The sequence below is a fragment of the Carcharodon carcharias genome, chromosome 15 (assembly GCF_017639515.1).
Source record: "Carcharodon carcharias isolate sCarCar2 chromosome 15, sCarCar2.pri, whole genome shotgun sequence".
NCBI classification, from domain to species: domain Eukaryota; kingdom Metazoa; phylum Chordata; class Chondrichthyes; order Lamniformes; family Lamnidae; genus Carcharodon; species Carcharodon carcharias.
The window spans coordinates 104911544-105042819 of NC_054481.1; the positions used below are offsets into that span (position 1 = coordinate 104911544).

General features: G+C 39.4%; 2 protein-coding genes and 1 long non-coding RNA gene across 8 annotated transcripts; 2 read left to right on the plus strand and 1 right to left on the minus strand.

The window, feature by feature from the left end:
- Window positions 1-4419: 4419 nt before the first annotated feature.
- Window positions 4420-23137, plus strand: sdhb (succinate dehydrogenase complex, subunit B, iron sulfur (Ip)). Its single transcript, XM_041205936.1, has 8 exons — window positions 4420-4689; window positions 11317-11462; window positions 12287-12372; window positions 14799-14935; window positions 15495-15611; window positions 16284-16385; window positions 18013-18135; window positions 22954-23137. Exons 1-8 carry the CDS (start codon window positions 4627-4629, stop codon window positions 23029-23031), a joined length of 852 nt encoding a protein of 283 aa, XP_041061870.1. The 5' UTR covers window positions 4420-4626; the 3' UTR covers window positions 23032-23137.
- A 336-nt stretch (window positions 23138-23473) lies between these two features.
- On the minus strand, window positions 23474-119903 carry atp13a2 (ATPase cation transporting 13A2). 5 transcript variants are annotated; one of them, XM_041205932.1, is made up of 30 exons: window positions 119857-119903; window positions 102073-102181; window positions 75812-75885; window positions 74910-75077; window positions 74024-74082; window positions 72877-72985; window positions 64354-64433; window positions 62260-62337; window positions 61154-61223; window positions 59977-60111; window positions 57014-57080; window positions 51830-51961; window positions 50423-50581; window positions 48898-49008; window positions 43618-43664; window positions 42006-42194; window positions 41682-41885; window positions 40579-40683; window positions 38681-38837; window positions 35613-35733; window positions 35071-35195; window positions 33494-33657; window positions 31850-31954; window positions 31295-31374; window positions 30052-30204; window positions 29645-29741; window positions 28675-28898; window positions 27599-27747; window positions 26288-26460; window positions 23474-25557 (listed from the first exon to the last, which is right to left on the minus strand). In XM_041205932.1, the coding sequence occupies exons 2-30, from the start codon at window positions 102092-102094 to the stop codon at window positions 25387-25389; spliced, it is 3528 nt and encodes a 1175-aa protein (XP_041061866.1). In that variant the 5' UTR covers window positions 102095-102181; window positions 119857-119903; the 3' UTR covers window positions 23474-25386. The 5 variants fall into 5 exon arrangements, with proteins under 5 accessions (XP_041061866.1, XP_041061864.1, XP_041061867.1 ...); XM_041205930.1 differs by having other exon boundaries at window positions 119839-119903; XM_041205933.1 differs by lacking the exon at window positions 119857-119903 and adding an exon at window positions 119834-119852.
- LOC121287902 lies at window positions 99186-111265 on the plus strand. Of its 2 annotated transcripts, XR_005945265.1 has the most exons (3): window positions 99186-99342; window positions 100456-100592; window positions 109883-111265. It is a non-coding gene; the product is annotated as an uncharacterized LOC121287902 (long non-coding RNA). The 2 variants fall into 2 exon arrangements; XR_005945264.1 differs by lacking the exon at window positions 100456-100592.
- Window positions 119904-131276: the final 11373 nt, after the last annotated feature.

Here is a 131276-nt window from a genome sequence, read left to right on the forward strand (position 1 = left end):
AAAAGTGAGGACAAGGGTGACCCTATCACGGTTCTGGAAGGGAGGGGAAGGGGTGAGGGCAGAGGTGCGGGAGATGGGTCAGACACGGCTGAGGGCCCTATCAACCATAGTGGGGGGGGGAATCTTGTTTAAGGAAAAAGGAAGACATGTCGGAAGCACTGTTTTGGAAGGCGGCATCATTGGAATAGATATGATGGAGGCAGAGAGAATGGGATGGAGTCCTTACAGGAAGCAGGGTGTGAGGAGCTGTAGTTGAGGTAGCTGTGGGAGTTGGTGGGCTTGTAATGGATATTGGTGGACAGTCTATCACCAGAAATGGAGACAGAGAGGACAAATAAGGGAAAGGAAATGTCGGAGATGGTCCATCAGGTGAGAGAGGGGTGGAAATTAGAAGCAAAGTCGATAAATATTTAAAGGTCCAGATGAGAGCATGAAGCAGCACCGATGCAGTCATCGATGTACTGAAAAAAGAGTTGTGGAAGGGGTCTGAGTAGGACTGGAACAAGGAATATTCCTTCTTTGAGCATTGAACCAAAGCCTAAAGTCCAGCATCCGCAGTTTTTTGCTTTTATCCTAAAGTCCAAAGCCTGACTCTACACCAAAACCTGTAAGCAGTGGTGCAGTGGCAAATTTTGAGATGCAGGAGCTCTAAGGAAATGTGAAATAAAAACAGAAAATGCTGGAAAATCTCAGTAGGGTGGCAGCATCTGTGGAGAGAGAAACAGAGTTAACGTTTCAAATCTGTATGACTTCTTCAGAGCTGTTGAGTTTTCCCAGCATCTTCTGCTTTTATTTCAGATTTCCAGCATCCGCAGTATTTTGCTTTTATTCTAAGAAAATGTGTTGGCCATATCATTTCTAAATCTACTATTAAGTTGTCCTCCTACGTATTAATCATTTAAGTCCCTTAAAGACAGTTTTAAGTGAAAAATGTTAGTGCCAGTAGGCATTTAATTTTGAACCATGTGGTATTTAGATCATTAGCATTTAACATAGCTAGAATTTCATTATGCAACTGTTTAATTATTTAATTCAAGCCTATTAAAAACATGAATTACAGAAAACTTTACTTACTTCTGAGTGAGGGGTGGTGTATAGAGGGGCCACTGTTTTTCTTGATTTATATTAATAACCTAAAACTGGGTGTACAGGACACAATTTCAAAATTTGCAGATGATGCAAGACTTGGAAGTATTGTGAACTGTGAGGAGGATAGTGACATATCAAGAGGATGTAGACTGGCTGGTGGAATGAGCAGACATGTGGCAGGTGAAATTTAATGTAGGGAATTGTGAAGTGACACATTTTGGTCAGACCAAGGAGAGGTGACATAAAATAAAGGGTACAATTCTAAAGGAAATGCAGGAGCAGAGAGATCTGGGTATATACGTGAATAACTCATTGAAGGTGAAGGAGCAGGTTGGGAAGGCAGTTGATAAATTATACTGAGCCCTGGGTTTTATAATAGGGGCACAGAGTACAGAAGCAAGTAAATTACAAACCTTCACAAAACATTGGTTCAGCCTCAACGGGAAGGATGTGAAGGTTTTAGAAAGGGTGCAGAAAAGATTTACGAGAATGGTTACAAGAATGACTTCAATTATGTGCATAGATTGATGAAGCTGGGGACGTTCTCCTTGGAGAAGAGAAGATTGAGAGGAGATTTGTTAGAAATGTTCAAAATCCTGTAGGGCCTGGATAGAATAAATGGGGAGAAGCTGTTCCGAGTGGCAGAAGGTTAAGAACCCTAAGGTAATTAACAAAAGGCCCAGAGGCAACATGAGGAAAAACTTCTTTATGTAACAAGTGGTTTGGATCTAGAATCCAGTGCCTGAGAGTGTGATGAAGACACATTCAATGGAGTTTTCAAAAGGGAACTGGATAATTATCTGAAAAGAAGATTTTACAAGGCTACATGGGAAAGGCGGAGGAGTGGGACTAGCTGAGTTGTTGCAAAGAACTGACACAGAGACACTGTGCTGAATGGCTTCCTTCTGTGCTGTAACCATTCTATGATTCTAGTGTACATTCAAGGAATTTGATAAACACATGAGCAAGAAAGAAGCTGAAGGTTACCCTGATAGTGTGTTCAACAAGTGTGGGGGGAGGCTAGTGTAGAACATAAACATCAACATAGATGGGGTGGGCCAAATGGCCTGCTTCTTTTTTTTATTCATTCACGGGATGTGGGCTTCACTGGCTGGGCCAGTATTTATTGTCCATCCCTAGTTGCCCTTGAGAAGGTGGTGGTGAGCTGCCTCCTTGAACTGCTGCAGTCCACTTGGTGTAGGTGCACCCAGAGTGCTGTTAGGGAGGGAATTCCAAAATGTTGACCCAGCGACAGTGAAGGAACGGCAATATATTACCAATTCAGGATGGTGAGTGGCTTGGAGGGGAACTTGTCGGTGGTGGTGTTCCCATTTATTTGCTGCCCTTGTTCTTCTAGATGGTAGTGGTCTTGGGTTTGAACGGTGCTGTCAAAGGAGCCTTGGTGAATTCCTGCACCGCATCTTGTAGATAGCGTACACTGCTGCTACTGTGCTTCAGTGGTGGAGGGTGTGAATGTTTGCAGGTGTGGTGCCAATTAAGCGGGCTGCTTTATCCAGCATGGTGTCAAAGCAGCCCGCTTGATTGGCACCACATCCGCAAACATTCACACCCTCCACCACTGACGCACAGTAGCAGCAGTGTATACCATCTACAAAATGCATTGCAGAAACTCACCAAGGCTCCTTAGACAGTACCTTCCAACCCCAAGACCATTACCATCGAGAACGACAAGGGCAACAAATAAATGGGAACACCGCCACATGGAAGTTCCCCTCCAAGTTACTCACCATCCTGACTTGGAAATATACTGCCATTCCTTCAATGTCACTGGGTCAAAATCCTGGAACTCCCTCCCTAACAGCACTGGGGTTGTACCTACATCTCATGGACTGCAGCAGTTCAAGAAGGCAGCTCACCACCATCTTCTCAAGGGCAAGTAGGGATGGGCAATAAATGCTGACCCAGCTAGTGAAGCCCACATCCCGTGAATGAATAAAAAAAAAGCAGGCCATTTGGCCCATCCACTCGCTGTACCACTCATGTGCACATGAACTGCAAATGCAGTGACAAACCAGCCCACGATTGGACCAGCAGCTTGAGAGCATTTTTCAAATATAAGTCAGTTGAACGTCCAACAAGTTTGGCAGGCCTCATTAAGTTGGACAAGCCTGCTTTAAATAGATGGTGCCAGAGCGGCGATCCAGCAGCACTACACCACTGTCTGTAAGATGATCAGGAAGACTTTGTAAATATGATTTGTAGATGTAATTTAGAGGGAAAAGTCAGTTGTAATCTTGCCAAGTGTGTACATTTACAAAGATTTTTTTTTTCACTATTAAATTTGTATAGTTTGTGAAACAGAAAATAGTTTATTGAAAAAACTTCTCTGTTAAAATAGTGATCCAGTGTAATGCATTCATGTATTATGAGTATGTGCAGTGTGCAATGACATTATTAATGTGAAATAGCAACCTTGGTGCTTGTCTTTTTTTTGCAAGTGCCTCCCAATATGTAACAACAATTAAGGAAAAAAATTATGTGTTTAATATTCTGTACAGTTTGATTTGTAAATTGTGTGCATTATGTCTGGTGTCTTGTGTGCATTAGTACTAATTCTACTGTTTTTAAAATTTGAAGGTTATTTGAATGTCATTTTCATATACAGTCAAAAAGTTGTCAATAGAAATCAGGAACACGGGACCTCCATTTTAACCTATACAAGACTAATTTGGACAAGTTTTACTGGTACCCTGCATTTCAAAGTTTTACTGATTTTACCTTGTGGGATAAAAATTGTCAAAATAATACAAATGGAGTTGGATTAAGAATTCTGAAGAAAAGTCATTGACCTGAAACATTAACCCCATTTATCTGCTTTGACATTCTCTTTAAAATCTACTTCTTCAACCAAGTTTTTGGTCATCTGAACTTAATATCGCCTTAACAAAAACAGAAATACCTGGAAAAAGTCAGCAGGTCTGGCAGCATCGGCGGAGAAGAGCAAAGTTGACATTTCGAGTCCTCATGACCCTTCAACAATTTTCTCTTCTCCGCCGATGCTGCCAGACCTGCTGACTTTTTCCAGGTATTTGTGTTTTTGTTTTTGATTTCCACCATCCGCAGTTCTTGGCTTTTATCTTAATATCTCCTTATGTGGCTCGACTATAACGCTGCTGTGAAGCACCTCGGGACGTTTCATTACGTCAAAGGTGTTTCATAAATGTAAATTGTCGATTCACCTGCCAGATCTGCTGAGTATTTCCAGAAATTCTGTCTCCCCTGCCCGCACCCCCCCGCCCCGGCCCTTTCTTGTGGGTTGAGAATTGCCAGGGCCCTGGCTGCTCCTTTAAGAGTTATGAAACAAAGCGGACGGCGCAGAGCGTGAGCGTCTGCTCGTTTTTCCGTCGGAGGACTGTTTTGACACTCGCCGGACGCCTTACCTCCCCAGCGCCGGTTTCATAATAACGCCTCCGGATTCTGCTTTCATTCGGTTTATTTTGTTGAGATCCAGCGCTGGTCATAGCGGCTCGCTTTGAGGTCGGTTTATTTCTCCCCCCCCCCCTCCCCGCACCGAAGATGGCGGCAGTGTGTCTGAGACGTAGCGGGGCCTGGATGCGGTGGCGGGCGGTCTGCCTCCAGGTGAGGAGAGAAGGGGCTCGAGCGGTATCCAGGAGGCTGACCTTTAACCCTCCGGGCCAGGGGAGGAGGGGCTGCACGCGCGCGGCCCCCGGGGTGGGGGCGGTAGCCGCAGCCGCGCGACCCCCCGGGGTGGGGGAGGGGGACGGTAGCCGCGCGGCCCCGGGATGGGGGAGGGGGAGGGAGAGGGAGCCGCTCTTCCACCGTCTGAAGGTCATGAGTACTCGGGGGAAGTTGAGGTCACAGAATCGTTAGGACGCTGATGGAGGCCTTTCAGCCCATCGTGTCTGCAGCAGCTCTCCAAATGAGCATTCTGACTTGGTACCACTCTCCTACCTTTTTCCCGTACGCTTGCACATTGTTTCAATTTAAATAATCATCTATTGCTCTCTTGAACGCCTCGATTGAACCTGTCACCACTACACTTCCAGGCAGTGCATTCCAGACTCCAACCACTTACTGCATGAAAAAGTTTTTTCTTACATCACATCTGATTTTTTTGTAAATCACTTTAAATCTATCCCCTCTCCGTCTTGATTCTTTTACCAGTGGGAACATTTCCTCCCTATCTACTGCATCCAGCTCCCTCATGATTTTGAACACCTCTATCAAATCTCCTCTTAACCTTCTCCTCTTTAAGGAGAACAGTCCCAAACTCTCCAATCTATCTTCACAACTAAAATTCCTCATACCTGGAACAATTCTCATGAGTCTTTTCTGCACCCTCTCCAATGTGTTCACACCCTTCCTAAAGTGTGATGCCTAGAACTGTTCACAGTACTCCAGCTGAGGTCTAACTAGTGTCTTATGTAAGCTCATCATAATCTCCCCGCTATTGTACTCTATGTCCCTATTAATAAAGCCCAGGATACTGTATTCTTTATCAACTGCTCTCTCCACCTGTCCTGCCACCATCAATGATATATGCACATATGCACTCAGGTCCCCCTGCTTCTGCACACCCATAAGAGTTGTACCCTTTACTTTATATTGTCTATCTATGTTCTTCCTTCCCAAAATTACCCCTCACTTCACTGCATTGAACTTCATCTGCCATCTATCTGCCCACTCCACCAACTTGTTTATGTCCTTTTAAAATTGTATTCTGTCCTCTTCAGTTTACAGTGCTTCCAAGTTTTGTATCATTCGCAAACTTTGAAATTGTCCCCAGCACACCAAGATCTAGATCATTAACGTATATCAGGAAAAGCAATGATCTCAATACCGACCCCTGGGGAACTCCACTACAAGTCTTCCTCCAGCCCGAAAAATGTCCATTGATCATTACTCTATGTTTCCTTTACTCAGCCAGTTTTGTATCCACGTTGTTACTGTCCCTTTTTTCCATGAGCTGTAACTTTTATCACAAGCCTGTTGTGTGGCACTGTATCAAATGCCTTTTGAAAGTCTATTTTCACCACATCAACAGTATTACTCACATCAACCCTTTCTGTCACCACTTCAAAAAACTCCAGCCAGTTAGTTAAACATGATTTCCGTTTTAGAAATCCACATTGGCTCTTCCTAATCAACCCACATTTTTCCATGTGACTACTAATTCTATCCCGAATAGTTGACTCTAGAAGCTTCCCCACTACTGAAGTTAAACTAACTGGTCTGTAATTGCTGTGCTTATCCTTACAACCTTTATTGAACAAGGGTGTAATGTTTGCAATTCTCCAGGCCTCTGGCACCTCCCCCGAGTCTAGGGAAGATCGAAAGATTATGGCCAGTGCCCCTGCAATTTCCGCTCTTACTTCCTTCAGAATCCTTTAATGCATCTCATCTGATCCTGGTGTCTTGTCAACTTTTAAGTACTGACAGTTTATCTAACACTTCCTCCTTCTTAATTTTGAACATAGTGAGAGAGTTTCCTCCTCTGTCACCATGACCTCAGTAGCACCTGCTTCCTTGGTGAAGACAGATACAAAATATTCATTTAACACCTCAGCTATGCCCTCTGCCTCCATGTATAAATCCCCTTTTTGATCCCTAATTGGCCCTACTCCTCCTTTTACCAGCCTCTTACTATTTGTGTGCATGAAAGAAGGCTTTGGGATTCCCCTTTATATTGGCTGCCCGTCTTTTCTCATAGTCCATCTTTGCTTCTCTTTGATTTTTCACCTCTCCTCTGAACCTTCTATATTCCGCTTGGTTCTCAATTTTGGTTTCTACCTATACCTGTCATGAGCACACTTTTTCTTCTTTGTCTTAATTTCTATCTCCTTTTTCATCCAGGGAGCTTTGGATTTGTTTGCCCTACCTTTCCCTTTTGAGAGAATATACTTTGACTGAATGTAAACCATTTCTTCTTTGAAGGTAGCCCGTTGTTCATCCACAGTTTTTGCCACCAACCTTTGGTTCCAGTCTATCTGGCCCAGCTCCGTTCTTGCCCCATTGAAGTTGGCTCTCCTCCAGTTAATTATTCCTGCACTGGATTACACGTTGTCTTTTTCTACCATCATCCTAAACCTTACGATGCAATGATTACTGTCTCCTAAATGTTCCCCCACAGTCACTTGATGTACTTGGCCCACCACATTTCCAAGAACTAGGTCCAACAGTGCATCCTTTGTTGCTGGACTGTTCACATCCTGCTGTAGGAAATTCTCCTGAATACACTCTAGGAACTCTTGCCCTTCTCTGCCCTTTACAGTTCCACTGTCCCAGTCTACATTCGGGTAATTAAATTCCCCCATTATAGCTACTCTATAATGTTTGCATCTCTCTGTAATTTCCCTGCAGATTTTTTCCTCTACTTCCTTCCCAGGAAGGATGTAGTTGGCGGTCTATAGACTACAATGAGCAGTGAGAATCACAGAATCTCACAGTGCAGAAGAGGCCCTTCGGCCCATCGAGTCTGCACCAGTGAGAAACACCTGACCTACCTACCTAATCCCATTTACCAGCACTTGGCCCATAGCCTTGAATGTTATGATGTGCCAAGTGCTCATCCAGGTACTTTTTAAAGGATGTGAGGCAACCTACCTCCACCACTTTCCCAGGTAGCGCATTCCAGACCGTCACCACTTTCTGGGTAAAAAAGTTTTCCCTCACATCCCCCCCTAAACCTCCTGCCCTTCACCTTGAACTTGTGTCCCCTCGTGATTGACCCTTCAACCAAGGGAAACACCTGCCCCCTATCCGCCCTGTCCATGCCCCTCATAATCTTGTACACCTCGATCAGGTCGCCAATCAGTCTTCTCTGCTCCAACGAAAACAACCCATGTCTATCCAACCTCTCTTCATAACTTAAATGTTTCATCCCAGGCAACATCCTGGTGAATCTCCTCTGCACCCCCTGCAGTGCAATCACATCCTTCCTATAATGTGGCGACCAGAACTGCACACACTACTCCAGCTGTGGCCTCACCAAGGTTCTATATAACTCCAACATGACCCTACTTTTGTAATCTATGCCTCGATTGATAAAGGCAAGTGTCCCAAGTGCCTTTTTCACCATCCCACTAACATGTCCCTCCGCCTTCAGAGATCTATGGACACACACGCGAAAGTCCCTTTGTTCTTCAGAACTTCCTAGTGTCATGCCGTTCATTGAATACTTGCTTGTCAAATTACTGCTTCCAAAGTGTATCACCTCACACTTTTCAGGGTTAAATGCCATCTGCCACTTATCTGCCCATTTGACCATCCCATCTATACCTTCCTGTAGCCCAACTTCACTGTTAACCACAGGCCAATCTTTGTGTCATCAAACTTACTAATCCTACCCTCCACATAGTCATCTATGTCGTTTATATAAATGACGAATAATAGGGGACCCAGCACTGATTGCTGTGGTACGCCACTGGACAATGGCGTCCAGTCACTAAAGCATCTTTCTGTCATCACCCTCTGTCTTCTACAACTAAGCCAATTTGGAATCCACCCTATCAAATTACCCTGTATCCCATGTGCATTTGCCTTCTTTATAAGTCTCCCATTTTGGACCTTGTCAAAGGCTTTGCTGAAATCCATATAAACTACATCAACTGCACTACCCTCATCTACATATCTGGCCACCTCAAAAAATTCAATCAAATTTGTTAGGCATGACCTCCCTCTGACAAAGCCATGCTGATTATCCCTGATCAAATCTTGCCACTCCAAGTGGAGATTGATTCTCTCCTTCAGAATTTTCTCCAATAGTTTCCCTACCACTAACGTGAGGCTAGTGAGTATAGTCTGTATAGTTCCCTGGCTTATCTCTACAACACTTCTTAAATAGCAGAACCACATTAGCTGTTCTCCAGTCCTCTGGCACCTCCCCCGTGGTCAGAGAGGAATTAAAAATTTGGGTCAGAGCCCCTGCGATCTCCTCTCTTGCCTCCTTCAGCAGTCTGGGACACAAATCATCCGGACCTGGAGATTTGTCCACTTTTAAGCCTGCCAACACCTCCAATACCTTGTCACTCCCTATATCAATTTGTTCAAGAACCTCGCAGCCCCTCTCCCCGAGTTCCATACCTTCATCCTCATTCTCTTGGGTGAAGACAGATGTGAAGTATTCGTTCAACACTCTACCAATGTCCTCTGGCTCCACCCGTAGATTGCCCCCTTGGTCCCTAATGGGCCCTACTCTTTCCCTGGTTATCCTTTTCCCATTGATATACTTATAGAATATCTTGGGATTTTCCCTACTTTTGCCAGCTAGAGCTTTCTCATATCCCTTCTTTGCTCTCCTAATTGCTTTCTTAAGCTCCACTCTGCACTTTCTGTGCTCCACTAATGCCTCTGCTGATTTGCTCCCCTTGTACCCGCTAAAAGTCTTTATTTTCCTTCTCATCGTATCCTGAATATTTCTGGTCATCCATGGTTCTCTGGGCTTGTTACTCCTTCCTATCACCCCAGAGGAAACATGTTGAGCCTGTACACTCCCCATTTCATTTTTGAACACCCCCACTGCTTGTCTGTAGATTTCCCCACAAGTAGCTGTTCCCATTCTACCTTGGCCAGATCCTGCCTTATTTTACTAAAATCCGCTCTCTCCCAATCCAAAACATCTTTTTGCAACTTGTCTATTTCTTTGTCCATAACAAGCTTAAATTGTACCATGTTGTGGTCACTACCACTAAAATGCTCCTCCACCACCACTTCAGCCACCTGTCTGGCCTCATTCCCCAGAATTAGGTCCAGCACTGCGCTGTCCCTTGTTGGACCCTCTACATATTGACCTAAAAAGTTCTCCTGTACGCATTTCAAGAAATCCACTCTATCCAAGCCCTTAACACTATGTCTATCTCAATTAATGTTGGGAGAGTTGAAATCACCTAATATAATTACCCTATTGTCATTGTTTTTACACACCTCCACAAATTGTGCACATATTTGCTCCTCAATTTCCCACTGACTATCTGGGAGTCTATATTAAACACCTAACAATGTGGCTGCCCCTTTTTTATTCCTAAACTCTACCCACGAAGCTTCATTCGATCCCCCTCCAAGATATTTTGATGAGGTGAGAGACTGAGAAATATTAGTATTTAGAGGGATTTGGGTTTCCTTGTGCATGAATCAGAGTTAACATGCCGGTATAACAAGCAGTTAGGAAGGCAAAAGTGATGTTAGCCTTTAATACAAAGGATTGGAGTTTTAAAGTAAAGGGGTCTTGTATTGGGTTTTGCTGAGACCACATCTTGAGTACTGTGCACAGTTTTGATCTCACCTAAGGAAGGATATATTTACTTTAGACAATGCGGTGACGGTTCATTAGATGATTCCCTGGATAAAGGGATTGCCCTTTTGAGGAGAGATTGACTAGACTAGACCTATATTCCCTAAAATTTAGAAGAATGTAATTGAAAGACACACAATTCTTAAGGGGCTTGATGGTGGGAGGATGTTTTCCCCTCGCTGAGGCAGGTAGATCTAGGAATCAAAGTCTCAGGGATTAAACATTTACCACTGAGATTAAGGAGAAATTTCCTCATTCAAAGGATTGTGGTTCTTTGGAATTCTCCGCTGCACAGAGCTGTGGATGCTCAGTCATTGAGTATATTCAAGACAGAGATCAATGTTATGGGGCAGGGGAGCAGAAAATGCTGGAAGGTGGAGCTGAGAGGTAGATCAGTCATGATTCTTATCGAATGGCGGAGCTAGGATAAAGGCCCAGAGGCCTACAGATGCTCCTATTTCTCATGTTCTTCAAACCAAGAGCAATTGTTTTGTCTTCCAACAGCACCTGTGTGTCTCTGACCTTGACTGGCACTTTGGGTCGAGTCGGAAGCGTGGAAACCTTTGCAGATTGCTCGGCTTTCGTGATCTTAGGATCTCTTTAGTTACTGTGAGCTGCTGGATAAAGCATTCCCCTTGGCTAAATGCTACTCATCGCCACGATGAGCTAAAAAGCAACACCAATAAAATTCATTGCGCTTACACAAAAATGTTCATAGTCTGACGCACAAACCACGCCTGAGATGGGGACAATTTACTTAATTAGGATAATTCTGGTAACCCTGGTTCCTGAGATATTAAGTAGTGTCGCATCTTGGCTAGCTAACTAGACAAATCCAGTTGGGTACGTTTTTTTTGTAGTGAACTTTGACTGAGTGTTTAGGAGAAACTTAGTTGTTTGGATTTTGTTTGGAATATGGTTCCTGGATTGACCTCCTGCTTTATGTTCCATTGCAGCCGTTTCGCAATGCACAGACAGCAGCGGCTGCTGCACCTGCAGCACAGAAAGCATCTCGCATTAAGAAGTTTGCAATTTACAGATGGAATCCAGATAAGCCTGGCAACAAGCCTCATATGCAAACCTATGAAATTGATCTGAATGCGTGAGTGTCTTTAAAGGGAAGTTCACCAGGTTTCGCACCTGAATGGGACAGTGTTTTTTCTGATTTTTGTCATGTTTTAATGTGACAGTGCCCTCTTCGTCATAGTACTACTTGGGATAGAGCGATTTTGATTTTTTTCTAGCAGGGTTGGGAGCTGTGGAGTGCAGCAAATGCATAGCAAGGGAAATTTTTAAAAAAGACCTTCTGATCTGCCAAATCCATTCCTTACACCAGCCTGTGCGTAAACTCTCTCTTGAGTTTGTTTAATCTCAGGAGTGAGATGAATGACCAGAGAGAAAACTGCCAAGAAGAGAAATTTCAAATTTCTTCTGGATCGCCCTGTGCCACTTGGTAATGTTCCAAGATATGGGTCTAACGTTACAATCTCCTGACTATTTGTATTCTGTAATCTTTCTCCTGCCCCTGTAGTATTGGTAGTGTTTCTCTTTACCTCCTGTATTTGCCTAAAAAAGCTTAGCGCAGTAAAGATGGAGCAAGCATTTCTTGGAAATGTTCCCTCTGTCCAACTCTACAATACTCTAATGCTGGCCGCCTGTGCACCTTCTACATCCTTCACAGCACGACTGTCGGGTGTTTCTCCAACCTCCCAGGTTATAAGGTTTTAAATTCCCTCTGACAATTTTGTTGGCTATCCACCTCTCCCCTTATTTAAGACAGACTTAAAACCCAGCTCTTTGAACCATGTGGTCAGACATCCTAATGTCTCCCTCTTTGGCTCTGTCAATTTTTGTCTGATTAAGCTCCTGCAAGCAGTGTTTGAGAGAATTTAAACTGATATTTCTGTTGTAACACTAAATATACAGATGTGGTCCGATGGTGCTGGATGCTCTTATCAAGATCAAGAACGAGATGGACTCCACATTGACCTTCCGAAGATCTTGCAGAGAGGGTGAGTACATAACTTGGTGAGCAAGAGAGCAGCAGTTTGGTGTCTCTGGATTTCAGAACAGAATCAGTATTGCGTTGGTGTCTGTGGATAGAAACCAGGCTATAGATGAGGTAAGTGTAGATATCCAGACGTTTGTTAAGTCCCATTCTTAAAACAATCATTAGTATAGTTAACAGCAGCCTCTGAGCTGTGGAGGATGACAAAAATTCTTGAATGATCTACATGCACATCTCAGATGTTTGCAACACCACTCTAGTGTCAGCAACAATTGACTCCCTTTGTCCTAAACCCACCCACTTCAATGTTCCACTGAGGCTTGTGGTTTCTTGCTGAAAATGCCCAAAGAATGAGTTGATGTTTACGGCCAGTTTTTGCTGCCCAACTGCTATGCCTCAGGCCTCAGCTGTATCTCTAAGGCCCACATGTCCAATGAACCTTTAACTAAGAATTGAGTTTCTAAGTTAGCTGCTGCTATGAGATGGTAATCGCTGACTGTGTGGCAATGGTACTTGGGCGGGTTTGGCTTATGTAAATGGTTGAGATTCTATAGCTGCAATCACAAGCAGAATTCTGAAAGATTGTAATATATTGCCTAGCAGAAGGAGTCTGACACAGTCAAAATCAGATCCCCCTTTTATTAAGTGGATTTAGTAATGTCTATGTAGTTAAAATGGAGATTGAGGGATCAGAGAAACTGAGGCAATATTTACGAGAAAGGAGTGTGGCACCTGTCAAATGCCGGGAAACTAGGAAATGTTGGGAATGAGGAGGTTCTTCTGAATTTGATGGCAGCATCCGACTAGAATTTGGTTTTTGCTCCGTTTCTCATTCAGCAGCTGGCCCAGATTGAACACTGGCTGATGTGAAAGGCAACACTATAAGACAGCAGCCATGGACCACTTGGGACAGTTTCAACACCAAGAGACATAGTTGGGGTTGCAGTGGGGTCTTGGCTAAGAAGGAGAGAGGAGAAAATGTACCGTAGGCAAAGAGGCAAATGAATTACGCCAGGCTTGCTTGAGGTGAAAATGCTTTTGCTCCATCTAGCCCAGAAGTAGTGCTCTACAAGCTCTTGCCTGTTGGATTAGCATCTCTCACCTCCCTTAAAATGCCAGATTTTCCTGGTCCAAGGAAACTTCTGTTGGAGACATTGGCCCTGAACGTCCTTGGAGTGGCTGTCAGCGTCGGATTGCCACTCAGTGCCCAATTACTTCACTCAATTTTTTTTGATCCTATTTCACCTGACCTTCCAACTTAGGCTGGGCAAGATCCAGGTAGTGCAGTGCATTCCCGGGGCCCAACGTGACATCCAGCAGAGTTGAAATGAAAGAGGCCGTAAACCAGGTAAATTTAACGGTCCAGTAAAATTTAAATGTTCTTGACCAGCAAGGGAGAAGGTAAGCATCTCGGGTAACTGGATAGGATTGGGGGGTAGGGGAAGAATTGGAGATCCAGGAGGAGAGATTGGAGGCGGTGGGGGAGTGGGGAAGGAATCTGAGGCTGTGGGGGAGGAAACGGAGGCTTGTGGGGGGAATCAGAGCTCGGAGTGAGAGGGTTGGTTGGGCCTCATATTGGGTCAGATGGAGGGCAGTGGGGTCAGGCCGGGGATAATTTGGGCCTGGCCTGTGGGGTGGAGGGTGTCAGGACTCTGCTTGGTGTGGGGTGGGGTTGTCAGTGGGTATGTGGGGAGACCCCTAGGGGTTATGGGGTAGTTGGGGTTTGAGGGCATTATCTGGCAGGGCAGGGGAGTGTGGGTGGTTGGTCTGGGTCTGTAGAATAGTTAGCCAGTTTGAAGTGGTTTTAATTCTCCTGTCTGGGTAACCATTGCTGTAACACATTTGGGACTATCCGAAGTTTGTGACTTAAATTGCACTTTCAAATGGTTCCCAGTGCAAGTCAATTGCTATGCAAACCCTCCCTGGGAACTCCCGAATGGGATTCCCCAGCGCATCTATTAAATATTATAATTATCAATTTGCCTCTTGGAGTGGGATACTCATTCGACCCCACTGTGCCACAGTTGAACTGGGAGTAGACTTGTTGAGGTCAGGTTTCCCGTTTTAACAGTTGCATCCTGTTGTCCCTCCTGTCCAGGACAGGGTGTTAAAATTCCTTCTGAGTCTCTGCTGTAGAGCTCATGCCAATGCTGCAAATATAAATATGCTTCACAGGTCAATTCTGCTTCATCTAGCATCATTGTGATCTGGTTTATCCTGCTCGGTGTCATTGTTTGATTTTTTTTAATAGAAAAGTCAATAAACTTTGGAGTCTTTCTTTTGGAGCTGATTTGACTGACTGCTTTGTATGCTTAATTTTAAACGGTACAGTACTGTGCAGATTTGGAGAGCTAGCAGTGTGGAGCTTTAGTGAAAGTGTTCAGAAAACATGAACAGCTATGGATTTCATACATGGATATCTGTTCTTAGGAATATGTGGCTCCTGTGCCATGAATATCAATGGTGGCAACACATTGGCCTGCATCTGTAAAATTGACAGCAATCTCGGCAAAGTGACTAAGATCTACCCACTACCTCACATGTATGTGGTGAAGGATCTTGTTCCGGTGAGTTCCCATCTTGCCCTTTTGTTGCCTCTGTATCTTTCCATTCACTGCAGCAGGGATCCTGGGCTCCATTGTGCGCTCTTCTGCAACAATCCAGGTTGCAATCAACAGCACACTCTGTTATTGCACCCTGAACTCTTTAAAAGCCTCATGTCGTTAAAAAAATATATAGTTTACATCATCTTTATATTTTAGAATGTTCAATAGGCGTCTTTGGTTCATTAGATGCTCAGTATTTCAGGATATTTATATAGTTTTGCCTGTGTCATGAGTAATCTGCTCCAAGGCATCTGGTGACTTTTCTGTTTTGCTCCCCTGCAAAAGCAGCTCCCCACAATGACATGGCTAAAATTACAGGCTCACTGTATGGTGAATTAAGGCTATAAATACATTTTCTAATGTTCATTCAATTTAACAGTTCACTCTCATCACTGGACTACCCTGCTGCTTAGTGTAATGGCCTTAAATCTGTCTACTAAAATAATTTCCATTTTGGTATCACTTAAGTGCCTTGATGATGTATTAAGATTGACTTTGACTTGCTTATCATTTGCTCCAGGACCTGAGTAACTTTTATGCTCAGTACAAGTTAATTGAACCATATTTGAAGAGAAAGGATGAATCTCAAGGGGGCAAGGAACAGTATCTGCAGTCAATAGAGGACAGACAGAAACTGGTAAGGCCACAGGATGATCTTTATAAAGGAGGTAACCATCTTCTAGTAGTCAAAATTGCAAACTTGAACTGAGAACAGTGGGAAGGGGATGTTATCCCTTCACAATAGGACAATGATCTGTAAGTTCAATATGAAGAGCATGATAGGGTTGGGAAATGTTCTACTCTGCATTTGGTATTTGCCTTAAGCATGTGTATGAACACAATGATTCCAACCTCTGAAGAACATCACCAGGTGTATTAGCAAAACACTCCATATTTATCTAGCAGTGTGTTAAACTAACTGGTCTCAGTTTTAACCGAGGGCAGTTTTTGACCTGTAAATATGAACGCACCTGTGCTTCGCTGCTGCATTACACTGGAGATTATTTTCTTCAAACTAAGCCAAGGTATTAAGTTCTTTTTAATATTATACATGACACCTGGCTGGTACTTTATGGATGATTATGTCTTAATTTTATTGTACTTTGCCTATGCTGCTGTAAAGGCTGTATCACATTAAATGAATTACACAAAATCTACCACATTTCTGACTGGTGCATCTTCAGCTGTTTTTGTGTTAGAGACACTGAAGGATGCAGCCTTTTGCAGAGAATTGTACATTTGGAAGGAATTTAGGCAGAAAAGTTTTGCTTGCTGGATTTGAAGTAAATTTGTTTGCTCTTTTTGTCAGGATGGTCTTTATGAGTGCATCCTCTGTGCCTGTTGCAGTACCAGCTGCCCCAGCTATTGGTGGAATGGAGATAAATACTTGGGCCCCGCTGTCCTGATGCAGGTAAATCCATTTGCTTCAAACAGAACCTGTACATACTTCAGAGAGTTTTAATTGTTAGAGAGTGGTTTTGTCTGCCGTGTCTTAACTCACAGGAAGTCTCATGCCCCTAGCACCCCTCCACTTGCTGCCCTATATCAGCTTCCGGTCAAGCACCATCTCTATTTTAAAACTCTCATCCTTGTTTTCAAATCCCTCCAGGCCTCATCCCTTCCTATCTCTGTAATTTCTAGACTCTCAACCCTCTGACATATGTGCCCCTCTGATTCTGGCCTCATATGTATCTCCAATTTTAATTGCTCTGTCATTAGTGGCCATGCTTTCAAGCCTCTAGCTCTGGAATTCCCTCCCAACATCTCTCTGTCTCTGTTTCCTCTAAGACACTCCTTAAAACATCTTTGACCAAGCTGTTGGTCATCTGACATCACATGTGGCTGAGTGTCAAACTGTTTTGTCATGCACCTGTGAAGTGCCTTGAGGCATGTATTTGCATAGCACCTTAAATGTAGTAACATGTTGTTGTACTTATGGAGCTGCATGAATAAACTTTCCTATGCAGTTTGGTAGACTCCTTAAAAGCTCAAAGTACAGAGGGATGCTATTCAGCCCATCATGTCTGTGCTAGATTAATCCCACTAATTTGAAGCCCTGTTTTCAAACAGTTACCCAGATTTCCCTTAAGATGAAACATGCCTGTTTCAATCATGCTTGTGGCATTTACATAATTGATCCGACTGCCGGTGCTGGAGTGAGACTTCAAGAATTTTGGGGCCGAAGCCTTTAAATCCAACATGTTGGAGGGAAGTGATGAAAGAGTGGGACTTGCTAATTTTGCACAGATTGGGAGAACTGCAATGCACATGGATGAATTCAAAGTCAAGTAGATGACGGCTGAGCATTACTCTGCCAGAAGGCAAAATAACTTGAATTTATATGCCATTTCATGAAAATGTTGTTCTACACTATTCAAAAAAAAATCCAATAATATGAATTTTGTAATATAAATAAAGTAGGACTTCAGTACTCTTAAACTTTTAACATAGTCATGGGACAACCCAGAGTGCTCGCAAGCAAACCAGTTTAATCTTTGTAATTGCTGTCTGTGTTAACATAGGCAAATCTGATAGAGGTCTTGCAAATAGTAGATGATTAATTTGCTTTTGAGTAATGCCAGGGGATCTTTTTGCATCCATCCACTTGAAGAAACTAGAACAGGCAGATAAGGTGTCAACCACGTGGCAATCCAGGACACCCTTAATTATTGCATTAAACTTACATTTGTATTTAAGCTCTGGAATGAATCGTTAACCCATAACCTTCTGTACCATAAGCACTTTTTTCCTCCAGGTGCTGACTTTCTATTGTGTATTGATGTAATTTTTCTGTAAATTCTGGGAATATTGATTTTTATTTAAAGGAGACAGCGACCCTGAGGTTTATGTAAAATCTATTTGTAGTCTTCAATGGATAATTGACAGGCTCAATGGTGACATTCATGGGTACCAGGTACTATTTACTTGATGAATTTTTAACAGTACTGCAGTTTGTTTCACTTCATGTAGTTTAGGATACTTCCATAAGTTTGAACGAAATCTACTTTTCTGATTGGTTCATCTTGATTACATTTCAGGCATATCGTTGGATGATTGACTCCAGAGATGAGTTCACAGAGGAGCGCTTAGCTCAGCTGCAGGATCCTTTCTCGCTCTATCGCTGCCACACCATCATGAACTGCACAAGGACTTGTCCAAAGGTAAGTGTTCATGCAGCCACAAGAAGCCTGGTATTTTGGAAGACTACATCTCTGCAAATGTTATGGGAAGGAATTGTCCTTACAAATTATTCATAGAATAGTTACTGAATAGTAAAACAACTACTTGCATTAACAAGGTACTTCACAGGAAGGTTATCAAGATAAAATTTGACACTGAGCCACAAAACTTATCAGGACTTGTGTCTCTAAGCTTGGTTAAAGTAGGTTTTGCAACATGTCCTAAGCCCTCATCGCTATTAAGAGATGGGCAGCTGAAGGTGGGGCTGCCAATAGTTGTGTAAAAATAATTGGGAAGAGGCCAGAATTGGAGGAGTGCAGAGATCTCAGGGTTGTAGGGCTGGAAGAGGTTAGAGAAACATAGAAACTAGGAGGAGTAGACCATTCGGCCCTTTGAGCCTGCTCCACCATTCAATATGATCGTGGCTGATCCTCTATCTCAATGCCATATTCCTACTTTCTCTCCATACCCCTTGATACATTTTTGGATATTAGGGGCATCAATTTCTTTCTCGAATATACTCAGTGGCTCAGCCTCCACAGGTTGACCACCCTGAGTGAAGAAATATTTTCTCATCTGTCATAAATGGCCTGCCTCATTTCCTGAGACTGTGGCCCCTGGTTCTAGACGCCCCAACCAGGGGAAACATCCTCCCTGCATCCAATCTATCTAGTCCTGTTAGAATTTTATATGTTTCAATCAGATCCCCTCTCATTCTTCTAAACTCTAGTGAACACAGGCCCAGTTGAACCAATCTCTCCTCATGTGACGGTCCTGCCATCCTCGGTTATCAGCCTAGTGAAGCTTAGTTGCACTTCCTCTATGGCAAGTATATCCTTTTAGGTAGGGAGACCAAAACTGCATGCAACTCCAGGTGTGGTCTCACTAAGCCCTGTATAACTACAGTGAGACATCCCTATTTCTGAACTCAAATCCTCTTGCAATGAAGGCCAACATACCATTTGCCTTCCTAATTGCTTATTTACTTTCATTGATTGGTGTACAAGGACACCCAGATCCCTTTGTACATCCACATTTCTCAATATATCACCATTTAAATAATACCCTTTTGTTTTTCCACACCAAATCATATAACTTCACATTTATCCTCATTATACTGCATCTTCCATGTGCTTGCCCACACACACAATTTGTCTAAATCACCCTGAAGCCTCCTCGCATCCCACCCAGTTTTGTGTCATCAGCAAACTTGGAAATGTTCCATTTAGTTCTCTCAACCAAGTCATTTATATATATCGTGAATAGCTGGGGCCCAAGCACTGATCCATGCGGTACACCACTAGGCACTGCCTGCCACCCAGAAAAAGACCCATTTACTCCCATTCTGTTTCTGGTCTGTCAAACAATTCTCAGTCCATGCCAGTATATTATCTCCAATCCCATGTGCTTTAATTTTGCTCACTAGCCTCTTATGTGGAACCTTATCAAAAGCCTTCTTGAAATCCAAATACACCACATCCACTGGTTCTCCCTTATCTATTCTTCTAGTTACATCCTCAAAAAAAAACTCCAGTAGACAAGTATGATTTTCTTTTCGTAAAATCATGCTGACATTGTCTAATCTTGTTAATGTTTCCAAGTGTTCTGTTACCACTTCTTTTATAATAGACTCTAGAATTTTCCCCACTACTGATGTTAGGCTAGCTCGTCCGCAATTCTCTCTCTCTTTTTAAAATAGTGGGGTTATATTTGCTACCCTCCAATCTGTAGGAACTGCACCAGAATCCATAGAATTTTGGAAGATGACCACGAATGCATCCAATATTTCCAGGGCCATTTCCTTTAGTACTCTTGGATGCAGATTATCAGGCCCTAGGGATTTTTCAGCCTTTAACCCCATTAATTTTTCTGGTGCCTTTTTTTTTTAACTAATACAAATTTTCTTCAATTCCTCCCTCGCACTAGACCTTTGGTTCCCTAACATTTCTGGGAAATTGTGTGTTCATTTCTTCCACCATTTCTGACTATAACGGACCTACATTTGTCTTCACTAATCTTTTTCAGTCCGTTTTTAATGTTCCCTGCAAGTTTACTCCCATTTTCCCCTTCTTGATCAGTCTTTTTGTCCACTTTAGCTGAATTCTAAACTGTTCCCAAGCCTCAGGTTTGCTGTTTTTTCTGGCAATTTTATATATGTCTCATCTTTGGATCTAATACCATCCCTAATTTCTTTTGTAAGCCATGTTTCCCGCTTTATTTTTGCGCCAAACAGGAATGAATAATTGTTGTAATTCATGCATACATTCCTTAAATATTAGCCATTGCCTATCCATCATCAACCCTTTTAGCAAGGCTCCCCAATCCATCATTGCCAACTCGTGCCTCACACCCTCGTAGTTCCCTTTATTTAGATTCAGGACCCTAGTTTTGGATTCAACTTCTTCACTCTCCATCCTAATGAACAATTATATCATATTATGGTCGCTCTTCCCCAAGGGACTCCGTTTAACAAGGTTATTAATTAATCCTTTCTCATTGTACAATACCCAGTCTAGGATAGCCTGCTCTCTAGTTAGACCAATACGTTGAGGAACTAAAAAACCATCACATACACACTCCAGGAAATCCTCCTCCACACTATTATTGCTAGTTTGTCCAATCTATGTAGATTAAATTTACCCATGATTACAATTGTACAGTTATTGCATGCATCTCTAATTTCCTGCTTAATGACTTCCCTTACATCTCCATTACTGTTTGGGGGCCTATAGACAACCCCCACCGTTTTCTGCCCCTTGGTGTTACTTATCGCCACCCAAACAGATTCCACATCATGATTTTCCAAGCCACTATCCTTCTGCACTATTGCATTGATTTCCTCCTTTACTAACAATGTTACCCCACCTCCTTTCCCTATTTCTCTATCCCTGGATGTGCAGTTCCCATCCTTGGTCACCCTGCAGCCATGTCTCTGTAATCGCAACTATATCATAACCATTTATATCTATTTGCACTGTTAATTAATCTACCTTATTGCGAATGCTCCACGCATTAAGATACAATGCCTTTAGACTTGTCTTTTTAACCTTGTTAGTCATATCTTTATTTTACATTATGATCCCATTTGTTTTTCACCCTTGTTTTTTTCTGCCTTCCACTTTTGATTCCTCCTTCTGTTTCTATCCTTGTTTCCCCCTCCCATTCTAGTTTAAACCCTCCCCAAATACACTAGCAAACACACCACCTTCCACCTTCCCCCAGAACTGGTCCCAGTGTCGCAGGAATCTGAATCCCTCCCCTACACCATTTCTTCAGCCACATATATCTGTTATTTCTACTCTCGCTAGCACGTGGCACTGGTAGTAATCCTGAGACTACCACCTTTTGAGGTCCTATTAAAGTTTACATCCTGACTCCCTATATTCAACTTGTAGGACCTCATCCCTTTTTTAAACCTATGTTGTTGGTACCAATATGTAACACGACCACTGGCTGTTGACCCTCCTTCAGAATGCCCTGCAGCCTCTCAGAGACATCCTTGACCCTAGGACCAGGGAAGCAACATACCATCCTGGAGTCTCTTTTGCGGCTGCAAAAACGCCTGTCTGTTCCTCTTACTATTGAATGCCCTCCCCTCTTGTGCAGCAGAGCCATCCATGGTGCCATGGACTAGGCTTCTGCTGCTTTCCCCTGAGAAGTCATCTCCCCCAACTGTATATCTGTTAAAGGGTCAGCCACAGGGGACCCCTGTACACAGTCTGATGGTCACCTATCCCCTTTGTCTGTTCAGTCTTGACCTGTGGCGTGACCATCTGACTGAGCGTGCTGTCCACAATCTCAGCATTGCGGATGCTCCATAGTGAATCCACCCACAGCTCCTGCTCCAAAACACAGTTAACCAGTAGCTGCAGCTGGACACGCTTCCTGCACACAGTTGCCAGGGACACTGGAAGTGTCCATGACTTCCCACATAGCACAGGAGGAGCATATTACAGGTGTGAGCTCTGCTGCTATGACTTCCCTTTAGATTAAGCTCGGTAGTTACTCCCTTTAAAGAATACTAATTACACTAGGGGCCTTATTCCACACCAAACAGTCCCATTACAGTCCAAAGTCCTCACCTTATTTTGTTCAAACTAATGGACTGCAGCAATTTAATTCATAGAAAAAGTAGTTTAGCTGCTGCTCTTTTCAAATCTCCCCCAGGAAGGGCAGGGCTAAAGAGGTTACAAAGGTGAGGAGGGCTTTTAAAACAAGGGTAAGAATTTTTAGGAGAGAGGTGTTCCCAGGCTTGGAATCCAATGTACGTCATTGAGCATGGGTGATTGGGATGGTACAAATTAGCATTTAGGGCTAGAGTTTTGGATGAGCTCAAGTTTATGGAGGATGCAAGGTTGGCCAGAGATCATTGGGTCTGGAAATAAATCAAAAGGCATGGATGAGTATCTCAGTAGATGCACTGAGGCCGGGTGCAGAAAAGTTCCATTATGGAGGTGCAAAGTAGATGGTCTTGGTGATGGAGAGGACATGAATACAATGCCAAAGATGCACCAAGTCAAGTTCAACTTTTGGAATGGTGATAATGATAAAGATACCTTGAATATTATCCTGAAGGAGAGAGCAAGCATTCAGAGAAGATAGTTAGTTGATCTCTAATCCAAATCATGAACACTTAAGTTTAAGGTAAGCTTGTTCCTTGATTGTTTCCTTGCCCCAACATTACACATTATTGGAGACTTCAAAGCCTTAATTTCAGTTTCATTTATGGTTGCTAAAGTAACTTTTGTTAGATACTCATTGTCCACTTGAATTGAGTGACTGATTTTCTTACCTTTCAGGGTCTAAATCCAGGTCTAGCAATTGCTGAAATTAAGAAGATGATGGCAGTGTATAAAGCTAAGGCTGCAACTGCATAGTTGTGCGTATCTGGATTTATCTATTGTATAATTATTGTAAAACTTTACAATTGAAGTGGTTGTTTCAGGTATGGAAGACAAATCAATAAATCATTCTGCTGTGTAATTCAGATTGTTACTTTTTTTTTATATATAAATACAGTCACGTGCAGGAAGACCTATCTTTTGTTCAAATGACATTGAACTTATACCTTTAAATCAAGAAAAACATCCCATGGTGCTTTAATGGATGTGCAACAAGGGTGATAAGATAGGTAACCAAAAGCTTATTCAAAGGTGGGTTTTTTTTGGAATAAGGGAGAGTTAGAGGCTTGGGATCACAGATTTACAATCCAGGTTGAGGATTTTAAATGGAGGTATTAACTTCTAATGTAGAGGAACAAGATGATGGGTCCAGAAGTGCAAAAAACATGAGGGTTGCTAGACAGTTGAGGCACAGAAATAAAATCTTTTTTTTATATATATATGTATACTGTACAGTTAGATAAAGCATTTGCATGGCAGGAATGCTCTTTGTAAAAGTGGCACAAAATGTAACAGAAAAATCCTGTAAACTGTACAGTTTTTTTTCCACCTTGTTATAAAAACTAATACAAAATCAGTTTTTGTACAAGTCAAAAATATTATACATGTATTAGACTGGTTAAATGTAGCAAGGGGAGTGGATCAGGATTGTTCTCAGATAAGACAGAGCCTGAAGTTGGGATGACATTTACACAAGAGCAGCCAAGGGAGATTAGATCATCTTGCACTATCAGAATTGCAAACCTCTCGAGAAGTAGAGTGTTGACACCGGACATATGATGTTACCTCTTGACAGATATAATACTCCATGTTTGTGCAAAGTTATTCTTGGAGATCATTGCCCTGCAGATTTTCCTTTTCTCCTGTGGTAGCACAAGGTGATGCCAATGATGGTGGATGATCATTTTCCCCACCATACATGTAACAGACTGTAGTGAGAAAGGGAACCAGCAAAGCTGATCACTATTAACTGAACCTTATCCACTCCACATGCTTGAACATATTCCAGATCCACAACACTATGAACAGAGTTAAATCAATTACAACTTGTTTTCTGGAACCATGATTACATTTTTGTTGTTTTGTTTCCTTGAAAATTCTCCTAGTTTTTGTAAAACACCAACAATCTAGATTTAGAGATGATCTATTTTTTAAAATTGCATTATTGTAACTGCTTACATTTAATTGTCTTATTGGATCCAAAATAATTTGTTCCCAATTTATCTGCACTAAAAATGCAGTAATCTTAGATTTTAGACATAATCTTACAGTATTCATTACTTCACCCATTTTATAGTTTAATCCCTTCTCTGGCAAGAACCAAGCTGTCATTTGCAGTTAACTGCAGCTGTGTGTCTTTGCACAGTAGGCACAAATCATTCACATAATAACTGAGGAAATAAATACACCAACCAGCCACAGGTTTAACCATTGGTCTGATGGCAGGAATCCATAACTGGCCTCAATACCATGGACTACAGGAAGAAGCAGAGGGGTTGGGGGGAGAAATTAAGCAATGTTCCAACTTCTTGGAAAGTTTTCAGTTGACGGTAGGATCAGGTTAAACTGAAGAAGCATGTTCACCCCAGTCCCCCCACAAACACAATCTAGGTTAATGTGAAAATGGCCACTAATTAGGTACATGAGGGCTACAAGTACCCATGGAACTGTACCTCTGTTTGGGTCTTCACTTTCAAGGTGAAAGAGAGGAAATATGGGCTGGGGAAAGAATTTTTTTTTAAACTTGGAAAACAAAGATAACTTTCACCATTCATGTGTCAGTTTAATGAAACAACAATATCCAGATTGGAGTTAACCCACCTGGATCTAACAATGCAGCTTGGTAAGTCTTAAAAGAAAAATGATTGAATGCCCACCCACCCCATCAATATTTTAATCCCAACCTGCATTTCCCCACTACTTTTAGGTTAAAGATATTTGCAAAGTGTAGTGTATAAATAAATAATGACGTAACAGTTACTAGAGACAAACTTCAGAACCCAGTTTCCCACAATATGGGGAAACCAGTCTGTGTAAATAAAACTTGGAGTATTTTATACAATGCCAAAAAAACAGTTGAGTTTGTCCTACACAGAGTTACCTCAATGTCCCGTCATTCATACCCAATAGGGGAGATGGTAATCACAGGGAAAATTCTGGCCTGGTCCATTCATAACCTACCATACATTTTTCCTCCCAGACTTTATGGGGGCTTTCAGTTTTGTTTCCAGCTGCACATTGTTTTTACGCCATTTGATGCACAAACTCATAGGTAGCATTTTTTTTGGTTTAAAAACTGGCCTTGTTCCCTTTGCTGGTTTCTGTGGAATGTTATTCGAAGTGGATGACCCTCCCTGATTCAGCATATATAACTTCATTAAGAGGAGGCCATGCAGAATTGTAGCAAAGTTCTTTCTCGAGTCTTTTATACAGCTTTTTGGACTGCTTTTTCTTGCAGAAGGGCCGTACGCACTGGTTTAGTAAGCCGCTGTCTATGGCTGTCTGAAAAAGTCAAATAAGATTACAGTTAAATGCTATTCACAAACAGATCCATAATTAAGATTATTTATCTTTAGCTTTTAATCTGCATTAATCCACTGACTCCAAAGGACAGCCTGCAGAATATCTATATATGCGGTAACCCAACTAGTAAATGTTGTACCATACCACCAGGTGGTGCAGTTTGCTACATTTCCTGACACTCAGAGTGTAAAGCAAACCAATGAAAGGATTCAGTACTCTGATCGAGTTGTACGATCCCATCTTATGTACCCACCAGGTACCCAAATTTGGCCTAAGTCAGTGGAGAAGTGGATATACAAAGGCCAGACACCTCCAAATAAAGGAAAATTCAGCACCAAGTCAGGATGGGCCACTTACTATGCTGCAGAAGCCTGGGGACCAGTGTTCAACATGGAGGGGGGGGATTGGACATGAGAGAAAAAAAAACTAAGCTACCTAGAAAATTAGGTTAAAAGCAAGTAAAAAACACTATTGAATTCTCCCTGAGATCTTCAGATATCCCCTTTATGCAGATTGGAGGAAGCTTTTGTCTCTGGGGTGATAATGGGCTTTCCTGGGTATTACAAATGCTGAAGAATGGAGAGTTGTTAACTTATCATGGAGCTCCTATTGAACTAGGAGGGTAAAGACTTCTCACCCTGTCTAGAACAGTTAGCTGAGCAGGGTATGGGTTAAAACGCTAACAGTGTTCTTTAAAGCCATTTCTTACCTCAAATAGAAGAGAAGTGATAAAGTGCAATGCTGCAAATCCCAGCAGCAAAAGTTTAAACTTCAGGTCAGTGATGAGCATCAGCTGCATAATCTGGCGGATGAACTGGAGTGGGTAAAGCGTCAGAAATACCATCAGAGCGTAGAGCAGAATCAATGCAACCAGGAACAGCACTGAAGGAAAAATGCAGAGTCCAGTCAGACATTCCTTTCAATATAGCACACAACGTTATTAAACTTCAAGGTGCTTACATGCATTATCAAACAATATTTGACGCTGAGACAATCAATCCATATGGACCCAGTATTAAGGAATTTTCTTTTATTCTTTCACAGGACATGGGTTTTATTGACAAGGCCAGCATTTGTTGCCCATCCCTACTTGCTCTTGAGAAGGTGGTGGTGGTGAGCTGCCTTCTTGAACTGCTGCAGTCCATCTGTCGTAGGTATATCCACAGTACTGTTAAGCGAATTCCAGGATTTTGACTCACCAACTGTGAATGAACAGAAATATAGTTCCAAGCCAGGATGCTGCGTGACTTGGGAGAGGAACTTGAAGGTGTTCCCATGCATCTGCTGCCTTGTCCTTCTAGGTAGTAGAGGTCACTGGTTTGGAAGGTGCTGAACGAGGCATGGCAAGTTGCTGCAGTGCATGGTCCACGCTGCTGACACTGTGCATCGGTGTTGGAGGGAGTGAATGTTTAATTTGATGGATGGGGTGCTAAATCAAGCAGGGAGCTTTGTTAGATAGTGTTGAGCTTTTTCAGTGTTGATGGAGCTTTGTTCATCCAGTTAAGTGGAGAGTATTCCATCACACTCCTGACTTGTACCTTGTAGATGGTGGACAGACTTTGGGGAGTCAGGAGCTGAGTTACTTATCATAGACCTGCTCTTGTAGCCACAGTAGTTAAGCGAATTATAATACAGCAGCTTTAAGTAGACAACTTGGATATTTGTCCTGTTTTTGTGGACCTGGTCATTTTTCACATTGTCGGTAGATGCCAACATTGTAGCTGTACTGCAACAACTAAAGTTTATGCCTCTTGCCTATTCCTGAATTTCACAATGTCAGACATTTCCGAGATGGAGAAACTGGCAGCTTCAAGCTGCTCTTACACATTTTATAGCAGAAGGTGCCATCGGCCAAGGGAACAAATCAATTGCCTGGTCTTTCCGCAATATTATGGTGCATAGGGAGATAATAGTAAAACAGCAAAATGTTGATTACACAATGCTTTTATCACAACTTTACATTCGTTTGGGATATAAATGATATGTAACTCCAATACTTTAGAGTAAAAGAGGCAAATACCATTAGAATAAAGCGGTTTGCGGAAAGGGTGTCCCTTGGAAAGTACTGTTGCCAGGATGAGGTACTGGAACCCAGACACACAAAATAAAGCAGTGTTTTCGTAGTTCGGGAGTTTGTTGCTGGAAGAACTGGCATTTACAGGAACAAACCTTCAGAAACACAAAAAAAATCTAAAACACTGTTCATAGGGACAGAGCAATGCAATCAGCTACAATGTGAAGCCATTTTACAACACAAAAGCACTGCACTAACAACCACAAAGGGTAAATCCTTGGTTACATCTGAACTACTTCAATTTGGCCCCACTGCAGGAATTAGGAATATGGACCCCTGGACCTTGCTCCACACTGTGACCACTCCTGCTAAGACAAGAGATGGAAATCAAACACCAGAACACACACGAATGCCAGCGGCCAAGTTCTAGTTATACAACACCATCTTGTCTCCAAATGGAATAAACAATTCAAGTTTTACTCATCAATCCTCTTTTTTTTTTGAGGTGACCAAAACTCTTCCTGACAAATTCATACTTTTTTCACCACAGAATAACAAGCACTTTGAAGATTTTGCATGACCGTGCATTCCACAACAGGGAAATTGGCTCAAATTATCAATGAGAGGTTTTTGCCCCCCTTTTGTTTACTAGTTTTCTCCCCCTAACGTTGCTGACCCCGCTGGGATAATCAGTGATAATGGCTGCCCTCTGGTATCTTAGCCAAATGGGAATCTATTACGTAGGAGTCTGAACAGTAAATGCTGGCAAATCTGGGTAAGTCACAGGAAAATCTGTCCTTGCCTTCACCTGAATCTCTCGCACACACTTCCAACAGGAGTTAGTGGATACTGATCAGGAGCAAAAAATCTTGCATAATTATCCCCTCACTAACCTCAGGATACACCTATCAGTATCCCAAGATTAATCATTTAAGTCAGCATCAAACTAAATAAATACAGAACTTAGGAGCTTTTTTTATGACTCAGTATTTCACTGCCTTAATTTAGTGCACTTTACATGCAACTTCATTCCTTCGTCTAGAGGGTGGCTGTATATCTGGGAACAACGGTGACACAATTACCAGTTCTGAGCAGTAGTGACTGTGTAGGTGAGGACCTGAATCATTATGACCAATAAGGTCTGCAGTAGCAGGCTGCCCAGGATTGAAACATTGATCAGACTCCCCACAGGTCGTTGTGCCACAAGCTGTTTTGCGGGTCCCGTTCGACCCATGAGGACAGCCACAGTTGTAGTGATAACCAGGTCAAAGTACAGGTACTGCCAATCACCCAAATTCGAGTTGATCTACATTTAAAATAAAAAAAAACACTTTAGAACAGAAGTAGAACTGGTTTCTTAATTCGGATAATAGTCACAACTGAAACATGATACGTTGAAGCGACTTAATAATTTTTTTTTAAAAAGGGAGTTTCAAAAATAAAATCAGTATTTGCTGTGGGCTGATCTTGATGGGTCAGCAACTGAGATTCTGCATTGGCTGGAAGTGATCAAGTGTGGTACATGTCAGGGGAGCAATAGATCAGGCCTGGGAGAATGGTTAGTTTGGCAAGGCACTGGAAGGTCCACCTGGCACATACGGATGAATTAATGTCTTCAAAAAGGGGATGCAAAATGATTCAGAAGGAAGCTTTTCCTTGGTTTTACCTATCTTATTTGGAGACTCTCCACACCACACACATCTCCCAGTAGACAAAATGACTGGTGATTTGCCTGTAGCCCTGGGCCAGTGCCATTCTGTAACTAGCTGCAGATACACAGGAGCTGCCCAATTTGCTGTCCTCTGATGCACAGTGTTCCATTTTCTCACAATGGAACAGCCATGATCAGACGGGTGATCTTGTGAACAAATCCCCATCTTCCTCTGCTCCAATATACAGGGCTCAGCACCGATTTAGCGCAGTACCACTGAGCTTCTTTCTAATCTCACTGTGGCCAATCTGCTGGTTAGGAAATAAACTAGACAAAGTTACTCAGTGTACAGTACATTGGATGGCAGGTCTGTATATCCATTATGCAGTACGTATACTTACCGTGTACAATATTAGCACAGAAACAAACTGGATCATGCTGTACATGGCCATGTATTTGAAAACTCCAAAGGACGTGATGAGAGAGGCTCGACCTTCCCTGCAAGGAATGGAGGAAGCTCTTGTTTTACACTGGAACTGGGAGAAGGGCATCAAGTGATTTAACAGCGAAACCTTTCCAATGTGAGGAAACACAGACTGCTGCTAAGGTCATAAGTACAGAGTGTGTCATAGGTACAGTTATTATGCAGGCGACAAGAGTATGGTAACAGTAGTCAGTGGTACCAGGCTTCATCCACCGTGCTGGCTCTTGCTTTTGATTGTTGCTCATAAAAATTGGTGATAATTCTAAGAATCAACATAATGGCCCCTCAAAAAAAATCTCCAGAATAAGCCGCCCAAGAACTCACCGAATCACCATTGGTACACACTCAATGTTATCTATTTTTGAGGTGAAGGGGGATGCCACCGAGGCCTCAGCCTCTGAGAGAGAGATTCCTGCATCAGCAGCTTTCAGAGCCCCACAATCATTGGCCCCATCTCCGCACATTCCCACAGAGTACCTGGAGAAACAGGGCGAACATTAGACAGGACTTTGCAATATCATAGAGAAGTACACAAAACCCAATTTCTTAAACGCAAAAGCACATGAAGATGTATCTAGAATTTTATATCTAACTATCCTGGAACTCTAATCTCCAAGAAATAACCTATCACTGTTAACAGAGTTACTAGCAACTCAATTCAAAAATTATCCATACTGTGGGCCACTTGCAGTTATACCGCTCAAAATGAATCAGTCAAGTGTGGAAACCCCATTACAACATTCATTCCACCCAAAAGTACTTATTTCTATATAAAATGATTTGCTTATCCCACAGCTGCAAACTGCTTCAGAATGGAAAGTTTACAGGCCTGTTCCATACCCAATTTTTAAATAATTTCTTCTGATGAATTTAGACTCAAATAAGAGCATTTGATAACTGCTAATTCCATCGGCATCCATCACTTTTTTGTGATTTCCACATCTCAACAAGTTTACGCATCAATAACTGAGCTACACGGAACAAAGTGGGTCCTGTTTCCATCCCTGATTTATGCCGTGGTAACTGGTTACACAACTGGGGCTGGAATCTCAGACATGAAAGGGTAAACTTAGTCCCAGTCCCTGACTCCTGTCCCTAATGGAACATGAAGCTGTGTGGAGAAGACATAGTTCAGATACAATGTATTCTGTCGTTAAAGAAAAGCCTGCGTCTTGTAATTGTTAAAGCAGTTACTGTCAGGTACAAACACATGACTAATCAGGAGAAGTCCGAGAGGATGGGCATGGAATTGTACGCCAGCATCTTTAGAAAGGAGGGTGAATATCTGCCAAGGTGCATTCCCTAGTCCCTGCATTACCTTTGGTCAAAGGAACAGGTGGGTGACCTTGTTCTTGGACTTGACCATTTGGTGAGGTGAGTAATAAGTGGTGAGAGTGTGCCCCTGGCATGACCCTCAACTTCACCACACATCTCAAACCAGAGCAGCTCAAAACAGTAAAGCAAGTATTTTGTGATGACAGATAATATGCACTTTAGTACATTCTCACTGCAAAGTGGAGTCACAACTCTTTTCCAACTACGTTTAACCATTCAATTGTCAACTTACTCCAATTTCTGTAAGCTTTCCACCAACTGTGTCTTCTGATTAGGAGCCATTCGAGCATAAACAGTGCCTCGAATCAGGATCTGAGGAGAATCATGAAGAAATAAAGCAGATTCAAAACGTCCACATGAATCCATTATTATACAGGCACTGCTTTATATTCCAATTAATCCTCCAACTGTTGATTTCACACACACTGAGCCTGATTATATATAAATTGTACCTTCAGCATTGGATTCTGTACTCCTCCGTTTCACACAGATTTTGTAATCCTGAAAGGTACTTTACCTGAAATGGGCTCAGAGACACTGCATCTCCCCCATTTAATCAGTATTGTACCCCTAGTTAAACCAGTTCTATATACATTCCTCAGTATTACCTACCAAGTTCTCTGCCACTCCATCCCCACCAGTACTGGTACTCCTCAGTATTACAAGACTCTGGGCCTCTCCCATTACCATTAGTGTTACAGATCATCGACCTGAGGGCCAGAGTAATAAACGTGCAGTTTTCCTCCCAGATTTGCAGTAAACACACAGTGAAAATCAAACTTCTCACCTTTTGTAGCAGATCTGGGAAATGGTCATAAACCACTGCAAAAGATTTTCCATTTAGTGCAAAGTGATAAGACTGCTCCAAAGAATGGTTCCCAGGCTGTTGCTGCTACAGTAATTTATACGATAAGAGATGAAAAAAGCACAGGGTAAGTCTGAACTGCAAACAGGCCACATGCAAACACAGTATGTAGAAGATATATAGATAGCCCACACCACCACCACCCCCCAGTCCCTGCTCAGCACTTTCTTAAATGTGATTGAGCACTTGTGGGGCCCAACCACCCCCTTTCTGAAAAAGGAAAAACAGCAAAATATTCCAAATGCTGGAAATTTGAAGTATAAAAACAAAAATGCTGGAGATGAGAAACAGAGTTAATGTTTCAGTCTGGTGGCCTTTCATCACAACTGCTGCCACTTCTAACATCTCGGCTCTTACTATAATTCCACCATTAAGCTCCCAAAATACGCAAGAACACAAGAGAGTAGGGCTGTAGACCATCTGGTCCATCGAGCCTGCCCCACCATTCAATATGATCAGGGCTGATCTTGGGCTTTAACTCCATTTTCCCACCCGCTCCCCATATCCCTCAATTCCCTGAGACACCAAAAATCTGTCAATTCCATCCTTAAATTTAGTCAATGATGGAGCATCCACCACCCTCCAGGGCAGAGTATTCCAAAGATTCACAACCTTTTTTTTTTTAAAAAGAGTGAAGACATTTCTCCTCATCTCAGTCCTAAATGGTACATACTGCCCTACATGCTCTTCCTCTTCTGTGCATCTTACACATTTAAAACAAGACTCACCACTGCCACTCCTACTCTTAACATTTTTTTCCAGGACCTCAAAAACTGTGGTAAATCTTACCTTCCACAGGGAGGCCTTTCAGAGAAGACTCACTAAGCTGAAGTCTTATAAGCAAAGGTTGAGCCCATACTCACTGGAGTTTAGAAGAATGAAACATAGAAACACAGAATATTCCAAGAGGTCTTGACAAGGTAAATGCTTAGAGGACGTTTCTCCTTGTGGAGGAACCTAGGATGAGGGGCGCAGTTTCAACACAAGAGGTTTGTCATTTCAGAGGAAGATGAGGAGGAATTCTTCTCAGAGGGTCGTTAGTCTTTGGAATTCTGTACTCCAGACAGCAGTGGAAGCTGCAGGGTCATTGAATATGTTCAAGGCTGAGTTTGACAGATCTTTGATCTACAAACGAGTGATAGGTTATGGGGGTGGGGTCGATAGGAAAGTGGAGTTGATGCCATAATCAGATTAGCCATGATCTTGTTGAATGGCAGAGCAGGCTTAAGGGGCCAAATGGCCAACTCCTGTTCCTATTTCTCGTTATTTTCCATAGTTGACCCTTCCTCTTACCCACTACAGGATCTTAAAGCCAATGCCATTCATTAATTCAGCTGTTCTTCTCTTCTATTCTTTTAAGCTGGCATTTCACTTTAGATGCAGTAACGAAAGAATGACTGACTTGTTTCAACAAGTAACTCTTTTGACCAAGTTCAGGGTGACCCCTTTTATAGTTCACTGCCAGATCCACTGGTGCTGCCACAATAATTCTATCACATTGTTTATCATTTAGCATAATTATACAATCCAGAAGCTGGTATTTCCTAGTTTTACTGGAATACCTACCTCTGTTCCATTCTGCTGGTCTGGTGCCAGCTCTGATGGCAGGAACTTCACACAGGCAGGTTTATCACGAGAGGGTGGGGAAGCATTGGCAAAAATAACTCTGTCCTTCAAACCTACCATCCCACAATTCCTGGCAACATTTAGAGCTGTCAACATGTTGTCTCCTGGGGAAAATAAAGAGGATTCAACCATATTATTGATGCAAGGACCCCAGGACACCAATTAGGTCCAGGACACAAACCATCGAGATATTGGTCCTTCTTGGTTAGCCGAGGCCTATGAATAACAAGCTCTGAAATTATGCATAATAGGATAAAGCGCAATTTCTGAAGTTACATCACTGTTCCAGGGAATTCATTGTGTGTTGTTGTGGCTCAAGTTCCTTCCTGCAGAAAGGAAACTGGGGTTTGGAAGGAAAGAAATAGCCAATTCTGATGACAGTTTTGCTAAGGCTAAAGTTTGCGAAAATGGGATTTAACTATATTCTAGAATGTTCTGTGGTCACATGAAATGCCATTGTGCTTTGTCATAGACAGCATTATTTAAAAGCTGCATTGCAGTGGAATTGTGGGGAGAGCCACTCTTTGCCGCAGGGGAAATGACGAACAGCTGACACTTCCCATTAACTTGTAGGTTTCGCATCAAATCAAAATGACGCTGATCAGGTTGAAATGTTTCTCAGTGCCACCCACAAAATCAACTGGATGCGCAGTGCCCGTTATGTAGGCAGATGCAGCAGCCATTCTACAACTTCAACATCACACCAGCAGCAGCAAAATAAATAAACTGATGCCCAGGTTCATGAAACTAGCACCAGTTGAAGGTAAGGCCTGCAACTCAGAGTGCTGGAAAAGGTTGTGCAATAAAAGACCCTCATTATAATGGAAGTAAAATACTGAGCTGAGGATTTCCTTGTGTGAGATGGCATGTGCTTTAACTATTAAAATGGAAGACTGTAAACCCAGGAGCTGTTTAGGGGTTGGGATTTGAACTTTACTTATACAAACCACGAGGTTCACAAACTCTCTGCTTGGTTTGGACTCAGTTAGCTGGTCTCTGCCAGTAGCAGCGGTTAAGGGGCTGGAATTAACTCAGCACCTCTGGGCTAGCTGGAATGGGAATAATGACAAAAATTAGTCAGATCTCCTGCTTCTGACCATTTTCCAAGGACTTCCGCTGAGACTGTGGGTGTTAAGCGAGGGCTGTGATGCCCTCCATGATGGAATATCTTGATTATACTCTCAGATACAGAGCTGTTACTTGGGTGAGGTATTATAGGGTTACTGCTGCCTGTGGAACCGTAAGCCAGTAATAAGTCAACATCTCCAGTTATGGGAGAAAACAATTAGAAAAAGTGCAGGGAAAAAGCTGAAAGACAGAGCAAAAAAAAAATGCAGATTTTGACGATTACACAGGTGAAGTAGGAACTAAAACCAGTAGAGGGCAGTCTGTGATCAATCAATATAAACCCATCCTGGCTGGTGAAATATCCCTCAGCCAAAAGTTTCCCTGTGGCCTGAAATGTCTATCCACACTTCATAATAGCACTGTCGGCCCACACGATCCATGCCTCATACCTGTCACCATCACAGTCCGAAAATTGGCTCGATTCAGGCTGCCAATGACTGGCGTCGTTTCTGGTTTCAAAATATTTCGCATAATAAGGAATCCCAGGAATGTCATCTCGCTTTCCAAAGAATTTCTGTCCAAAGAAAATACAAAAGTTATTGGAGCTTGCAATACATCCAGACACTGCAGCTCAGTGTGCAACACATGTAGGTGGAACCTATTGCCCCAGGGGTTACACCCTAGTTTAAACGTATTCAAATATTCAAATTAGAGGGGACTAAAGCTCATATTACAGGACTGCAGCCAGAGTAGCAGCAATTAGTTAAGATCACGTTTGGGGTCATGGGAGGAATAAAAAACAAACTAGGGGATGAAGAGTGCCAGAGTTTTGAGGTCCTGTGAGAGAAAGATCAGGAGACGGTGAACTGAATCTTAATTTCAACACAGGGCAGTGTGGGGAGGATTAAAAGTCTGTTAAACTGGGTCTTTGACATAGAGGAACAAGAGATAAAAGCTCAGATAAGCAATGATTAGAACGTTAGCTACGCACCTTTCCAGCTTGTGTACTGCCTCAAACGTAATGTCTTGACTCAGTGTTTTGTGTGCAAATCCCAAAACTCTGTATCCATCTCTGGCATAGTACCTCAACACTTCTGAGAAATCATCAGGAACTGGAAGTGAATGAGTATATGTTTAGGTTGTAAACACAGCCAGCTCCACAGAAATATCAGTTTCATTTCAACCAATGCAAGAATCCCAGGAATCAAACACCTGACCATTCACTCCTAGTATACACAATTCCAAAGGCCAAACTTCTGCCCATTCCACTGATATTTACCACAAAACCATTGTTAATTTTTTTTCAGCCAGATGGTGGTGAGCATCTGGAACACTCTGCCTGAAAGGGTACAGGAGGTAGAAACTCTCATTACATTTAAAAGGCACTTGGATATGCACTTGAAGTGCTGTAACCCACAGGGTTACAAGAGCTGAAAGGTGGGGTTATACTACTGGATAGCTCTCTTCATGCAGCATGGACATGGTGGGTCTAGTGTCCTCTATATTGTAAATCTTTGTGTTATGTTCTCACCACTAACTCCTGCAAATACCTGGAATATACTTCTGCCCATCCCACTACTTTGTCAATTTTTTCTTCAAGTTTCTCTATCTCCATCACATCTCACACACCAGAGTTTTCACTATGTCCTCCTTTCCCTCAGCTCTGGATTCCACTACAACATAGCCAGGACTCTCAAGTTCTAACCCATTTTCCTTGTCTCACTGTTTCCCCCACCACTCACAGCCATGATAGGGTTCGCCATGAAAAGCTTAAATCTTAACTAGCCTCCACATTCAATTGACCATCAGTGTCATTTCTGCTACCTCTATCAGGTTCTCTTCCTTCTCCACTCCACTTTTTGATGAGACCATTGCCTCTCACATATCTTTCATCACTCTTGCCATCTGCTTCTGCAACACAGGAGATACAACACATCTTCATTCGCTTCCTCCCACACCGCTGTCCAGGGCGCTCAAACGCACACTCTGACTAAGGTAGACAATTTACTTATACTTCCTCCATCCAGCCGAGTGTATTTTCTCTGCTGCAGTCTCCTCCACACTAAAAAGACCAAATACATTAGTTGATCATTTTGCCAAACATCTCTAATTTGTCCTCTAACATGACCCCAAGCTCTCCGTCACTTGCCCCTTCAATTCTCCATCCAACTCACACTCTTGTCCTCTCTGACTATGGCTGCCAACACTGTTTCAATGAAGCACTATGCAAGCTCAGGAAACATCTTTCTACTAGGCATTTTGCAGACCTCTGGTTTTGACATAGCATTTAATAACTTAGACCTCAATTACAACTGTCATTTCTGTTTGATAGGAAATATTGGCAATGTGGAATTGATGTATCACTTTGGTAGGAACAGGTTGTTGCTCGGGATGGAGTCCTGCCATCAGCTCACTGCATTTGGGTTGGTCTGCATCCTTGGTTTTAATCTTTTTTTAAAAAAACACAACTAAGTTCCTGAGCCAAAGAAGCGGTTTCCTGCTTCCATGTCGACCTGCGTTCCACTCACTCATTCTTACATTCGATCTTGTAAATGTCCTCAACTTCTCCCATTATGCTCCAGTTTATTATTATTCCAGCCATGGAACCATTTTCTGCCTTTCACTTAAGCGCTTCACATTTTACTACTTCTCTGGGGTGTGTGCGCGCGATGTGTATATATGGGTTCAGTCCTTATTTAAATACCATTCCATCTGTAGTTTCTCCACAGCTGACACAGAATCTACACACGAACAATAATTTCTCCATTAACCATTGTCAGGTGAGGACTTTGCCTCTGAGCCAAAAGCTCTGGCTTCAAGTCAGACTCCAGGAATAAATAACCAAGGAAGATGCATTCATAACACAACCAAACAGGTTGAGTATCATCCTATAAACCCTGCCAACATACGTCAATGGCAGGCGGTAAGAGCAAGAGAGGTTCCTGGTCAGCCAAATGATGGAAAAAAAAAATTGGAGCCTCTATCAGCACTATTCATAGGTCCAGACTACAACATGTAAAAGCAACTCGAGACTTCTTGGTAGGCCAGTTGGCTGGACGGCCGATGTGGATCAGATCTGTGCCAACAGCACAGGGTTCAATCACTGTTCTGGCTGGAGTGGATTAGGAACCTGCGTCCATGCCTTACACGTGGTGCAGGTCACGGTGCAGTGGATCGGACCTGCCCTTGGGCAGAGAACTGAAGAATCATTGGTGATGCCAATAATGCCTTATTTCAGTAATTAACCTGGAAAGTTTAGCACCTGTTCAGAAATAAAGGAATCTTGCCAAAACAGGTGACATGCCCTGGTTTCTTATAAACACAGGGCCCATTTAGACTAAGTGTCAGAACCTTTACACTGTTTGAAAAAGTTATGGTGTATTTATTTTTTTAAATTAATCTGGCTAATTAAGAGTAATAAAATCAGGACCTGCGTATTTTTTAAAACAGAAGCTCTTCACTGTCTGAAAGGTCAGGGCTTCCTTATCCACTTGCCAACACCACTCACCCTCATCCAACCATTTCCCCAATCCCTGTCACTGATGTACTTATTCAACTCTCCAGCTAAAGAAATTGTCCACATTCCTCCACCTCCCTAAGCCAGTGAAATAGCATTTCCCCATGCCTTCCTGAAGAATTTTTCTAATTACCACTCCCCCACTCCACTGTCTGAGCTACTGTTACAACTTCTTCCCACCAACTACAAAGTTTTTTTTCCCCAATATGTCCTCCTGAGGTACTTGTCTACTCAGGCCCCACTGAAGTAGCCATCTTCACCGCCAAATTCCCTCTCCCCAGTCACGTCTGCCTTCCTCCAAGCTTTGATTGAATTGTCCCTCCACGCGTAACAGCACACTCCTGTTTTCATCATGAAAACCCAGTACCTTACAATTCTGGGAAATCTTTCGAACATCCAAACTTTGATTGCAGTCTGGGGTCTTGCGTAATGAAATCAAGTTTGAAATTATTCTAAATGTAACTAATTCTAAACATCCTTAAATTGCTGCATGTTTTTGTGATATGCAATATAAATCCTAAGCTGGTATTTTAGTCAGTTACCTGTTTCCTTTATACAAAGGCTGGCAACCATCTCAGGTGCACCCTTCATGTACACCTCCACTGGCGATTTGTCCGGCCTCTTTATGATCACACTCATCCTCTGCAGCGATGAAGCAAAGGGAAAACGACGGAGAATCCCCAAACTCAACTCTTGTTTCTGCAGGAGGGGAGAAAACACAAATGTGCAGCAAATGTTATAGATTGGGCCATTATCTAGCCATTTTCAGGGGCTTTGTCTTCATGCTATCTTGCTGTAGTCTGGAAAGCAGGACAACTTGTACGCCAACCACCTCCCACCATGCAACTCTTCCCCACCACCTGCCCCCTCCGCAATATCACATTGCAGTAGCTAACAGATCACATATGATAGTGGGTTAAAACAATATTGTCAAGTTTCACCCCCTCTTCTCTTCAATCTTTCCTGATGCTTCTGGCTGTAGCCAGGGTCCAGTTATACGGACACTGTTCACCCTCTGCTGCCTTGTCCAATAGACAAGTCCTTATTTGAGAGTTTAAACTGTGAAAGCAGCAGGCTAATTGTAGAAGGTATCTCAGCCAAGCCGGAGCAAGAAACCTTGCTGATGTAGTCAGATAACAGCATGCATTGGAAATCATTATACCTGGAGTCTGTGTGACTTATTGGTTGCCTTTCTGAACAGAGTTTTTAGGGAGCTCCAGGAAAATTTTGAATCCCTCGCTCTAGGCATGGAGTGTGACTCACCAAGAACACATAGATGAGTTAGATTAACAATCAAGGGGCATGTTTATTAATAGATTAAATACAACTGTGTTTTTTTTGGTTGAGGGGGTTGGAAGACCTTAAAAACTTTTTTCTGTAAAATAATGAAACACTTCACAAAAAAAAACCAAGGTAACAGACAGCCGTTCTATTGAAGGTTCTTGGATTCCAGAGTTATATTGGCCTGTGAATCATAACCTTACCACGTACTAACTAGATGCACCCAGCTCAGTTGTACCTAAGATTCATGTCCAAGAGCAGTCATGTTTTGATTCTTCCCTCTCCCCTTGTACACTTGGAACAATGCAAAGCTATTGACAACACTGATGTTAACTAATTTTATTTTATCTTGCTCACTGATGATTTGCCAGTCAGGAATATTGAAAAATTAAACACTGCTGAAGTCAAACCTTTGCAGTTTTTCCACAAACTAAATTGATTAGTCTCTATTCATAAGATCATAAGAAATAGGAGGAGTAGGCCATTCAGTGCATTGACCCTGCTCTGCCATTCAATAAGATCACGGCTGATCTGATTCTGGCCTTAACTCCACTTTCCTGCCTGCCCCCCCATAGCCTTCGACATCCTTGTAGATCAAAAATCTGTTTAACTCAACCTTGCGCATATTCAATGTCGCAGCCTCCACAGCTTGCTGGGGAAGAGAGTTACAGAGACCAACAACCCTCAGAAGAAATGGGAGACCCCCAACTTTTAAACTGTCACCAAGTTCTAGATTCCCTCAATGGGAAAAACATTCTGTCAGCATCTGCCCTGTCAAGTTCCTTCAGGATCTCAATCTTCTCTTGCTGATAAGTGAGACATGTTGCCAAAGCTTTTCCTCATGTATTCATCAGGAAAAATACAAGAATGCCAAAATTCAAACAATCACAACAATTTATACTACAGGAGAAAAGAGTGTTGATTGGTGGCAAGTCAACTCCGATTTGCCAAGGTGTTGTAATGGAGAAAGCAACAGGGAACTATAGGCTCCCCAAGCTCTTGGGTAATTCAAAAAAGACACAAGGCTTAAACTTATTCCTTTGTTTACAGAGAATGGGTCCCTGCATATGAATGTATGTCACTCGTTACAAAATTGGAGTCTGAGAAGTAACACTGCTAACTACTGCCATAACGTCAAACATTAACCAGCGATACTTACACTCCCATAAGGCTGTTCTTCCAATGGTGGTGGCTTTACGACAGACACAACCTTCATTCCAAATCTTGAAACAATATCAGACTTTGTAATATCATCTGTCAAAATCTAAAAGGAGAGGTGGCTCTATCAGTGTAAATGGAAGTAACTCACAATATAGAGAACCAGCTCATCTTACATAGGCAAACAGCAGTGAGAACAACTGCACTGAATGGAACTTTAGGCATAGAGCACTCTGGGTCCAACACGAAGCTATCACATGATTTTCCCAGTTATACTCTTGAATATTGATGCTCCAGGAGTAATATCATAAAGGGAACATGACATGGGTATTGTCACCACAAGATGATAGCCAGCAAGTAGGAGTCAGGAGTTTAACCATTCAAGGGGGACAGAATTTGGATGGAAAGTGACCAACAAGGTGCTATTGAACACCATTCACCAGGTAACCTTGACTCTGCCTCCTCTAAAATTGAATGACTGCATGATATTAAGTGACCTTGGTGAGGAATAGGTCTAGCAGCAAAAAGGTGGTGAGGGCAACAAAATGCTTATAAATGATTAATTTTACATTGTGGTTTGAGCTTGGTTCTGTTGGTTCAGAGTCAAACAAAGAATCAGGAATGAAAAAATTACCAAAGATCTTCCTTTAGTCTACAATTGTAATTGCCTGGCTTGGTTTAATGAATAAAAAGATCCCATGACACTATACAAGTAAGAGCAAGGAGCTCTTCCAGTGTCCTGGCCAACATCAACCCTTCAAATCAGCAATACCAAGAACTAATCAATTGCTCATTCATCTTGCTGCTGCCATTTGTGGGATGTTACTGCTGCAGAACAGCAGCATGTTTTCCCCATATAAACTTACTGTATAGTTTGCTGTATAGAACATCTGGAGATGTTTTAACATGATATGATGCTTTATAACTCCAAATATAATTAGCTCACTCAAACAACTAGAAAACTAAATTCTAACTTTGAGTACCAGCTGCCCTACCATGAATATTTTCTGGGAAGCTGCATTTTTGAGTCATGGAAAGAGTCCTTTTAGTACCACCTTTAGAACTATTAGCACACTAGAAAACTTGGTCTCAGAACCGACTCACCCAACCAGTTGACTCAATCATCTTCAGGTCGAGTGGGTCACCAATTGGTTCGTTGTTCAAAAGGGTGACACTGTGACAGGTGGCCAGCGCATGAAGCATTGGACCGCTCACATGCCGGATGTCATGAACAATTGGCTCAAAGGTCTTGCCCCCTACCAGTACAGCCCCCCAGATGTCCAGGCCTTCTTCTGTAAGTGTTCCTGTCTGAAAGGAAAAATGGTAACGTTAAGACTGGCTGCCATCATTTCACACTCAACAATGTATCAATTTCACTTACAAACACAATTCCAGACAATCACTGGCATCGACCATTGTCTACCTCACCTTATCAAAGCAAATGAGTTTTAGTTTGCCACAGATGTTGATGCGTGGCGGACTAATGCAGAAAATTCCATATTTTTTCAGTCTGTTCTGGGCATAGATAGTCCCAACAGTCATAGCTGCAGGGAGAGCAGGTGGAATAATGATAGTGATCAGATCCAGGACACGTTTCACCAGTCGCCCCACAGACACCTGGAGTGGATGAGGGAGAAAACATGTATTACAGGAAAGGGCAACAAAATAAGTCACATTCAGGTATTAAAGGGCTGATTTCCCAAATGCTTTCTTGATGCGGAGCCTCACCATTGGGAACATAAATTAGAAAACACAGGATGATCACTAGGATTTCTCAATATGTGCTCCGGGCAGAGAGACTCCACACTGCAAGCAAGCATTGGGAAAACTGGCCCGCAAGCATCCATTTCCATTGCAACAGCCAGTCATCTAAAAGTAAATAAACAATACTTAGTAGTTCTTCCCCGTTAACCTCAACTAGCCCCTGGGACAGGGGCTAAAGGACAAACATTTTTCTCAGTGAAATCAGTCTCCTCAGATATCACAAGCTGAACCACTCATTCCAAAAATTCACTTGGAAACAACCACTGAGAGGGTGAATAAGTTCAGTTTTAAACTGTTCTTAAAATATGCTTGTTCAGTTAACTATGCTTAGTACTATTACAAAGGTTCCTGTGAATCCACTGGAGTGAAGGTTTTCTCAGGGTGTTGTAGGTTAGTGACACCTTAGACACAGCAGGAAGATTTCCCTCAGAACTCACGATTTCTCACAAAATTGATAATGAGTTCTGAGGGAAATCTTCCTGCTGTGATTAGGAAGTCACTAAAAACATTGGAAATTTACTCTCGAGAGCTATCTTTCAGCATTTGTCATAGAAAATCATTGAGATATTTCAAGTATAGATGGTTTCCACAGAGGGCTGCATCAATAAATCCACCTCAAGTTACTGCTTTAAAAATAATTGACAGGTGACATTCTAGAACCTTGCTATCCCTTGAATGACAGGTTCACCCAAAGCCGCAGCACGTTAACAGCAGGAGACATCAGGACAACTAACTGAAAAGAAGGTTGAGTTTTTGAAGACAACATGAGCAATACTGTGCTAAGCAGCCTGCCTGCGAAGATTGCACTTTGACTTGCCACAATTTTAGAATTCCTGCTGAAAAGAAACTAAAGTCTCAGGATTGGAGGAATAGACAAACTAAATACAGGAATTCATTACAGTTTGTGTCCTGCTCCCTGCTTCCCCATGCTGAAATTTCTAAGGTACTTCCTTGGCACTTCCTGACAATATCTCCTCTTCTTTTGTTGAGGAGCGCCTGATCTTTATTCAAGGTCCCTCCATGGCAGTACAGCCATGAGAGCTCAATGTGTGGGGCTTTATGGGTGTGAACCCCCTCTACTACTCCATACCATAGAATCTTGAGACTTAATGGTATACCATATTCTTGGATCCAATCCTTCTAGAATTGAGAATTTGCACTGCATTGACTATGACGACAAGGAAACAGTGACTGGTCTATTTCAAATATATAAATTGATAGCCAGCAAATGTAGCTGGCAATCATAATGAAGATAAGTGGAACTCAAAACACTTACCTTCTGCCTCTCTAGAATCACAATGCTGTATATGTCCCCAATCAAAGCTGCAAAAAATAAAAACAACTGCTAATCCTGAATTACACTTGATCACAGACTATGTCTCTAATATACAAAATGCTCCAATCTTTGGAGTGATTGGTAGTAGAGTAACCGTGGCATCCCAGTTTCCTTGCCGACATTTCTTGACATGTCTCCCCTCTTCTGCTGATGGCATTGACTCATGGTGGGGTCTAATTCCTAAGGTGCTGGCATCTCTCTAGTACATTGCCAAGTGGGCACTCTTTATGGGTGAACCTAGTAAGTGCCAGCAGGTTATTTGACCATAGATGGCATCACAGCCAAACCTAATTTTGTCTTTCCCAAGACTGTCCATTGGCTTTATGGCAGCAATCAGGAGCCCTCGATCATTGTGCATAACATCCTACACTGAATGTGTACAAAACTAGTGCCAGTGTGGGAGAACAGCATCCATCTACTGCATCCTTAAATTTAACCTATAAATCTGGTCCCTCATTTTTAAAAAAAAATCTGGTTCCTCATTTTTTTTCAAATTAATCATTGCTAGGATAAGGGAGCTAGTTTTAGTGATGCAAACTGATGGATAACAGCCTCTTGGGATCTGAACTAAACAAGCAGCAGGGGAAAAGTGGCTTTGAAATACAGGATCTTTATCAGAGACAGGTCTATTCAATCAAAGAATTACATACATTATATATCTGCCAGAAGAAATGGGGTGCAGCTGACTAATTGAGTGAAGACTTGGAGTTTGGTGAGAGGGAAGATTGATGAAGGGGGAGGAAGAGTTGTTTGTTTCTTTTTCTATCTTTCTCACCCCATAGAAATTGATTCTTGTGCTACAACAGGGAAAGGAACTAGCTGTTTGGTGAGTATATAGTAAGTGGGTTAGTTCTATTCTATCCCTAAGTTTTAAAATAGTACACAATTTGGTGGTCAAGTTAATAAAATATATAAGAAAGCAACATAAATAAGTGATTAATATAATTAAGTAATTATTTAAAACACATTAAGGATTGCAGGGCAGGTGATGGGTCAAGGCTGCAGCATGTGGGAGCTTCCGGTTAACACCGCAATCCAGGGCAAACACGTCTGCAACAAGTGTTTGCGATTTGAGGAACTTCGGCTCAGAGTCACTGAGCTGGAGGCTCAGCTGCAGACTCTGCAACACATCAAGGTGGGGGAAATGTTGCTTGGATGCTTTATACCTGGAAGCAGTCACACCACTTAGGATGGGGTCTTCTGATTGGGTCAGTGGCCAGGGATAGGAGGGTGTGACTGCGAGTGAGGCAGGTAAGGGGACCTGGGGGGGCAGCAGCACAGGAGTGTGAGCCTCTGCAATTGTCTAACAGGTCTGAGGTTCTCTCAGCTTGTTTGGATGAGTGCGGGGGCTGCAGGGTGGATGAGGAATATGGCCTTGGAACCGTGGTACAGGAAGCCATCCAAGTGGGGGGAGCAAAAAGGAATGTAGTGGACAGTATAGTGAGGGGGACTGACACTGTTCTCTGTAGCAAAAAACGAGAGTCCAGATAGCTTTGTTGACTGCCCAGTGCCAGGGTATGGGACAGCTACTCAGGGCTGGAGAGGAACTTTGCTGTGGGAGGGGGAGGAGCCAGTGGTCACAATCTATAGAGGTACCAACGATGTAGGCAGGATGAGGAAGAAGGCTCTGCATAGTCACTATGATAAGCTAGGCACCAAAATTAAGAAGCAGAACCTCAAAGCTAATAGTTTCTGAATTATTACCTGAGCCACATGCAAATTGGCATAGGACAAATAAAATTAGAGAAATGGATGCATGGCTCAAAGACTGGTGTGGGAGAAATGGGTTCCAGTTTGTGCTGCACTGACGCCAGTATTGGGGAAAATGGGATCTGTACCATTGGGACAGTCTACACCTGAACTGCTTTGGGGCTGGTGTCCTCGCGAACCGCCTAACTAGGGAAGTAGAAAGGGTTTTAAACTGAATAGTGGGGACAAGGGATCAAATTTGGGAAGATCTGGTAAACCAAAGAGAAGAGACAAGGCTAGAAAGACAGGTATCAATATGGGAAATGATAAACAGACTGTGACAAGAAGGGACGGAGAGTACAAATCTAAGAGCAAATCAACAGATAAGGCTAGACGCTACAAAAATAATAAAAAGGATAAAACTAAAGGCTCTATTTTTAAATGCACGTAGCATTTGAAACGAAACAGGTGACCTAATAGCACAAATAGAAATAAATAACTACGATCTGATAACCATTACAGAGACATGACTACAGGGTGACAGATTGGGACCTGAATATTGAAGGGTATGTGACATTTAGGAAGGACAGGAAGTTAGGAAAAGAAGGAGGGGTGGCTCTGTTAATTAATGATGGTATTAGCACATTAGAGAGAGATGACTTAAATTCAGGAAATCAGGACGTAGAAGTGTTTTGGGTTGAGATGAAGAATGAAAAAATCAAGAAGTCACTTGTGGGAGTGGTGTACAGGCCAATACAGTGATGTATTGTAAGTACACAGTAGGACAGAGTATAAGAGAAGAGATAATGGGAGCTTGCCAGAAAGGCACAGCAACAATCATGGGGGATTTTAATCTACATACTGACTGAAAAAAATCAGATGGGCAAAGGTAACATAGATGTGTTCATAAAATGTTTTTGGGATATTTTCTTAGAACAGCACCTTCTGGAGCCAACCAGAGAGCAGGCTATACTAGACCTGGTTTTGAGCAACAAGATAGGATTCATTGATAACCTCCTAGTGAAGGCACCCCTAGGTGGCAGCGATCATAATATGATTGAATTTTACATCCATTTTGAGGGAGAAACTAGTGTGTCCAAGACTAATATTTTAAACTTAAATAAGGGCAATTATAAGGGTATCAAAGCAGAGCTAGCTAAAATGAGCTGGCAAATGAGGTTAAGAGTCAATATGTCAACAGAAGTTTAGTGGCAGACATTTAACGGGATATTTCAGAATACACAGAATAGATACATTCCAATGAGAAAGAAAAATTCGAAGGGGAGGGCCCACCATCCATGGTTAACTAAAAGAGATAAAGAGAGTATCAGATTTTAATTAAAAGCATATAATTACGCAAAGACAGGTGGCAGGTCAGAAGATTGGAAAGAATATAATGAACAACAAAGATTGACAAAAAGATTATTAAGGAGGGAAAAATTAGAGAAAGCTAGCTAGTAACATAAGGACAGATAGTAAGAGTTTCTATAGATATTTAAATAAGAAAAGATTTAACAAAGTGAGCGTTGGTCCCCTAGAGTGTGTCTGGGAAATTGATGAAAAGTAGGGGGATGACGGATGAATTAAACAGGTATTTTACTTTGCTTTTCACTATAGAGGACACAAGTAACATGCTGGAAATAGCTGTAAATCAGGGAATGGAAGGGAGGGAGAACTCAGGAAAATTGCAATCACTAGGATAGTGGTATTGAGCAAATTGTTGGGACTGCGGGCTGACAAATCCACAGGTCCGCATGGACTTCACCCTAAGGTCTTGAAAGAAGTAGCTAGTGAGATAGCTGATACACTAGCTTTAATTTTCCAAAATTCCTGTGATTCGGGAAACGTTCCATTAGATTGGAAAAGAGCAAATATAACTCCTTTAGTCAAAAAGGGAGGGAGACAGAAAGCAGGAAACTATAGGCCAGTTAGTCTAACATCTGTCATTGGGAAAATGTTAGAAGCTATTATTAAAGATGATATAGCAGGGCACTTAGAAAAATTCAAGGCAATCAGGCAGAGTCAACATGGTTTTGTAAAAAGGAAATCATGTTTAACCAATTTATTGGAGTTCTTTGAAGGAGTCATATGTGCTGTGGATAAAGGGGAACCAGTGGATGTACTGTACTTGGCGTTGATAAAATGCCACATCAAAGGTTATTGCAGAAAATAAAAGCTTGTGGTGTGGGGGTAACATATTGGCATGGAAAGATGATTGGCTAGCCAACAGGAAGCAGAGAGTTGTCATAAATGGGTCTTTTTCTGGTTGGCAGGATGTGACAAGTGGTGTGCCTCGGGGATCAGTGCTGGGGCCCTCAACTTTTCACAATTTATGTAAATGACGTGGATGAAGGGACTGAGGGAATGGTTGCTAAATTTGTTGACGACACAAAGATAGGTAGGAAAGTAAATTGTGAAGAGGAAGTAAGGAGGCTATAAGGGGACATAGATGGGTTAAGTGAGTGGGCAAAGATCTGGCAAATGGAATATAATGTGGGCAAATGTGAAATTGTTCATTTTGGCAGGAAGAATAAAAAAGCATATTATCTTAATTGTGAGGGATTGCAGAGCTCTGAGATTCAGAGGGATCTGGTGTCCTAATGCATGAATCACAAAAGGTTAGTATGCAGGTACAGCAAGTAATTAGGAAAGCTAATAGAATGTTATAATTTACTAAGGGGAATTGATTACAAAAGTAGGGAGGTTATGTTTCAGTTGTACAGGCCACTAGTGAAGCCATATCTGGAGTATTGTGGTCTCCTTATTTAAAGGAAGATGTAAATGTGTTAGAAGCAATTCATAAAAGGTTTACTAGACTAATACCAGGAATGGGCGAGTTGTCTTATGAGGAAAGGCTGGAAAGGTTAGGCATAAATCCACTGGAATTTACAAGAGCAAGAGGTGACTTAATTGAAACCTTTAAGATCCTGAGGGATCTTGACAGGGTGGATGTGGAGAGGTTGTTTCCTCCTGTGGGAGAATCTAGAACTAGGTGTCACTGTTTAAAAATAAGTCGTTCATTTATGACAGATGAGGAGAAATTTTTTCTCGAGGGTTGAGTGTCTTTGGAACACACTTCCTCAAAAGGTGGTGGAAGCAGAGTCTTTGAATATTTTTAAGGCAAGGCTAGGTAGATTCTTGATTAACAAGGGGATGGAAGGTTATTGGGAGTAGGTTGGTATGTGAGGTTGAGATTACACTCAGGTCAGCCATAATCTTTTTGAATGACAGAGCTGGCTCGAGGGGCTGAGTGGCCTACTCCTGCTCCTAATTCATATGTTCGTAATACAGGAGGTAAGGAATGAGAGTTAAGGTGAATAACGGGGTGCCTTCACATCCCATTGTGCTAAATACTTTTGTTAATTTGTCCAACAATGATTTTGAAGACTGACCCTTGAGCAATTTCAGCTGCTCTGTTTGTGGGGGACTGGAGTGCAGGCCAAGGTGTTCCTCAGAGGGAAACAGAAGTTCCAAAACTTGCACATACCTAAAGCACCACTCTCCCCTTCAAAACAAAAAAACACAGCTTACCAAGTACTGCAAGGAAGATGATAAATTTCACAGCATCTTTGTAGAATTTAAATCCCAGAGGCTTGGGGTACAGAATGGAACTGATCAGTTCTCCTTTAGCAGTACTAAAGCCTGCAGAGAGAGAGAAAGTGATAAGGATTTGTCACAGATTGGAAAACGTACAAAACTGACAATGGGGCAGAATGCCATGACACTTGACTACATGTTGATATGCAACATGACAGCAAATTTTCACAAATGCCAATTCTAGTAGCAGGGCTAAAAAATAAGCTCATCCAACTTTGCTGACATTTCAATGTAAATTGAAATTCAATTCAGAATCAACTTTGAATTGTTATTATTGGAGGACAGTATTTTAACATAAAACAATCACCCAACACTGCTCTGTAAAGAAAGATTTGCTGCTACTCCTATATCTGGAAGAATAAAATCCAACCAGCCTAGTTAAAGTTAAGCTGATAAGAAAATCAGCACTAAAATAAAAGTACTGCCGATGTTAGAAATCTGGAATAAAAACAATCAGTGCTGGAAACACTTAGCAGGTCTGGCAGCATCTGTGGAGACAGAAACAGAGCTAATGTTTCAAGTCCAAATGACTCTTCTGAAGAGTCATACTAGACTCAAAATGTTAACTCTGTATCTCTCCCCACAGATGTTGCCAGACCTGCTGAGTTTTTCCAGCACTTTCGCATGCCAGGTGCTACAGATAGAAAAGAATTGCTCTGGTGTTGGAAAGGTATCTTACAAGTTGGAATACAGTAATGGGTCCTGTGGCTTAGAAACTTATTTGTTCTCCCTGGTAGTAGTAAACAACTTTAAAAAAATTATATTGGGGAATAGTTACATTAAGAGCATCCTGACCAACAGCATAATTACCCACGAGAGATATTTGTACCTTAACCCTTAAAATTGACTTTTATAATATGTAACTAATGTAAAATTTCAAAATCAAAGGCTTACACCCACAATTTAGGTCTGTGACACTTAACCCTACTTCTCCAACATCATGTATAATTTCTGGCTGAAAAGGATGAGAGGTGCAGGATACTTAGCCTCAAGCTTCTGCCTTGCATCATCATCCCTTTTGTTATATAATGAGTCCTGCCCCCCACCCTATCACAGATCTTCACTTTTGGTCTACGCCTTTCTCTGCAACTTCTCTCCTTGGCTCTATACTTACTTATAAATTGTTAAATTGTTTCAGATCAACAACCTTCACCGGTGACACTAACAGGCATGAAGCCCTGAAAAGCCATCAAATTTCAGATTACCTCCTGGCACCAGCCAGATGGGGTCCTCATATCAAAGTTTGTGATCGGACAACAGGAATACAAAAATAAATCACTGTGTTCTTAGATAACATGCAGCCAGGCTCAAGGGATACATACGCTTCATAGTTTACATAAGAGGTCCAACTGCTACCATCCAATTAACAATACCTATTATTAGGTATGTCCTGAACTTCAGTTGCCATTTGCATTCTTTCCCTCCCTTTACCTGACTCCTGTCTTTGCCCATTCAGTACCTGTTCTCACTACTACAGCCACCACCTGGTGATCCATGCTGTAGTTCTTCGACTGGAGGACTCGAGTTCCACAGAAGAGTGTGTGCCGTTTGTGTTCTTCAGGGGAATAGTTCACATCCTGATCAGGTAGAGGGGTCTTCATCACCGGGACACTCTCACCTGGCAAAATATCACAGCAGTATTGATTCCTTTCCACTGCATAACAGTAAGGGACTTACTTTCAGCAAGTTCTTCTACATTCCATCAGCATAGCTCATCCTAATGTTTCCAAAGGACTAATAGGTCATTCAATAGTGTAAATTACTGGACATTATGATAGTGTTAATGACACCTCAGTGTCCCTTTAATAGTTTTCACTTACAGCAGGTCAGACAATTTACTGCATCCCTTTCTCTGGAATTCTCTCCCAAAATCATTTCACCATACATCTTTCCTTCAATAATCCCTTAAAAACTATTCTTTTTAACTACTGTTGTAGCCTTCACCCAGCTATTTTAACCTCCATTTTTCCTTCCAGAAATGCTATAAAACAACAAGTTGTTAATTTTCCTTATTCCTAAAGTGTATGGAAAATCACAATTAGGTTTGCCTTTGCTCAATTCTTTCAGATGACAAAAAACAGGATCATTTCAAATACAATTAACAATTAACAGATTCTCCTGGCAGGAGAGATCCAGAAAGGACAGAAAAAGCACCAACACTCTCCATGTTACTAACCTGAAAATTCAACCTAGGGAAATTCTTTTAACACTGGCCTGTGAGATCCTCACTCCACAAGTAGAATAAGCTCTTAACTCCATTCTTATCCAGCTAACTGATAAATGCAAGAATATATTTTGTTACTTGCACTGCAATATGCTGTTCTGAGATGGATTCCCAACAGCTGTCAAGAATGATGTCTGTCTAATATGAGAGGCTTAAAGAAACAGTGTTGGTGACATTACATCCTGACTTAGTGAGCTCAAGATAAATGTTTGTGGATTAAATTTGCAGGCTTCAAACGTGTCTCCCTTGCCCTGGCAACAGATGCTTCACTCACACGCTGGGCACCAATTTCAAGAGGAAATTCCAAGGGAGGGAGTCGTAAGGCGATTAACAGTCCACACTAAATAAGAAAATTCCATTTCCCAGAAGGAACAACATTCAATTCAGTCTGTGCTGCATGTTCATGAACCAGTTCTTAAACTTAAATCATTCACATCTACAGGAAAATGCACTCGCATAGAATTCAAATGAGTATGGAATTGGGTTTGTGGGTAAATAGCCCTTTAAAGTTCATCAACTAGGCCAACGCATGAATAGGCAGAAATGAGATTGCCAGAGAATGACTGACAGCTGTGGAAACATAGACCAGTCAGTATCTTCAGGGCAGCAAGGAGAAAAGAACTGGTTCAGTTTGATTCTCACCTGTAAGCATGCTCTCATTGGCCATACACTCCCCAGTTAGAAGTGCTGCATCACATGGGACTTGAATCCCATCTTCAGGGATCACAATGCAGTCACCAGGTACTAAATCCTGAGAATTCACCATTTCCTCTTCTGTAAAACAAAACAATAGATCCATTATCAGCATAGTGCAGGAGATAAGCTAGCAAGGAATTTTTTTTATTCTTTCATGGGATGTGACAAGGCCAGCATTTGTTGCCCATCCCTAATTGCCCTTGAACTGAATAGCTTATTAGACCATTTCAGAGGGCAGTTAAGAGTCAACCACATTGTTGTGGGTCTGGAGTCATATGTAGGCCAGGCAGGAGGGCAGATTCCCTTCCCTAAAGGGCATAAGGGAACCAAATGGGTTTTTACAACAATTGATGATGGTTTCATGATCACCATTACTGAGGTTAGCATTCCACTTTTGAGGTTTGCCATGGTGAGATTTGAACTCATGTCTCCAGGGCATTAGTCTGGGTCTCTAGATTACTAGTCCTGTGACGTTACCATTATGCCAGTCTCCCTCTATTACAGACCATCTCAAGGGCAAGACCACAGACTAGGTCAGTAAGTAAAAACACTGAATTCACTCACAGCCTAAAGAACAATCCTGAGATTATAACAATGAGTACTTCCACAAAATTTGTAAATGAACACTATTAGGGTAGAAATTATAGTCGGAACAATTCTCAGACAAATGCTTAACCTGCTTGTACCTAAATGTAAAACAAAAATAAAAATACCTGGAAAAACTCAGCAGGTTTGGCAGCATCTGCTGAGAGGAACACAGTTAACGTTTCGAGTCCTTATGACTCTTCAACAGAACTAAGGAAAAATAGAAAAGAGGTGAAACATAAGCTGGTTTAAGGGGGGGGTGGGTAGAGCTGGATAGATGGCCAGTGATAAGTGGAAATAGCCAAAAGATGTCATAGACAAACGGACAAAGAGGTGTTGAAGGTGGTGATATTATCTAAGGAATGTGCTAATTAAGGGTAGGAAGCAGGACAAGCAAGGTACAGATAGCCTTAGTGGGGATGGGGTGGGGTGAAGAGAAGGGATCGAAATAGGCTAAAAGGTAGAGATAAAACAATGGATGGAAATACATTTAAAAATAATGGAAATAGGTGGGAAAAGAAAAAGCTATATAAATTACTGGGAAAAAAAGGGGGGGGTTTTGGAAAGGGGGTGGGGATGGAGGAGAGAGCTCATGATCTAAAATTGTTGAACTCAATATTCAGTCCAGAAGGCTGTAAAGTGCCTAGTTGGAAGATGAGGTGCTGTTCTTCCAGTTTGCGTTGAGCTTCACTGGAACAATGCAGCAGGTTAAGGACAGACATGTAGGCATGAGAGAAGGGTGGAGTGTTGAAATGGCAAGCGACAGAGAGGTCTGGGTCATGCATGCAGACAGACTGAAGGTGTTCCGCAAAGCGGTCATCCAGTCTGCGTTTGGTGTCTCCAATGTAGAGGAAACCGCATTGGGAGCAACGAATGCAGTAGACTAAATTGAGGGAAGTGCAAGTGAAATGCTGCTTCACTTGAAAGGAGTGTTTGGGCCCTTGGACGGTGAGGAGAGGGGGACAGGTGTTGCACCGTCTGCGGTTGCATGGGAAGGTGCTGTGGGAGGGGGTTGAGGGTAGGGGGTGATGGGGGAGTGGACCAGGGTGTCCCGGAGGGAACGATCCCTGCGGAATGCCACCAGGGGGGTGAAGGGAAGATGTGTTTGGTGGTGGCATCATGCTGGAGTTGGCGGAGGATGATCCTTTAAATGTGGAGGCTGCTGGAGTGATAAGTGAGGACAAGGGGGACCCTATCATGTTTCTGGGAGGGAGAGGAAGGTGTGAGGGCGGATGCGCGGGAGATGAGCCGGACACGGTTGAAGGCCCTATCAACCACCGTGGATGGAAAATCTACCTAAATGTTTCCGTGTTATTTGGGTTGACATCTGTTGACATAGCGCAGGATGGAATTTGCTTTAAATAAGATATGTATATACAAAAGAACATTTATACAAAATGCTCAGTAATTTGAAATTACTTAACATCTGTGGGTTCTAGTAGGATTGATAAACTGCTCAGCAGAAATAGCAGTGAAAGATGGGTATTCTATTAAAACAGTTACGTAATAACCACCTTATAAATATTAACTATATTTCATTTTGGTCATGGAGTGAACCTGAAGGACAGAGTAGATGCGCTGTCCTCAAAGATTCAGTGGCATCTCAGGTATCTAAGCAGGCTAGGCAGGTCAGTACAAGGAGATCTGTATGTGCCCACGTATGTGGAAATAATTCATACAATGATTCCTCTCAGGAATATAGAGTATCTGCCATTTCTTCCTTCACATATTCTATAATATACATTGTGTCTGCCATTTGATAAGACATTTAAGTGTCACTCTTTTTTTTAAAAAACCTCTCCTCTTCTGAAGGTGCTGGCTTTTACTGGGGTATAGGTTCTACAAATATTCTGATAACCTCCCTCCACACAATGTATCCAATCCTCTCACATATCTCAACAGTGTGGGATATTGCAATTAATTCTACCCTCCTCTCAAAATCAAATATTCTTGCTGATTTTAACTTTCCTAGCCCAAAAATATCAAAATATGACCTGCCATCATTTAATATGGTATCCAGTCTCAGGTCATTTAGATAAATCTACTGTCTTTGGAATGACATGGACTTCAAGCTCTGATTCTATGGTTATGCTCTCCTTGCTCAAAGTTCAAGTGTGTAACTGTTAAAAGTGGTTTTGCTGCAGAAACCTGAACTATGTATTGATGTTACTGTCACACGAATTAAGTTGGAAGTTAGTTTTATGCCACATTGAAGGCCAAAGCCAAGGTGATGGAATTGCATATAAGGTAAACAACAACACGTAGGCAGTGTTGAGAAGCTGGCAGAAGGGATCACGTATTGATGATTTATTGCATTTATGGCCATCCTGCTTACTAAAATTGAGTGCCTCCATTTTCCCGATTACTTAAAAAAAAACTGACCAATTTTACCTGCGCTAATAAATTAGGTAGAAATTATTACATCTCAACATTTTATATTATAACCATTCCAAAGCAAAATTAAATGAATGGATGTACACAAGAACAGGTGCAACTCTAGTCTGTTATGTTTCTGACAAGAAACTACCTCCAGTTACTGGCAATATGATCGTCTGATAACTCCCATATTTTCCAGTAAAATCTGTGACTGGCATGGACTTGATGGGCTGAATGGCCTCCTTCTGTGCCTAAATGACTGACAAACAAATTTGTAATTGTAACAGGCACCATAAAATCAGAGCTAGGCCTTATAGAAGTGAAACCAGGATGTACCTTTTCACTCCAGAAGTACTAGAACTTGCTACCTTAGGATTTAGGTTCTGGTCAATTGAAATTTTTTTGACTGACAGCAATAGATGTTGTTGGGTGAGGGCATAAAGGAACATGTAATAAAGATGGGTCAATGCATTTGATGTGGTTCAGTGGTAGCACACTCACCTTTGACTCAATAAGTTGTGGATTCAAGACCCACTTGAGAGACTTGAGCACAAAATCTAGGCTGACACTCCAGTGCAGTACATGAAGGAGTACTGCACCACTGAGGTGTTGTCCTTCAAAAAGACATTAAACCAATGTGTGCCCTCTCAGCTGGATGTAAAAATTCTATAGTATTATTTTGAAGAACAGCAAGTGAGTTCTCCCCAGTGTCCTGGTATTTACCAACATTTCTAAAAAAAATAAGATTATCTGGTCATTATTACTTTGTGTTATGATGCAGCAGGTGGTATTTTGCCAGGCTGACCAAGGGACACTTGGCCACACTAGCACAATGATTTTGCAATTTGTATTTATTACGTGAAGGCTTGTGCACTGAAGTCAGAAGTAATGAGTCCACTACTACCTTTAAAGATTACATTAAAAAATTTATCAACACACAAAATTACAGTTACATAGTTATAACAGTTCCCAAAATTTCTACTTAACCAGACTCCCAACTGCACGCCCCCTTTAAAGCAACTGTCTAAATAGATTCCAAATTTATAAAGTCATCCAGCAAATTTACCACAAGCACCCACTGGACAATGGGCTTCCAAAGGCTTTTAACACAACTTTGGTTACTGGAACAGCAAATTTCTGTAGGGTGGCTAGAGGTTCGTTCTTCCCCCAAAGTCTGTTTTACCTTTCCAGATCTCACATGGTCACCCCCCACCCCAACCCCACACACAGCTTTCCATCCTTCTTTAAATATATTTTATCTCTTTTGATTTATAAATCCCATTGTTTCAACTTGTCTTTAAAGTGAAATTACTTTTCCCAGAATATAAAAAATCTTTCATGTTATCATTACGGCTAGCACTTTTGGGAAAAATCAATGTAATAACCTTGCCTTATTTACCTTTCCAGTTGTAAACATTTTCCGTGCCTCTTTAAAAACACTTCTTCACTTATCTAACAATGAAAATTTTACTCACACCGTCTCTGCTAAGACTTCATCCTAGCTTTATTCATCTCCATTTCAAATGCCTGTTTTACATCTCACTTCTTTGATAATTTAAACCTTGTAGTCTATTCGTCTCTAATTTAATTAATTTAGCCACACGCAGAACCATATACACACAAACCTACTTTAAAATATCCCACAATAATATTATGAAAAATATGAGAGTTTCTCAACAATTGCCATTTGTGGAATCTTCCTGCAAAAAAATGGTTGGTGCATTTCCAACAATACAACGGTGACTACATATCAATTCTATACTATTGGCCTTAAATGTTTTGGGCATTTTGAGGTCATGAAAAGTACCATATAAATCCAAATTCTTTATTCCTTTAGTTGAGGTGCAGATCTAATTGCTCAGGCTTGAGGGCTAAATGGCCAACTGTTGTTACTATATTCCTAAGTCCTAAGATCAGGACTAAAGATCAGTTAACAGTACAGTAAGGGGGCTGAACCAGAGGCCTTTATCTCTAGAATTCAATCCTAAAATGGGCAGTACCTCACTAATAATCCATGAACAAAGATACTTGCATTGTTTTAAGTGCCATCTCCATCCCACATGTTACTGTCTCATAAGCTTTACACTGTGAATTGACCATTATGTAAAGACAATCTAGCGTATGTAATATATTATACTGTATTATACAGTAATAGCATCAGTTACTTGCCTCCAGTTTCTCTGCGGACTCGCACATTGAGCGTTAGCTTCACCATATCCCGCAGTGTTACACTTTGCTGCATAAAGGAAACAGTCACAATCAGTGACTATGTCAGTTATGATAGCTAATACATTAGATACATGTGGCAAACTGCACCGTGATTAGCAAATAAAATGGGTAATAGACACCACAGTTGGACATGTAGTTTCAGCATTCATACAACGTACAGATGTGCACTATTAACTTTTGCTTTTCATTTTACTAAGAAGTACACTGTTTTTCTGCTTTATTTTCTTAGTCACTGAATGACGGCAAGATGTTTAAGTAAATACACAACATACCTGTATTGTGCGAGTGTATGCAAGGCATCTACTAAAATTACTGCAAGTGGCTAAAACACCACCTTGTTGTTGAAGCTAGTCTGTGATTTCCCCTCCACCCTTACAACTCTCTGAAATACCTGTACTCCTTCAATTCCGGCCACTTGTGCCCAATTTTAATTGTTCCACCACTGTTGGCCTGGCTTTCAGCTCCTGAGAACCTAAGCTCTGTCCTCTCTGCCTCTTTCCTCCTTTAAGGCATTCCTTTAAACCTACCTCAATGATCAAGTCATCTGCCTAATATCTCCTTTGTGACTTAAGTGTCAAATTTGTTTCACACTGGTTTTAAAAAAATGATATATTTGCTGTAACAACAGATTGTTTGAATCTAAATGTGATATGTCGATTTGGAATTTTCTAGGATTTTCATATCTGATTGTCAAGCAGTCAAGCTTTATCATGCCACAGAACAATTCGATGCACAATTAAAGTATGAAAGGAAAGGCAGCAAGGTACAGAAAGCAGTGAAACTTTCAAATAATTCTCAGTACTAAAACTCAATCTCTCACTTAACATTGTTTCTTCTTTTTTATAGTACTCTTCACTCTAGCTACTTTTTAAAATTTAATCTACGGATCTAATTTCTCTTGTTTATTTCCTAATTTCTACAATCAAGCTTTGGGTGCAAATTTAGCCTACCCTTTAGCTTCTTTTTGACCACCACAATCCTGCAATACAGAAGTTATGCTCAGTGAAGTGTATGCCTTTTATTTCCTCCCATCTCTGCAGTAATGGGGTTTGCTCATACTTCCCTCTGGTTTGTGTTCTAATATTGATCATATATCTACAAGGTAATCAGCACATTAAATCAGCATTGTTCATTGCTCCTTCTCTGTATCAAGTATTTTTTCATTTTCATAGAAGTCTCCCCCAGTTTACTTCCTTCCTATCCAAGCTGCTGATGGAACATGTTTCACCACTGCCAGGCCAGAAGTACCTCGTTCAAATTGTCATTCTTCATGTGCAAGTATAGATCATCCTAACTCTGACCTAACAACATGGCCCTCAAATTCTGACACTCAAGGGCTCAAATCCCAGGCAAGTCAGTCCTATCAATGTTTATCTTCCTTCTTCACAGATTACACCAGTTTGATTTTTGTGGGTCTAGGGCTGTGTAAAGAGCTGTCCATAGCCTCACTGGTGATTAAATCCCAAATCAGAACAGCAAGTGTTAGTGGGTATCAGCACTACGAGGTCAGCATTGATTTAAAGTGTGTGCAAGACCTTCAAGGCTCCAGGGAATGCACTTGTGCAGCCCATAAAGACAAAAAACTTTAATATCCTTGGTATCAACAGTGATGGTTTTGGTTATTAAACCATGGAGGGCATCACAGTTGAACCTGATCCTTCCTTAGATGACATTCACACATATTTTCCAGTGATCACTAATGAGAAGCAGAGGCCTGGCAGATCTTTCCCTTCCCTAGACCAGAAGCAATGCGCCCTGGCTGAACTCAGCTAACTCTGCATAGACTGGAGATTTGACCTGGAAGCTCGTCTCTGTGAAGGTTCAGTGTAATATCACAGGGTGCATTTGCTTTGCTTGTCTCATCAGTAATGTAACAGTAATATTGACTCAGACCAAAATGTTTTGGAGATAATGACTTGGATTCCCTAGAGTTAGCAGTAGCTCAACCTTCACTGTCTAGGTTCATGTAATCTAAAACATTTGATTTGGTTTACAGCCAAGCAACCTCTTTCTATTTTTTTTTTGGAAACTACAAAACTACAAGAAAAAGAAAAATTGCAAAATGCTAGGAATCTGCAGTTGCACCATATCTTAAAGGAGGCAGTCCACAACTATAGGTTGTATAGTTCAATGAATAATGTGCACCAAAGGTATATTCTCCCTGCACCAATGCAGCAGGATCCCCTTTCTACACAAGTGCCAGGGCAATTCATTTCAATAGGTGCAGGAATGAAAGAGAATACAAACTAACATTCATTCCCTGAATTTACTATTCAGTCTATACTATGGTATCGGACTGTATGTTAGGCTGCTAATATATACCCTCCATTGGAATTCAGCTCTCTCCATTTATCAGTTTGTCCCCATTAATTAAAAACGACTATAAATTGTCTCAAAAGTTCTCACTGTATTAAGTATGCAATTAGCAAAAGGTATAGACAATTTTCCCTTGCTCCAAGTTACCATAAGTTTTTACGGTTCTTAAAGCACTGAGTCTAAGTAGCAGCTGCATTCCTTCTATTTCTTCAGAACGAGTGCAAACTTGTATGTTCCCCAAACCTCTGACACAAACCTTTATACTTTGCTTCCAAAACTTTCTGCAAATGACCATGCGGTAGGAGAAAAGCCCCAGCCTCATATATAACAAAGACAAAATAATATTCCAAATAAATGGGTGTTTGAGAAAACCCTTTAAATATTACGTGGATCAGTGGAAATTTGTCAAATACTTGCAATAACTGCTTCTCTGTTAACAAGACTATGTAAATATTCATTTATATATAACCTAACTTTGTTGTATACTTAAAATGATATCAAGGCACCAAACTGATTTATTTCCAGTAATGGGTCTTCAGGTCCATTACACAGAAGCCAATCCTGTGAATCGTTCCCTCATGTTGTACCTTGTGTGTCTGGTATAGGGATATACCAATGGATATTATTGAGATGAACAGGATGCACCCTGCATAGTAGTAATATTGCTCTGTGATCCAAAGTATAATACTGAAGATCTGGAAAATGTAGAAAGGGTTCAGCACCTGAAAAAGGGGAAAAAAATCCAATTACATTTCAAAACTGCAACATACAGCTTCCGAATTGAAGAAGAAATTATACAACCAGTGAAGGCCAATAAAGAACAGAAACACTAAAGGGCAATAGGGCTGCTACTCGCCTTTCCCAGAGTTCATTCCTTTTTTCTTGCTCCATTGTTGAACGTGCCAAATTACTTTAAGACTCCACAGGTATCATTTACCTTCCAGTGCCACAACCAAGGGGTAATTCTTTATTTGTTAATCTAGATGGTGAGCATCAGCAGACTCTCTCTCTAAAGCAGCTCAGTTCAATATTACCCTTATAGTCAGCACATGCACACATGGCAAGGTGTCACTGGGCACTAAGGAATTCTCAACTATTTTCCTTCTCTAGCCCAGGCATATCAAAGCCAATTTTGTGCCCTCCTACTACACAGGTCAAAGTCAGCTAACTCAGCACAGATCAGGGGCTAAAGCTGGGATCTTCTTCGTGCACAGACCCACACTGTATGGCGCTTTTATTGTTTCACTTGTTAAGGGTACTTGTATTCATGCATTTGGCCCAATCTTGAAGAAAGTTTAAGATCCAGGCTTTTTCACTAATAATTACAATTTGAGTTCAACTAATCTAGGAAGTGCTTACTTTTGAACAAGTATTTTCTTGCCCCACCAAATAATAAGAGATTTGATCTTTTGCATTCCTTCTACCCCACTTAAATGGGAAGAGTATCGCTAAGGGTCAATAGTATAATGGGGTACTGCCTCTCTCTGAGGCAACAATTATGTGGTGCACTAATGCAATTGTACTAATGTTTCCTCTTTCCTTGTGAAGAAGTGCTAAGTCCCATTTCAATCTGCGCACAACAGCATGAATGAGATCAGGTGCATGCCCAAGGGTCCTAACCAGGCTCCGACCATGCACACAGAATTTGGAGCCCCAATATCTTATGTCGACATGCCACTGCAAAATGAGCAACTTAATCATTATACTATCCACTATTCCCACAAACTGGACTGTTTTCTATAAAAGAGTAAGGAATTGACTCACCTCCTCAATTAATAGTCTGAAGTATGACTTTACAGGCACATCAATCACGTTTGGTCCATATACCTGTCTTCTGCAAAAGAAAAACAAATAATTGATAACATGATGAACACATAGTCTGCACCTTATCTGGTTTCAATGCAATGATATACATATAGTTGACTATCCTTGTGTGAATCTGGAGGTCAAATGGGCACATTATAAGCACATGAATATTATACTTTATGGTGTGGCACGTGTTTAGCTTTCTTCCCATGTCTACTTCTATCACAGCATTAAACAGTAAATGTACAAAATTTAATTTCATGTTATACCCCCATTGCCTGAAGAAACAGACACTTGCTAGGCCCTAGCTCCATGGGTACAAATAGCTCTCTGGGATTTTGCCCAAGTGCAAATCTACACAATGAATGTCACCAAACCTTTCATTCATGGTGCACATCACAGCCAGGTCTGATCCTGCTCTCACCTACTGCCCATGCAAATTCACTTTCCAGCCAGGATAAGCAAGCAGCCTGAAATTCCGGCCGATGTTTCCCCGCCAGAGACCTGGAGTACTGAGAGCAATTGTGGCACTCCAATTGAGTCAGCTGAAATGTTCATCACTGAGACTGATAGACTTTTGTCAAGCAATGCTATCAAGGGATATGGAAGGCATAGTGAACAAGCTCGAGAGGCTGAATGACTTACTCCTGTTCCTATGTTCCAACAGTTGCCCCAGCAGATAATGGCTAACTCAACACAGGCCAGCAATTGAGCATGTATTTTCCAGAAATACACCTTCCTCCCTTTGCTGATATTACGCAAATAAAGTTGTCAACTACAAAAAGTTAACTCCAGCTTTCCCTAGTGTGTATGACTGAGCAGCAGAGATCCTCTGAAAAAATACAAACCGTCCTTGAAAATGAGTTCTCCATTTACTTGGATACAAATTAAGCTATATGACCATCGCACATGTTATTGTTACAAACAGCCATTAAACAGACATAACTGCCGTAACATCTGAAGCCAAAGGCATGCTCCTCCTCAGAGCTTTACCAAATGCTTGCTGTCAGGGATGCTTCTGCAAAACATTCCATCCCTGTACAACAAATCTGCTGAGTACTCACTTTGTGTTTTGATTGTGTCTGCTGAGTCCCCGCTGCTGCCTGTGAATGTCTCCACATGTTAGCACCTCTTCAAGAATGCTGCAAAAAAAAGATTGGTACCAAAATCACACACACACACACAAAGAAACCTTGCATTTATATAGCACCGATAATATAGAGAAAATGTCCCAAAGTGCTTTGAGGAGATGAAAAATGAATGCTGAAATGCTGAGCAAAAGCAGATATTGAAGCTTGTCAAAGCGGTGGTTTTTTAAGAATAATCTTAAAGGAAGAGAGGAAGATAGAAGGCAGAGGGGTTTACACGAAGGAAATTCCAGAGGCCTAAGCGGCTGAAGACACGTCTGTCAATGGTGGAGCAAAAGACGAGGAGGTGGCAAATAAAAGGCCCAAAACAGACAAGTGGAGGAAACCTGGGATGAGGTGGAAGATGTGCAGAGGTAAAGGGGGTAAATTCCATGAAGGAAACTGAACACAATGTTAAGCATAAAAAACATTGGGTGTCATGAAAGGGGAAGCAATCGACTTTTGGATGAGCTAAAGTTTATGGTTGGAGGACATGAGGCCAACCAGGCAAGTGTGTTACCAGCCTAGGACAGTGGCTGTGTAAGAGATGGATTTAGTGGCAAGGTCACGGAGTTTGTGGCAATGTCCAAAAGGATAGCTTTGCTCTCACCAATGGTCAATTGTAGAAAACTGCAGCTCATTCAAGCAGTCTGACAAGAAAAAAGCACTGAAGGTGTTTAGAGAAATGGTAGACAGTTAAAGCTGGGCGACATCAATGTATATGTTGAAGCTAACGCCATTTCTGTGGATGTCACCACCAAAAGCCTGCATATAGATGGGGAACAGGAGGTTGCTAAAGATAAATCCTAGGAGGACACTGGGGGTAATGGTGCAAAGGTAAAATGAGAAACCATTGCTGGACATGCTTTGGCTACGATTTGACAGTAAGAGTAGGGCTAGGTGAGCTGTTCATGTTATGGGAAAAGTTATGAAGACAATTAAGGCACAGCCACTAAAGAGGAACCCTAGTCAAGAATAGAATATGTAGGGAAGAGTGTACAAAGAAATGGCTATGCCCTCTACCAAGCTCACTCATCTATAAGATCACAAACATTTTGCTCCATCTTGGACTCTTCCCAATCCTGATAATCTCCTGATCAACCACAGATAAAATCTCCAAGAAAATAAAACGGAAATACCTCAATTACAAAAGGTAACCAAGTAAAGTCATCAAGTGAATCCTATTCAACAGTGACTGGTGATATTCAAGAAATATATATAGATCAGGCAGCATCAAAACCAATGGAGGCCTGACCATTTCATCAACAAAGTTGGTCTATATCTTTCCAAGTTTCATACAAGTTTTGGTCAGTCAGGTACCGTGGCACACTTTGTACGAGCCACCAAACTAAGCTATAGTAATAGCCTGAAACCACAAAATTGTGGAATTCTTTCACTCTTACAATTTTCCTTTTCCTATAGCTTTCCAAAACCTAGTCTTGACATCATCTAATCAGCACTTCCTGATTTAGCTCATTTCTATTCCTCTCTTTAACCCTCAATGGCATTCTGCACAATAACTCATCTTTTTTTTATCCCAAACTTAAATACACAGTTTTTTGCAATAGAAATTAAATCAACATAGCACGACCTACTTTTACCAGCCATCTGTTCAACACGCCTACTACTGCATATTTTTGTGTGGGAGTGGGGGGTGGTGGGAGATATAGGAATACTTCTCACCTTGTATACGGTTTGTTAATCTGTACTTGTAGTTTCTACTGTACAATGGAGAAATGTCAAGATATTGACAATATGATATGCTACAAATGCCCCACTTGTGTAAATGAAGGTGTGTACATCATAGGACGCACACATCCTCCTCTTACCTCTAGGTTATAAGAATAAACTAGGAGATGTAAATTGCCACTTGAAAACGTGATGGCAACAGAGAAAATACAGAAAAGCAAATGAGTACACCAAAGGATGCATTCCAAACTGGCTCAGAGTACAACCTCATAGAAGGGGGAGGCCAGTTCTCAATGAGTAACCCTGCAAAGTCACCAAGTATTCCAATGCGAGTTTACATACCTGAGTTTGCAGAAGCTTTGTTTCTTCTCAATCCAAATGTAGCGTAAACCCTCAAAACTGTAGTAACGAATCACATTTTTCTTTTAAGAGAAAAAGATTACTGTTATAAAGATCAGAAATGTGAACCTACTACAAACTACAAGGAACCCTGATCACAGCAATGCCACGCTAGGTCAGGTGATGCTAACTATTGAAATGTGAATTAGTCGTGACACTAAAGAAGAAAAGGCAGCATCAGGACATTTTACTTTTCCACTATAGTTAATTGGGCTCAACAAAATTTAACGCCTAAAAGAATAATAGAGGGAGAAAGTAGGGTATGAGAGAAAGCTAACTAGCTAACTGGTAATATAAACCATAGTAAGAGTTTCTATAAGTATTCAAATAGGAAAAGAGTAACTAAAGCTGATGTTGGTCCTCTAGAAAGCGAGTCTGGGAATTAATAATGGAAAACAAAGAAACGGCAGAGGGGTTGCACAGATATTTTGTGCCCGTCTTCGCTGTAGATGACTTAGAAAAATCAAAAGGTAAAAGGGAGGGTTTAACTTAAACAATCACCATTAACAGGGAAAAGATGCTGGGAAAACTATTAGGCCTAAAGGCTGACAAGTCCCCAGGACCAGATGGCCTGCATCCTCGGGTCTTAAAGTTAAATCCTTTATTCAAGGGGGGAGGCAGAAAGCAGAAAACCATAGGCCAGATAGCCTAACATCTGTCATGAGGAAATTGTTAGAATCCATTATGAAGAAGATTTTAGCAGGATACCTAGAAAATTAATGGGTCCAGACAGACAACAAGGTTTTGTGAAAGGAAAATTGTGTTTTATTAATTTATCAGAGCTTTTTGAGGAAATACCAAGAAAGGTGGATAAAGGGGGAACCTGTAAATATGGTGCACCTGGATTTCCAAAAGGAATTTGATCAGCTGCTGGATCAAAGGTTACTACACAAGGTAAGGGCACATTATGTAGGGGGTAACATATTAGCATGGATACAGGATTGGTTAGTTAACAGGAAGCAGAGAGAGTAAGGATAGTCTTTTTCAGGTTGGCAAGCTGTAACTAGTGGAGTGTTACAGGGATCAGAACTGGGGCCTCAACTATTTACAATCTACATCAATGACTTGGATGAAGGGGCATTATGTTAGCTAAATTTGCTGATAACGCCTAGATAAGTAGGAAAGCAAGTTGTTAAGTGGAGGTAAAGAGTTTACAAAGGGATATGGATAGATTAAGTGAGTGGGCAAAAATCAGGCAGATGAAGTATAAGTGGGAAAATGGGAACTTGTCCAGTTTGGCAGGAAGAGTAGGAACATAGGAAATAGGAGAATTAGGCCATTTGGCCCCTTGAGCCTGCTTTGCCATTCAGCTAGATCACGGCTGATCTTCTACCTCAACTTATTTTCCTGCACTGCCCCTTGATATCTTTTAATCCAGAAATCTAGCAACCTCTGTCTTGAATATACCCAGTGCCTGAGCCTCCAGAGAATCGCAAAGGTCCACCACCTTACTGAGTAAAGAAATTCCTCTTCATGTCAGGCCTAAATGGCCTACCTCTTATTCTGAGATTGTTCTGGTTCTCGTTCTAGACTACACCAACCTCACAACAAACCAGGGGCAAGATCTTTCCTGCATCTACCCTGTCGAGCCCTGTAAGAATTTTTTATGTTTCAATGAGATTGCCTCTCATTCTTCTAAACTCTGGAGAATATAGGCCTAGTTTCCTCAATCTCTCCTCAAAGGACAATCCCACCATCCCAAGAATCAGTTTGGTCAACCTTCATTGAGCTCTCTATGGCAAGTATATCCTTCCTTGAGCAAAAATGTACACAATACTTCAGGTACAGTCTCACCAAGGCTCTATACAACTGCAGTTGTAACTTCTTTACTTCAGTATTCAAATCCTCTTTCAATAAAGGCCAACATACCATTTGCCTTCCTAATTGCTTGCTGCACCTGCATGTTAGCTTTCAGTGACTTATGAACAAGGACATCACTTTCCAATCACTCACCATTTAAGAAATTTCTGTTTTCTTTATATTTCATCTGCCATGTTCTTGCCCACTCACTTAGCCTGTCTAAATCTCCTTGAAACCTCTATGCATGCTCTTCGCATCTCAGTCCCACCTACTTTTGTGTCAGCAAAATTGGAAATATTACATTTGGTCCCTACATCCAAATCATTGGTACAGATTGTGAATAGCTGGGGCCCAAACACTGATCTACATGGTACTCCACTAGTCAAAGCCTGCCAATCTGAGGAATTATTCAGACTTGCTTTTTGTTGCTTAATGAATTCTCAATCCATGCCAGTATATTACGCCCAATCCCAACTGCTCTAATTTTGCTTACTAACTTTTTCTGTGCTACCTTATCTAAAGCCTTCTGAAAATCCAAATACACTACATCCATGGTTCTGCCTGATCTATTCTGTTAGTTACATTCTCAAAAAACTCCAACAGGTGTGTCAAACATGATTTCCCTTTCATAAATGCATGTTGGCTTTGCCCAATCCTACCATTTTGTCCAGTTATTACATCCTTTGTAATAGATTCTAACATTTCCTTTGTTATTGATATCAGACTAACAGGCCTGCAGTGTTTGTTTTCTCTCTTTTTTAAATAGTGGGATTACATTTGCTACCTTCAAATCTGTAGGAACCATTCCAGAATCTATAGAATTTTGGAAGAGGGCCATCAATGCATCCATGGTCGCTACAGCTACTCTTTCAACACTCTAGGATGCAGATCACCAGATCCAGGAGATTTATCAACTTTCAGTCCCATTAATTTCGCCAGTATCATGTTCTTTTACTAATACTAATTTCTTTCAGTTCCTCATTCTCATTAGTTATTTGGATTCCTAGTGCTCCTGGGTTTTTTTTTAGATATTCCTCCATGAAAACAAACACCAAGTATTTTTTTATTTTCTCTGCCATTTCCTTATTCCCCTTTTAAATTCTCCTGTCGCAGCCTGTATTGGCCCCACATTTGTCTTTGCTAATTTTTTCATTTTTATAAATATATAGAAGCTTTTGCAGTCTGTTTCTTTCTCATTAATTTACTTTCATATTCTATTTTCATTTTCTCAATCCATTTCTAAGGACCTTTGCTGAATTCTAAGGCTCAGGCAACAAGAGATTAATTTGGGAATTTGTTAAAAGTTATAATTCTAGTAATTTGTAGCCATGTGTATATAGTTAACTTGCGTAAATTAATAAAATGTTTCATTTAGCTTAATATAAAACCTCTCAAGAACTGGTGGTCTGATTCCTGAATTTAGAGTTGCATCTCAAACGTAACATTTTAAAATGATAGGTTATGACAGTTGTTTAAAGTTTCTCTTTGGGATTTTTAAATAATTCAGCTTTACAAACTGCATGGTCATAACAGGAAGGCAAATGGAATGTTGGTGTTTATTGCAAAAGGAATGGAATATAAATGTAGGGGAGTTTTACTGCAACTGTACAGGGCCTTGGTGAGGCCACATCTGGAGTAGTGTACAGTTTTGGAAAATGATACAATTGTGTTAGGAGCAAGTTCAGAGGAGGTTCACTCGACTCATTCTGGGGATGAAGGGCTTATCTTATGAAGAAAGGTTGAACAAGTTGTGCCTTTCCCATTTGAGTTAGAAGAATGAGAGGTGATTTTATTAATGCATACAAGATCCTGACGGGACTTGACAGAGTAAATACCTGGAGGACGTTCCCTCTTGTAGGGGGGAGACTAGAACTAAGGGGCACAGTTTAAGAAAAAGAGGTCTCCTTTTTAAGGTGGAGATCAGGAGAATTTTTTTCTCTCAGATGGTCTTAGTCTGTGAAATTCTCTTCCCAAAAAGCAGTGGAGGCTGGGTCATTGAATTTATTCAAGGCTAAGTTAGATAGGTTTTTGATAGACAAGGAAGTCAAAAGTTTATGGGGGGTGGGGGGAGCAAACAGGAAAGTAGAGCTGAGACCACTCTTGCTCCTATGTTCCTAACCTATCAACTCTGAAATATGTCAAAATATAATGTAGTTCAGAAAATAAATTAATTCCTGTCAAAAATTCAAAAACAGCTGACCTTCACACATAGTTCACATTCAGCATGTGTTGTGACCATTCATGTTGGTTCCCCCTAACAAAACTGCACATCAGTTTTGGGGCAGGTCAGACAGGGAAGGAAAGGGAGTAATCTGGTTTGGTTCTTTGTTTTTAAAATCACACCTACACTTCTATATCTTCATATTCACAATTATCTATTTATTTATCTAGCTATCTATTTATCTATTTACTTAAATTTATCTATATTTATTTATCGATCTATCTATTTATTTAACGATCTGTCTATTTATCTATTTACTTAAATTTTATGAATACCTTTTTAAAATGTATATATCCTCATAAGTTTATTTATCTATTTATTTATCTATCAATCTATTTATCTATCAATCTATTTATCTATCAATCTATTTATTTATAATAAATGGATCAATAAATAATCTATTGATTTAATTAGCTATTTAATTAGCTATTTACCTATTTAAATAAATAGATCAATAAATAAATAGATCAATAATAGATATATTTATTAAATATGTAAACAATATTTATAAATAAATATAAATAAATGGATCAACAAATAAATGGATCTATTTATCTATTTAAATAAAAATAGATTAATAGATAAATAAATAGAGATAATTAAATAAATATAGATAATTAGATAGATAGATAGGTAAATAAATAAATAGATCGATCAGTAAGTAAATCGATCAGTGAACAGATCTATCAATAAATAGATCGAATGATCAATAAATAGCTCAATAAATAAATTAACTCAATAAATAGATAAATAATGTTAAGTAGATAAATAAATATATTAATAAATAAATAGATCAAGACATAAATAAATAGATCAATACATAAATTTTAGATAAATAGATAGGTAAATTACCTATTTAGTTATTACTAATTTATTTACCTATCTATCTATTTATGTATTGATCTATATATTTATGTCTTGATCTATTTATTTATTAATATTTATTTATCTACTTAACATTATTTATCTATTTATTGAGTTAATTTATTTACCTAATTATCTAACCTATTTATCTAAATAGATAAATAAATAGATCAATAAATAAATAGATCAATAGATAATTAAATCAATAGATAATTAAATCAATAGATAAATAATTAAATCAACAGATAATTAAATCAATACATAGGTAGATAAGTAAATAGATAAATAAATAGATCAATAAATTAATTAATTAATAAATAGGACATAAATAAATCAATACATAAATAAATCAATAAATAAATAGATCAATAATAGATAAAGTTAATTAAATAGCTAATTAAATAGATAATCAATAGATAAATCAATAGATAATTAAATCAACAGATTGATAAGTTTAATCTATCTATTCATTTATGAGGATATATAAATTTTAAAAAGGTATTCCTAAAATTTAAATAAATAAATAAATAGATAAATAGATAGACAGATAGATAGATCAATTAGATAATTAATGTTAAATACATAAATGATAAATGAATAGATCAATAAAAATCAATAAATTAATCAATAAATAGATAAATAGATAGATTATTTATCTATTTACCTATTTATTTATCTATTTAACATTATTTATCTACCTATTTATTTGTTAAATAGATATTTATTTATCTATTTAACATTATTTATCTATTTACCTATTTATTTGTTAAATAGATAAATAAATAAATAAATAGATTAATAAATAAATGGATCTATTTATCTATTTATTTAAATATAGATTAATATAGATAAATAAATAGATAATTAAAGATAGATAATTAAATAAATAGGTGATAAATAAATATAGATAATTAGATAGGTAAATAAATAAATAAATAGATCGTAGTAAATAGATCGATCAATAAATAGCTGAATATAGGAATGTGGTACATTAGGTATGGTATATATTAGGATATATTAGGGGAGGATATTCCTATATTACGAACATATTTATTTCCATAAATAAATGGATCCATAAATAAATACATTTATTTATATTTATTAAATATATGTAAACAATATTTATAAATAAATATAAATAATCAATAAATAAATGGATCAATAAATAAATGGCTATAATTAATCTATTTAATTATCTATAGGTAAATAAATAAATAGATCGATCAGTAAATAAATCGGTAAACATCTATCATTTAGATCAAATGATCAATAAATAAATATATGCAAGCAATATTTATAATTTATATATATTTATTTATTGAAATTAGGTGATGTACCTATATTAGGTGATATTCCTATATTAGGTAGGGTATTAGGATATATTTATTTATATTATTTATATTTATTTATAAATATTAGTTTATATATATTTATATATATTTATTTATAGAAATATTTATTTATGTATTTATTTCCTATAATAGATGAGGATATTCCTATTAGGTAGGGTATTCCTATATTAGGATATATTTATAATTTATATTTATTTATATTTGTATACATAAAAAATAGATAAATAAGATAAGTAAATAGATAGATCAAAAATATAGATCAATAATGAGTTAAATAGATAAATAAATAGATCAAGACATAAATAAATAGATCAATAGATAAATAAATAAATTAGTAGATAAATAAATAGGTAAATAGATAATTAAATTAGATAATTAAATCCAGATATGCAGATAAATCAATAGATAGATCAATCAATAGATAGATCAATCGGTGATTAAATCAATCGGTGATTAAATCAATCGGTGATTAAATCAATCGATAATTAAATCAATCGATAATTAAATCAATCGATAATTAAATCAATCGATACGTAGTTAAATAAATAGATCGATAAATAGATTGATAAATGAATAGATAGATAAATAAACTTGAGGATATATACATTTTAAAAAGGTATTCATATAATTTAAGTAAAACATACCAATGTGCTTGCTGCACAAACAGCAAACAAAAATAGTCACCATTAGGTTTTGTTAACTAATACAAAAGTGATACTTCATTGTTGGCAGCACAGAATATGTTTTATACCAGGGAGTGGAACACTTTCTTGTAGGCACCTAATGCCACATTCAAGCATTCCTAGGTAAGATGTAGAGCAAAGCTGCCTCTACTCTTCCCCAACAACATGCTGGTGTTGAATCCTCCACTATCAACATCCTGGGGGGTCAGCATTAAACCATGAACTTAACGGCACCAGTCACATATATTCTACAGCTGCAGGAACAGGTCAGAGACTGAGTACTCTGCAGTGAGTGATTCACCTCCTGACAGCTTTTTCACCATCTCCAAGATACAAGTCAGGCACGTGATCAAAAACTCGTCACTTGCCTGGATGAATGCTACTCCAACAATACTCAAACAGCTCAATAACTCAACTCTCGAAAACAAAGCAAGTCTGCTTGGTCGCAACCCCATGCACCACTCTAAAAATCACTCCATTCACCACCAATGCATCGTGATTGCAGTATGAACCATAAACACTCACAAAGGCTTCTTCAACAGCACCTGCCAAATCCTCTATCGTGTAGAAGGACAAGGGCAGAAGGTGCATGGGAAATCCATCTCCAAATCATAAACCAACCTGACTTGGACCTATATCATCAGCTTTTATTGGCGCTGAGTCAAAATCCTGAAAACCTGTCTAACAGCACTGCAGGAGGATCTTCACCAAGTGGACCACAGTGGTTCATGAAGCCGGGTCACCACCACCTTCTCAAGTAAAACGAGGGATGGACAATAAAAGCTGGCCTTGTCAGCAACCTCCATATCTTATGAACTAATTTTTAAAATTGCTTCATTCTCAACTTCAGAAGCCTTTCCACTGCTACACCAGTGTGACATTTTTTCCAATTTTTCTCTTTTCTGAATGAGACTGCCAAATAAATGCTTTATATTTTGGACCAGAGCTCATAGGGAACAAGAAACTGTCCAAACTCATATCATACAAGAACTTCACGTCTGTTATAACATTTGCTAAATAATCCTCAGCGTGCTAAGAAGTCCCCTGTCAGCCAATTTAAGAAAGTCAGTCAGGCTTGCAGTTTGGTACATTTGCGTGTCCTGGAAGCTACATATATTAATGCACAGGGCCCTGTTCTTTGCAGACAGAAAAAACATGTACATGCATTGCACTTGTTTCAGCTTAACAAAATAAGTAATGGCCATTTGCTGACTCATTCCTCAGGGCAATGCCTTGGCCAATCAGGGTCAAGCTGCCAGGTTTAAATTGCAAGCAATGCCTGGCAGTTAACTGTCAGTCACCATCACTATGTGCATTCTGTAATGGCAATACCTCTACCCGAGTCCACTTAACAACCAATCAGCACACTCTTCTCATACAGTATAAATTGTTCCTTTCCCTTATATTGGTATTCTTACAAAGTGTTCTGATAAGTGCAAGACGAAAACCTTTGAAATCTCTTTTTTCAGCAATACTCAAGTTCTGTTATACATGTTTATTTAGCTAGTAATATAACACCTGGGTGACATGGTATCCAATTTCCTACCTCCTCCTGTTTCTGAAGTTGAATAGTGTCCTTCCAATCATCTTCAAGCACTCCTATGGCTAAATTAATTCTGTTATCATCTTCACTAGGCTGAACTGGGTGAGGAAAACTTTAAAAGAGAGACACAGAAAAGCAAGAGCATTACAAAGAGAACTGATTGATGCGCTACACTTGCTGATAATTTTTAATGGCTAAGTAGATTGAAGCATGAACATAGGCACAGGCAGCTCCAGCCCCAAGTTTCTGCAGCAGTACTCCAATGTTCAAAATATAACAGTACTCTGCTCCTCATGCATTTACACCATGCTCCATCATAAGCAGGATTGGATTGGACCACTGAACATTCCACTAACTCGATCAAAATCAAGACCTATGCGATGACAGCCACTTTTAGCCAACTGCCCTAGCTCCTGAAGACCATCTGCCAAAGATTAATAAAGCTTACACTGCTAATTCTCCTGATTGCTTAATGATAAGAGGCACAGGTCAGGGTAGTTCTAAGTCAATGGATGTCTGCCAAGGTAGGGTGACAGTACTATAATTAGGGTTTGCAGTGAAGCAGGGTAAAAAATATCAGCTAAATCTTTTGCTGAAGTGTAAAGGTGGAGTGAGAATAGGGCTTGATTCAACATGGATAACTTCAGCAAACAGGAACCACAAATTCTGCAATTTTCCACAGCCAGAGTGAAGGAAATTACAGAATATTTGATGCCCACATTCTTGCTAGGGTGGGTTTTCACAGCTGGCAGTAACCCTAGTAACCCTCACTCCCAAATAGCTACTCTTCATTTCTGAGGTTAAGTAGTGATGTGAATGGGCTTTTTGACTGTGGTGAGCACTAGCGCAGAGCCTGATTCCATCCTCACTTGCCTTTATTATTTCCCAGCAAGGATCAATACAAAGCTGAAACCCTCTTGACTGCGCAAAGCACTGACGCCAGTTGTAGTACTCCTACTGCCAGCCTGGCCAGGGGCCAGCTACTGGGTCAGGTATATATGCATTTAATGTCTCCAGGCCTTTGGGTAACAATCTCAATACTCCAATAAACACTGGATTAAAGTTGTCGTTATTCAGGACAGCTTCACTGTCATCTGAGATTCAGCTATTCCACATGCACAGTAATTCTGATCAACATAGAAGAACTAACCAGTCATCCTCTATCTCTTCTGTCCAAACTTTGGCTACAAACTGCTGGTTAAATGAATCCTGCAAGAGACCAGTTTAAACAAGAGCTGTAGTCAATCTGATCTTTACACATTTCTTAAACTTAACACTTTGCAACCAACAATTGAAGTAAACCAAAGAAACATTTCAGAACCTGATGTTAAAAAGACTTTGCATGCTTAAATAATCATAATCCTCAGAAACCCACATTAACAATATATGGATTATAAAAGGACAAAAAGCATATACTGGCTGCTCCTTAATCAATCTTTAAAGCCTCAAGGTCTTTCTCCAATTTAAAGGAGAATCGTGGCAACAAGACACTCTTTTAAAAAGAAGCTTCCTCCTCAAAATTAAATGATCTCTTGTTCAGGTGAGCAAAATTACAGACAAGTACCTACTTATAAAATAACTCATCACTAAAGCAAGTCAGGTGTGTCTTGTTAAACATGAGGTCACAACACAAATAATAGAATAAAAGGCATTACTGTACAAGGACGGGGTCTGGAAACTTTCTAGATTGCTTTCACCATCCTATCTTCCACCTTCAACCAATAAAAATTAGACCTGTAAGAGGACAACTTCAAGACTTCATTAGCACTGATAATAGGTCAACCATTTTCGCCAGAGGGAGAGATAAATATGATGGCAGAATGGAAAATCAGCTTGAGATTGTAGCTGATCAACTTCCTATCTCATAGGAGGCACAGTCCAACAAGTAATTGAATGATTGGTGGTTAACTACCTTGACAGTTATTGCTAAAAATAACAGTAACCTGAGCAGAGCTACCAATCCAAGAACCTATCAACTGCTCTTCAGGCCTCAATGACGTCAACTATATTCCATGTTAAAGCTTATTATTTCTTACCTTGATTATGACCCAGTCAGATTGGCTCAAGTGGCAGGGATGGCACTTGGCAAGCACTTCCAGAACTGGCTTCCAGTGGAAGATTACCCACAGTATTCCCACTGTCAGCACAGTAAGAATATGGCAGAGAATTACCCGCCATTGTACTCGCTGGTATCCAGTTACCTCCTGCACAGAAAATGCATCAGCCTTAATACCACAAAGAAATATGCAGGCTATTCACATGACTGCAAAAACCCCACAACACAATTAATAACTGTACCACTCAATACTGTGTAGGTCACTCACAAAGACTTCAGATAATTGTGGCAATTTGGCACATTTAAAATTGAACACCTCAAAATCCCAGTGACTCAGGAATTAAATAGATCTTTCCTAAATCTGTTTCATTTTAAAATTGCATTGCTTAAAAGGGAAGTAAATCTTAAGAGTATTTTTCTGTTCAAAGCACTTGCCCCAGCTCAGTCATTCTATCACCTTATAAAATTCATCAATTAATTTGCTGCCTCATTAAGACCATCATTAGAAGTCTTTCAGCCTCCCCACCCCACCTTAATTGCTCCAGTAAAGTCAGGTATAGGGAGGAGTGGTGTGCATTCTGAAGCAGGTCCGGTGTCAGCTCAGGGCTATTTATCCTCTGGATAAACACTTTTAGAAGCGGAAAAGAATGAGCTCAAATTTCCACTGGAACACCCCCACAAATTTTCTACTAGCCATTCAAGAGCAACCCTGATGGCACTGCAGGCCAGACAGGTGCAAAGCTCAGGTGGGTTGGAGGGACAATATAAAAAAAGCATAAAAGAGAATTAAATAGCCCTTCAACATTTTTAAACAAACATACTACCAATATTGACCACCAGACACCCAATTTCATTCTCCTTAGCCCCTCCACAATACATTACCATGGAGATGATGGTCCCAGCGTGCTGTACTGTACCATAACAAGACGGCTGGTCCTTCAGCAGTTTGCGGTTATCTGTAAAAGAACAGAAAACTATTTCAGTCCAATATTTACCTCAGCATATACCTAGTACCCACAATTAAAAACTCTTAATTTTCAAGTGGATTTGTTCTTCAATATAAACACTTTTGCTATACTGTTGCAGTCACTAGGATTCCAGTAAAGTCTAACAGTTAAGTGTGAAATTTTTGGACTCTTCTCTTGGAATATGAACACTTTGATTCTGTCTTTCCAAACTTGAGCTGTGTCTGGGGAGTGCATTTTGAACTGTATAAGACTACAGTGAACTTCTGGTGATCGCATTTCTGTCACATGTGGTACCAACACATGGAGAAATCTAAGGGGGTGATTGAGTTTCACAGAACAAGTTAGCTTAGTGTGAATCTTCCATAGAAGGGGGTGCCAAATCTTTCAATTGTTATGGGTCGCACAGCTATCATGGTGACTTAGGGGCGATGCTGCATACAAGGTTTAAATTCATGATCAAATGAATTTTTTATATCTTTAAGTGCTGATACTGTCATGAAGCTATTAATCTATATATTATTGAGAAATATTTTTCTTTTAAAATAGAAGTTTAGTCTGTTGATGTGTCTTAATTGGATTAAAATCAGCTAGTCTGGGTGCTTTGATGTGTACTAGTTTTGATATGTAAAGGTGTATTTGCATTGTTTTGAATAGAGCATTCAAGAAGTAGGGTGAAAACGGACAAATATACCAGCTACCAAGCAATATGTTTAAATTACTAATAACATTGGTACTATGAAAGGGGTTTTATTGTTAGAGGTTTAGTTCAGAGGTTGTTGATACAGTGAGAATTAACATTCAATGGAGCTGGTAGGTATAACTTCAGCAGTTTTCGGGTGTGCAGGGCAGAAGCAAAGTCAGATCAAAGCCTGTAAGCCTACCACTGTGTCTGCAAGGGATCAAAGTGAAAAGAACCTCATTTTGAATTTGAGAGGTGAAAATGCTTTGCCTGGTGTTTGGTTAAGTCTATGAGTTGCTGTTGCATTAATGGAGATTAGTTTGGGAATTTGTTAACAGTTGTGATAGTAGTAATTTGAAGCGATACACATACACATTTATAGATATATAGAGAAATAAATAAATAAATAGATAGGTAAATAGATAGGTAAATAAGAAATAGATAGATAAATATTTATTCTATTTATTTAGATCTATTTATTTATTGATCTATTTATTTATTTAATTATCTATCAATAAATAAATAGAAAGATTTAAAAATAGGCAAATAAATAGATAGATAAATAGATGGATCCATTTATTCATGCCTCCATTTATTTATGCATCCATTTATATAATTATCTATTTATTGATCTATTTATCTATTTAATTATGTCATTTGTCCATAAATAAATGGATTAATTATCTCTATTTAACTATCTCTCAAATAAATAGATGAAGACCTAAATAAATAGATAACTAAATAGATAAATAGATAGATAAGTAGAGAGGTAATTAAATAGAGAGATAAATAAATAGATGAAGACCTAAATAAATAGATAACTAAATAGATAAATAGATAGATAAGTAGAGAGGTAATTAAATAATGTCTTCATCTAGATATTGATTTATTTATTTATTGATCTATTTATTTATGTCTTGATCTATATTAGGTCAATAAATTAAATAGCTAAATAAATGGATGCAAAAATAAATGGATCTATCTTTATCTATTTATTTGTCTATTTATCTATTTTTATCTATTTATTTATAAAATTTTCTATTTTCAATCTATTTGTCCATTTATTTTTCTATTTATCTATTTGTTTATCTATATTTATCTACTTATTTATCTCTATTTATCTACTTATTTATCTATCTATTAATCTATCTTTATTTATTTAAATAAATAGATCGATGCGTTTATTTATCGATGCGTTTATTTATTTATCTATTTAACTCATTATTTATCTATTTACTGATCGATCTATTTACTGATCGATAAATAGCTCAGTAAATAAAGGGATGCATAAATAAATACATAGATAAATAAATGGATGCATGAATAAATGGATCTATCTATTTATTTGCCTATTTGTCCATAAATAAATGGATTAATGATCTATCTTTATTGATCTATCTATTTATTGATTTATTTATATATTCATCTATTTATTAATCTCTATTAATTGATCTATTTATGTTTTGATCTATATTTATTAGGTCAATAGATAAATGGATAGATAGATAAATGGATGGATCTATTTATCTATCTATTTATTTGCCTATTTGTCCACTAATAAATGGATTAGCTATCTCTCTATTTAGCTATCTCTATTTATATCTTGATCTATTTATTTATTTATTAGGGCAATAAATAGATAAATAGGTCAATAAATAAATAGAAAATTAAATAAATGGATCCATCTATTTATTTTATGTCTATTCATTTTTCTATTTATTTGTTTATTTAAATAAATAAATAGGCAAATAGATAGATGGGTCCATTTATTTATGGATCCATTTATTTATTGAACTTTTTTTGTCTTGATCTATTTATTTATTAGGTCAATAAATAATTAGATAAATATAGATAATTAAATAAATGGATCCATAAATAAATGGATCCATCTATTTATCTATCTTTATTTGCCTATTTGTCCATAAATAAATGGATTAATTATCTATTTAATTATCTATCTATTTAATTATCTATCTATTTATCTATTTAGTTAAGTTTTATGAATACCTTTTTAAAAATGTATATATCCTCATAGGTTTATTTATCTATTTATCTATTTAATTATCTATTTATTTAATTATCTATTTATTTATCTATTTATGTCTTGATCTATTTATTTATGTCTTGATCTATTTATTTATGTCTTGATCTATTTATTTATTGATCTTTTTATTTATTAGGTCAATAATTAGATAAATAGATCAATAAATAATTAGATCAATAAACAATTAGATCAATAAATAGATAAATAGATAGATAAATAGAAAATTTGATAAATAAATAGTTAAATAGATAGATAACTAAATAAATAGATAAATAAATAGATAACTAAATAAATAGATAAATAAATAGATAAAAAACAGAAATAGAAAAATAGACAAATAAAGAGATAAATAGATGGATCCATTAATTTATGGGTCCATTAATTTATGGGTCCATTAATTTATGGGTCCATTTAACTCATTATTGATCTATTTATCGACTTAATTATCTATTGACTTAATTATTTAGTTATCTATCTATCTATTGATTTTTTTTATGTCTTGATCTATTTATTAGGTCAATAAATAAATGGATAAATAGATCAATAGATAAATAGATAATTATATAAATGCATGCATAAATAAATGGAGGCATGAATAAATGGATCCATCTATTTATCTATCTATTTATTTGCCTAAATGGATTAATTATCTATCTATTTAATGATCTATTTAATGATCTATTTAATGATCTATTTAATGATCTATTTAATGATCTATTTAATGATTATCTATTTACTGATCTATTTATTTATGTCTTGATCTATTTATTTATGTCTTGATCTATTTATTAGATCAATAAATAAATAGATAAATAAATGGATGCATAAATAAATGGATCTATCTATTTATCTATTTATTTGTCTACTGATCAATAGATTGATCAGTAAATAGTTAAATAATGAGTTAAATAGATAAATTTATTTATTTAAATAAATAAATAGATCGATGTGTTTATTTATCGATGCGTTTATTTATTTATCTATTTAACTCATTATTTATCTATTTACTGATCGATCTATTTACTGATTGATAAATAGCTCAGTAAATAAAGGGATGCATAAATAAATACATAGATAAATAAATGGATGCATGAATAAATAATGAGTTAAATAGATAAATAAATAAACGCATCGATAAATAAATACATCGATCTATTTATTTATTTAAATAAATAAAAGAAAAATAAATAGACAAATAGATTGAAAATAGAAAATTTTATAAATAAATAGATAAAAATAGATAAATAAACACATCGATCTATTTATTTATTTAAATAAATAAAGATAGATTAATAGATAGATAAATAAGATAAATAAGTAGATAAATATAGATAAGCAAATAGATAAATAGAAAAATAAATAGACAAATAGATTGAAAATAGAAAATTTTATAAATAAATAGATATTTGTTTGTCTATTTATCTTTATCTATTTATTTATAAAATTTTCTATTTTCAATCTATTTGTCTATTTATTTTTCTATTTATCTATTTGCTTATCTATATTTTACTTATTTATCTTATTTATCTATCTATTAATCTATCTTTATTTATTTAAATAAATAAATAGATCGATGTGTTTATTTATCGATGCTTATTTATTTATCTATTTAACATTATTTATCTATTTACTGATCGATCTATTTACTGATTGATAAATAGCTCAGTAAATAAAGGGATGCATAAATAAATACATAGATAAATAAATGGATGCATGAATAAATGGATCCATCTATTTATCTATTTATTTGCCTATTTGTCCATAAATAAATGTATTAATTCTCTATTTAGTGATCTATTTATTTGTCTTCATCTATTTATTTATGTCTTCATCTATATATTGATCTATTTATTTATTGATCTATTTATTTATGTCTTGATCTATATTTATTAGGTCAATAGATCAATAAATAGCTCAGTAAATAAATAGATCAATAAATAGCTCAGTAAATAAATAGATCATTAAATAGATCATAATAGCTCAGTAAATAAAAAATGGATTAATGATCTATTTAATGATCTATTTATTTACTGAGCTATTTATTGATCTATTTATTTACTGAGCTATTTATTGATCTATTGACCTAATAAATATAGATCAAGACATAAATAAATAGATCAATAAATAAATAGATCAATATATAGATGAAGACATAAATAAATAGATTTATTAGGTCGCTAAATAAATAAATAGATAAATAAATAGATAAATAAATAGATAAATAGATAGATAATTATATAAATGGAGGCATGAATAAATGGAGGCATGAATAAATGGATCCATCTATTTATCTATTTATTTGCCTATTTGTCCATAAATGGATTAATTATCTATTTAATTATCTATCTATTTAGTCATCTATTTATTCATGTCTTGATCTATTATTAGGTCAATAAATAAATAAATAGATAAATAAATGGATGCATAAATAAATGGATCTATTTTTCTATAAAATTTTCTATTTATCAATCTATTTGTCTATTTATTTATCTATTTGTTTATCTATATTTATCTACTTATTTATCTATTAATCTATCTTTATTTATTTAAATAAATAGATCGATGCGTTTATTTATCGATGTGTTTATTTATTTATCTAGTTAACATTATTTATCTATTTACTGATCGATAAATAGATCAATAAATAGCTCAGTAAATAAAAAATGGATTATATTGATCTATTTATCGATCAGTAAATAGATAAATAATGTTAACTAGATAAATAAATAAACACATCGATAAATAAACGCATCGATCTATTTATTTAAATAAATAAAGATAGATTAATAGATAAATAAGTAGATAAATATAGATAAACAAATAGATAAATAAATAGACAAATAGATTGATAAATAGAAAATTTTATAGAAAAATAGATCCATTTATTTATGCATCCATTTATTTATCTATTTATTTATTTATTGACCTAATAATAGATCAAGACATGAATAAATAGATGACTAAATAGATAGATAATTAAATAGATAATTAATCCATTTATGGACAAATAGGCAAATAAATAGATAAATAGATGGATCCATTTATTCATGCCTCCATTTATTCATGCCTCCATTTATATAATTATCTATCTATTTATCTATTTATTTATCTATTTATTTATCTATTTATTTATTTAGCGACCTAATAAATAGATCAAGACATAAAAAAATAGATCAAGACAATAGATAAATAGATAGATAATGTAATAATTAAATCAATAGATAATTAAATCAATAGATAATTAAATCAATAGATAATTAAATCAATAATGAGTTAAGTAGATCCATAAATTAATGGATCCATAAATTAATGGATCCATAAATTAATGGATCCATCTATTTATCTGTCTATTTTTCTATTTATCTGTTTTATCTATTTATTTGTCTATTTATTTAGTTATCTAACTTTATCAAATTTTCTATTTATTGATCTATTTATTGATCTATTTATTTATTTACCTAATAAATAAATAGATCGACATAAATAAATAGATAGATAGATAACTAAATAAACAAATAGATAAATAACTAACAAATAGATAAACAAATCGATAAATAAACTTATGAGGATATATACATTTTTAAAAAGGTATTCGTAAAATTTAAGTAAATAGATAAATAGATAGATAATTAAATAGATAGATAATTAAATAGATAATTAATTGATTTATTTATGGACAAATAGGCAAATAAATAGATAAATAGATGCATCCATTTATTTATGCATCCATTTATCTATTTATCTATTTATTTGTCTATTTATCTATTTTTATCTATTTATCTAACTTTCTATTTATCAATCTATTTGTCCATTTATTTTTCTATTTATCTAAATAAATCTACTTATTTATCTATCTATTAATCTATCTTTATTTAAATAAACAAATAGATTGGTGCGTTTATTTATCGGTGCGTTTATTTATCGGTGCGTTTATTTACTTACCTATTTAATTATCTATTTAGTTATCTATTTATTTAGTTATCTATTTATTTATGTCGTGATCTATATTTATTAGGTCAATAAATAAATAAATAGATCAATAAATAGATCAATAAATAGCTCAGTAAATACATAGATAATTATATAAATGGATGCATAAATAAATGGATCCATCTATTTATCTATTTATTTGCCTATTTGTCCATAAATAAATGGATTAATTATATCATTATTTTTTAAAATTAATTATTTATTTAATTATCTATTTATTAATCCATTATGTCCATCTATTTATGTCGATCTATATTTATTAGGTCAATAAATAAAGATCAATAAATAGACAATTAAATAAATGGATCCTATTATTTGTCGATTTATCTATTTTTTATCTCATTTATTTATCAAATTTTCTATTTATCAATCATCTATTTGTCTATTTATTTTTCTATTTACCTATCTATTTATCTAATTTATCTATTAATCTATCTTTATTTATTTAAATAAATAAATAGATCAGTGCGTTTATTTATCGGTGCATTTATTTAACTATTTAACCCATTATTGATCGATTTATTGATCGATCTATTTATTGATCGATAAATAGCTCAATAAATGGGTGCATAAATAAATGGATCTATTTATTTATATATTTATCTATTTATTTGTCAAATCTTCTACTTATCTATGTATCCATCTATTTATCTATGCTTTGATCTATTTATTTATGCCTTGATCATCCACCTATTTATCCACCTATTTATTTATGCCTTGATCATCTACCTATTTATCTACCTATTTACATAAATAAATACAGATGCATTTATTTATCTATTTAACTCATTATTTATCTACCTATTTATTGTGCTATTTATCGATCAATAAATAGATCAATAAATAAAATTTATTGATCGATCTATGTATTTATCTATCTAGTTTATTTAAAAAAGGTATTCATAAAATTTAAGTAAATAGATAAATAGATAAACAAATAAATAGATAAATAGATAAATGGATAATTAAATATAATTAGATCGATATGCAGAATTATAACATGCCAGTAACTGGATTCTACTGTTTTTCATTCTGGATCTGGGTTTTGCCATTTTCATCTATAGTAGAACAATGAAAATGAAGTTGAAAAGGATGTGAAACAAAACAGCAGGTCATGCATTGACGGTGGTTACAGTGCATTTGTCTCGATATCTATAATGACAAATGCAGTTTCGATATCTATAATAACTGCAGGCCATTGGGAGATTTGAATGAGGATATATACATTTTATGTATTTATTTATCGATCTGTCTATTTATCGATCTGTCTATTTATCGATCTGTCTATTTATCGATCTGTCTATTTATCGATCTATTTGATGTGTTATTTGTCCTGATGTATTTATTGACCTAATAAATAAATAGATCAAGACATAAATAAATAGATAAATAGATAAATAAATAATAAATAAATAGATCAATAAATATAGATCAATAAATAAATGATCTATTTATTTATGCCGATCTATTTATGTCTTGATCTTTTTATTTATTAGGTCAATAAATAAATAGATCGATAGATCAGTCGATCAATAGATCGATCTATCTATCTATAGATCAATAAATAGATAAATAGATAGATTTTAAAAACAGATAAATAGAAAAATAGACAAATAGAAACAAATAGATGGATCCATTAATTTGTGGATCCATTAATTTGTGGATCCATTAATTTGTGGATCCATTAATTTGTGGATCCATTAATTGTGGATCTATTTAACTCATTATTGATTTAATTATCTATTGATTTAATTATCTATTGATTTAATTATCTATTGACTATAATTCCATTATCTATCTATTTACAGCTATTGATCGATCTATTTATTTATTGACCTAATAAATATAGATCGACAAATAAATAGATCAATAAATAAATAGATCAATAAATAAATAGATCAATATATAGATGGACATAAATTGTTTTTTTATCTATTTATTTATCTATTTATTTAGTTATCTATTTATTTATCTATTTATTTAGTTATCTATCTATTTAACTATACCAAATTTTCTATTTATTGATCTATTGATCTATTTACTTATTGACCTAATAAATAAAAAGATCAATAAATAAATAGATCGACATAAATAAATAGATCGACATAAATAGATAATTAAATAGATAGATAATTAAATGATAGATAATTAAATGATAGATAATTAAATGATAGATAATTAATCCATTTATTTATGGACAAAGGCAAATAAAGATAGATAAATAGATGGATCCATTTATTTATGGATCCATTTATTTATGGATCCATTTATTTAATTATCTATTTATTTATCTAATTATTTATTGACCTAATAAATAAATAGATCAAGACAAAAAAATAGTTCAATAAATAAATGGATCCATAAATAAATGGATCCATCTATCTATTTGCCTATTTATTTATTTAAATAAACAGATAAATAGGAAAATAAATAGACATAAGATAAATAAATGGATCCATTTATTTAATTATCTATTTATTTATTGACCTATTTATTTATTTATTGCCCTAATAAATAAATGAATCGATCAAGACATAAATAAATAGATAGATAGCTAAATAGATAGATAATTAAATAGAGAGAATTAAATAGAGAGAGAATTAAATAGAGATAATTAAATAGAGATAATTAATCCATTTATTAGTGGACAAATAGGCAAATAAATAGATAAGATAAATAGATCCATCCATTTATCTATCTATCCATTTATCTATCTATCCATTTATCTATCTATCCATTTATCTATCTATCCATTTATCTATCTATCCATTTATCTATTGACCTAATAAATATAGATCAAAACATAAATAGATCAATTAATAAAGATTATGAATACATAAATAAATCAATAAATAGAAAGATCAATAAATAGATAATTAAATAGATAGATCGTTAAATAGATAGATCATTAATCCATTTATTTATGGACAAATAGGCAGATAAATAGATAGATCCATTTATTTATGTAAGGATCCATTTATTGCTATTTATTTATTGATCTATTTATTGATCAATAAATAGATCGATCAGTAAATAGATAAATAATGTTAAATAGATAAATAAATAAACGCATCGATAAATAAATGCATCGATCTTTATTTAAATAAAAAGATAGATTAATAGATAGATAAATAAGTAGATAAATATAAACAAATAGAAAAATAAATAGACAAATAGATTGATAAATAGAAAATTTTATAAATAAATAGATAAAAATAGATAAATAGACAAATAAATAGATAAATAGATTCATTTATTTATGCATCCATTTATCTTTATTTATTTATTGACTTAATAAATATAGATCAAGACATAAATAAATAGATGACTAAATAGATAGATGACTAAATAGATAATTAATCCATTTATTTATGGACAAATAGGCAAAAAAATACATGCCTCCATTTATTCATGCCTCCATTTATTCATGCCTCCATTTATTCATGCCTCCATTTATATAATTATCCATTTATCTATTTATTTAATGATCTATTTATTTATTGACCTAATTAAAAAATTGATCAAGACATAAAAAAATAGATCAAGACATAAATAGATAGATAACTAGATAATTAAGTCAATAGATAATTAAGTCAATAGATAATTAAGTCAATAGATAGATCAATAATGAGTTAAATGGATCCATAAATTAATGGATCCATAAATTAATGGATCCATAAATTAATGGATCCATAAATTAATGGATCCATAAATTAATGGATCCATCTATTTATCTTTTTTATCTATTTATTTAGTTATCTATCTATTTAACTATTTATCAAATTTTCTATTTATCTATCTATTTATTGATCTATTTATCTATTTATTTATTGACCTAATAAAATTTCAAGACATAAATAAATAGATAAATGGATAAATAGATAGATGGATGGATAAATGGATAGATGGATAAATAAATAGATGGATGGATAAATAGATAGATCGATAAATAAATAGATAAATAAACTTATGAGGATATATACATTTTTAAAAAGGTATTCATAAAATTTAAGTAAATAGATAAATAGATAGATAATTAAATAGATAGATAATCCATTTATTTAGGGACAAATAGGCAAATAAATAGATAGACAAATAGATGGATCCATTTATTTATGGATCCATTTATTTATGGATCCATTTATTTATGGATCCATTTATTTATGGATCCATTTATTTAATTATCTTATCTATTTATTGACCTAATAAATAAATAGATCAAGGCATAAATAAATAGATAGCTAAATAAATAGATAGCTAAATAAATAGATAATTAAATAGATAATTAATCCATTTATTAATGGACAAATAGGCAAATAAATACATCTGTCTGTCTATTTATTTATTGACCTAATAAATATAGATCAAAACATATATAAATAGATCAAAACATACATAAATAGATAGCTAAATAGATAATTAAATAGATAGATAATTAAATAGATAGATAATTAATCCATTTATTAATGGACAAATAGGCAAATAAATAGATAGATAAATAGATCCATTCATTTATTTATGCGCCCATTTATTTATGCATCCATTTATCTATCTATTTACTTATTGACCTAATAAATATAGATCAAAACATAAATAAATAAATCAATTAATAAAGATTAATAAATAAATAGATGAATACATAAATAAATCAATACATAGATAGATCATTAAATAGATAGATCATTAAATAGATAGATCATTAAATAGATAGATCATTAAATAGATAGATCATTAATCCATTTATTTATGGACAAATAGGCAAATAAATAGATAGATCCATTTATTTATGTAAGGATCCATTTATGTAAGGATCCATTTATTGAGCTATTTATTTATTGAGCTATTTATTTATTGAGCTATTTATTTATTGAGCTATTTATCGATCAGTAAATAGATCGATCAGTAAATAGATCGATCAGTAAATAGATCGATCAGTAAATTTATTTATTGATCTATTTATTGATCAATAAATAGCTCAATAAATAAATAGATAGAGTTAAATAGATAAATAAATAAACGCATCGATCTATTTATTTAAATAAAGATAGATTAATAGATAAATAAATAGATAAATAGACAAATAGTTAAATAAAAGATAAATAGACAAATAAATATAGATAAATAGATCCATTTATTTATGCATCCATTTATTTATTGATTTATTTATTCATTGATCTATTTATTTATTTATTGACCTAATAAATATAGATCAAGACATAAATAGATAAATAGATAATTAAATCAATAATTAAATCAATAAATAGATAGATTATATTTAATTATCTATTTATTTAATTATCTGTTTATCTATTGATTTACTTTTCTATTTATATATTTACCTATTTATAAATAGATCAATAGATAAATAGATAATCTATTTAATTATCTATTTTTCTATTTATCTATTTAATTATTGACCATTTACCTGTCTGTCCATTTACCTGCCTGTCCATTTATTTATTTAAATAGATCGACAAATAAATAGATCAACAAATAAATATATGGATAGATAAATATGTGGCAGCAGTGTGTACCATCTACAAGGTGCTCTGCAGGAATTCACCAAGGCTCCTTAGGTAGCACCTTCCTAACCCATAACTGCTACCATCTAGAAGGACAAGGGCAGCAGAGAACACCACCACCTGGAAGTTCCCCTCCAAGCCACTCCCCATCAACTTGGAAATATATCATCGTTCCCTCACTGTCGCTGGGTCAAAATCCTGGTCAACAGCACTGTGGGTGTACCTACACCACATGGACTGCAGCTGTTCAAGAAGGCAGCTCACCACCACCTTCTCAAGGGCAATAAGTGCTGGCGTAGCCAGTGACACCATCTCATGGATGTGTAAAAACAGATTTCTAGCAGTTTTATATAACTCAGTGGCTTGCTAGGCCATTTCAGAAGACACTTAAGAGTCAACCACATTGCTTTGGGCCTGGAGTCATACAAAGGTCCGACCAGGTCAGCAGATTTTGTTCCCTAAAAGACATTCGTGAACATTGGGTTTTTACAGCAATAGACAATAGTTTCATGGTCATCATTAAACTTTTAATTCCAGATTTTTTTTTTTGATTGATTCAAATTCCACCATCTGTCATGGTGGCGTTCGAACCTGGGTCCACAGAGCATTATGCTGAGTCCCTAGTCTATTGACAATATTACTACACCAGAACCTCCACCAAAGATTGAAGGGAGATTCTACAATGGAGTAGGGAGTTCAATTCTGATCACCATGTTACAAAAACACACTCTTGCTTAAAAAGGATGCAGGGAAGGGCAGTAAATGACATGTCTCCAACCTGTAGAAATTAATTTTGTGTAATCTTTCCTTATAGTTCTTATATTTGTGATCATTTTTAAGGAAGGAAAATACAGCCTCAACAAAAACACCAAATAGAACCTCGCTGCTAACACGGGCTGCAGTCAAAATAGCAACTTGTATGCGCAGACCTTCATAAGCATGTGTCTCTGCCCTTTCCCACACACATATTTAGAGTCGCGCTCTCCACTTCATTCATTGGATATTGGATACTCTAACCAAGTTGCTATGCTACTAGGCTAGCAAGCTAGAAAACAAATTCAAATTACAAGTTGGGAATTGAGTTTTTTTTTTAAACCTAGTAATTTGTGGGCCAGCACCAGGAAATAGCTATGAAAGGTGTCGGATTGTCATCAAGTTACTCAGGAAAACTGCTGCCATACTCAGCCCGGTCAATATGATTCTTTGCTACATGGCTGACTCAAACGCTCTCGAGGTGGGTTTGTAATTAACAATGTCAGAGCAAATTTTAAAAACTATACAAGACTCATAGTAACTTCAATTTCTCAGCACTCGTGTTATCAAATGTTTGAGATCTTGGTTCAAGCCTAGCTCTGAGACATCTACATTCGTCCTGTTTATAGCCTGCAGCCGAGCCCACCAAATGCTTCACCCTAACTTTTAAGTGACATCTTTGCCACAGGTCATATACTCATGTTACTATAACTTTAATGTAAGAAAAGTTCCAGGTTTATATTGCTTTTTCTATACAAAGACTGCATTTTGCAGGATCCCTTACCACCTAGTTCTGCTCAGTTAGCTTTGTTTCTATATACATTACATGAACTGCATTCAAACTCTCAATGCTTCAAGTAAATCCTGTGTCTCCAGGCTGATCAGCACAAATAATGCAAATTGCCCATACCAATGTCACATGGCAAACATTCCACAGCTTTGGTTAATTCTGAAAGGATAACAATTAAAAAATATTCTCTAGTTTAAGTCAGCAACTTCAGAAGTGGAGAAAAATGGGGTGGGGAAGAAAGACCTCTGTTATCCATTATCTGTAAGTGTCTAATTTTCTAACAGCTATTTAAGTTGAATTACACATCCTTCTACAACACTGGAGTATTGCGAGAATAAATTTTCATCTGAGAATGAAAGCAAAACAGAAAAAGTCTTGATCTTAAGAGGTGAGTAAAGTTTGTTCAGTAGCCACAGACATTTATCCAACAGAAAGGAAGCAGGACTCACCTAACAGCCAGTGTCAAGGAGGAGCTGAAAAAACACCACTGTTTCAAGCGACTGTGCACCTGTTTTATTCAAAGTGCAGGTCTGAACAAACAGCATACAAACCCACTCAAACAGTTTGTGACGGTGAAGAATGTTTAACAGGTAAAATAACCACTCGAATGGATTGCAACTGTGAAGAATATTTAACGGGTAAAGTGTCAGATTGCTGCACCACCTCAACAGATTCAGTTCCTGAACCACCTCACCTCTGGTTAAGAGCCACTCCCAATGGCTAAGAGTTTACCCTTTCACCACCACACCACACTGCAATTTCATCATGCAACAACTGCTTACATTTACAGTGCCTTTAAGGATAAAATGTCCAAAGACATGGGCCAGTCAAGAGACCCCAGAATTTTTTTGAAGGGTTTGAATATAATTCATGCAGTCTATATAGAAACAAAGGTATCGAGCTGAATAAGGTGGTGACAGATCGTGGACAGAATCTGGATGGAAAAAGTATAGACTTTGAACTCTGTCGCTTTGCTGTTTCCTGCAGCAGTCACTCAGTGCACTGAAGCATTTTATGCACTATTGTTTACACCAATATTTTTGTTCATCAGCCTAACTCTATTTGGTCTCACCAACCCGCTCAAACCTCAAACACCTCTTTCTATTCTACCCGCCTCCCCCTTGCTCTCCTGATTCTATTCTACCAATTGATCCACCTAAGCCCCATATTCCTGTTTTCACTCTTGTCCTATAGGAATTTCTTAATCCAACCTTCCTCTCAAAAATTCATAAAAAGCGACAAGCTTGTTAATATTGGGCCCAAAATTTACACATTGGTTCTTCACCAAACTGTTCAACGAATGGAGTTGTGGGTAATTGTTCTTCTGTATATTATCAAACAACTTGCTTTGGATTTTCACACTGACCAATGACTTAAGTCTGCCTGCAGTCTGAATGGAGTCAGCCATTCACTGGAGACATACGCAACAAAGCACAGTTCTATTCAGTGAGATAAAGCTGGGCTTTATCTGGACACACAGGAGTGTATGTGTGTGTGTATATAATATAATATATATATATATGGCTGAGTTTCCAGCCCAGCTGTTACAACACGAGATGCTGATGTCTGCTGCACAAGGATTTTCTTTGAGTTTTATAAATATTCTTTAAAAAAGCTGGATTCTTTATAAATTAACATTTTCTGAATGATTAATTGACTTTGACATATGTCAGAATAGTGTTTACGTTAATAGATCAGTAATTCAGGTGCATGGACTAATGAACCAGAAACAGGAGTTCAAACCCTCCCACTGCAGCTGGTGAATTTAAATTTCATAGAATCTAGAATAGAAAGATAGTATCTATAATATTGACCATGAAACTACCAGATTAGATTGTCATACAAACCCATCTGGTTCACTAAAGTATTTTACGGAAGGAAATCAGTGGTCCTCAGCCAATCTGACCAATGTGACTCCAGACCCATAGCAACTGTCCTCCAAAATTGTAGTTGTACACAAAAAGGCAGCTCACCATCACCATCCAGGGTAATTTGGGACGGGCAATGAATGCTGGCATTGTCAAAGACACTCTCATCCTGAGAAGATATTATGAAATGCTCCCTTTTCTTTCTTCCCTCTTCCAAGGCACTGGTTCTTTCTGGGGTTTGTCTGCATGCAAATAAATATTTGATCTTACTAAGGTCAAATATTAGGGAAGTGAAGGTGTAGTTGGATGCTGAGCTGGGTTACTGAAGTACAAGAGGGACTGAATTTTATTTTGATTTTCCTACATTTCTCGATTTGAAAAAATGTGCTTTGGATTGCCTCCCACACTCAACCCTTGAGGCATTCTCTCTTGTTTTCCCAGTTATAAAACATACTTGAAAAGGAAAAATTTGAAAGGCTATAGGGAAAGAGTAAGAGAGTGAGATTAATTGGATAGCTCTTTCAAAGAGCCTGCACAGGAATAATGGGCCAAATTACTTCCTTTCATGCTATATAATTCTATGATTCTTGGGCCACATGGTGTCCACAGACGAGACGAGACGCCACTGTCAGCTCTGCTCTGATTAAATCCAGCCAGCATCAGCTGCATGACAATGACTTGGGCTGACTGATCTTATGGTGGTGTATCTAACTTTTGCTCCATTATGATGTGAGAAATGACAAACTCCTGTATCGTTTCAAACCAGAATCAAAGTTTTGTGTGGAAAATCATCACAAGCAAATTAAGCAGCAAAAAAAAAATCATGAATCACAGCAGGTGATGTTTTTACAACTGAACTATTAAATTGATTTATGTGCCCATCCCAAATGTATTGATGTTGTAACTTGTATTTAAAAACTGCAACACCCTAATTGCCCTCTGTGAAATTAATGGCAAGTTACGCAAAGTTGAACCCACAACAGAGAAAAAAAACAATGGTTGGTCTACACAATTACTGTATGGACCTATGATACATCAGCGGTTGTTGATCGTCACAGTGGTGAGAGTTACTCGGAGTTAAAAAAAAGGTGGTCAGAGAGCGAGAGCTAGAGAGCGTGATAGAGAAAGACAGACAGACAGAAAGAAAGGAAGGAGAGAGGGAGCGGGAGATCCATAGCACAGGTCCTAGGCAGCAGGAGGCACAACTGCCAATGGCAGAGCAATTAAAATCAGGATGCTCATGGGGGCAGAATTGGAGAATGGTAGAGAGCACAGTCCACTAAAGGGTAAAACAGCTAGCAAAGCACATCAGAGAGCAACTCATTGCAAATACCCAAGGTTCTGTATATTACACCATTGCTGTAGACAAAAGCACTGTTAGTATGGGCACTCTCCAGCTGTTCATTTTTGAGGAGTTGATAGTTCCTTCAATGTCAATAGTAGGACTCACTGCTTTGGACAGCATTCAGGAAACCACAAAAGATAACAGCAAGTTATCTATTCACTAGATGTGTTGAGAATTTACAAATGAAAATGTAGTCCATTTCATTTCTGAAATTGTGAACTGCTTTATTTAAAAGCATTTGATCTCTTTGTCTGTCTGGATAAGACTACTTTATGCCTGAAGCTGACCTGGTCACAGCTTCCTAGCTGACTACTGGCCGACTGACGTTGCAGCTACAGCTCAGGTGCAGACATGGAGATAACATTACGTTATAATTTGCTTTGTAAGTATCCTGACCCAGCACTGCTGTTATTAAATCCAATCAGCATCTGCTACATGACAATCACCCACCACTGTAAATTTTCAACACATCTAGTGACTAGATAACTTGCCATTATCTTTTGTGGTTTCTTGATTACTTCTGACAGAATTCTGAAGCAAGGCATGCCTGATGGACCTTGCATTTCTAAAGAGTTTCACAAACCCGTTGAATATTCTCAACAGATTCGCCAGGTTGTAAAAGAGGAACTCAACTGCGTGTGCACTTTTGAAACTATGGTCCAGATGTCAAAAAGTCAGCTGGTGAGCTGTCACATTTGGGTTTGAAATGCAATCAGTTCTACATGTCCCATCTGGCTTGTTGTAGTCATGTGACTATGCCACAAGGCAGTCTCTCTGGAGGCTACCATCTTGAGATCGGTTCAATAAGGACTCTTACTGAGAAGACACTGATGGAACAAAGCTGTCTTTAAACGCAAAACATGGTGTCAGAAAGTGGAACTAAAATAGACAGTTGAAATCCTGAATATGCTGCAGAGAAGACACTGGGAGCCCAGGCGCACACATATTAAAATCTGTTAAAAGCTGCTGAAAAAGGACAAAGAAAAGCACACACATACTTAAGGCTGCAAATAAGACACAGAGTTAACATGGCTGCTATAAACTTCACCCCCCAGCTCCTGTTGAAATAAAGGCGGTGAGATAGAATTGGCAGTTTTCCCACTTGCAATGGCAAAGCTATGAGATTGCAACAGACTTAATTAACAAGTCGGAACACTTCTAACACTGCTGAAGAGGGACTACTACAAAGTGTATATCACTAAATCTAAGCGACGAACAAAGAAAACAAATGAGATTCTGAAAGCTTTGAATGAATGCTTTGAACCCTGAGTGAACGTTATGTATGAACGCTATTGTCATGAAAGTATAATAATAATTCTCATAATATTGTGATTTATTGTAAAGGTAGGTTAATAGTGGGGTTTCGACAGTGTGTGCGTGCGATTTAATTGAATTGGAGACAGCTGGTCTGGAGGCTTTGCGTCATCAAAAAGCTAGGTTTGAAATGCTAAATATGTAAACATGGCTGAAGTTTTAGATTGTGAGGTGTAAGGAAAATCTGCATATTTAGATAAACCAGAGTGGTTTGAATTTCAAAGAAATGGTAAGATGTTACACCTGGCCAGAAGCTAAGCCAAACTGTGTTTATTTTTCCTAAAGGTTACTGATAATATAAATCTTTTCATAGTGCTAATTTTATAAGAAAGGTAAAGTTCCAAAGGCATATCAGAACAATGGGATTTCCATTAAAAAGGGCAAAACATGTATAAAGGAGATGAGTCTGTGTCAGAGGAGGTGACATTCTAAGATCTAACAAGTGTGAAAAACTTCCAGCCTCTGTGCATCGAATTGCTGTCTACAGGAACTGAAGCTGAGAAAACTCACTTTGAATACCACTGTCCAGGGTATTGTGTTGCTTTGCCTGGGTCTGTTTACATTTATTTGTTTTTACTGTTCCCTTAACGAGGGTATAACTGGAAGCCAGATTAATTAGGGGTTTTAGGAGCTATTATAATAGTAATTTATAGACTCATGTATATGCTTGAAATCGTTAATTTGTTAATAAATACTTAATTTAGTTTTGTAAAAAATCTCTAAGTCTTGGTGGACTTATTACTATCGCGTTCAAGGCACGCATCTCAAAATAAGATACAAATTGCAAAATTGTGACATGATCAAGTTTCCCTTGTGGATTTGATCCACCTGCACGCATCATGTGCCACGTCATAACACTATATATTCAACACTAGAGCTCAAGGTGAACAGCAAACCATTGAACAGTAGGTGACTACAACAACACAACTTGCAGATTCATGTGAACTCAGACAGCTATATGGTGATCTAAAGATGGATTAGTCTTAGGCGTACAAGACTCCTCAATGAGAAGAAGTCTACTAAAAGAGGAGAAACTTTCACTCAAGAAAGCAATAGAAATGTGTCAAAACGCAGAAGCTACAGAACGCCAGCTACAGCATATGAATATCAGAGCAGACCAGGAGATACATTGTGCTGAGACACATTCCAGACCAAAAGAGCAGGGCAATCGTAGACAAAGGGCAGGATTACAAACAATGAAAGGGCATCACACAAAGGAAAGGAGCACTGAAGAGGAGTCATATGGACTCAAAACGTTAACTCTGCTTCTCTGTCTACAGATGCTGCCAGACTTGCTGAGTTTTTCCAGCATTTTTTGTTTTTATTCCAGATTCCCAGCATCTGCGGTATTTTGCTTTCGTGGAAAAGGAGTTTTACCCAGCGTGGGGAAGGCAGTTTTTTCAACTGCAAGAAGCCAGATCATTTTGCACAAGTATTTGGCTAGAAAGAAGAAAAACAAGCCCAGCGGCCATTGGAGAGATATCAGAAGAGTCTGATCAAGAACTATAGATGATCCAACAGGTTGGTTCCGTCAAATCGATAGGTGATAAATTGTTTGAGGCTGTTACAATGATGACTGTATCAAGCAAGCAAGTGTCAAATAGACTGGTGCATCATGCAACATCATGACCATCACAGGCCTGTGTGAAGTAGTTTAACATGGAGATCCAAAAATGAAGCCCTTGAAAGTAAGGCTGAGGCTATATGATGGCACAATACTCATACCAAGAGGGCAAATTAGTCCACGAGCCTAATGCAAATGGCAAGAAAGAAGATCTAGAGTTCCAGATCATAGATGGGGCATAATGGGCACTCATCTCAGTTGAAGTGAGTCTAAAGCTTACATTGTAAACCTCTGGCACGTTCAGTGTTGCCAATGTGTTGCAGTATACAAAACCATTGTACTCCTCCAAGATATGTTCAGCAGTCAAAGATATGTTCACATGGTTGGGGTGTCTACCGAGAGAATATCATCTTGAAGTAGATGAGTGTGTAAGCAATTCAGCATCCGCTGAGAAGAGTTCCAGCTGCCCTCAAGGCAAGCCTAGAAAACAGGATAAAAGAGCTGGAAAAGAGAGTAATCAAGAAAGTGACAACTTCTACAGACTGGATTAGCAGTGAAACAAACTGGAAAACTGCGAGTACATTTAGACACAAAGGACCTAATAAAGTGAAGAGATCTCACTATCTCATGTCAACCAAAGGAATTTTGCCACAATTTGCCAAAGCCAAGATCTTTACTACTCTTGATATGAAGGATGGTTACTGGCAAGTGAAGCTGCATGAAAGCAGCAGCTTTCCAACGAGGCTCTGGATGGCACTTAGGAGATACAGATGGCTGCGCATGCCGATTGGCATTTCCACAGCTCCGGAAGAGTGTGAACGCAGACAGCAGGAGGTAGTCAGTGATCTTGCAGGAGTGGAAGCCATAGTGGATGATCTACTAATCTATGGATGTGGAGACAATAGAAGAAGCCATAGCTGACCATGATCAGAATTTAATACGGCTGTTAGGGCTCGTCAAATGAACTTGAAGTTGAACAAGAAAATGTCGCAACTAAAGATGCCTGAAGTCGAGTATGTAGCTCATTTATTGACAGCAAAGGTCTTCGCCCAAATCCTGACAAAGTGCGAGCTGTAGCAGCGACCTACAGATGTGAAAGTACTGCAACGATTTATTGGATTTGTGCACCATATAGCAAATTTTTTGCCTGATGTGTCAGAGTATGAATCCCATTATGCAAGCTCACTGCCAATGAGGTGCAGTGATAGGGAACAAAACAAGCAGCAGCATTCACCAAAATCAAGCCACTAGTGGTGACAACGCCAGTACTGAAATACTATGACGTTAATGATAAGTCACTTTGCAATGTGATGCCAGTGAGACAGGTTTTGGAACAGCCCCAATGCAGAAAGGACAACCAGTTGCATTTGCATCCAGGCCACTAACACAAACAGAACAACACTACTACCACTCCGACTGAGAAAGAGTGCCTGGCTATTGTTTTTGCTTATGAGCATTTTCATCAATACCAGCTTGGGAAACACAAAATAACGGTGGAGTCTGACCACAAGCCACTTCAAAGCATTTTTCTCAAACCGTTACTATCTTCTCCAAAACGTCTGCAAAGAATGTTACTTCATTTACAAAGATATCATCTAGAGGTGACATGTAAATAAGGGAAACTGATGTACATTGCTGACATGCCGTCGAGATCATGAAGAAAGTTGAGGATGCTACAATAGAATGTGAAATCTTCCAGCTTCAACGTAAAACAACAGCTCGACATGATCTGGAAATCATCAATCCAGCAGAGACAGTGAATCTGACAGACAAGCGCATCGCCCAAATCAAGCGAATGACAAAACACAATACTACTACTTGTAGGGCTTGGAAAGTTGCAATGAAAGGTTGACCTGAGAGCATCTAGGACACACCTTTGGTCACAAGAGCACATTGAGCATAACGAAACAAATTGACAGCCCCAGATGGCATCTCATACAAAGGAAATAGAGTCATCAACCTAAGGAGATGAGGAGAGATGCTGAAGCACATCCATGCGAACCATCAGGACACTGAATCAAGTCTGAGAAAGGCAAGAGAAGTGCTCTACTGACCAAACATGATTATTAAATTAAAGGCCACATTGGCCAGTGCAATGCATGTAACGAGTACCAGGCTAAACAAGCTAGAAAGCTGTTCAAGACACATGACATCCCAGACAGACCAGGGATAAAGCTGGGAGTAGACTTCTTCACTATTGCAGAAACTGATTATCTTGTCACTGTAGACTAATATTCTGACTACTGAGAGTTAGACCAGCTGACTTCAACAATGAGGAGAAATAGTAGAATGCCTGAAAGTATATTTCAGTTGTTATGGCATTCCAGATATTGTGATGAGTGACAATGGCCCTCAATTCATGAGTGAAGAATTCAGCCGATTCACAAAGGATTGGGAAATTCAAAACTACACATCTTCTCCATTTGACTGGGGATAGTGCGGAAAGACTAAGGGGGCAGTGAAAAATCGCCAAAGGAATCGTCAAGAATTCAAGCAAATCTAGCATAGATACACACAAGGCAACCCTCGAGTGGAGAGGAACACCAACTGACGGCATGGAAAGTAGTCCAGTCCAAAGACTAGTGTCACGCTGCACATAAACCACTCTTCCAATAGCAAAACAGCTACTGAAACCAGAAGTAGTAACAGGCGTGAGCGAAAAAATCAAAGTGAAATGGCAGAAAGTCAAATTTCATTTTGACAAGACTGTCAAACCATTGCCAGAGCTGAGCATTGGAGAACCAGTCAGGTACAAACCTTCAACGCTCTCAACAGGAGTCAGCCCATGGCTTTCCCCAAGTGGAAACTCAGGACGTGTAGAGAAATTGTCACGTCAATCATACGCGGTGAAAGTGAATGACAAAATATATCTGTGCAACTGCAGGCACATATGCACACCGCGCAGAGCCGCTCCTTCACCGCGCAGAGCCGCTCCTTCACCACAGTCAGCTGGTCAGGAAGAAGGGATCTCACCAACTGCACTGAGTACAGGACTATGAATCCCAGAAGTCCATGTGTTCCCAACAACCCCAGTTACCACAGCAACAAGTGCCAAGGGAATGACATTCTTCGGACAAGAACACCACCCAGACAAACAGCTAATGACAATGCACATGTGTACCGTTAAGAGACCTACACTATTTAAAAACTATGATTGCAATACAGCAGAAAGAGACCAACTAGAAGAACAAACAATTGTTAATGCATCAGAACAGTGGGTATATAGTGGGTAACTTGGGTTACGCAATGTTACACGTGGTCATGCATGCAAATTTGTCTTGTGCACTAGGAAAAGGGGGAATGTTTATATCTTTGTTCAGTATGAAATGGGGAATGATTGAGTTTGAAGTGCAATCAGTTCTACATGTCCCATCTGGCTTGCTGTAGTCATGTGACTATGCCATGAGGCTGTCTCTCTGGAAGCTGACATCTTGAGATCAGTTCAATGAGACTCTCACTGAGAAGACACTGATGGAGCACTGCTGTTTTTAAATATGAAACATCTCCTCACCCGCCACCATCGAAAAAGAAACGCAAAGGACAACAGCTTCACTGCAAAGCTAAGGAGTATGGCATGTGAGTTTGCTAGCACCTTCACAGGCTTCAGCAACAAGTGTTTAGAGCTGGAAGTCTATGAAACCAGTTTTCCTGTCAATTAAGTCAGCCCCCACCATCAATTGAAATTAGCTCCGATGAAAAGATCAGGCTTCATGCAGTGTGTCAGCATTCTTTAACTACTTGCCTGGCTTGTCACACCCAGCATGTCACTGTCCAGTAGCCAGGATGTATGAACAAACATTTTCACAAATGAAACTGCAGAAGTTCTGCTTCTGCTCAAGGTTCAAGGTTAAACATCAGGATTTCCTCCAGTTGTACATGACAAAAGTCGGAACTACAAGTGAGCAACGCAACAAAGCAAAAGCAAGCCTAAAATGCATTCTGAAAAGTTGATTTGTGCAAGGCATGGTTTTCCAATAAACATTTTTTTTTTTAAATTGTGCAAAAGCAGAGTTGTGTGTGAGAGAGAGACATAGAGAGAGAGAGGATGTGGAAATGTAAAATAAATCATGTTGGGCATGTTGTTTAGTCCTTATTGCACCAAGCCTAAAAACGTTTCCTTTACATGCCGTCCCTTCACTAGTTGTAAAACATGGATTTACCTCCCCTCCATTCCAAAGTCTTGTGCATCTTTGGAAACTCAGCTGGAAATGAAAATAATCAGGGATTAAAACTGAGACAGCAAGCAGTTAAATTTCTTAAACAGGAAACCAGCCACAAGACAGATAGCCAGAGAATGTAGAAGTCTCTAGCTGATTGGTGGAAGGGACGTACAAAAGTAGTCACATTGCTAAAGTGCAGTTGCTTTATTAGGTCTATTCCTAACTGAGGTTTATGAATATTAATAGATTCTTTGGAGCGACAGTTTACTAGAAGGCGTATATATGGGCGATATGGGTGGACTGGTGGTGCATTTGACAATTTGCTACATAGTGATGTTCTATAGAGGCTACAGCTATTTTTAATTTAAAAAGGCTTTTTTTTTTGAAGAGTAAAAAGTTAGATCTTTATTAAAAATGGCTTATGGTAGCACAGAGTAAGGTAAAGTTTGGTACACAGTTTGTGGTCTGTTACTCAATTCACAAAATGGAGCCAAATGCAGATTTAAAAACAACTTCTTTTTGGCAACAGATCAGTATTTACTGTGGAACAAAACAGAGGCAATCTCCTAAATAGAGGCATGAGAACATAGTGGAGCTGTAACTGAAGGAGGATGAAAACAGGCATTCAGCTGCAGTTTGACTATATACTTTGAAACAATTCTGAAGGTTAGATCAATTTTTATGTTGCACTGCCATTTTTAAAATCCATCAACTGGCTTTAATAATCATTATTGCCCTTGGATTGTAATTGAACTCAGTCCAAAGATCCAGTGTTTCATCTGAGTCACCGCTCTATACAGATCAGATTTGACTTGTGTGTTTCCAAAACCATGTCTTTTGTTCACAATTTGAAAATGTTTCCATTCTCTCTTCTCCACTGAAAGCACAGGCTCTCGCTGGGCTGAGCTACACATGTACAGACCAGCTTACCCAAGTGAATTCAGATAGCAAGTACAGGCTGCTCATCACTGAAGACACAAATGCTGAGCCGATCTTATTCTCAATCAATATCGCTTTGTAGAGTTTCCAATGTGGTCACTAGAAAGTGATCAGCAACACGAATAAGAGCAGAACCTTCATCTCCCTAGCTCGAGAGGCACCAAGGCCAATTGTATTGTCCCATCTTGGTGGAGATCAACTCACTCAGAGTTGGTCAGGGGTGAAACCCAGGAAACGTCTTGGTGTATGACTCAGTGCAACACCAGGTAATATATCAACTAAGGAATCAGGGTTTTAATTTTACAGAAACTACATGCAGCACTTTCTCAGCATTAGTGGAACCCAATCTACCTTGCACCACCAAGACCAAATGCCACCGATCAGGGCAATTCTTTGTTACAACAATTTTGCTCAATTAATATTTCTATATAAGTAGGGCTCATAACCTTTTAATCTTCACGAAGCTCTTCTTCACAACTCCATTTCCAAAGTAAAAAGGTGGTGAACCTGGAGATCACGGTTCATACCCAGCTGAGTCTCCTCTTTCTGCTATGGGTGTATTTGAAGTGCGTTCAGAGTCGCAACCCTAGTTTGAGATAATTGTAGTACATGCCACACAAAAAACAAATTCAGTCTAAATTCAAAGCCTTTCTACAAACGGCTACAGAAATAGTTGATCCGAGGAACAAAGGTGTCACTGCAGTGCAGCCAGGGTTAAAAGGCCACTGTCCAGCATTCACTAGGAAAACTGCTAAACTTCAGGTTTCTCACCAGTGCTATGGTTCTGTTTAGTTTCAAAAGTGACAAAAAAAAATCCTGCCTTCAACACTTACAGGCACCTCAAGTTCTTCAAAACTTTCCTGGCAAGACTGCAAAAGGGAAAAAATAGGAGCGAAAGACTTCTTGAAAATACTCAACATTGTATGATACTTTGTGCTTCTCTGAGGAAGCAGCCACATGAGTTTCCCAGGCAGTCGTCACAATAAACATCCTGTACCATTCCCTGAACTTCTGTCTGGGTAATTCTCCATTTTACGCAACCTTTCCCACTGCTGACTTATCTGTGAACGATTTCTACTCGTGATGCAAACCCCACATCATGTGATACCATTAACCTACAAAGCAAGATGCCAGGCCACAAATCTGGATTCACTGCTGTTCTACTAATAAACCTAAAGCAATTAAAAGATTGTTCTAAATTTCCTACCTATGGTATCCATGGTATCCATTGTGGAGTGCCAGCCACACGAGTGTTCTGTCAGCGGGGTTCAAATTGATTATTTTACAATGAGCGAAGAGTCAGTTCCGGTCTCCCTCTGTTAGGAAACAACACACTCAGAATATGACGAGTTCTTTAGTAGCATGCTCAGACTCAGTTACTAGAAGACATTCATACTCTTATTCTTGTCGCATTAGAGTATGCCTATCACAGAAACCCTTCTTTGTAAACTCTCACCATTTGTTTCTGGCAATTCCTATTTGTCTCATCCTTTCATGAAGATGCAAGCATTTAGATTATTTGTGCAGCTGCTTTACCAAAGCAGACAGGATAGCAGCTGGCCTGAGTGCTTTTGACCCCAGCTTTAGTGAATTTGTAAAATACCATAAAAATTCTAATATGCGAACAATGCTATGGGATGTCCAAATGGATGCTGGGCACATATAGCCTGCAAGCTGTCTGCCAATTCTAGTCAGATTTTCCCAAGACTCTGCTAATCTCTCTAGGATCACATTGTCTCTTGCACTCACACACTGCATTCCTTCCAATTTTGATGTCAAAGCTCTCAATTTGTCAATGTGCATTTATAGCTGAGGTTAAGACTAGTGTAGGTTGGCAGCGAGATGAAAGATACATGGAGAGAAGTCCTGAGATTCAGGAAACCAAAGTGCAAGAGAGAGAGAGAAACAAAAACAAGAATGTGATCATTGCATGGTAGAGACAGGGGTATGACACACAGAAGAAAATAACAGCCTGAATTTTGCTTCAAGTGTAACAGTGAGGACATCAAAGCTCACTTATTATTCAGTCAGATAGCAACATCCAGAGTCTACACGTGGCACAGTTAAACACTGAAATTTGGAAGTTGCTGTCCAATTTGCCCTGCTCCTCCACAACTTCACTCCATCACTACTACTCTAAAAAATTTATCATTGAAATCCATGGAAGGGTTAAATTTGCAGTAGTTACACTAGCTACAAACTAAACAAGCCAGAAAAGTTTGGGTCTGATACATTCAGGAGCAAGTGAAATTTTAATTACATAAGTCTTAATTACTGTCAAACCACCTCTCTGGCATTGAATTTTTTTTTTCAAAGTTTGGAGTCTCATTCCTTAGATTTCTTCTCCCTTGTTTTGCTATGATCCACTTAGGGACCAGTAACTATTTTGTTTAAAGCAAACAAAATTTGAAATCCCAATTACTCACTAGGAGAATAAAGCCACAAGATTCCACAGTTTCAAACAAACAAAATAAATATTACAATACAAAGTCAGAAAAGTTAAATCATGTAGAATATCTATCTTACCTCATGTTGATTCTGAATGTGAGAGTGTAAATACAAATTAAACAGGCAAACTGTGGTTGAACATACAACACTGCACAATAAATGGCAGAGATGTGACAAGATAGATCTCAGATTTCTCAGCAACCCACCTAGTTGTCATTGAACAGTCATAAAATCTTGTTAAAACTCAGTCTCCCTCACGAAGGATTTCAATTCTTCACTTTCGAAGATCTAATTTCTGAATTCCCTCAAAAGCTGCTCTGTCTCAACAACTTCTCACCTTCTGATGGTTCAATCTCTTCCCCTGAGACTGTGTTCCACAGGGTTCACAAAGTTGCACTCCCACCTCCAATTACCAGCACACTTCTAACTCCTTTACAGACAGCTAGCTCCACTAAGCTGGCACTTGGATTTCTCAGAATTTCAGTCTCCCCTCTGTCCTAAATGCCTGACACAGAACCAGTGACCTTCCACCACCTTCTCAGCTCCCCAGGACTTCTGATCCCTAACTGCCTGGAGCCTACACAAGGTCCAAAGTGCAACCAAACCCTTCTCCCAACAAATACAGAAACTGATCCAGAGAACCTTCTTAAGCTCCACCCATCTCCACGACAACTCAGTCTTTCAGGGTTCCCTGAATGCATTTAAACTAATTTAGCTAACTCCCAAAACAAAAAAATCTCCCTGGATTGCACTTCTTTGCAAGCAGTGTAGACATCACATCTCCAGCTAAGCAAGCCTACCTGCTGTTTTATAGCTCCATTTCTTCTACTCTGATTATATTAAATATGGGTAACCTTCTGAACTGCTATTTTCTTTTTTGGTGTTCTGGCAAGCTCTAAAGCCCAGCATTTTCATCACTGTACTGTCACAACGATGTTCCCAGAACCAAGCCACGAACTAGATATTCATCACGGTACCTTATCGCTTTGTTAATCCAATCTTTCACTCATTCTCTCTTTATTTTGCTTTCTGTACCTGATCTTACAATGAATTAAATATTCTAATTCATACCTCCCGGTTTAGACTCTGTCTCAATGAGGATTCTTCAGTCAGCTTGCTTGAAGAGTTCTGTTGCTTGTCCTACTCATACAAGCCGCAGATCCCTGCTCTGATCTCTGGGAACCTCAAGTTACCAGTCAAAAGCCTGTGAAAAGTCTGTAGGGCAACTGTACGTTTGATGAAGGACCAGCATCATTCCATCACCACTAACCTCAAACTTATTTATTTAAATTCAGCAGCATTTTTTTGCTTAACTTCAAGGCTGAAATATCAATTACTTCCTGTGGGGGGAATCTCAAAAACCACAGGATGAAGAGGGTGGCCTGTCCCTGATTGCACAGAACCAACATGAAGCTCCATCTCCATCCCATCCAGCAATGCAATTAGTAGAGAATCAAACCCCACTTCCCCTCACTCTGGAGCCAAATCTGAAAATACATTAGCAGGGAATCACAGAGTCTGCACTGCTGTGCCAAGCAGGAACTCCAGATCACAACCCACTGAATACATGATCCACAGCTCTCTATTACATAACAGGTCTCTATTACAGAATCACAGAAACTTTACAGTGCAGGAGGTGGCCATTCAGCTCATCAAGTCTGCGCTGGCTCTGGAAGAGTATTCTGCCTATTCCCACTCCCCCCTGCCTTATCCCCATAACCTTGCACATTCTCTCTTTCAGATCATAATCCAATTTCCTTTTGAATATAAATCAATCAAACCTGCCTCCACCACCCTCTCAGGAAGCTCGTACCAGACTCCAAACACCCTCTGGATGAAAAAATTTTTCCTTACATCGCTTTTACTCCTTTTGCCAATTATTTTGAATCTGTGCTCTCTAGTTTTATGCTCTCAAGTGGGAACAGTTTCTCACTATTTACCCTGTCCGTACCCCTCAGGATCTTGAATATTTCCACAAGTGTCCTATCAGCCTTCTTTTCTCCAAGGAAAACAGTCCCAATCTATCGTCAAAGGTATAGTTCTTCATCCAGGAATCATTCTTGTGAATCTCCTCTGTATTCCAATGCCTTCACACCCTCTCTCAAGTGTGGCGCCAAGAACTGGACGTAATACTCCAGATGAGGCCTAACTAGTGTCTTATATAAGTTCAACGTGACCTCATAAATTTTGTACTCAATGCCCCTCTTAATAAAGTCTAAGATACCATTTGCTTTATTAACTGCTCTCTCAACATGCTCTGCCATCTTCAATGACTCATGTATATACACAAAGGTCCCTCTGTTTTTGCACCTCCTTCAGAGTTTCTCCCTTTATTTTATACTGTCTCTCCATATTCTTCCTGCCAAAATGAATCATCTCACACTTATCTGCATTGGACATCATCTGCTACTTGTCTGCCCAATCCACCAATATGTCTGAGTCCTTTTTAAGTTCAAGACAATCCTCATCACAATTTACAACATTTCCAATCTTCGTATCATCTGCAAATTTTGAAATCATGCCTGAACACCACAGTCTAGGTTACGGATATATATCAGGAACAGCAAGGTTCCCAGCACTGACCCCTAAGAAACTCCACTACAAACCTTCCAACAACCTGAAAAATATCCATTAACCACTACTTTGTTTCCTGTCACTCAGCCACTTTCTTTTCCAAGTGCCTACTTTCCCTTTTACTCCATGAGCTAGAATTTTGCTCAAGTCTGTTATGTGGCACTGTATCAAATGCCTTTTGAAAATCCATATACATCACATCAACGGCATTGCCCTTATCAACCTTCTCAGTTATCTCCTCAAAAAATTCAGTTAAACATGATTTTTCCTTAATGAATCCATGCTGGCTTTCCTTAATTGTCTTGCACTTGTCTAAGTGACTATTGATTTTTCCGTGAACTATAGTTTCCAGGAGTTTTGCTACCACTGAAGTCAAACTGACTGATCTGTAGTTGCCCGTTTTGTCCTTGCACCCCTTTTTGAACAAGGATGTAACATTCGGAATTCGCCAGTCCGCTGACATCACCCATGTCTAAGGAAGATTATCACTAGTGAATCTGCAATTTCCACTCTCACTTCTTTCAGTACCTTGGATGCATCTAATCCAGTCCCGGTACCTTATCAATTTTAAGGAAGTAAGTGTCACTTAATATTACAGAACTTCAATACTGCTGAAAAAAACACATTTTGTTGAAGCTTTTCATCTTGCACTCATCAGGACAATCACAAGAATACCAATGTCAGGGGAAGCAACAACTTTATACTATATAAGGAGAGTGCTGACTGGTTGGCAAGTGGGCTCTGACTGGTAGAAGCACTGCTATGGAGGATGCACCAGTTAATGGTGACTGACAGTTAACTGCAAAGCATTGTTCGAAATTTAACCCAGGCAGCTCAACTCTGATTGGTCAAAGCATTGTCCTAAGGAATGAACCAGCAAATGGCTATTTTGTTTAGCTGGCACAGGCGCAATGTGTGTACACGTTCTGTCTCCAAAGAACAGGGCGCTGTGTATTAATATATGTAGCTTCTTGTACATGCAAACATGCCACACCATGAGCCCGACTGACAATCTTAAATTGGTTGTCAGCGTGATTTTTAGCACACTGAGGATTATTTAGCAAATGATGTCCAATTGCAGAGTCGCATCTAATGTTGGACACTGTTTTGAGTTTTGCAAGCACAGTCTGTACCTTGCCCATTGCAAACAGTGGAAGGGATATACTGTTTGATATGATTCACCAGTCTTTGGGACATATGGCCTACATACCTAGCATCTTAAAATTAAGTATAGATAGCCCTTCTAACACCATTTCCTTCCCAATTCTTAATTTTTCTAGTTTTCCAGTTAAGTCCTCCCACACCTCAGGCTGGTTAGTATCTTCTTCCTTTGTAAAGACAGATGCAAAGTACTCCTTTAATTTCTCTGCCTCCACGTGTAAGTCACCTTTATTTTTAATCCTTAATTGGCCCTACTCTTTCTTTTACCATCCTATTATTTATGTGCTTATAGAAGACTTTGGAATTCCTAGCCATATTCGCAGCCATTCTCTTTTCATGCTCTCTCCTTGCTTCTTCTATTAGTTTTTTTCACTTCCCTGTGGTCCCTCTATATTCAGCCTGATTCTCCATTGTATTTTCTACCTGGCATCTGTTGTATGCACACTTCCTTTTCAACTTCACCTCTCCCTCTCCCTCATCATCCAGGGCGCTCTCGATTTATTTGTCGTACCTTTCCCCTCAAGGGAATATACCTTGACATTGCTTGCAATACTTTTTTCTGTCAACATTTGATTCCAACACATTTGACTCGGGTGCATTCTCATCCCATCCAGTTGGCTTTGCCCCAATTAATTCTCCCTTTTCTAGGTTGTTCCTCATCCTTTTCCATAGCCAGCCTAAACCTGATGATACAATGGTCACTGTCCCCTAAAGACACTCCCACAGATATTCAATCCACTTGAGCCAACTCATTCCCCGGAACGAGGTCCAACAGTACCTGGCCTCTTGTTGAACCAGAAATATACTGCTGCAGAAAATTATCTTGAACACATTCCAGGAACACTTGCCCTTTTGCACTATTCTATCCCAGTCCATATTTAAATAAGTGAAGTCCTCCATTATAATTACTCTAATTCTTGCACCTCTCTAATTTCTTTGCAAATTTGTTTCTCTACATCCCTTCCACTAGTTGGTGGTCTATATACCACATTGATCAATGTTATTGCACCTTTTTCATTCCTTTCCTCTAGCCAGACAAATTCCATCCTTGACCCCTCTGGAACATTCTCTCTCTCTCTACAGTAGTGTAATGCCATCTTCAATGAATACTGCCACTACGCCACCAACCCCCCTCACTTCCTTTCCAGTCTCTCCTAAACACCTTGCACCCAGGAATATTTAGCATCCAGGAATATTTAACACCCAGTCCTGCCCTTCTTCAAGCCAGGTCTCTGTTATTGTGATAATATTACAATTCCACTTGTTAACCTGTGCCCGTCGTTCACCAATCTTATTAACCACACTCCATGCATTCACATACATGCACATTAACCCTGATTTAGGCTTTTTAAACTTTCCCCCTTACCCTGGCCCATCTAATGACTTAACTATTGCCTATTCTAATGCTATCTAACTCTCCAAGTATTCTATCTACCTTGATAAATCTCTGATATATCCTCATCAGTTAATACTCCTTTACTTCCCACTGCCAGTTCCTTTCCTCTCCGATTTTCCCCTCAGGTTCCCATGCCCCTGCCAATCTAGCTTAAAACCTCCCCAACAGCACGAAAAAACCTCCCCAGGTGGACATTAGTCCCAGTCTTAAGGTGTAAGCTGTCCTTCTTGTACAGGCCCCACTTGCCCCAGAACCAGTCCCAATGCCTCAAATCTAAAGCCCTCCCTCCTGCTCCATTTCTTCAGCCACACATTGAACTGCTCAATCTTCCTATTCTTATGCTCACTAGCATGTGGCACTGGGAGTAATCCTGAGATTACTGCTCAAGGCCCTGTTTTTTAATTCCCTTCCTAACTCTCTAAAATCTACTTTCAGGACCTCATCCATTTCCCTATGTCATTGGTCCCAATGTGGGCCACGACCCCTGGCTGTTCACCTGCCCCCAAAAGAATGTCATGTAGCCGCTCTGTGACATCCTTGACGCTGACACCAGTGGGGCAATACACCATCTTGGACTCACATCTACTGCTGCAGATATGCCTGTCCGCTTCCCTAACTATGGAATCCCCTACCATTAAACCCTTTCCTCTCTTCCTGTGCAGCTGAGCCACCCATGGTGCCATGAACTTGGTTCTTGCTACAATCCTCTGAGAAACCATCATGCTCATCAGTATCCAAAATGGGAAAGCAGTTAGAGAGCATGATAACCCTGAAGCATTCCTGCACTACCTGCCTGTTTCTCTTGAATACTCCAGCAGCCACCCTTTCCCTCTCTGCCTGTGTACTTCTTAGCTGTGGTGTGACCCCTCTCTAAACACGCTATCCACGTAATCCTCAGCCATGCACGAGCACCACAGTGACTCCAGCCGCCGCTCGAGTTCCACAACCCGGAGCTCAGGTTTCTGCAACTGGTGACACTTCCTGCAGATGTAGTCATCGAAGGCACTTTGTGCCTGCACAATTTCCCACATCCCACAGGATGCACAGTCCACATGGCTGTGCTGCACTAATATAACTCAGCTATCACTCATCAATCGTCTGTTCTGTGCCTAATCCAGAAAGGCCTATACTTACTAACCAATCAACTTATGTGACTCTTGTGACACATTTTAATTTTTGTTCCTCCACACGCTCTGTTTTCAATCTCCTGACTGCTTCTCCACTTATACTGTTCTTAACATCCCCTATGTGCAACTAATTTACTTACCAAGGCTAGAAGTCAAGTCACTCCTGGCCTAGACTGAGTGACAGAAGGTTGTTCACCAAAGAGACATCAAGTCCAATCTTATCCTCGGATATGCACTTTCTAGCACCATTCTTTCACTGGATAGTAATCAAAACAGGAGCATTGGCTGATTACCTGTTCTCTGCGTTACAGGAGACCCCAACTGAAGCACCTCGAAAGAGAGCAGCCAATCTGCAGTAGCCTCAACTTTTCTCTTTCTGAACCAGTCTTTTTTTGTACAGTTCAGTTGGCCACAGGATAAATTCACTGAACCCAGAGAAGTAAACAAGTGTTCATTGTTGTTCAAGAGCCACTGTCTGTATGACCACCTCCTGCTGGACTGGGGTTCCAATAATTCATCTCATCTCTCGAGTTGTCAACTGATCCGCTTAACATTTTCTGTTCATCTTTACTGTCTACAGTCTAGATGTGGAAGTTCACTACTGACATAAGAAATGTAAAACTGAGTGCAGTGCTGTGGCCTATGTTAAAACATTGAAGAATCTCAAGATTCCAGGTGTTGCACCAGCATGTGTTGTTTATAAAAAGTGATATGACAAATTGAATATAAGATGGCAACACCATTAATCCCAAATAGAATCTCCAACCATCCCCTAATACTCCATTCCTAAATAAATAAAAATTGTAGTTTCCCAGAAATGATTAATTTAAGCAAAGTGTGAAGCAAATCAGTGAGTTCAATGTGAATTTGGTTTCCAGCTAAAAAAAGAACCAAAATAAGTAAAATCCAGATGAGTCAAATCCCAGGAGATCCGCCCACAAATTCATGTTAAGCGGAGGTTTGATAGCTGAGGAAGCCCCATTCCCACATGAATGCATCTGCATGCAACCCGTTATGCCTTGGTCAAAAACAACAGATTCAAATGAAAACATAAAGTGGTAAATGTATGAATAAGTCTTCATTCTATCTGTTCACACCTTATAATAGCCCCAGCCTGTAAAAGTCTGGAACATTGCATTGAAAAATGGGAACAACTCCGTAATCGTTTTCTGTTCGGGCGAGCATTCATTGATTGGACTCCTTGATTGAAGGACGCTTTGTATCTACGATTGCATCATGTCATGCATCATACCACAAAGTCTACTCCACGTAAGTTTCCACACTGGATCCCGCAGGCGAGGGAAAAGTGCCTCGTCTTCAGGTTGATTGACCTCACCCTGCTCTTCCTTGTTCTCGACATCATGTGCAGTCGTAACCTGTTTGAACCCCATCTCCCACCAACAACACAACTTTCTCACAGGTTTAGCCACACTCACAGGCTTTGCATGTCCTTTCATAGGGAGATCTCAATGTCAAATGATGGCTTGCCCATCTTTTCATGATTTTGCATGCTTGTGCTGTCTAACTGTATTATAATGTATGGAAGAAACTGGTAACTATAGTTGACCTTCTAGCTCCTGTCTTTGTTTCATTGAATCCTTTGTTAAAAACGTCAACTCACTTGCAGCAAGTGTTTATAACCCTACACGCCAAGTTTGATCAATGACAGCAAATATAAACTGCTAAAATCTAAATTCCAGACAATTTTATTTGTGGCTTATATATTTTAAAGAAAATTTGAGAAAGGGAAAAACAAATTCAACGTCATCCCAACTCAAAGAATGTGAAACTCTATGCTCTCAATTTAATTTACAAAGTCTTTTACTTGTCAATTTCTCTCCTCCCCTTGCCTTTACACAATGTGATGATGCCTTATTGGGATACAGTGCCATGGGTGCATATACTTTCATATCAGCCTCGACAGTGAGCACCAGCAAACTATTTGACTTTATGGGGCATCACTGTCCTCACCCAACATTCAGCGCTGCAGAACAGATAAATGTTACTCAGTGTAAGCCCTGCTTTCCAATCTTCTTACTTGTGAAACCCTGGTTTACGCATCATCACCTGCTAAATTACCCCTTCAGCTCAAATTTGAAATGCAGCAGAATTAGCCAAAGTAACAAGTAACAACAGAACAGCAACTCAACATTATATAAGACTGTAACATACTCCAATCTGTAGGATATCCTTACACAACATGTTTTCAACCATGCACTTCCCAATCCTTATTTTCTCCACCTACGTTCAACCCAAGCCCCCATTCCACAGCAGTAGGTTGAAATAAAACAGAAAACTCTAGAAATAATTAGCAGGTTAGGCATCACCAGTGGAGGAAGAAATAGATTTAACATTTCAGGTCAATGTTCTTTCATCGGAAATTCTGACAAAAAGTCATTAACCTGAAAGATTAACTCTGTTTCTCTCTCCACGGATACTGCCTGACCTGCTGAGTATTTCTAGCTTTTTCTGTTTTTGTTTCAGATTTCTAGTATCTGCAGTGTTTTGCTTTTACACTGTAAAGTCTTATTATCTGCAAAGATAAGCACATTAGCTGAAAGAAGAAAGGGAAGAGTTACATTTATATATCGCCTTTCAAAATCTCAGGATGTCCCAAAGCAATTCACAGACAATCAAACACTTTTAAAATGCAGTCACTGTTTTAATGTAGGAATGCAGCAGCCAACTTAGGGACAGAAAGTTCCCACAATCAGCCTACATTTTTGTATTCAAGTCTCTGAAGTGGGGCTTGTTCCCACTGTAGTAACAGGTACATGCAGGATTAAATGTGGGACTGAATACTGTACCACCCACACAGTGATGTAAGAAGGCACATGACCCAGAGCCAGGGTCATTTGAGAGATGAACAGAGACATGCAAAGGCCTAGGATGGAGTCAGCTACCTGTATCCTCTGTTGTACATATGTATATAGTTAGGAGTTGTTAATAAGACTTGCTGTCAATATACTCAAGACTATGAAGATTCTTCATGGTGACAGCATCCAGATCAAAAACCTTTATCCTCACAAGAATGCAGAAAAACTAAGAAAAAGGACGCCTTTAACAGATTCTGAACTGAAACAAACTCCCAACTGAACGTACAGACATGGATAAAATTCACCAGAAGGATAAAGCTCTAGAGAGAAGAGAGCTTTGAAGGGAAAAGGTAGAAGTTTTACTCCAGCATAAAACTCCATTGCATTTCCCTTGGAAGTCCAGCTTCAGCAAGAGCTCAATGCCTGGAAGTGGAAAAGAAAACTTTTTAAAACTCCAGGCTAGCCAATCCTGAGAAACCCCTTTTCTTTCAATCAGTCAGAAGTGCCATTTGAAAAAAACCCGTCACTAATCCTGATCCCCAACTCAGTCTCAACACGTGGCTCCCAAAGAAAAAAAAAATAATTAATTTTTGTCTACTCCAGGTACCTCGCGACCATCTGATTTCTTAAACAGCAAGCCAATGGTTCTTTTCTACCTGTCCCCGCTAGCAACGCTATGTCGCTGATTAAATAGTCTGCTGACCCACACAATCATTGCAGAATCTTCTTCAGGCACAAGCGCACCATCGCCATTTTGGAAAGCCCACCAAAAACTAGCAAGTGCAGGAAGGCCCATTGTTCAGTAGTGAACGGCGACGCCATCTTGGAAGCCTGTAATCTCAAAGCTATACCCACACTTAAAATCTTCAAAACTAGCCACAATTCCAACTCACCAGATCAGTTTGGACCAATCCAAGGGCCAAATCCAACAGGACATCCAGCACCCTTGAGAAGCAATTTTTCACATTACTTTAGTGCATCAGGCCTCAGTAAAAAATACAAAATCAGAGGAACACTGGATTAATGCTTTATTTTTTACTGCATTATGATGCAGCAGGTGGTATTTGCCAGACTGACCAAATCCACATTATTGCCACACCATCGCATCGGTTTTTCAATTTGTATTTATTACGAGAAGGTTTGTGCACTGAAGTCAGAAATAATGAGTCCACTACCACCTTCAAAGATTTTAAAAATTAAATTAAAACATGGTGTGCAAGAATGAGACTGCAGCACTGAAGGAAACAGTTGCACATTTGGAAGGAACATTGGAAAAACATTACATTCCCAAAGAGATATACGAAGAGATGAAAATCCAGAACATGGAATGGTAAGGGAAGGTAGAAGTTCTCACTAAAGAGCGTGAGGTCTTTCAAAAACAATTGGCAAAGTGCAATTACAGGATGTGACCTTGAAAGGTAGCACAGAGGAATTATACTCAGCTAAGGAAAAATTGATCAGTGGAGAGAATACAACATGGAGCAGCAAACAGATCTCGGAGCTGATGTATGTCGACAGAACCAGTCTGCCTCTCTGCTGAGCAGGGATGCCTGCATAGCCCATGATCTCCTCCAAACACCAGAAGATGTCAAGGCTACCACTGTCGTTAGCCAGCCAGAACAGCACGGTCCTGAGTTCTCAAACACTAAAAAGAGTATTCAGACTCTGATTTCACCAATGATTTCTCTTCTCTTTTTGCAGAGAAGTTTTGTCCATCATCATTCCAGGTCCTGGAAAGACCCAATGGTCCAACCAACCTCTCGCACATTACCATGGCGCTTCCAGTGGAAGCGGTAGCGGAGAAGGAGAAACAGTCTGAGAAGCCTCTACCTCCAATTACGATGGTACAGTTGGCAGACACACCAACCACTGTGCACACATGGCAACTTCTAGCCAGCATGCCAAAATCACACGGGATGCTGGAACCTCATAGCAGTCTCATAGCACAATCAGCAACAAAAAAATGGAGGCGAGCAGGCTACTCAATCTTCTTCTTGCCACAGGAACATTCTTCCTCAGCCTCAGAAAGCTTCCCAATGGCCCAAGTGGAAAAAGAAAAGGTTATTCCAAGCAGATGAATAACCATTTTCACCCTGCTCGCAAGAAACGGTCAAGAGTAACAACAACCAGGTATGGTTTAATAGTAAGCAATGGAAGAAATGGATAAAACCATACGCAAATACCAGTCCAGCCTCCAAGCCAATAACAAGAACCAGAAACAACTGAGCCTACCACTCTCCCTACAGAGCAGCGAACAAGATGTGGATGTGTTATAAGGCCTCCAGACCACCTGAACCTCTAACTTCGAGGATTTGAAGTGGAAGATGAGGTAGTGAGAATGGTGTTAATGTTAATAATCTGATAGCAATAATGCTGGAATAACATTAAGGTTGTAACAAGAAGGTAAATGCACAAGACTTATAACAATGTAAGACTTGAAGTAAACTAAAGTAACTCTATACCCATGGGAATAAAGACTTGAGGGGAGATGTAGCAGTAGGATCTGGTACGTAGAGGGTCAGTGGGGCTGTATATAGTACCGTCCACATAGTGATGTAAGGAGGCACATGACCTAGAGCCAGGGTCAGTCTAATGATGGAGAGAGATGTATAAAGATCGAGGATGGAATCAGCTTCATCCCTGTGCCCGCCACTGTATATGTATATAGTCATGAGTTGTTAATAAAGACTTGCTGTTAATATACTCAAGACTATGAAGCCTACTTCACAGTGTCTGAAGCAGGAATCTTCATCCACAACCTTATGACTCTGAGTCACAGCTGACACAGTAAAAGGAACAAAGTTACTTCTTCCTTTTATGTGGCAACTCTCTTTTTGGTATTGTGGTCTATCTTCAAGAGGAGCAAAACGTGGAATCCCTTTGTAACAACTTAATAAAAGGATGAATTGGTTATTCCTAGACTTCATTCTGTCATGAAGCAGCTTAAAATAACATTTTTTACAATAAGAGCCTTTAAATAAAAGATGATTCAAGGGTTAATGATTACACACAAGCTGAGCTTTGTGACAGAGTGCTACTGCATACATGGCATAGAGAGAATTGTGCAATATGTCAGGTTTTGCAGTAATCTATCATATGCAATTATAGCCCCAGTTCCCAGGTTCTTTTTATAAGAATGAATTTTGTGTTAGTCAAGATGAGGAATGTTCAGTAACACTTTCCATTTCAGACAACAGTGGCACCATCGAGTATCCCCAGGTCAGATGCAGACCAGAGTTCCTTCTACTCTGCATATCAGACCCAAACTCAATATCAAAAAACAAATTACTTGCATTTATATAGCACCTTTAATGTAGGGTCCCATGGAGCTTCACAGGAGTGTTAACAAACAAAATTTGACACCGAATCACGTAAGGAGATATTAGGGCAGAAGCTTGGTCAAAGTGGTAAGTTTTAGGGAGTGTCTTAGAGGAGAAAAGAGAGGAAGAGATGTGGTGAAGTTTAAAGGAGGGAATTCCAAAGCTTAGAGCCGTTGCAGCTGAAGGCACGGTCACCAATGGCAGAGTGATTAAAATCGAGAATGCTCAAGAAGCCAGAATTGGAGGAGCAGATATCTGAGGATTTTAGGGCTGGAAGATATTACAAAAATATGAAGGGCAAGGTCATGAAGGGATTTGAAAACAAAGATGGAAATTTTAAGATTGAGATGCTGCTTATTTGGAAGCCAATGAAGGCCCTCGATGACAGAAAACGATGGGTGAATGAAACTTGAACAGCAGAATTTTGGATGAACTTAAGTTTACAAAGGGTGGAATGACGACACTTCGAAAAATATTTAATTGGTTGTAGAGCACTTTAGGATATCCAGTGGTTGTGTTCAAGATGCTTTATAAATGTGAGTCGTTTCTTTAATATATACATACAGATATCACTTTCTCAAAACCTGCACTATAAATGACCTAGAGTATGATCTGTTAATCCAGTGCCAAATTTTGGGGTAGTTTTATGTCTTGGGCCCCATACATTCCAGAAAATATGGGCTACTGCTTAAGAAACAGTTGCTCAGCTTCAACTGAGAAACAAGTTGGCCCATTCAGAAATATCAACTAAGGGAATAGAAAACGTCATCTTTCACCTATAATCAAACACATCTTTGGATGGATGATAATAAACTATCCTACCAGCAAGATCAGTTTTACATCAAAACTCAATGTAAACTGAATATGAACTCATCAGTTCTGTTTTTATTTTGCTGCATTTCCAGAAATATAAAAGCCCTGTGTGGTTACCAGGCTTATTTAGAATTAGGGTTTTTTTTTCCTATTCTTTTACAGGGTATGGGCATCGCTGGCTAGGCCAGCAATTATTGTCCACTGCTAATAGCTCTTAAGGTGGTGGAGGTGCAGTGGTGAGCTGCCTTCTTGAATCGCTGTCTGTCCATGTGGTGTAGGTACTGTAAGTGATGTTAGGGAGGGAGTTCCAGGATTTTCAACCAGCAACAGTGAAGGAACGGTGATATCATTCCAAGTGAGAATGACTTGGAGGGAAACTTGCAGGTGGTGAGTACCAGCACATTAGAGAGAGAAAAAAAAATCACACATAAGCCAATACATGTCAATGTTGTGTGACAGCCTACTTCGTCACTGCAAAATTGCTCACACATCAGTGACAGATTTATAAACAACAGTAATTCACCAGCATAGCAACAGAGGCTTCACTTCAAAAATTAATTTGTTACACATGAAGCACTGGGGGACATGGAGTGACTGCATATCAGCAAGTGGAGAAAGTGAAACCTGGTAGGCAAAAAGATACAAACAGTGCGTTCCCATACAAGCATCCTGGGATTTACAGCAACATCTCAATAAGTGTTTATATATACAGAGGCCCCTCTCATTATTTCACCCAGCTCCAAATGCTCTTTCGAAACACAATCCAAATTATAAAGAACCAAATTAATAATTACACTTTCTTCCCTCACTCCAATAAACACAGCATTATTCCCTGTCATTACTCTGAAGATCTCAGGACCAAAGGTGCCCCAACAATATATACATTATTCACAATCAATACTTGATCCATGTATAATACTCAAATCATCTGCATTACTCATTTGGCAGAAGGGCAGTGAAATCAGTTTCTCTTATTAATTTGTTCATGTGATATGAGCACCACTAACAAGGTCAGCATTTATTGTTCATCCCCAGTTGCCTTTGAGAAAACAGTGATGAGCTGCCTTCTTGAACCACTGCAGTTGATGTCGTGTAGCTGAAAGTGTTGTTAAGAAGGGAGTTCCAGGGTTTTGACCCAGAGACAGTGAAAGAATGGCAATACACCTATTCTACAGAATTCCAAATAACTATTCACAAACAAAAACAAAAATAGCTGGAAAAACTCAGCAGGTCTGACAGCATCTGTGGAGAGGAATACAGCTAATGTTTCGAGTCTCTATGACTCTTCATCAGAACTATTACCTGATCCAGATACATCTCAGACCTGCAGACCAATCAAGTACAACATTTCTGGACATCATTTGAAGACTCAGTGCTCCAATATGCCAACTGGTTGTGGGGTACATAATTATCTGGATCAATAACAACTCGTACTTGCATAATTCCTTTAACAAAATTAAAGACCCCATAGCTTTTCACACACGAGAGATGACTGAAAGCACATTCAAAAGAGTTTGTGGAGGTTCTTGGATGCAGGAAGTGCAGCAAATCAGAGGGGTTTAGGGAGGGAGTTTTTAAAAATTCTTTTACAGGAAATGGGCATCATTGATAAGTGCAACAATTGTTACCTATCCATATACAACCAAGTGGCTTGCTAAACCATTTCAGAGGGCAACTGGAAATCAGCCATATAACTTTGGATTTGGAGTCACATTTAGGCCAGACTGAGCAAGGACAGCAGATTTCTCTCTCTAAAGGATATTAGGAATATCCTATTATCTTCCTAAGATAGTGAACATGATGTATTTTTAATGGCAACCTGGCAATTTCACAATCACCATTACCAATTTATTTCTGGTTTAATTCATTAACTGAATTTAAATTTTCCAGCTGCCATTGTGGGATCTGAACTCACTTCCCTGAATCATTAGTCCAGCCTCCAGGTTACTAATATAGTAATATAGCCACTTTGTTAGCATATACCTTTGAGAGTCCCAGACCCAAGACAGTTGAAGCCTTGCCAATATAGGAGTGAGAATTCAAGAGATTCCCAAATCAGAAGACTGTCAATCACAGGCTGCTATGTAGGGTTGGAGAAATTTGAGGAACTTGCAAAGAGAGTTGCTGGGTGAGGAAATGAGGGCTTGAAGTCAAAGCTTTTAAATTCAGTGTAATGGGTGTCAGGGTGCCAGCAAAGATTGGCACAGGCTGCAGCAGTGGATAAGTGAAACTTAGTCCAGGATAAAATGTGGACATTTTACCCACACAAACAGATGGTCAAGACACAATTAATCTTAAATCTTGGGCATGCTATTCCATAAATTAATCAATGAGAAAGATTATGCTGGTAAGTTCAAGGTAGATAGTTGGAAGAAAGCAAAGAAGAGGAGTATACCTTTTTGAACATTGAGCCCAGATAAATAAAAACCTCTTGTCTCTAATAGTCTTGTATATTCTTATCTATTCTTGAATATTTACTGAATTGGAAAATAGGAATTCTTTAGAACCCAGACGGTGTACATAACACCAAACAGAATTGATTTCTCTTTACAGTGGTTGTCTATTATCAATGTTAACAGTCACAACTTGGCAGGCACTTCAAAAACAGATTCTATGAATAGACTAGAAACTTGACTTAAAAGTTACCAGCTCAGCATTCATCAGTACTGAACTACACCAAACATGGATTAAATGATCATGGCGTCAAAACCACATACGTTATCTAATATAACAATTGTTCACGTGAGTTCGCATGCATTTTAATGTTCAATTAAAACAAAAAGCTCAAAGCAAGAACAATTAAATCGTTAAAAAACTATCTCTGCAATGGAGCTTTCGGTCACTTCCCTAAATTTCTCACTCTCAACCTCAACTTCCCCCATTCTCATTGGGCTATACCCTTGGGCTACAAAAAAAATGTGCAATTACAAATTGCTCATGCCCATAGCACATGGATTCAAATAAACAATCAATGGCCTTCTATTGAAGAGGGTACATTGCAATAATGATTTGCATCCCTACAAGCAAAACTGATAGGAGCAATTCATCCACAGTAAACACTCATCACTGCATCAGCTTCAGGGGCTTTGCTGAAAGGCTATGTTAACCCTGCGCAGTGTGTCTGGGCTGGGGTGAGTCCTTCGCTGCAGCATCTCCTTAAACAAGCCCTCCCTTCCCTCGCGGGTTGCTAAAAAGATGCTGGGTGCGGTGCGTTGGGGACCAGATTTGGGAAGGAGGGACAAGATACCGGACCGCTCTGAGAAGGAATCACTGCCTCCTACAAATACCCCGAAGGCCTTCACCCCCACCTCACCTTACCTGAATACTCGCTCTCACCTGAGCTCATCTTCCCCGAGCCGCGTTCTCATTGCCCTCGCCTGCTCTCGCGCTGCGTTTACGTCATCGCGCAGCCACGCTCCTTTCCGGCTCCCACTGCGCATGTGCTGCAGTCGCAAAGATGCCTGGGGTTGTAGTCCTTCCTTTGGCACTGTTCTATTGACTCAGATGAGGGGGAAAAATGCCGCATCCTTTCATCATGGGAGGCTGTACATAAATAATACCCCCCCCCAAATTTAAACGATCACTACCAAACACATCTTCCCTTCACCCCCCCCCCCCCCCGTCGGCATTCCGTAGGGATCGTTCCCTCCGGGACACTCTGGTCCACTTCTCCATCACCCCCTACCCCTCAACCCCCACCTATGGCACCACCCCATGCCCAAGCAAAAGATGTAACACCTGCCCCTTCACTTCCTCTCTCCTCACCGTCCAGGGGCCCAAACACTCCTTTCAAGTGAAGCAACATTTCACTTGCATTTCCCCCCAACTTAGTCTACTGCATCCGTTGCTCCCAATGCGGTATCCTCTACATTGGAGAGACCAAACGTAAACTGGGCGACCGCTTTGCAGAACGCCTGCGGTCTGTCCGCAAGAATGACCCAAACCTCCCTGTCGCTTGCCATTTCAACACTCCACCCTGCTCTCTTGCCCACATGTCTGTCCTTGGCTTGCTGCGTTGTTCCAGTGAAGCCCAACGCAAACTGGAGGAACAACACCTCACCTTCCAACTAGGCACTTTACAGCCTTCCAGACTGAATATTGAATTCAATAACTTTAGGTCTTGACCTCCCTCCTCCATCCCCACCCCCTTTCTGTTTCTTTCCCCTTCCTTTTCTTTTTTTTCCAATAAATTATATAGATTTTGCTTTTTCCCACCTATTTCCATTATTTTTTAACATTTTTAAATCTTTTATGCTCCTCCACCCCCACTAGAGCTACACCTTGAGTGCCCTACCATCCATTCTTAATTAGCACATTCGTTTAGAGATATATATCACTAACTTCAACACCTATGTGTTCTTTTGTTCTGTTGTCTGTGACATCTTTTGATGATCTGCATCTATCACTGCTTGCTTGTCCCTACAACCACAACCCCCCCTCCACTTCTCTCCCCCCCCACCCAACCCACCACCACCCGCCCCAACACACACACACACCTTAAACCAGCTTATATTTCACTCCTTTCCTATTTCTACTTAGTTCTGTGGAAGGGTCATGAGGACTCGAAACGTCTTCTCTTTTCTTCTCCGCCGATGCTGCCAGACCTGCTGAGTTTTTCCAGGTAATTCTGTTTTTGTTTTGAATGATCACTACTTCGCAGCCTATCAAATAGAATTGCAGATAAACTTATTCACACACAACTGTAATACTCAAATAAATCACATGCGCCGACATCTTTCACAATGCCAGAATGACCCAGAGCTATTTACAGCCAATGAGCTGTTTTTGAAAAGTAGTCAAGGTTATAATAGAGCAAACACATCAGCCAATTTGCACACAGCAACAACAATTTGTATTTATATAGCACAGTTAACATCAATTAAACATGCCACAATGCTTCACCTGTATTATAATACAAAATATGTCACCAACTCACATAAGAAAATACGGATGGGGCAGGAGGAGCATGAGGGAGTGAGGGGGCATGAAGGGTGAGGGCTAGGGAGCAGTTTTGTGTTTCATGGTTCTTTTAACCAGCAACGCACCAAGGTGGGCCTTTTAACCAGCCCACCATGGCACCTGGCAACCCGTGTGGAGTCAGCAGACCCGACTCCGGTTAGCAGCTGCCGCTCCACCTGGAACAAAAATCCAAGAGTTTGGGGCATTTTCTCCCGAGTAGGGGATTTCTCTGACTCCATCATGAGCATAAATTCATCTCTATGTCCGTAAACCTCGGGAGTTGGGCTTGACATCTGATTCAGTAGCAGGAATATCACACTGAGCCACTGCCACTATTCATGATTCAGAATCATGCAAATGATGCAGAAATTCACCTGACTTAGATGGTCTGTCAGACACATCAGCATCCAAGATCCCAATGGGAGGTATACCTACTTTTAAAAAATGAGTAGAAGGTGACGAACAGTTTCAAAACAGCTGATACAGACTCCAAAGATCTGACAATTAAAGAATGACCCTTATTATAAATTCATTGTATGTATTTCCATGGGCTTTGTAAATTAGGCTGTAGATAAACATAACAATTTTGCAAAAACAGAATTACTTGAAAAAACTCAGCAGGTCTGGCAGCATCGGTGGAGAAGAAAAGAGTTGACGTTTCAAGTCCTCATGACCCTTCCACAGAACTGAGCGAATATAAGGAGAGGGGTGAAATATAAGCTGGTTTAAGTGGGGGGTGGGAAAGGAGAGAAGTTGGGGGTGGGGGGGGGGCTGGTGTGGTTGTAGGGACAAGCAAGCAGTGACAGGAGCAGATAATCAAAAGATGTCGCAGACAAAAGAACAAAAGAACACAGAGGTGTTGAAGGTAGTGATATTAGTTCATCTTTTCATTGAGAACTGTTGGCGTGACATTAGTCATCTCAATTTCTCTGCTCCTCTCACCCATTCTAATCTGTCTCTCTCTGAACTTACTGCACTCGGTTCTCTCAGGTCCAACCCCAAAATTGTCATCAAACCCGCTGACAAGGGTGGTGCTGTTGTTGTCTGGCGCACTGACCTCTACCTCGCGGAGACTGAGCGACAACTCGCAGGCACTGCCTCCTCCCTCTCCCTGGACCATGACCCCACCACTGAACATCAAGCCATTGTTTCCAGGACTGTCACTGACCTCATCTCCTCTGGAGATCTTCCTCCCACAGCTTCTACCTCCTACCCAAAATCCACAAATAGAACTGTCCCGGTAAGCCGATCGTGTCAGCCTGCTCCTGCCCCATGGAACTCATTTCTCGTTATCTTGACTCCCTTCTCTCTCCCCTTGTCCAGTCCCTTCCCACCTACATCCATGATTCCTCTGACACCTTACGTCATATCAACAACTTCCAGTTCCCTGGCCACAACCGCTTCCTCTTCACCATGGACGTCCAATCCCTCTACACCTCCATCCCCCACCAGGATAGTCTGAGGGCCCTTAGCTTCTTCCTCGAACAGAGGCCCGAACAATCCCCATCCACCACTACTCTCCTCCGTCTGGCTGAACTTGTTCTCACACTGAACAATTTCTCCTTTAACTCCTCTCACTTCCTCCAAATAAAAGGTGTGGCTATGGGTACCCGCATGGGCCCCAGCTATGCCTGTCTCTTTATGGGGTATGTGGAACATTCCTTGTTCCAGTCCTACTCCGGCCCCCTCCCTCGACTCTTTCTCCGGTACATTGATGATTATTTTGGTGCTGCTTCATGCTCTCGTCGGGACTTGGAAAAATTTATTAATTTTGCTTCCAATTTCCACCCCTCCATCATTTTCACATGGTCAATCTCTGACACTTCCCTTCCCTTCTTTGACCTCTCTATCTCAATCTCTGTTGATAGACTGTACACCAATATCCATTACAAGCCTACCGACTCCCACAGCTACCTTGACTACAGCTCCTCATACCCCACTTCCTGTAAGGACTCCATCCCATTCTCTCAGTTCCTTTGCCTCCGTCGCATCTGTTCTGATGATGCTACATTCAAAAACAGTTCCTCTGATATGTCCTCCTTCTTCCTTAACCAAGGTTTTCCACCCACAGTCGTTGACAGGGCCCTCAACCCTGTCCGGCCCATCTCCCGCACATCCGCCCTCATGCCTTCTCCTCCCTCCCAGAAACATGATAGGGACCCCTTGTCCTCACTTATCACCCCACCAGCCTCCGCATTCAAAGGATCATCCTCCGCCATTTCGGCCAACTCCAGCATGATGCCACTACCAAACACATCTTCCCTTCACCCACCCGCCGGCATTCCGTAGGGATCGTTCCCTCCGGGACACCCTGGTCCACTCCTCCATCACCCCCTACTCCTCAACCCCCACCTATGGCACCTCCCCATGCCCACACAAAAGATGCAACACCTGCCCCTTCACTTCCTCTCTCCTCGCCGTCCAAGGGCCCATACACTCCTTTCAAGTGAAGCAGCATTTCACTTGCATTTCCCCCAACTTAGTCTACTGCATTCGTTGCTCCCAATGCGGTCTCCTCAACATTGGAGAGACCAAACGTAAACTGGGCGACCGCTTTGCAGAACACCTGCGGTCGGTCCCTGTTGCTTGCCATTTTAACACTCCACCCTGCTCTCTTTCCCACATGTCTGTCCTTGGCTTGCTGCATTGTTCCAGTGAAGCCCAACGCAAACTGGAGGAACAGCACCTCATCTTCCAACTAGGCATTTTGCAGCCTTCTGGACTGAATATTGAATTCAACAACTTTAGATCTTGAACTCCCTCCTCCATCCCCACCCCCTTTGTTTCTTCCCCCTTCCTTTTGTTTTTTCCAATAATTTATATAGATTTTTCTTTTTCCCACCTATTTCCATTATTTTTAAATCTTTTATGCCCCGCTAGTCTTTCCACCCCACCCCCACTAGAGCTGTACTTTGAGTGTCCTACCATCCATTCTTAATTAGCACATTTGTTTAGATAATATCACTACCTTCAACACCTCTGTGTTCTTTTGTCTGTGACATCTTTTGATTATCTGCTCCTATCACTACTTGCTTGCCCCTACAACCACACCAACCCCCCGCCCCCCAACTCCCCCCCCACCACCCACCCTTCCACCTTAAACCAGCTTATATTTCACCCCTCTCCTTATATTCGTTCAGTTCTGTGGAAGGGTCATGAGGACTCGAAACGTCAACTCTTTTCTTCTCTGCCGATGCTGCCAGACTTGCTGAGTTTTTCCAGGTAATTCTGTTTTTGTTTTGGATTTCCAGCATCCGCAGTTTTTTGTTTTTATAACAATTTTTCATGTGTTCTGGGGAAAAGAAATTTAAAACATGAATGTCTGAAAGTAGTAATCAAAATGTTGAAGCATGTTCCCTAAATATGTTAAAATGTTTGTATTTTAACTTGAAAATAGCACATTCAGATTAAATATAATTATATATAAATAATAGACTCTGAATCTAAATAAAGGAAAACTAAAGTGGTATTTAAATTTTAAACAGACTTTCCAAGAGCTACTCTCCCACATCCAACCTTTCCATCCCAAGTCAGTTACGTTACTCCTGTGACCCTCCTAGCCATACAACTCGCATTTATATAGTGCCTTTTATATATTAAAATGTGCAGAGGTACTTCACAAGAGAAATATCAAACAAAATTTGGTTCAACACTGAGCCACACAAGGAGATATTAGGACAGGTGAGCAAAAGCTTGGCCAAAGAGGTAGGTTTTAAAGGAGCCTCTGAATGTCAACTGCTTGTATTTCCTGTTGATGTTAGTGCTAAGGTTCACAAGGCCTTTTGTCTATGTTTGTAGTTCAGAATTACTGCAGAGTTACCCCATCTAAACCTTTGGGTTCCCATCAGTAATGCAGGCACTAATCATTTCCCACACCTTAGTCACACACGCGTGCACACACTCACTCAATGGAGCAGATCTGCAGTCAGAGTTGGAGAAAGGTGAGGCCTGAACTCCATCTCACAGATGAGTCAAATTATTGGTTGTGGGAAGCACTTGGTAAACATTGTCTCGACTCTTTTAGCAATATAACTCAATTTCTGAAATGAAAGAATGCAGAAAGACTGAGAGGAGTTAGAGGAGTGCATACTCACATTCAGAGCCTTGTCATCCACAGGAGCTACAGCTCCAGAGCCATCAGTGGATCCCAGGTATTACTTTGCAGTGTTAATACCGAGTACATTCAGGTTATCTTTCTTCAGGTTGAAAAGCATTTTGAAATTCACAGTGGGTTTGAATGTTTGGGAGCTGTACATTAAACATTTTATAAAGAATACAGAACTTCTCTACAAATCCAAAGGATCAAAGAGGCTCACAGCATTTGGCTCTTCACTGACAGTCTTTACTAACTGTTTGTTACAGCAATCTGAAACTACGATCTCATTCTCTCTCCACAGACCTGTATTCAGATGCTTATCCACTTTTCCCTCAAAACATGAAATCTTCTCTGTCTCGACCACACCCTGTGGAAAAAGTATTCCATATTCCAAATAACCCCTGCATAAAGAAATTTCTCCTACCCTCCTTCCCACTCAATGACAATTTTTAACCCTCACAGCAACAACTTATATTCACACGGCACCTTTAATTTAATAAAATTGTAGTGGAAGGATCTGGTGCATTAAGGGTTAATCTGGGACTGAGTACAGTACTACCCACCAGTGATGTAAAAGGCATCTGGCCTAAAGCTTAGGTCAGCAGTTTAGAACGAGGTAACATGTAAGGACATGCCATTCAGTCCTCTCCATACCTGTACCCTCTACTGTAAATATGTACATTGTTCAGTAATGTTAATGGTAACTTCTACAAGACTGCTTAATGGTGTCTAAGCAGTACACACCATGGGTAGCAACAACCCAACAAAACAAAAATATCCCAAGGTGCTTCACAAGAAGTTGACACCAAGCCACAGGAGGAGATTTTAGGTCAAATAACCAAAAGCTTGGTCAAAGAGGTAGGTTTTGAGGAGCATTTTAAAGGAGGAAAAAGATATAGAGAGGCAGAGGGATTTGGGGAAGACATTTCAGAGCTTAAGGCCTAGGCAACTGAAGGCACAGCCACCAATGGTGGAGTGATTAAAATCGGGGATCCTCAAGAGGACAGAATCAGAGGAGTGCAGATATCCTGGAGGGTTGTGGGGCTGGAGGAGCTAACAGAGATAGGGAGGGGTGAGGCCATGTAAGGATTTGAAAACAAGGATGAGAATTTTAAAGTTGAGGCATTGCTTGACCGGAAGCCAATATAGGTCAGCGAGAACAGGGGAGATGGGTGGACAGGAGTTGGTGCAAGTTAGGACACGGGCAGCAGAATTTTAGATGATGGAAGTTCATGGAAGATAGAATGTGAGGGGGCAACCAGGGCAAGGTTGTAATAGCTGAGTTTAGCAGCAAGGCAGGCATGGATGAGGGCTTCAGCAACAGATGAGCTGAGATAGGGGCAAAATCTGGAAATGGAAATAGGCAGTCTTGGTGATTGTACAGGTATGTGATGGGAACCTCATCTCGAGGTCAAATGTGACACCGAGGTTGTGAACAGTCTGATTCAGCCTGAGCCAGGGACAGAGGGATGGAGTCAATGGCTCGGGAATGGCTTAATTCTTCCTCATATTTAATCAGAGAAAATCTTTGCTCATCCAGTAAGCAGTCTGATAATTCAGCAACAGTGGAGGAGTCAAGGGAGGTATTGGTGAGGTAAAGTTGGGTGTCGTCAGCGTAGATGTGAAAACTAATGCTGTTCTTTCGGATGATGTCGCTGAGGGGCAGAATTTGATGAGAAATAGAAGGGGAGCAAGGATGGACCTTTGGGGGAACAGCAGAAAAAAAAAGTGCAGGAGTGGAAGAGAAGACATTGCAACTGATATATGATTATACAGATATGAATGGAACCAGACCAGTGCAGTCCCACCCAACTGGACAATGGTGAAGAGGCATCAGAGGAAGATGGCGTGGCCAACTGTGTCAAAGGCTGCAGACAGGTAAAGGACAATGAGGAGAGAAAGTTCATCTTTGTCACAATCCCATAGGATGTCATTTGTGACTTTCATGAGAATAGATTTTTCACTCCGAGTGTTGAGTGTATTTGGAACCGTCTTCCTGAAATGATGGTGGAAGCAGGGAATATCTTTAAGGCAGAGGTGGATAGATTCTTGGCAAGCAAGAGTTTATCAGCAGTGGGTGGGATGTGGATTTCAGGTTAATATCAGATCGGCCATGATCTTATTAAATGGCGGAGCAGGCTCGAAGAGCTGAATGGCCTACTCTTGCTCCTTGCTCATATGTGCGTTTCGGTACTGTGACAGGACAGAAACCTGACAGAGGGATTTAAGCATAAGAGTTCTGGGAATGGTGGACATAAATTTGAGAGGCGACAACATATTCAAGAGCTTTGAAAAGAAAAAGGAAGCTGGAGGTGGGACAATAATTTGCAAGGACAGTGGTGGTCAAGGGTTGTTTTTTTTGACTGGTTACTCAACCAGACAAAAGTGTTTACCTTATCAAATCCCTTGACTATTTTTTAAAACTTCTGTTAAACCTCCTCTCAGCCTTTGCTGTTCCAATAGAGATAGTCCCAACAACTCACATTTCTCCTTAGTTATAGTATAGACCCCTAGCATGCTCTTAAACCTACACAATTTGCTCTCTATGGCCATTTCCATCTTAAAGGTTTCAGCTGAAATATCCAGTATTAGAGTAAGCTAGACTTTTCAATTTAAGTTAGCCAATTCCCACTAGATGTTGACATGCCTATTTTTAGTTTCAGACTACATGCTTTTTAAACAAAAGTTATATGAGCTGCAATTATGTGCAATATGCTATTAAGAGAGACATTACCCCTTGAGACAAACCACCTGCTTAGAAATTCCCCATCCACACCTCAAACTTTAAGTGCAGGGAACTTGTGGAATTACTTGTCTCCAAACTATAGACCACACTCCGTCTCCTCTGACTGCCACAACTCAAACGCCCAAGCTCCAGTACTGTCTCCCTACTGAGCCCTTACCATTCTGTTGTCTACCATTATCTCCCATTTTTCTCATTTATGAATCCAACCAATTATACCTACTGCCTCAGTAAAGAACTTGCATTAATGTAGGGGCTACACAACACTGAGGTCTTGTGGTGCAGTGGTAGTGTTCCTGCATCTGGGTTCAAGTCCCTCTTCAGGACTTGATGGACATGGAAGGTGTGTTCTTAAAGTGGCCAAACAGGTTGATCATCAGTCTGTAAATCCTTCCACAATGCCTGATACAGGTGGTAAGAGTGGGAGAGTTTCCTGGTCAGCCATACTGCAGAAGGTAATGACAGGTCACTGCAGTACTTTGCCAAGCATAATCATGGACCAACTCAATGGAAGTCCATGGTTGCCAATGTCCTCTTAGGGCATGGTACCTGGAGGAGGAGGACGTCCTAAAGCACCACACAGCCCAACTGAATGCTTTTCTCCTGGGAGGAAATTTGATTAAGGTGTTCAAAATCATGAAGGGTCTAAAGGAAAACTATTCCATTTGGCAGGAGAATTTAGAAACAGAGGACTCCGATATAAGGTGAATGGCGAAAGCAGCAAGGGCAAAACAAGGAAAATCCTTTTGCTTATGCAGCAAGTGGTTAGGATCTGAATACTCTGCCTGTGAGTGTGGTGGAGGTAGATCCAATTGTGGCTCTCAAAAGGGAAGTGGATAAACACCTGGAGAAAACAAGTTTGCAGTGTGGCAAGGAAAAGGGCGGGGGGGAGGGGTAGATGGGGAGGGTAGTGTCGAAAGGGGACTGGCTGAGTTGGTTTTAGCAGAGAACACGACAGTCCGAATGGCAGCCTTCTGTGCTGTAACTATTCTATGATTGCATGAAATTCAACCCTGGTTCAATGAAGAGTGCAGAAGGGCATGCCAAGAGCAACACGAGGCATACCTAAAAATGCGGTGCAAACCTGGTGAAGCTATAAAACAGGACTACTTGCATGCCAAACAGCAAGTGATAGACAGGGCTAAGCGATCCCACAACCAAAGGATCAGATCTAAGCTCTGCAATCCTGCCACATCCAGTCATGAATAGTGGTGGACAATTAAACAACTCACTGGAGGAGGCTCCACAAATATCCCCATCCTCAATAATGGAGGAGGCCAGCACGTAAGTGCAAAAGATAAAGCTGAATCACCGATATATTGCAGGGAAAAGTAGGGTGTGTCTCTACATGGGAAGAATATACATTCTACGTCTGCCAGCTACGTCACCTGTAAGGATTCAGGATAGTTTGGTTTGGATACTGTGAAATATATACACATCATAGTCAGCTGCCAAAATAAATGACGGCATAAAAAAAATACAACCAAATGAGCTGAAATCCATGTGGCTCATGTACACACTCTGCTGGTTGATGAACAGCAGGAACACCACAAGACCAGCAGGTATAAAGACCAGCAGCGGGAGTACAGCAAGATCAGTGGGTACAAAGAGCTTGAGGTGGGAGGTGGAGTGTTGAGATGGTTTAGAGCAGAGCAACCACGTTCGAGAAAAAAAGGAGAAAAGTAATCAAGGACCTGAGCCTTTCATATGGCAGGGTCTCGCTTCCCACCAGCCGAAGAGGACTCCGACAGCTGAATGAGCATTAAGTGGCTGCAGGTAGGACTTCTGCCCCTCTCGCGGAAGTCCCGCCTTACAGAGCTGCCCAGTGGCACCACTACTGACCGAACTGGCCAAGTCCCAAATGACATGGTTGCTAGACTGGGTCTGCGGCAGGTGGTGAGGGAACCAACAAGAGGGAAAAAAATACTTGATCTCATCCTCACCAACCTGCCTGCCACAGATACATGACAGTATCAGTAGGGGTGACCACCACACAGTCGTTGTGGAGACAAAGTCCCACCTTCACATTGAGGATACCCTCCATTGTGTTGTGTGGCACTACCACTGCTAAATGGGATAGATTTCGAACAGATCCATCAACTCAAGACTGGACATCCATGAAGCCCTGTGCCCATCAGCAGCAGCAGAATTGTACTCAACCACAATCTGTAACCTCATGGCCTGGCATAACCCCCACTCTACCATTACCATCAAGCCAGGGGATCAACCCTGGTTCAATGAAGAGTGCAGAAGGGCATGCCAAGAGCAACACGAGGCATACCTAAAAATGCGGTGCAAACCTGGTGAAGCTATAAAACAGGACTACTTGCATGCCAAACAGCAAGTGATAGACAGGGCTAAGCGATCCCACAACCAAAGGATCAGATCTAAGCTCTGCAATCCTGCCACATCCAGTCATGAATAGTGGTGGACAATTAAACAACTCACTGGAGGAGGCTCCACAAATATCCCCATCCTCAATGATGGAGGAGGCCAGCACGTAAGTGCAAAAGATAAAGCTGAAGCATTTGCTACAATCTTCAGCCAAAGGTGCCAAGTGGGATGATCCATCTTGGCCTCCTCTGAAGGTCCCCAGCATCACAGATGCCAGTCTTCAGACAATTCGATTCACTCCACATGATACCAAGAAACAGCCAAAGCCACTGGATACTGCAAAGGCTATGGGCCCTGACAACATTCGGGCAATAGTAATGAAGACTTGTGCTCCAGAACTTGCCGCACCCCTAGCCAAGCTGTTCCAGTACAGCTACAACACTGGCATCTACCCAGCTATGTGTCAAATTGCCCAGGGATGTCCTGTGCACAAAAAGCAGGACAAATCCAACCCAGCCAATTACCACCCCATCTACTCTCCATCATCAGTAAAGAAATGGAAGGGGTCATCAACAGTGCTATCAAGCGGCACTTGCTTAGCAATAACCTGCTCACTGATGCCCA

What these genes read in the sequence shown, in the direction of transcription:
- sdhb (XM_041205936.1), top strand. Translation starts at nt 4,627, where the DNA reads ATGGCGGCAGTGTGTCTGAGACGTAGCGGGGCCTGGATGCGGTGGCGG. An exon ending in TATGAAATTGATCTGAATGC is followed by an intron (nt 11,463 to 12,286) that starts GTGAGTGTCTTT and finishes CTAAATATACAG; the next exon opens with ATGTGGTCCGATGGTGCTGG. An exon ending in GCACAAGGACTTGTCCAAAG is followed by an intron (nt 18,136 to 22,953) that starts GTAAGTGTTCAT and finishes CTTACCTTTCAG; the next exon opens with GGTCTAAATCCAGGTCTAGC.
- atp13a2 (XM_041205932.1), bottom strand. Translation starts at nt 102,094, where the DNA reads ATGGATACCATGGATACCATAG. An exon ending in GTCACTACTGCTCAGAACTG is followed by an intron (nt 27,748 to 28,674) that starts GTAATTGTGTCA and finishes GTGTTTCTGAAG; the next exon opens with GTTTGTTCCTGTAAATGCCA. An exon ending in CAAACCGCTTTATTCTAATG is followed by an intron (nt 26,461 to 27,598) that starts GTATTTGCCTCT and finishes TTTTTCCTTCAG; the next exon opens with TGCTGTTCCTGGTTGCATTG.